This window comes from Euprymna scolopes, chromosome 5 (genome assembly GCF_053919585.1).
Source record: "Euprymna scolopes isolate OS-2025 chromosome 5, ASM5391958v1, whole genome shotgun sequence".
NCBI classification, from domain to species: Eukaryota; Metazoa; Mollusca; class Cephalopoda; order Sepiida; family Sepiolidae; genus Euprymna; species Euprymna scolopes.
In genome coordinates this window covers 56,155,417-56,299,595 of record NC_136486.1, presented here as the reverse complement: position 1 = coordinate 56,299,595, position 144,179 = coordinate 56,155,417, and positions in this window count along the sequence as shown.

The window sequence follows — 144,179 nt, the reverse complement described above, 5'->3', positions numbered from 1 at the left end:
ATATATATATGTCCGATGATTTTAACTGAATAAAGAACATGGAGGCTTCTATATATTTTACTTGCCATACTCATATATTGAAATTTACTTTACTCGTGCATTGAGCATCTTCATTAATGAAAGCAATATATAAACAATATATAATATTACACCATCAACATTTAGTTTCACACACACATACGTACATAAATACACACACACACACATATATATATATATGTGTGCGTGTGTGTGTATGTGTGTATTGCCCTCTCTTTTTGTGTGTAAGTTCGCTCCCTAGAGACTGAAGAACTGTTCCACTGAGTTTTGTGAAATTCTCAAAACAATGTCTTTTATTTGACTAAATGCCATAAAAAGAGGAATCGTCCGATCGTAGCGAAATTAATAATTTTACAAGCCTCACACACATCTATTTAATAAGCTTTATAACTGCACGATCAAAAGAGTCCGGTATGTTCTTTGATAGGACAAGAGCTCAATATGTTCTTTGATAAGACAGGGGTTCATTCGAAATATTTTATTATGCTTAAAACATACTCTAATACTTGACTTTGGCATTGTAAAATGTAATTCAAGTTCTTCACTCGAGTAGGCAGTTTGGAAGTGTGGACAATTCATTGATCCTAATCTAATCCCGAGAACCGTCGGTCTCCCTTGCTTATATATATATATATATATATATATATATATATATATATATATATATATATATATATATATATATATACATATATATACACACACACAAACACACACATATATATATATATATGTAGAGAGAGAGATAGAGAGAGAGAGGGAGGGAGAGTAAAATGATTGATAATTCATGATTAAAATTATACATTAAAATCGGTTTCACAAGTAAGCAGAAACAAACTCATTGATTTATTTTGATTTTGTTTTTCTTCCTTATGAAACCGATTTTTAAATTTTAATTTTAATTATAAATTATCAATCATTTTACTCAATATTTAAATAGCTCTAGAATATCTATGCCTATTGTGCTTATTATATAACTACATTACAACGAACACTGTTTACTTTTAATAGTATTAATGCATTTACTAATGCATTAAAATAAACTCCGCTCTTTAGACTGTTGTTCTAATCCCATTAATATAAATATATATATACATATATATATATATATATATATATATATATATATATATATATGTGTGTGTGTGTGTAAGAGGGTGATTTTTTGTGTATGTTTGCCTATTTGTCAGTGTGTGTTTGTTTTGCCAAAATGTACAGTAGTTGTTTCAACGTAACATGGCTCTTCAATATAGTTCAAATCCTATATAAGAAACCCAGCTTTTTTGTCAGGCGACGGTTCTTATACTACTACAATGTTGAGAAAATTGCATTTTTTATAATAAACATTGGAATCATATAATCACAGAGATTTTGTAAGAACTATGCGCTGAGCTATTGACTACCGTTTAATATTTTACTATAAGCAACATCCACATAGTTTTGCTCGGTCTTCTCATACGCTTAAATATGATATTTTTATTTAGCCAAAGTTTATATATTATAAAAAGGTTAATTCTCTATCAATCATTTAACATTATATTGTACCCAATATATAGTCATGATTTCAAAAGTAAAAAAAAATGAATACAATGTGGCTTGTGTTGTCAGCCAGAATCGAAACAGAAAGCAAATTCCAACGCAATAATTGGGTCATAGAGACATATATACTGAGTTTTATATGTAATCACAATGCATTAATATGGCGTATAACCACATTTATTTTATATTTATTACTGCTTTGCTCTAATTTTTTTGATTAATATGTGTTTAATATTTTTAAATATTTTATATGCTTACTAAAATATTTAAGCTTTTCGAAAAATGGTTGACCGTCCTCCTATAATACATCACCTTTAAATCGTAAACTATCTGGGTCATTTCTAGAGAAAAAAAACATAAATATATGAAGATGTTTGTTCAACTAAAATAAACAAAAAATTACAAGGAGTTAACAAAACAAAATTGTGAAACAAATGTTTCCTGACTGGACAATATTTTTGCAGGTATTCCTATTCGAGTATCGTAATTTCTTTCGAATTGAAAACAAACGATGACAAAGCTCTTTGTCCCCCCCCCGCTGCAAGGAAACGAATATGTTTTCTCTAATGAACAATTCTTATTTTAGGAATTACTGCCTATTTCATTCACCTAAACAAATCGATAAAGCTACTATGCAAAACTTGATTGTGTACTGGCCCGGTCGTATAATCTGCTTATATATGATATTTTAATTTATCTAGATTTCATATATATGATTTTAGGGTTAATTCTCTGTTTATGCCCAATGTCCAGTGGTGATTTTAAGAATAAAAAAAATTATCATCTGGCTGCCATCAGCTACAATCCAAACTGAATCCGTGAGAAACAAACAAATTAAAAGAACTGAATTTAAATTGAAAATACAAAAGACAAGTGTTATGCTTCAATTGTATCTTAAACGAAAACCTTCATTTCGAACACGTTTTGTTATATCCAATTATCTACTGCTGATTGTATACCATAGACGTTTTTGCTTGACCGGTAATAAGATTTCTCAAATCCGCTTGTGATGTAAGGCTGTATAAGGCGTTAATTTAAGTCAAAATCGCATATCCTATTTTTAACAGATATTTATTTAAGACATTTCGATACAACACCTATCGAAGAATGGACGGTTTTCATTTAAGGTAAAATTGAACCATACTACTTGACTTTTGCATTTTAAACTTAAATCCAGGCGATTATTAAAAAAATATATAAAATCAACAGTAGATTTACTACAGTGTACTGTAAACTATAAAGTATTGTGAACAAAGTCAAGATGAGCTAGCATGTAAAGCTTCCACCCGGTGCACTGTGGTAGGTCGCTCACGAGAGTAAGCAATTGATCAATTTGATTAAAAATTGTGCGATTTCACCAATTTCTCTTATATTAAAATATGGTCGACTGAAGCAGTTAATTCTCATTAAACCGAAGCAGTTATTCGATTGAAGCAGTTAATTCTCATTCAATTGAAGCAGTTATTCGACTAAAGCAGTTAATTCTCATTCAATTGAAGCAGTTAATTGTAATTCAATTGAAGAAGTTATTCGACTGACGCAGTTAATTCCTATTCACTCTCAGGCAATATCGGGCCCCTATGTTAGTAGAATAATAGGACGGTGTTTAAAGGGGCAAGATGATCAAAACAATAAAATACTAGGGCGGACGCAACATCGGCGAATACACATAAGTTGTATTAACAACGTTTTATACAAGAGTCGTAAAGACCAATGACTTAATGTCAATACAAATGTTTTTTTTTACATTTTCACCTCAAATAAGGCACATTGCCACTTTGTCGTAGGGGGCTACTATCGGGGACATAAACATCAGGGGTACTGTCTAGAAAGTTGGACAGCAAGATGTCGGTTCACGTTGCGCTTGAACTTCTGCATGTCATTGCAGTCGGGGAAGCAAGGACCTGGAGTCTAGCTGTTCTGGGAAAGAAACTACTGGAGTAGAAGGCTCTCTTGCATCTAAGGATCTCTACTGTGAAGGGGTGGGATTTAGCAGCTTGTCAGGTTTGTCGGGGGTATTTACGTCTTGGGATCACAAGTGCTTGCAGTTCGTCAGAGCATTCTCCTTTAAAGTACTTGTAGAACAGGCAGAGGAGTGCAACATTTCGTCGATGGGACAGAGCCTGAAGTTTAGCTGACAGTTCAGGACCTATCAGATTGGCGATTCTCTTTTGAACCTTGTCTAGGAGCGAGAGACTAGTGGCAGATGCACCAGCCCAAATATGACAACACTACTTCATACATAGGCGAATGGTGGCCATATAGAGGTATAAGATGCTTTCAGGCGTTAGTATTTCTAGTACGGTAGAGAGAACCCATCTTCTTCGCAGCGGCCCTGGCAATGTTCTCAATGTAATGTTTCCAACTCATGTTCCCTGTAAACGTTAGGCCAAGGAGTTTAAAAGATGTACTTTAAGATAAAGAGTCATTGGCCATTGCTATTGACGGTAGGAAAGGATTCTTGTAATTATTGAAGGAAACAAGTTTAGTCTTGGCAGCATTGAAGGTGACCATCCATTTTTGTCCCCATGTAACTACGGATCGGATGTCATCCTCTTGTGTTTCTTCCATTTCTTTAGACATGTGTTAGTTTGTTTTCCTATCGTGTCTGTAATAGAGCCTGGTGTCGTCAACATACATGCCCATCTCACAGACAATTTTGTCAGGGAGGTCATTTATGAATATTAAGAATAGCAGAGGTCCAAGGACAGACCCCTGAGGCACTCCCGCATTGATATCATATTGTTTAGATGTACGACCGTCAAGGTCAACCTGGATTTTTCTCTTATTCAAGAAGGATCTAATTATGTTGTGCATTCTTACAGTGATGCCGTATGATCTGATTTCTTGAGAAACTCCTCATGGCATACCCTGTCAAAAGCTTTAATATATCAAGAGCTACCGCTCTACCCTCCTCCGCTTTGTCCAGTGACTAGTATATACTTTCTGAGATTACAGTAACGATGTCTGCTGTAGAACGGACTTGCCTAAATCCATATTGTTGGTCAGTCAGAAGTTTATTATTTGTAAGATGATGGACTAGAGCTTGGTTAATTATGGTCTTAAATATTTTGGTAAAAGTGGGAGGAGGCTAATGGGCCGATAATTTGATAGTACAGTTCTTTCGCCAGAATTCTTTAAAACTGGTACTACTAAAGCAGTTTTCCAGCAGGCAGGAAAGCAAGATTCATTAAGGCATTTGTTGTAAAGTTTGGAGAGAACTGGAGCTACTTCGGCTGCGGAATTTTTAATAGCACAGACGGGATGAGATCAGGTCCACATGCTTTTGCAGTGTCAAGCTTTCTTATGATAGGATGCAGGGATGATTTTCAGATCATCTAGTGTGGCATCTGTCTATAAAGGAAAGCCAGGGAAGGGGTGGTTAGCAGAGTCCAATGTGGAGTTGGAGGCAAGCCGACTGGCAAGCAAGTTAGCTTTCTCACTTGCTGAGCAAAGAACTCATGGTTGTTGGATAGTGGGTTAATTGTTGATTGCCCATTATTTACTACAATGTTGTCGATTTTCCAGAAGTCTCAGGTTACTAATTTCTGTGCTTCGGTGCGTTTTGGGTGGTTTCAGTAAATTCCCTCTTTGCTGTCGTTTTTTTTTTCTTACAGTTATTTCTGGCTTCTATGTAATTCTGTCTGTTTGAACTGGACTTATGTCGGTTAAATCTGCGGTATGTATGCTGCCTTTCCGCTATGCCAGCTGCACAAGTTGAAGTGAACCATTGGGGAGAGTGGGGTTTTCTATAGAATGTGCGTGTGGGAACATTTGCTTCAATTGCCGCTTTGAACCATTCAGTGGTCTCATTAGCGCAACGTTCAGCAGGAAGTGAAAAGGTATTTTGCCATATAGCGTCCCCTGATGAGGTCCGCGATTGCTTCCCAGTCAGCCTTTTTATAATATCTCGTTGTTTTGAGCAGTGGCGCTTCAGTTTTGGCTCTAGAGTTTAGTGCGATTTCAACCATTACCACTCCATGATCGGCGTTCTCAAGAGGGCTGTGGGCATTCGTTAGGCAGCCATCGGGAACTGTGGTCAGAAACAGGTCTAAAAGTGGTGAATGCTGTTCTTTCTGGTCTGGGAAACGAGTTGGAAACGTAACAATCTGTGATAGGAAATGAGATATAGAGAAGTTACGTGTTGTGGTACAAGCTGCGTCTGTGTAAGTAGAAAATCCAAGCCAGTTGCTGTGGTGGACATTGAAGTCACCAAATGCATGTACTTGTGCGCTAGTGTCGAGGGAAAGTGCTGTATCTATGCTGTCAGAGACTTTGTTTATTAAAGCAGAGTCCTGGGTAGAGGGAGCGCAGTATAGAAAATAAACGTAGCTAATGTTATGGTGCATGTTAAGTCTAAAGCACATAAAGGCTTGATCATCCGATTCTAGCTTAGTTTCTCTAGTCAAGGGGAGGGTGTTTCGAATGTAGACTCCAAGCCCATGCATATGTCTGTCAAAGTTCTTACGGCAGAGTGGGAGGTATGCGGACATGTTTAAGTAGTTAGAGGTGATGGAGGAGTGTAGGTTAGTCTCACTTAGTGCTAAGATATCCGGGGTGTTTGTTTGGGGAACTGTTTCAACATCATTTAAATTAGTTATAAGCCCACGGATGTTCGTAGATCGAGCCTCAAGGGAGAAGGCAGGTTGTTTTTGTTTGAGTTTTGGCCTGGTTTTAGCGTAATTTTTTAATGCACTGTTATCAGATAATGATAATTGTTTTATGAAAGCCAGGTCAATCCTCAACAATATGAATTGTTTTATGAAAGCCAGGGCAATCCTCAACAATATGAACTATTAAGTGGAGGTCAGATGCATAGTTACTGTTAAGGCTAATTTGCAAAACTAAGTGAGAAACCGTCTAAGGTTTGCATGACAACATAAATTATGATATCCAAATTTACTTCAATTATTATGTTACTTGGATATGATTTTTTACTGGAGCTACCAAACGTCTTTAAATAGTATTTATCTTAACCGATTTTTTTTGTTGTTAAGTAAAGCAGTTAGATATCTATAGAAAATTACAGCAACACGTCTTGGTACACCCCAAATTTTTCCTTTGCACAAACGAATCACTAGTTAAATTACTTTCAACATATAATCTTAAATTAAAGCCATGTTTAGTAGTGCAAGCAGACGTTGAGAAAGTTTATTAAAACACAAGGGAATATTTTCCTTAGACCGTAACGTCAAACGTATCTGAAAAGAGGTTTATTTCCCACAGATGTATCCTATACAAACGGTATTTACCACATGTCCGTGTTTACTATCACAACAACTATCGATAGACCTGGGTTGATTTATTCACTATTCCATTAAGTCTAACATTTTGCAAACAAATAATAACAACTCTGGCTTAAATTACTCTAGGTGAAATATATATATATATATATATATATATATATATATATATATATATATATATATATATATATATATGTATGTATATCTCTGAAATTTTTACGAATTAATCGATAACCTACCACAATATTACAACGGGTCAGTGAATCTGTTGACTGTAGCACCGTGTTTAAAGCAGTAGCTCCTGATATACAAATGGATTTGATGAGGAATACCATAACGGTATAACTTACAAAACTTCCGGCTACGAAGTAACTGGAAATGTCTTCTCAATCGTGAACAATTTTTGCTGTGATATGTCCAGTTAAAGAGTCATTTATGCTCAGAAGTTCGACGTATACATTTTTTTCGCTAGCGTGCCTCCAGGTACGATCTAGGCCATGCTATTCTCCTGACATTTATTTATAATCTCTCATATTCTAAGATGATTTTTAACTTTTATGGAGATGCCACTAATATCTATGGCAACATTCTAAATGCCGGCAAAAACTAATATCCTTCTAATCATTCTTCTTTAGAACTTTAGTGCATGGTATAATACGGTCAAAGTGTTTTGTTACTTTTAATGCATCTTAAACATAGCTTCTATGTTAATATTTCCAGGGCCCTGACCACCACTTCTCACTACTTTAAATAGGCCACTCTAGGTTTGGGTAAGTTTGTAGATATAACAAGCTTCTAAGACTGAGCTTGTCTTTTTTTCAAAATGGCAACCCCAGTTCAGGTTCGTTGCCAATGCCACTGATAAAATATGTAAACAATTTTTCGGGGCCACAAGGTATATCGGTTTTGACGCATGTATGTGCCTTTACCAAAGGAAAATATGCCCTAATAAAGAGTACTATGCGACAGCTGAGATTTTACGGCCTTGACATTGTGTAAACCCGATTCCAATGTCCAGATAGAAAGGTTATTTTCCTTTCGCTACTCAAATTTTCATGATATAATCTGTTAACATGAGTATCTTTGTTCCTTTGTTATTTTCATTTACCTGAAAAATATTCGCAACACACATCGTATAACCACTACAACTGCAGACTATTCCCCCCCTACTATATGTGTCGAGAAGCAAACGAACATTTAATGAGAAACGTTTCTTTAATATACACAACGCGTCCGTGGAACACAATAACGGGAACCTTCTTCGAAGACACTATCACATGATCATTTTCAAGTCTAATACAAAAAAGCGTTGTTACGACGTCATTGTAATTAATTAAAACCTTCCCATATCCACCATTACAAAAAAGTATATGGGTCTCTAGTGTACAAATGTAACTTATTATTTTTTATCTTCTTGTATAGTACAGTGCCCTCTAGTGTCGTATAATATATGAAACTTAATAGTTGTTGAATTAAAAAAAAAGGTTTCACATAGATTTCAGAAAGTTAAAATATGTATTAACATTTATTTTTATTAACTACTTGAAATGGATTTTTAATAATATCATAGATTTTATGTAATTTTGTAATCTATAAATAAGGATTATTTGTATTTAGTTACACACTTGTTGAGCAATAAATTCTAATATATATATATATATATATATATCGTATGTTAAAATAGCAGTATTCATTGCCTATTAAGCGCAGAGAATGAGCCGATTGCATAAAAATCGAACTTAATATACTGAAATTATATTTGTGCACTGCATGTTTTTATAAGCTCTACACGTTCTATACCGCAGTAGGTCAATGTACTTTCTCAACATAGAATAGTAATAAATTTAACACCACACTGATACTTAAAATGTATGTGTGAAAATAAGAATCGGAATAAATATATATATATATATATATATATATATATATATATATATATATATATATATATATATATATATAATTACAGCGTCTTATCAAACGAAATTCACCCCCTCAGTCCATGAGCCCCAAAATGGTTTCCATCACTACAGGGCGATTTTAATAGAAAATGCTTGAGGGAGTATCTATACACAGGTGATGTTACAGAGTCTTAGCTTTGTACGACGGCTAAGTCTCTCCTTCGGTTCAAAATGTAGAAATCCAACAACAAGCAAGAGCAAGATAGCCAGCAACAAGTTAAACTACATGTCAGCTTAATGCAGGCACTGGTCTCCCGCTTTATGGTTTTTAAATCAGAGATTTGCTTCTCCTATAAAGCTTGCCTTCACCACGGCTTACGGGAGCCCTCTCCATCCAACCACACACATACATACACGGTGATAGTGGGACGATGACCCCGAAAAAGGGTTCATTCGCCTTTTGGAAGGTCTGGTATTTAATTCTTCATGGAGAGTAGCCACCCTCCTCACCAAAGAAGTCTGGTGGGGGAAGCAGTTTAGTCGCCGGTGACCCGACCATGAGGCAGGTAGTACTGGGTTACATGGTACCAGTAGCATATGACATGACCTGACATATATATACATATGTATATATATTTATATATACACATATATGTGTATATACATAAGCATACACACACATATATACACACACACACACACATATATATATATATATATATATATATATATATATATATTAATCGTATATATTACCAGCATATTCATTGCTTATGTCTGATATATGTATATATATATATATATATATATATATATATATATATATATATATATATATATATATATTAATCGTATATATTACCAGCATATTCATTGCTTATGTCTGATATATATATACATATATATATATATATATATATATATATATATATATATATATATATTGGTAGTGTTTGATCAACACTGCTGGGGAGCCATGATGTAATATACTGTTTTGTTTTTAAATCCCCGAAACAGTGTTTCATGGTAAACAACTGATGATCCCTAAAAAAATTAATTATTTGTACTATAGTACATTCGAGAGCGAGTTCATGCAGTGATTGCAGGTGCTTAAATAACTTACTGACTAGATAGTTTTCTAACGAATGATAAAAAATATTTTTTTTATAGTTTTAAAGGTTAAATATATATATATATATATATATATATATATATATATATATATATATATATATTTCTAGCGCTCATCAGAGTCTAAGTTTAGTATTCCCCCTTCGCTAAACTTTGATGAAAAACACTCCTGTGGCCGAAATCACTATCAATGATTTCCCACAGTCTTTGTTTCCATGAAAACAAGTTCTTTCTTAGAACTGCACGACTGTGGAATTCTCTTTCGAGTGCCTGCTTTCCAGCTGCCTATAATCTGAGTGCATTCAAGTCCAACATAAAAAAGTTCTTGATGAACCGCCCCCCCCCTTTAAATAATTTAATGTACAGATTCTGCCTACTTATGTTTACTACGCTATAATCATATTAATACCCATTAAGCCTTATCCTCGAGTGGCATCCGGGCCTTTTTAATTGGTGACTGCTCTCTGCCTCTCTGTCTGTCAATATGTCTGTATCTCTCTCTCTCTCTCTCTCTCTCTCTCTATATATATATATATATATATATATATATATATATATATATATATATATATATATATATATATATATATATATATATAACCGTTTATATAAATATATATACACAAGTAAGAAAAGCATTTCATCCAAGGCATGAAAATTGTTCGACAAAATGTTTTTACTATAGGCTTTAAAAATAAAGGTACAAGATTCAATTTGAAATTTTTTATCTTCAAACTGCACTTTTATAATTTTTACAAAGTAAGGTATACACATTTCATTTCAATTGAATCAAAAATTACTTTGAATTTATTTTATGTACTGTACATTCTATTGCACTTTAAAAATATTGAAAATTTTATACCTATATTATTAATTGCTTGATGAAAGATAATGTTTTAAATTGCAAGGAAATGTACATTGCATAAAATAAATCCAAGGTAATTTTTGGATTCAATATAAATAAATTTTCATACCTTACTTTGTAAAATTTATAAAAGTGCACGTTGAAGATAATTATATTCTAAATTGAATTTTCTACCTTTATTTTAAAAGCCTGTAGCAAAAACATTTTGTTTAACAATTTTCATGCCTTGGATTTAATACTTTTCTAACTTGTATCTTATCTTTTTAAGATTATATTTCAAAACTCCTTCTCTCTAGTTCAGTATGTATTTCTTCTTACACCACAACTGATTTTTTCAACACCCTCTTTGCATTATTACAGGTCTGAATATATTTTCTGTTTCTGTTTGTATTTCTCCTCACACAACAACTAATTTTTGCAACCCCCTATTTGTAATACAGGTCTGAATAATGAGAAAATCTCTTTTTCTTTTTCACAAAAACTTAAAAAAAAAACATTTTTGATTATTTTTTTTTAACTTCTTTTAGAATAGAAACTCTTTAAAATGTAATAAGGAACATATTTCATATAAGTTTAATTAACAAATATTCAGTACATACCAAGAAAAATAGAGATGAAATTTCAAAGGACTGTACATCTGGTTACGGTCAATAGTAGTCGTTGATATTATTATTATTATTATTATGATTATTATGATTATTATTATTATTATTATTTTAAATGTTTTGTTTTCTGCTCTTTCGCACGAGGACTAATATATATGTTTAAGATAAAAAAAAATGACTTGGTTCCCATCAGCTAGAATCGAAAACATTTATCACTCCACAGATAATGACTATTTTAAGACCTAAAGAGTAATGGATATCAAAATGTGCAGTAAACTGAGTTGACACATTTAATCAATCTGTCTTTATCTAACAATATAATCTCTTTATTTCCGGGTCGTTCACTGTCCTTATTATATTGTCTGATAATACTTGAACATAAATAAACGCTTATTGTAAAATAACCGGAGCAACAATGTCAACTGCCGTTCAATGTTTTTAGATAAAAATCATTTAACAATTTTTATATATAATAACATAAGAATGTCAGTTCTTTTGTGCGGTCTATAATTTTAAGAAAAAACTGTATGCGTCTAATAACAACTGATCCTGTCACCTGGATAAATATTATTTAAATCCATGTATATATAAAATGTTCCATAGTACCGTATCATTTTAGTTATGCTTAACTAGCAAATACATATTGTTCGTATTCGCCAATTGCTCAAACAGTAATAAAGGCTGGTGATAGACACACATAGATAGATAGATAGATAGATAGAGAGAGAGAGAGAGAGAGAGAGTGTGTGACAGAGAGAGAGAGCGTCATAGTGTAAGAGGGTGCGTGTTAAGATACGCCGAAGTATTATTAGAACATAAAAATTCATACTAAAACTCAATCAGCCTAACATATAATATACAATCAGCTCCATTCTTTGAGTTACATGCAATCGTACACATTATTCCCCAACAGGTACATTCCGCATTGTGTTTTTTCCTCTATGTTAGGAAAAAGAAGCTGAGAATTTGAAAGTGACGCGACTGTAAGGCGGATAAGATTTAAAGAAAAAACAAAACGAAAAAAAAAAAAAACGGTGACTCATCATCCACATTTTTTTCGATAAACAAGAACTGACCGAAAAGCGAACGTCAATGTTATCATTATCATCAAAACTTTCCTTCATCTCGAAACGACGGAGTTTTGTTCTTCGAACCCTCTGTTTCTACATATTGTTTCTGATTCTTCAATATACATTATTTCATATATCTAGTTCAGCTGTACTGTCGGGATGGACTATATTATGTGTAGATTTTCAGCATTTATTTCAGCAAATCTCAATTTATGGGTAGGACTAATATGTACCAACAAGTGTACAGAATTTCTCGCGGTTAATAATAAGCACACACACATATACATATTGTAATTTATTTATATACTTATATACAAGTGTTACGGCAATGCCAGAAATGTTTATATAAAAAAAAATTATGCCAACATGCGAAATTCTCTTATTCTTTTAGATGTAAATATTGAAAAATATAAACAACTTAATCTTTGACATATTTATCGTTTTAAAAGATCTTAGTTTTTGAATACTTATATATATATATATATATATATATATATATATATATATATATATATACATATATATATATAATGATGTCAGTGTTACATCGCTTGTACAAGTCTATTTTAATAAAGAGAATTGTATAAATATATCTGTTTAGTATTGAGCGCTGTCATATAAATCCGGTTGAAAGTGCCTGAATTGAGTTTTTTTACTAACACATACATCGTCCAGTGATAGGAGTTAGGGCTTCTTACCATGGGGTCCCTATTTAAATTCTCGCTAGATTTAGCCACTCTGACGAGTCGTAGCCGACGAACCACGTGCCAGTGGATTATTATATTAAAAGAAAACAATATATGTGACACTTACGTCACCCGCGCGTCGTCCAGTGGTGGAATGACCCCGGTTGTCGGTTCTGATGTTTCCTCAGCGATGATGTCACGGCCGGTTTCCTAAAACAGACTTGTCATGCAAAAACAATTGAAGGGACCAAGTGAATAAGCGTTTCTTTTTGTTTAAACTTCTTTGTATTCAATCAGGGTACAATCGCAGTTAGCTGTTTTGTTAGGGACTGGCCACGTGTTAACTGCGAGGTTTTCTCTTCTCTCTCTCCGACAGACAACTCAATTATCTACGTGACAGGGTCAATCGATGGGGGAATCTTCGTTCGTCGGACCCAAGGAAGCAAAGCTCTCTCTCTTACTCTCACTCTGTGTCTGACTCTGACTCTCAATCTCTCAAGGCTCGCTGCTTATATTGTGGGGGCGTGGACTGGGTCTCTTCCCGTTTCAGGTCGTTGGCCAATCAGAATTAAGGGATTACTGTCCGTCAAATCTTCGCCAGGCGGCCTATACCTAAAAAAGGAGCTGTCTTTTCTTTCTCTGTTGGCATTCGGGTGTTCTCTAATGGAACTTGACAGGCCGTAAAAACAGAGGTGCCCAACTTAATTATTTTTGAGAGGACATAAAAACAGCTGAATCCGATTCCACAAAGGCCACGCGTCTTTTCAATAGGCTCACTTGTTGCCCCGCTGTTCGGCGACTGTTTGCTGTGTAGATCGGAATTTCATTGGTATCCTCGCCACCCACGGGCTGTCATGGCCAATTTAACGTCATCACGTTCTTCCACCATAAGCTACGATCTTATCTTTTTTCTCTTCCTTTCGTCGTTTACAGCTGCCTGTTTTCCCTTTCTTTTTCCACGGGTTCACCGCTACTCTTGGCCTTTTGGTCAGGATCAAAGTGCAGAATCTGTTCTTCGGATGCCGCACTTCCATTTCTTGTTCTCTTTCGGTGGAGGAGAAATCCTTCACGACTGGGACAATTCTTATTTTTGTACCCTTGAGCGTCTCTCTCATATATATATATATATATATATATATATATATATATATATATATATATATATATAAATACATATATATATATATATAATGTTGGCAGGTTCAGAAAATTTCAAGATTAAAACCAATAAATTCATCGAAGCTTATTTTATATTGATCTATAAAAGTGAATTTGGTTCTTTTATTTATATTCTATTAATAATATGATTTTACAAAGAACAATTCTAAATAATATTTTTAAAAAAAGAAAAGTATTTTTCTTTTGTGTCGCTTGACGTGTCTGAGTTAGTTATTTTATAAGCCATTGGATTGAAGCGTTTATATTGGTTTGTAAAATAAAATATAATATATGTTTTTATATGAAAAAAAACATTAATATGTGTATATATTAATAGAAATATAGATGTGTCCGCATTAGTAATATATATATATATATGTATATATATATATATATATATATATATATATATATATACAGTAGAGCCACGTGAGTAGCTATATATATATATATATATATATATATATATATAGCTACTTCATTTACTCACATAAAATTAATATACGCTTTCTTTGAGTTATCAATATGTTCGCAATAAAAAAACACCGTATAAAAACAACACTAGCGAATAGATAATCGGAACTCAAAGAAAGCGGACATTTGCCGGTAGTCGAATGGAAAATAATAAGACAAGCTACCACGTGTAGGCATTTAGACGACCCATATAAATTATGCCTTCATGAAAAATTTGCTATCCTATACTTTAAAGAAACCCAAAATTTATTACACTGTAGAAGAGAAATAGCAAATAACTGTGTTCACAAAATAAAAGTTACTCTAAGATAGCGATACAAAATAGCTTTAAAACTAACAAAGACAATAGAAAATAAACAAATAAATAAATTAAATAAACATGAATATTGATAAACAATCACACATATATGTATGTATATATATGTATATATATGTGCATATATATGAATATTGATAAACAATCACACATATATGTATGTATATATATGTATATATATGTGCATATATGTATGTACACATATGTATATTTTTATATAAAAAAAGGAAAAGGTCTGTCTTAAATCACTAACCTAGTTCTAAAACAGATCCTTTGTTCGATAAAATGTATGCCCATTGGCTGATAGGAAGGGGCGCGGTGGATACTAGAAAGCTGATTGGCTAACTAAAATCCTCAATAGAAGAGGACCATATAAAAACGAGAAACAACCACAGAATTCGCGCATAAGCCTGACGAATCCTAGAGTGGATGAAACGCCGAATATTCAGTGTAGCTTAATCGCCATATATATTTTATAAATTACTCTCTCTCTCTCTCTCTCTCTCTCACTCTATATATATATATATATATATATATATATATATATATATATATATATATATATATATATATGGGGGAATTATTGTGTTTGTGTTAAAGTGTAGAAATAAAGGTCCCTGGAGATAATTTATAAGACTGCACATCTAAAACCAGAATACCATTCATCCGTCTACTATTTATATTAACATTATTCGCATGGATCTGTGGCGCAACTTATAATTTATAATGTGTATTCATTTCTCGCAGCCTTCTGGGCTGTAAAGGCTCAATTCATAGTGTAAACGATACTAAGAATGCAATTGTAATTTACTTAATACCTCAAATGTGTCACATTTTATTACAAGACTATGCTATCCCTATTGATTACATAAAGCTTTCCGTTTGAATTTTCATGCAGAATTCGAGAGGAAGTTTCTCAATTTCGACAATATGACATTACAAACGTACGGAGTTTAGTATTGGCTTAAATCTTGTGAGATTTAAACTTTAGCGTAGATAAGTTGTCCTAATGATATGAATGAGAAATATTACAAAAATATATCCTCAAATGTTTGTACACTATGTATTAAGCTGAAAAACTTCTCTATATTCAATATTTCTTATATTGTTGAAGTACATAAAAAGAATTGTTTCATGGTGTTATTGATTTTTTTTCATTTCTTTGCTAATTGGCTTATTCATTCATTACTGAAGAGTATTTTTCTATTCAATTACAAACGTACATTGATTGTAATTGTCTTGGTAATTGTCCTCCTTATTATATTCTGTGTTTACATTTTGTTCTTTTGGTAGACAACAAAGTCCAGTCACTTTCGATTTGTCTTTGTATATAAACATGACTATATTTCATATATCATTTTATTATTGCTGCAATTAAAAGGATTGTTAAATATATCTATCTATTTCAGAGCCCACACACATACACGCGCGAATATATATATATATATATATATATATATATATATATATATATTAAACAAGCCGTTTAATTGCAGCAATGATAAAAGTATATATGAAATGTAGTCATGTTTATATCGTTTGAAGAAGGCTCCAGTTACTAGCAACATGTCCATATATATCGCGACATATTAATTCTTATGTAATATATATATATATATATATACATATATATACATATATATATATGCATATATATGAATATATAACTACTTCATTTACTCACATAAAATTAGTATACGAAAGTATAAATTTATTTATGCGTAAACTTTAATTATTTACTTCAAAGTGCTCAATACGTAAGTGGAACTAGTTATAACTTACTATACATATATATATATATATATATATATATATATATACATACATATATATATTATATACATATATATATACATATATATTTATATACATATATATATATATATATATATATATATATATATATATATATATATATATAGGGCATAATTCATTAAATAAAAAACACGGATTTTTCCTATTAATAATTTTTGGATCCTTTCCAACTTCTGAATAACAGTCTTAATTGCTGGTTAATCACTGTATTCGTCATAACACCGGGTACTTTCCAATACTTCAGGATTCATCGTACGGAAAAAAACTGAATCTAACTGGTTTTTAACCATTTATAAAGTTTATTGGTTAAGCATTTATTGGTTAAGCATTTTATCCTTTTTTTGCCATTGGTTATAATTAATAGAATCCCGAAACGTTTGAAAAACTATCAAAATAAATAACTCTACAGACACGTCAGTATCTTATTACTATTGCTAAAGTGTATTTCATTAATAGTTGGTTTTAAATATTTTATTAGTAATGCTTCTCGTATCTTAAATTTCCGTTAATTATTGGTTCGTTTATTTATAGATGTTTTGTCCAATAAAATCTTCCTAAATTGGTCAGAGAATAGGACTGTGGGTAACTCAAGTCATTCCCGTTCTCTGTCCAAATTAAGGAAAATTTTAGTAGACAATTTTCATTTGCCTGTTACATATAATTTTCATCTGAAACTCAAAGATAGCTGTCAGGGACGTACATCGGAGCAGTAAAGTGTTAAGGTTCAACATGCAGAAACTTTAACGAATTCACCAGATCTGGTTGAACGTATATTAACTGCAGTTGATGTCAGTAAAGTTAGAAGGCCCTTTTTGTATTTTCTAGTAGCGACAGATATTTGAGTGACATAACAAACTTCGGCCTTTTATAACCGAGACGGCAAAAACACTGGCAAAATTTTATTATGAATAGTGATGGCTATGTACAAAATTAAATTAGAAGTACGAAACATATTCCGCTTTAACTGTACAACTCATCATCAGATTGATTCATAGTTTAAATATTTGATTTATAAAATATGGAGTCTTTACTTTTTGAATAAACCTCGTATTAATTATTGGTAAAAACCGCTATATACAATGATCCTACTAACTAACATTTAAGCTGTAATCAAGACAACGAGAGAAAGATCTTACATGTAACAAACGTCAAGGAGAAAGTAAAAAAACGATTTTTGGATTAAAATCAATTAAATACGCAGATACAGTAGACGAATTTGAAAAATTTTTAAAATATTTATTAGATATAATACCCCAAACCTGAGTTTACACACACACACTAGCCGACGATATCAAGCGAATACAAAGAAAACAATAGACAATTGTTTTCTTAGAAAAAAACGTAAAACTTACACAGAATGAAAAATAAAAAGAAGAAACAGTGAATACTGAACTTCATTAACGATAGATAAATCAAGAGGCCACTGAGAGAGCTACAAAATTAGATGTATAATATAGTTAATAGATTAGCGAAAATAAATTCCTTTATAATTTTAAAAGACCAAAGAATAATTTTAATAATGAGTCAACATGCAGGTTAATAAACTCAGCTAAACACGAAATTGGTCCAGCTTGTATGTCCATCATCAGAGAATTTAATAATATTACACAAAGAAAATCTAATCTTTATTTGTGGAGAAATAGCTTATAGACCGGTTCAAAAGCATAAGCGAACTACACTGATGCAAATTCACCACACTAGACGGAAATGATTTAATTTAGTTTTTTTAAAGAGATAGTTTTTAAGATAACAATAACGACTAATTTATATACATACTTTCTTATAATGCCGAGGTCTTTGAACAGGCAGTGCTATATTTTAATGAAGCACCCCGTACAAATGGATTTAGTGATACAATTGAATACTAATATACCTAGAATCAACAAAAAAGGAAAAAAAAGATATAAGAGGCAAAGTATAATTTAGTTTTCAACCCCGTTCAAACTTCACAGAAAATAGACTAGATGTTTCCGTAGGCTTCTCTAAAAGCATTTCCCAGAAAAACATAGATATTCAAAAAGAACACTATGAAAGTTAGTTACGCGACAACACAATCGATTAAGTCCATAATCTCAAGGGAAGCAAAGAAGAAAGTAAACGCATGTTGTTCTTGCAGGTCCAAAAATGAATGGCCACGCGAATTTAATTGTGAGGTTGAATTTTTCTATACAAAGTTACCATCACTGACCAAGCTACAGACGTACCTGAAACATACATTGACATGACGTCAGAGTCATTTAAACAAAAATATTCAGAGATGAGCTTTCTTGGATGAAAACAAGGATTAAAACAGCGTTAGATTACCGCGTGCGGGAGCTAAAAGAAAGCGTAACTTTTACCTTAAAATAGAAGGAAAATTGAGCACTAACTCTCCTACTCCCTTGCATTAAAACAATATTTTCTTTGCAATACTGATGAGAACATATTCTACGATTCATTCATGATTCGGCAAAAACCTGTCTTAATGTAAACAACGAATGTTTAAAAGCATGTATATGCAGAAAGAAAAGCACTTCTTATTAACTGGGGCAAGAAAAAGAAAAAAAACGATTTCAAATAAATTTTCTTAAATTTCGCAAATTTTTCATATATAAGAATCTAATTACCTATTTAAAAGCCATGTTCCAAAATTATTTAAAATAGCAATTTTACAGTTTTATCAAGTAATACATATACTGAAATTAATATTCGAAAAAACTTTTTTGGTAAAATTTGGTTTATAACATTTACATTAAATCAGACTTATTGGAAAATCAAACAAAATTAGTATATTTTTTTTAAAGTACAATTGTAAAATGCACGATATTTTAGTAGTGGAAAAATATATATTCATTTAACATTAGAGAAAATATCAGGTGCCGATATTGATTAGACTTTAAATATTTATACTTTTGTCTCAATATTTGTGCGTATGTACTATTATGCGGGTCTATTGGTGTTCTCACGCGTGTTTTGGGAATAATAGTAAACTTTTTTTTTCGTAATTTTGATTTTAGATATGTATATACTTACTTACTTGTGCTTTTTCAGCTATCATCGTTGATCGGTTAAACCGGCTCCACACATTGCATCAGTCACCTCTCGAATTGAGGCTGACTACACCTGACGATCCGATGCCGCAGCAGCCATGATTGTGAGCCATGATCATGAACCATGAACGGTTTCAGCGACGTAGACAGTAGAGGTGAAGACCCAGAATCAACACGGAGTCTTGTTTGACCGTTTTCAGCCAAGCATTCAGCTGTCCACTGCGACGTTTTTGTTTTCCAGACTTGCAGTCGAAAGGTATATGCGCGCATATATTATGCGTTTGTGTACTTTTGTGGAATTGCGTATAGATGTTTTTTTTTAATATATAAATTATTTTAAAACAGTATGTTATTGTTTTAATCAAATCCCAAGTAAATGCTGAATTTTAAGAAAGGATAGTGCATGTTTGAAATCACTTTTTCAAGCTCTTACTTGACTCACTGTCTCTGGGTTTTGTGTTTTGATCTCTAGTATTTTTGTTACTTACAATAATACATCTGCTTAGAAAAAAAAACATGACACTCGACTGCACATGTCTCTTTTTTGCGTGTTTTACTACATTTTTTTACGTGAATTCAACGTTACGTTTTATACTGCGCAACACCGGGTTAATCTACTAGTAAAATATAAAAAAAATGTTAACTAATATATATCGGACATTACATGACTTATTTTCATGTGTACGACCTTCCATTCTATCTCCCTAGCTGGCATAGTAAACAGTTTTATGTAAACCATTATTAAGTGTCCATATGCCGGATTCGGAGAGAATGAGAAATATAACCTTGTATCACAACAAATACGGATAGAACAGATCGACAAAGAATTTTTACCATTACATAATGTTAATTCTTTTAGAGTTTTTAAAAATATTTTTTCTTTATAATCTTTTATCAGTAACGTTGTTTGTGTTCCCTATCAAAAGTAAATAAAATTATGAAAACAAAACGTCTGCTAGATTCTAAAATATATTCCAAAATATTCGAACCGATTCAATTTGGAGCTAACAGCGGCTAAAACGTTATAAATATACTCAGCAAAATGAATATTGTTCATACCATGATATCAAAGAGTGAATTTTCTCCGTTTTAGTATACGGAAGACCCAGGATACGGTTTTTCTGTTTACGATGTGAAATACGATATTATTTCGGCCTTTGGTTACAGTATTTGCCCGCCAGACGATGTTATTTATAATGTTTTTTTATGATGTACACGTGCATTATATACTGTTCTGTATTTTGTTACTAATTGTTAATATGTACTGTATAAAATTTTCCTGAGGCTCCGCCAAACGGCGATTATAGCTTACTATCCAAACCCTATAACGGATTAATACCGTATCCCGAGGTTCTACTGTATATTCGCGCCTAATCTCTTCCTTGTATTTGCATATATTACTAAGTAAACTAAAATATATCACACCAATCCCATGCATGCAAATTTGCGTACATGCATGCCTGTGTATTTACATGGTATGTCTAAGTGAGTGGGTATAAGTAAATAGACGCATAACGTAGTCAATATAAATAACCACTATTCGTCTTACTTCCTTTATGTGTATTTAGTCATTTGTCTCAGACGACGTGCATTTGCGCTGCTGTTGGTCGTCCATTTAGTATTTCGGTTCGAAAAAAAAAATTACTGTGAGACATCAAAGACTCATATATCTGATTCGACCGTTAGAACAGCATCCGCGCTGTAATCATTTACCATCAGCGACGCTTGCTTTTGCATCTTCAGCGTCGCTAAAAGACAGAAAAAAAAAGAGAAAACTCGCAAGAAAAATTCGTCATTAGATAAATAGCGCCATTAATAATGACGCTGGGATGTCGTTGGCACACTGTCATGAACAGTATAACACTTAGTGTCTAAATAACGCCACCATTAAAGGAATTGCAAATTAGTTTCTTTTCTTTTTATTTTTAATTATAAACTAGTTGTGCTACCAGTTCGAGAAATGCTTAACAAATAGGAACGTTAAATATTCTTGATTTGTTAACGTTTTATACATAAGACGAAAATAAATCCTTTCGATCATTTTCACAAATTTCGTAATATGGTACATAACGCGGACATAGAACTTTCAATTAGAAATTAAATTATGTAAACTTAAAAAACTATTAGAAAGTATCTTTATCTACTAAAGTTCAAGTGTCAGGGAAATAACGTAACGAAACGAGCTTAAACGTGGCAAAATAATGGTATATTTCATTTTGTATGAACATGTACTGAAGAACAGTTGTTTGGTTGGAGACAGTCTATATCTGTTTGGGGTTGGAGGAAATTTATAATATATAATAGCACGTAAAGTACGACTTACTAAAATAAAATATTAATAAGATTAACAATAAAATTTAAAATATTAAAATGTAGAATTCTGTAATTTTGTATTTGCTACTATATCTATCTATGTATCTATACAATCAATCTATATATATATATATATAATATATATATATATATATAATATATATATATATGCACTGCCCGCACAGCAGCTGCTAATAGGCGTAATGGTTCAAATATTGACTGTCGTACGCGCGGTCGGGTTTAGATCCTGACTGAGGTAGTTGTCTGTCTAGCCGAATTTATGAGCTGTGATACAGCGAAATAGTACTGTATATGGATTATATATATATATATATATATATATATATATATATATATATATATATATATATATAGCACAAACGGCAATTAGTAAAACCCGAAGAAAGCGCTCAATTCTATTGCAGAGCAAATATATATTTTATTACCGTTTTATATGATTAGTTATACATGTTTCGGCTATCGAATCCTATCAACGACCCAGTAACTTCATCAGAGGTTACAAAACCCTGTAAAGTTTGATGAAGTTACTGCGCCGTTGATACAATTCGGTAACAGAAACATGCGTAACTAAGCTAATAAGACGGCAATATATATATATATATATTCTGTCTAATATACAAACAATATTGGTTACATATGTGCATACGCGTTTTCAGGCACAGCACATTATCAGACCAAAACAGAAGTGATATAATTTCTTTATCATAAATTATTTTGGCTTAACTTGTCTTGTTACATGGGCTGGAAAATTTGTGTGCGTATACACATATTTTCCTATAAGGTTTGTATTATAAATAGACTATATACCAGCTTTGTCTTTCATTTAGCACGCTTTTATAATACCTCGAGATTCATTGGATTTGATTCTAGAAAACCAATCGATACAACCTATATATATATATATATATATATATATATATATATATATATATATATATATATATATATATGCATGTACATATGTATGTATATATATATATATGTGTGTATATATATATACACACATTTTTACATTTATATGTATAATTGCGTACGCGTTAATAGGCCTATAGTAAAACTGTAATCAATATAAATTAGCACATTTTTCTTTAACTTCCTTTATGTGAATTAAGCCATTTGTCAAGACGATGTGCTCTTCCACACTTTCTGGCCGTCTGTTACGTATTTCTACTCCAAAAAAATACACACGCATACCCATATGTGTTTGTGGATCGTCTGAAAAGACTGCTTAAGAAAAGGAAGTAAATCCTATAGACTACGACAAAGAAACATCTCTAAGTATTACGAAAAAAAAATTTCGCGCCCAATCTCTCTACCTACTGCGTTGCAATACAACACAAGTGTATTTGTAAATGTTTTAACGAATCTCTGCTGCTGGTTACTTGCACCACAAGTAATTTATCAAAGGCAGTGTAACTAGATATATATTTCCATATTCGTTATCAATTTCACAAAGCTTATTCCATATTGGTTATCATTATTACAAAGGTTATTCCGATGAAAATCCATTATACTTTCCTTTATAGTTATCAAAATTCATCAATCATAAAGATACACCTCTGGTAAGTAGAAATGTTCATAGCGCTTCAAGATTATCTTTGTAGATGCCCATTTATTTATACTTTTATACAAGTACACATGCGTTTTGCATAATCTTTGTTTGATTGGAAATCGGTACGTTTCTTATCGGGTGTATGTATTTATATCCCCTGCCAAAATATTATTAGTGGAATCGTTAAGAATATTCAGAAGACTTACAGCAATAAAAAAAATTATCAATGTAAAAATCAAATTTGCCTGTTACTGGGTTGTCTTCTAAGCTTCACTCATGAAGGTCTAACGATGCTTATGTGCGATTAATCACTGTATAGTGTTTGCGGAAATTGATTATATTTTAACATAACTCAAGCTGATATTCAATACTCATGCTTAATGCACTGAGAGTAAAAATATTTATTAGAACTGAACTCATGTTTTTTTTGTTAAATAACGATGTTAGGCAACATAAAGCCTGGACATATTTAGATAGTTTATGTCTTGGGAATAAAATAATTTAAGTTAAATATAGAATAACAGATTTGTTGGAAAATCTAATCCGTGAAAATCAACTCTCCTTGCGTTTTGGTATTTTAAATTACCCGTATCATTTTATACTATAAAACGTGAGTTATACCTGACCATAATCTCACATATTGCTGCCAGTAAAACTATAACGACTGCTGTTACAACTACTGTTACTCTTTCTGTTACGGCGATTGCTCTTATTCAATTGCGGCAACAATGGCCCTACTATTGAATCTATCCAAAACATATTAACAATTTTCTATATTCTTTCTCATCATAATTTCGGACAGATTTTTACACGTATTTTATATTACTTAGTTTTAGCCCCATACTGTTCTATATTATTCACCAAATCAAATAGGCAATGAACTGTGTGCCAAGCTTAAACCTCTGTCCCATTGCCGGGATGTCACATTTCTATCCCTGTTTTACAAGTACTTTAGTAGAAGGTAATCGGCTGGACTAAGATTACTTAGGTTATTTCTCGACGCAATGCTCTTTACTAATCTGACTACAGAATAATTACACCACGTCTATATTGGGGTCCCCAGATTCTTAAAAGGTTTTTACTTTAAAAGTATATTCTCTTTGATTGCTAGTCTTTAAAATTTACTTATCATTTTGTTGCTTTCCTGACTGCACTAGGCTACAACTGTGTAAATGTAATGCGAACAACAAACACTCTGTTAAAATTCGCATCGTCACCCAATCTCAAATAGTTGCCCTTTACGTTCCAAGAAACATTAGTCTTTGTTTGGTGTAAAAATCAAACAAAAAAAGGAATTAGGGTAAACAGAAAGGAAATTAGTAAATAATGTATCGATATGCAGTAACTGTAATTTCCGTATATTGTATTAGCTTTACAGCCTGTCATCTATTCACTCAACAGAAGGAGACATATTTTAGACAAAAAAAGAAGGGGATAAAATATATGAAACGCAAGGAATAGAGAGAGCTTAGTACAAAGTCTTTAGAGTTCGGTGAAAAGAAGGATAAAAGTTTTTAAAAAAATATGTCACTCATCTATTCTCATTTATGGTCCTGGACAACATCGAGTGACATATTAGTTATCCGTATATTGATTCATTATTAGGTAAGTATATGCATTTATTTATTTATATATACATTTGCGATTAAGTGCGTAAAATTCACCAATCATTTTCGGTACGGGATCGAGACTGCCTTCCTGCCTACTACCAGTTTTTTCGTGCTCAACACACACCTTCAAACACCTTAGTAATGCCTGGCACTCCCGCTTCTCTTAGATAATTATCAATTCGTCAGACCATGTACATAGTGAGGAGGGTATGCAGATAGTATGAATATATTTATATATACTGTGAATATAACTGTATATTTTTACATTTATACATATACAATATGGATATATCTATATCACATATGTATTTATATATATATATATATATATATATATATATATATATATATATATTATGCATTATATTAAACGTATATATTATAGGTATACTCTATTTATGATATATATGTATATATTATGTACAGGGTGACCCCCCCAAAAAAAATAACAGAACCTAAATGGAGGTCATCTAGAACATGCTGTAGAACGGAGAAAAAGGACCAAAGACCCTAGTGATGGTTTGAATATAAAAAATATTCATGACCAAAGTTTCATTTCATTCGGACAAAACACTAAGAAACGGGACCTAATTAGAGTTGGGGCCCGTTTTTTTGGGTTCAGCCTGTATTATCCACGTATATAGTATATATTACATATATGTATATTATATAATTATATTATCTATATATATTTACATGTTATATATATATATATATATATATATCGTGCTGTAAGCCGTTTTAATGAGCTCTATATAGCTACACTATAATCCTACGCCAATGCATCGAACATAATGTTTGTAACACCATTGTGGAATATATAATAAAGCAAAGAAAGAGACGTAAAATGCAACCAATCATATCAGGATAATAAGTTTGGAAATTATTCGGATTATATTACGAGACGTGGAGGAAAATAAAATAAAATAAAAAATGACTGGAATCTGGTAGGACATTCGCAAACTTCCTGTCCTTACAGCCGGCGTCTATTTTAATGACAGTAATTTGCCAGCCATGGAAGATACGAATTATTGCAATTTTTTTCAAATCTCGAACATTTATCAGAGGAAATTAATCGACAGGTAAAATCATCATTAATAATACTGCTGTTATTGCCAATAATATTTTTTCTGAATGATTAATATATAAAACTAATAATAATAATAACTAATAAAATATATATAAATGTACAAATTGCAGATTGATATCTCAATAATAATAATATACAAGTAGAAACTAAGAAGAGAGAATGCAAGAATGAGAATATGGAAAATAAATTGTTCATACGAATAAAAATAACAATACAACACACATCATATAACAATAATAAAATGTTGTTTTCTTCTAGAATTGAAAACCATATTGTTATTTTCGTCATTGTATTATGCTTATAATATTCTTTAACGAAATTCGTATTATTACTATTTCGAAATGATTTATTATCGCTCAATACCAAATTCAGTGGGTCGTCTATAATCTATTCAATTAGCTTTATACAATAATATTATATATTCAGATTTGAGGGAAGTAGATCTCTTCTTATCATTATTTTATTTCTCTCTTGTGTGTTTCTGAAGGGGAGGCCAGTTCACTATTCGTGTGGTTGTCAAGCTCCAAAATATTACCGTCTCTCTTAAATGAAATAAAATATATATCCGTTAACCATATACGACATTATTATTATTATTATTATTATTATTATTATTATTATTATTATTATTATTATTATTATTGGCTTATAAGGAGCTGTCACACTTCTCATCAAAGATCTCTCCTTGAAAACTACCTGGGGTGTTCCCTAGAAGCTAAATCACAACAAGTCTCCTCAGTTTTCCAGTTATCTTCCCATCTTTCGATAACATTTTCAAATGAATTTGCGTTATCGCAACAACCGCTTACCATTGCTTTCTCGCTGGCAGCGGTCATTGGTCTCCACTGAAATTTGAGTGGCTATAAGCCTCACCAAGTTCCCATGTCTCTTCACACTTGTCAAGGGGATATCTGATCAGTTTTCTTTCCTCGATCTTTCCATACTCCTTGACCCTTATCGGCAATTTGGTATCACTCTTTTGCGGCAATGTGAGGGAATGCATGAGTTTTCGAGAACTTATATATATATATATATATATATATATATATATATATATATATATATATATACATACAACTTTGATGTTATTGGTTCTATATAACGCTTCCTCGTGTTTTGCCTCTGCAGCAGTTTGTCTGGCTTGCTCATGTGGCTCCTGTGTATAAGTCTCCAGATTCAGGGTTTTTAATAATATTTCAGCTGTTTTCATCATTTCATTGTTATTCGTTTTATCTTCCCAGCCATTTCTCTGATCTAAAATTCTTCCATTCTTTTTTTAAAGCTATTCGGATTTGTTCCTAGCGCTCCTTCTATTATAATTATTATCCTGGGTTTCTTCAACATTCTTTTCAGCTCTCCAAGTAGCTTTGTGTATTTGCTCGTTTTTTTTTTTCCTTTTCTTTGCTATTAACACTCTGGTAACCTGGAACAGCAAAGTCTACGATGTGAAATAACTTTTCTTTCTTGTTAATAATTATGACATCCGGTCTTTTTGCCTGGATGAGTTTATAACTTTGTATGTCCATGCATTATGTGATTAAAAAAAAAAATCCAAGTACTGTTGGCGGCTTATGTTTGTACCATTTTATGTGCCTTCGAGATGCAGTTGTTTGCAATATTCCCAGTTTACTGCCCTCTCTACCTTGTCATGTCTGTTCTTGTATTCCTTTTTGGCGCTTACTATATGGTTTATCGTTTGCTCTCTTTGTCCACAGGGTTTAGATTCGCGATTCTCTTGTTTTTTGTCGATATATTCCTTGATGTGTTTAGTTCTGATAGAGTTATATTATGCTGCAATTAATTAAGATCAAGTTTCTCGGTTGACATGTCCTTATCTCATCCATGTCCGACCGCTTTCCTTATTCTCATCTTTTGTCATTCTTATGAATATTCCGTATAGTTGTTTTTATTCCTATTTTTCTTTTCCCGTCTTATACTTTCTTTCTGTTTTGTGGGGTGTTTAAGTCTTTCCTTGCCATAATTATCCGTTCAGTGTTTTGTATTATGTATATTTCTAGTTCCTTTTTTGCGTCATACAGTCACCTCCCGCCGTCTGCCCTTTTGGACTAGAGGCGGTCAACATCATCCTTTGGTTGTAGTGCATTGTGCAGCGTCATGAAATTTCTGGTCTTCTAGTCGAGCTGTTTCAGTACTCACTAATTTCACCGTATGAACGGTCCAGAGTATCTTACATATGATACTGCCCTCGTATTTATACATTTTATTAGGTTTATTCTGTATAATTTAGTTTTCATGTGCTCTACTGTTCTCCTGGGCGCTCTTGTATTAACCTAGTTAAACTTTATTGGTTATTTTATCTCTGAAAATATTAACCTTAATATTTGACCCACTCAAATATGACAGATGATGAGGGAAGGTTCTGTCATGATTTTGCCATTGCCTATGACCTCACTCAGATTGTTCACGAACCTACCCGTGTGCCCGATACTACCGGCCAGTATGAAAGCCTTCGAGACCTTTTTCTCACAACTTCCCATGAGCTATGTCCATGTTTCGTTCTATTTCCTATGGGATCCTCCGACCATTCCGTTGTCTCAGTTAAGATAAAAATGAAATGTAATAAGTTCTCAGACGTACCTCTCCACCATACTGTATATCGATACTCTATGGCTGACTAGGATATCTTCCGTACATTCATATCTGATCCACCTATGCATTCCATGTTTAAAAAGGATGTGTCCTCTATAGTATGAAACCTATATATATATATATATATATATATATATATATATATATATATATATATATATATATATATATATATATATGAATTTTATGAATTTTAAAATGGATACAATCCGACGGTATGATGTGAAAAAGAAGCGGAAGCGGGAGACCGGAGGCTGGACGTTTCGCCCGAATTCTGCGGGCTTTTTCAAGGGGTGTGGCCACTGACGAGAGGGTCGATGTTTTTTATTTTTATATATACTGGGGGAGTGTATGCAAATATAAATATTATACACATATACAAAAAAAAAGAATAAATATATATTTATTAACCAGTGTCTAGATTATTTTCGTGCAATATTATTTTAGATAAGTGGAAAGAAATGTTAAAAAAATCCTTTTCTCTGTTTGATAGTGTTAGTAGAGTGAGAGATAAGAGCAGATTCCAACAGACGGCGTGTTGACCTATTATGTATATGCTTTAGGGGGTCGCATTTTCGAAATCGAAATGATGGTCATTTTCCATTATGTGACCGAAAAGATCATTAAGTGTATTGTTATTCTTTATGTCTTTTTTGTGTTCATATAATCTTTTAGCAAGGTTTAGCTGCGTCTCTCCTACGTATATTTTGCCACAATCAAGGCACGGTACGGTATAAATTCCGCTTGTGTTAATGGTTTATTATTGTTAGTTTTAGATTTCCGAGTTAAAACTTTTATCGTTAGGGAGGTTTTCTGTACTATTTGAAAGCCGATTTTGTTTTTATAAATGTTATTATTTTTATCGTTAGTGGGAACAATTAGTCTTCTAATGTGTGTTACGATTTCTTGGGGTGGTTTTGATCTTGGTTTTGATAGATTTTTAAGGCCTTTCCTTTAGCGTTAAGTAGGAAGTATTGGGGGTATTGTATGTTTTGAATGTAGTTTCTATATATTCAAATTCATCGTTTAGATATTCTTTGCTGCATATTCTCATAGCTCTTAGATAAAATCCAATTCTAATGCCTTTTTTTCGTTGTCATTGTGTTGCGAGTAAAAATGTACATAATCATTCTTATTAGTTGTTTTACGATGAACTTTGAATTTTAGTTGATTATTATTATTAATTAATTGTATGTTTACTTTCAGTTTCGTAAGTGTAATTGATGGTAGGTTCTATTTTATAAAGTTTGTTAGTGACATTATCAATATTCGACGATTTGGGGAGAAAGAGTAGAATGTCATCTATGTACCTGTAATACGATGCACCCTTAGGTAATTTATATTTTAAGGGACCACTTTCAGTAAACTCTAGAAACAGGCACGCTAGGACCCCAGTGAGGGGGCTATCCATTGGGAATCCAAATTTCTGCCTGCAATAAAGTCCACCAAATGTGAAATACATCATATCAATACACAAGTTTATAATGTTTATTAATGTGTTACTTGGAAAAGGTAATTCGATTTTTATTTTGTTGAGGTGTGTATGCAGTAGATTAAGGCATTTCCTAGTGGGGATGTTCGTATATAGGAATTCTATGTCCATGCTGTTTAGAATTTTGTTTTTCATATAAAGGTTTTTTTATTTTATTGAGTAGGTCGCTGGCGTTTTTAATGTGGGATTTGCTGATGGTGCCTTATAATGGGGTTAACAGTTTTGAGATTGCTCGTGCTATTTTATGTGGTGTGCTGCCAATGCCTGAGATAATTGGGCGAATTGGCGTGTTAATTTTATGAGTTTTAGGAAGTCCATATAGGGCTAGCCTTTATGTAGACAGACCAGTTTTGTTATTGTTTATTAATTTCCTATACATTTTGTATAACTTACCAGTTTCTATTTGTATTGTACCGGAAATAGTTTCTATGTATGTATTTTTATCTCGCAAGAGTTGAAATATTTTATACTTGTTTTCTGTTGCTTCCATAATTACAACACTGCCACCTTTGTCTGCAGGTGTGACAAAGATTTTATTGTCGTTAGCCATATGCGATAATGCGTCTATGTGGCGTTTCGGTAAGAGGGTATCTATATATTGAGTGGCAGTCGTTGATATAAAAACCTTGGATAAAACCTTTCATAAAGTCGGTATCTTGATGTTTGTAGTTTTTGGGAGATCATATTAGTTGTTTTTTTTAGGAAAGATCCCTGTTGCGAATTTCATACCAAAGCTAGTACTAAAGGAAAGAGACATAAAGAATAACAATACACTTACTTCTCTTTTCGCTCATATAATGGAAAATGACCATCATTTTAATTTCGAAAATACGACCCTCCTAAGGCATATACATAGTAGGTCAACACGCCGTCTGTTGGAATCTGCTCTTATCTCTAGCTCTACTAACACTATCAAACAGAAAAAAGGGTTTTTGACATTTCTTTCCATTTATCTAAAATGATATTGCACGAAAATAATCTAGACACTGGTTAAGAAATATATTTTATTCTTTTTTTTGTATATTTGTATAATAGTTCTATTTGCATACACTCCCCCAGTATCTATAAAAATAAAAATAAAACGTCGACCCTCTCGTCAGTGGCCGCACCTCTTTAAAAAGCCCGCATAATACGGGCGAAACGTCGATCCTCCGGACTTCCGCTTCCTTTTAACATCATATATATATATATATATATATATATATATATATATATATATATATATATATATATATATACTTTTTATTTTTTTAGATCAACATTTAGGTATCGCTACACATACATGAGTATGTTTCAGTCGCTGTCCCGGCGAATCACTATGCATTTAAACAATACTAGCGCTATATATCAACAGTTAATAAAAGATCACAACATCTCCCCTCCAATCTTGGAAACATCCTCATCGACAAAACAACAATGATACAAGAATAATCTTAAAAGAATGAAATTTCTAGATGAGTCATACATTATAACTCAATATCCTACTATAAATAATATTGCATTTCAGAAAAGCAACAATGTGTTAAAATGTATTGCGTAGCGTGTAATTGGTTTACTTTTCCAGTAATGTCCACGGACTTGCTGATTTTAATACTCGAATTTTTAATCGAATTTTATTTTAATCGATTTCTCATCGATTTTATATATTTTAACCTACCATTACATAACGCGGTTTTATGTATATTTTACTTTTCATTTTTTAATTTCAATTTCCGCTCCTTATCCTTTTGCTTCCTGAACACCTCAAGATGATTCGTGGACGACTCGAAAGCATTCATGACAGTAACAAGAATAGTTGCCCACTGACTGTTAATCAGTTAATTATACAAGGATCGCCCCAAAAGTAAAAACTGTTATTTTTTAACTCAACAAGTCAAAGAGTCGTGAAACTGAAGTGAAAACATTAAAACAAATACACTTTGATACTCCAGAATGCTTAATATACTTTTCTAAGGAATTCAGTAAGGCAGCTCTGCGGTAAGAATAACGAAGAAAAACAACACGATTACAAATACTCTTCAAGTTCTGTTCAAATTCGTACAGACACCGTAATATGGAGAATTAAACCAATAAAATAATGTAATTTTTAAATTATGTTTTATGTTGTACAAACTGTTTTGTTAGCAGTTCGAAATTGCGGGACTTAAATTGACAGAGTTATATAAGGCAAGTCTTAAAAATGTACGCAGGAGACAAATTTATATAAATGTATGTGTGTGTATATATATATATATATATATATATATATATATATATATATATATATATATAATACATTCCAGAGCCAAACAACGACACAGCACACAAGATCAATAACAGTGAACAAACGCAAGGCTCTCGTGGGCTTCGTCATTGTTTGGCTGTGGAATTTATTATACATAAGCTCTCACATACTGAAACTCATATATATATATATATATATATATATATATATATATATATGTATATATATATATCTGTATATATATACAGATATATATATATATGTATATATATATATATATATATATATATATATATACGTTTGTATAGGGTTTATGAGATGATAAGTTGAACACGATTGCATATTCCTTTTTTGGCATGAAGTGTAATTGCTCGGAGACGAGGAAATATGGTATTTATTGGTTGCAAATAAAGTATGGTCAAAGAAATAAGAATTCATTTCGATGATAAACTACACCATATATATATGGATTGTTAAGTACATTAATGAATATATGAATGTTTATATAAATATGCATATGCATATAATTATACGCGGATCTATTTAGATAATTTCTGATACACCTAATAGAGTTTATGGTTTATAATTTTGGTACATTGTAATAATGTAATCCCATTCAAAATCGCTAACGGGTGGTTAAATTGACATGATTTAATGAATTTCCATTTTTTAAAATTACATTTTCACCCCAAACAAGGCACGTTGCAACTTTGATGTAGGGGCTACTATAAGGGACATAAGCAACAGGGGTAATATGTAGGGAGTTGGGCAGCAAGATGTCGGTTCACGTTACACTTGAGCTTCTGCATGTCAGTACAGTTGGGGAAGCAGGGACACGGAAGTAAAGTCTAGCGGTTCTGGGGAAGAAACTACTGCGGTAGAAGGCTCTCTTACATCTAGGGATCTCTACAGTGAAGTGTAGGATTTAGCTGCTTCTCGGGTTGGCGGGGGTATTTACGTCGAGAGGGTACAAGTATTTCCAGTTCGTCGAAGCATTCACCGTTAAAGTACTCGGAGAACAAGCAGAGGGGCGCAATATTTTGTCGATGGGATAGAGGCTGAAACATAAGTGACAGTTCAGGATCTATGAGGTTGGCGACTCTCTTTTGAACCTTGTTAGAATCGAGAGACTGGTAACAGATGCACCAGCCCAAATATGACAACAATGGGCGAATATGACAAATATGACAAATATGACAGCAATGACAAATATGACAAATACGACAAATATGACAAATATGGCAAGAATGGGCGAATGGTGGCCTTATAGATGTATAGGATACCTTCGGGTGTTAGTAGCTATCTTCTTTCGCAGCAGTTATGACAATAATCTCAATGTAATTGTTCCAATTCATGTTTACTGTGAACGTTAGGCCGAGGAGTTTAAAAGATGAACTATCAGATAAAGAGTCATTGCCCATTGCTATTAGTGCTAGAGAAGGTTTCTTGTAATTATTGAAGGAAACAAGTTTTGTTTTGGCACCATTGACTGTGGCCATCCATTTTGTCCCCATTCCACTACAGATCGGAGATCTATTTTTTCTGCCATTCCTAAGATATGTGTTCATTTTTGTTCCTGTCGTGTCTGTAATAGAGCATGGCGTCATCGCCATATATACCCATCTCACAAATAAGTTTGTCAGGGAAGTCATTTATGAATATTAGAAATAATATAGGACCAAGGATAGACCCTTGAGGCACTCCCGCATTTATATCATATTGTTTAAATGTACGACCGTCGTGGACAACCTGGATTTTCCTCTTATCTAAGAAGGATTTAATTATGTTAGTATTCTTTCAGTAAAAGTGTATGATCTGATTTTCCTGAAAAAAAAAACGATCATGGCATACCCTGTCAAAAGCTTTAATATATCTATAGCTACCGCTCTATCCTCCCCGGTTTTGTCCAGTGAATGGTATATACGCTAAGAGATTACAGTTAGGATGCCTGCTGTGGAACGGGCTTGCCTAAATCCATAATGTTGGTCAGTCAGAATGGTAGCATTTGTAAGGTGATGGACTAGAGCTTGGTTAATTATGTTTTGGAGAAAAGTAGGAGGAGGCTATTGGAGCGATAATTTACTGGGTCAGTTCTTTCGCCAGAATTCTTGAAAACCGGTACCACAGAACAATCAGACAGGAAAGCAAAAAGCAAAATCAATTAAGGCATTTGTTCTTAGTTTGGAGAGAACTGGAGCTACTTCGGCAGATCACTTTTTTTTTAATAGAACAGCCAGGCCTTTGTCTGACATATTGTGATGTATGCTATTCAAATTCAGAAAAAGGTAAATACGCTTAAGGTTTATTAACACTATATAAATTGTAATCTTCATATGGTATAGCGATTACAAATTTCTTTTAGCAATTCCTTAACTCTCAATTTTTAGTGTATATATATATATATATATATATATATATATATATATACATCAACGTAAGATCATAAGAACGATATATATATATATATATATATATATATATATATATATATATATGCATGTTCGGGTATGTGTGGGTATGTGTGTTTGTACGTGAATGTGTAGTATTTTGAATTACTTTTCTTAGTAGTGTATCTAATAACGTTTTTTATGAAATAGTGCTCTAGATCGGGTTGAGTTGTATTATAGTAGTTATTAAATATGCCATCTTGAAAATATGTTTATGATACGGCTTATTTTAATTATATTATATATATATATATATATATATTTATATATATGCATGTATAAGAGTGTGTGCGTGTGTGTGTGCGTGTGTGTTTGGATATTTTTGTGTTCATCTTTGTTCCACTTCCACAGAAATCACCCACATACGTACATATATATATATATATATATATATATATATGTGTGTGTGTGTGTGTGTGTGTGTCTGTGTGTGTGTATAGTAGTAGTAAAAAAGCAAATCATATGCGAAGTGTTTCATATTATCAACATAGAAACGTTTATAAAACATTTCTAAACGTATGTAGACAGTTTGACAAATGTTACAACATATGAATAAATACCTAAGTACACCGAGATCATTCCGATAACCTTGCTGCAACTCTACTCTATGGATGTTTACATACTCTTATCACTATTTCTTTAAAATATGCTACAAGTACTTTATTATTCATAATTATCAACAAACTCATTAGCACATATCCACAAACTCACGCACACACACATGCGCGCGCACACACACACACACACACACATATATATATATATATATATATATATATTTATATACGTCTATATACCACGGTATTCTATGGATATATGGACTATGGATAGAAGCTAAACAATGGAACGATTATATTTTCAGTATGAGTAGGGACCTCATCGCAAGCCACTTGCGGCTATTCCTGTGGAGATAGAAATGTAAACCAGTATTTCCCCTCCATATTTGCTTAGATTACGTATACGTTCCTTGTCTAACTCCTTCCTTTTTCTATACACTCTTTATGTTTTAGTATACTAACACCTCAATTTAAAACTCCAAAAAAATGTACAATGCAAATGATTAAGAAAAGAACACTAACATTTTCCATAATATTAACGAAACTCTTGCCGCAAACTAATAGCTATTATAAAAAAAACAAAAACGAAAAGACCTTTAAAGAATAAACAAAAACAAAACATCTATTTTAAACATAATCAGAAACTAACATTGTTTGTAGAATTCATATGGGATAGTAAAAAAGAACAACTTAAATAAAAGATATCCTAATAGTTGTTTCGTTTATTATTCATAAAAAATAAATATTTTCTTTTATAAATCAAAATTATATTACTGTTTTCATGATTTCTTATTGAACTGAAACCTATTAAGAACATCCTAATCGCACATTCCTGGTTCAAAATGCTGTCTCGTAAGCAACGCCGATGCCAGAGCGATCATACCAGGCCCGGAAAAATAAATCTTGTCAACTCGAAATTTGAGGCAATATTAAGCTGCAGGCACACAATAAATAAAAAAAGTAATAAATATTGAAGTACGTCAAACTCTGCCGATACTCCACCTCCAAACCAGTACTAATTTTTCTAACGCCTTAGATGAAACCTTTGATATTAACCGCACCTTCCTCCCTAAGTATAACTATATCCAATACTACAACCAGTTTAATAACCTCTCTCACAAAAGTATTTTAGCACCCACCCACTACCTGTCATCTGGACCCGCTTTTTTCGCTCCCTCCACCACTATATGCATATTAATGGAACAGAATAGGACTATATCCAATGTACTCTCAGACCACACCTGTACCCACCCTTCGTATCCGAACAAACATGTCCAGAAAAAAATGTCTTACATATCCATGTTCAAATGCACCACTAACGTAACCCCCTACTACATCCGCTCTATATAATCGTAATAAATATCTCCTCAATACGCCCTCTCTCAAACAAATTTTACTCATATCCCCTTTATTCTTCTTGGCTTAAAGTAAAAATTTAAATGTACAGGTAACTACCCCCCCCCTCTTAGTTCAAACCTTATACTTTCGCATCCAATCCTGTTATAGAGTTAAACTGCCCCCCCCACAAATATAACTATACTTTCTCCCATCTTTTTATAACCTTAAACATTTATACCTTAAACATCAATTTATTTTAGATGTAGCCAATTTCAACCAGAGATATTCTTAATTAAATCAATGTAACTCTTGCGACCACAACCGAAGTCAGTTAGCCGTATTTATAAATGCCATTCCAGATATTAAAACAACTAAGCTCGAGAAATAACAAAAGATACTTAAACTTTTAGTCCCATCACTTCGCTTTACATTGCCTTATAATGCACACTCTTCACCAAACCACCTTTCTACCTAGTTCTGCCTGTAAACAAAAGCCGTCTTATCTCTACCGGCTCATCGATCTGTATTATTTTTCATCTCAGTTATCGTCGGATCCGACATATTTATGTCCAAGAATTATTCCTGCAAGCAACTATATCTTCGCTTGGATCTTCTTCTGTGTACGCAAACGAACCACAGAAACACTTCTATCATCTATCAAGGAAAAATATTTTTACTCCGGCCATGGTAACTGTGGGAACATTAAATTACAACCTGGAATTTTCAACCCTTCCGAATCCTTTGGATTTCTTAAGAGCGAGGTAAGGTGTTTTCAATATATTTCCGTTCGTAGTCAATTATCTAAAAAATTGTAACATTTTAAATTGGATTAAGGATTACCCCCGCCAAAAAGAAGTTGTACTTGCCTGATTTTTATCTTTCTAAAATATTTTGTCAACTGCATTGCATTCGACATGAAGTAACATTAAAGGTTTGCCATTTCGCAACCCCTCTTGCCTGAATTTTTTCCCGTTTATTGAACTTTTGTATTATTTTATTTTATTTATTTTGGACTTATTTTTTACTTTATCTTTCTGTTATTTGACTTCTTAAAACCTTTCTATTTTTTGTCCACTTTATCTCGTTAATCTTTATTTTCTACTCTCATATTCAATAAATGCTCATAATTTCAAACTAATATTTTCTATTATTATTCTACAATTCTCATATATTTACAACTATCTATCCCATACGCCTTGATATTTTATCCGTTTACTCTAACATCCTTTTACTCTCTAACTGAACCAGAAAAAATCTTTGTAACATGCATCCCGTATAACACATCCCCTAACACTAATCCTCCTACAATTACCTCTCTGTACATTCATCGTTTAAGTAATATTTTTACCTAAAGCATCTGTTTCCAAAATATACCGACATAGCATTAACCCCTATTTAATGTAAACCCCTTTTATACTTACAACCCATATACACATGTTTAATTAAGCAACTTCTTTAAACACACTTATCCTTCAGTCACCCTGAGAGTTTAAACACGCACACTGTCAATATACATTAAGCCTACTATAGCAGGTATGCAATATACTACAGATATTACATAATAAAAACTATACTTCTCCTAAATGACTAAAAACAATTATAGTTCTCCCAGACAACATCGATAATTAATTTCGCTCCTTATGTAACTACCATTAGATGTCGAATCGCTAATATGTTACCTAGCATTTCCTCTATTTATCTGATGAGAAATATTAGACTTCGAAATACCATCGTATAAAGAGTCCTCGCCTACTTAACACCCTTAATTGATGTATAGCTTTATTGGATACATGAATACGTCTCTCTATATACCAGTATCTAGTTTGTATACGTTTTTTTATCTATATATTGACTAAGATATACATATATATATATATATATATATATATATATAGTGGGGGAAGAAAAGGGAGAGCGAGAGAAAAAGATATATAATAGAGAAGTTTTCAATATTTAGCTAATCGTAGCTCTTATTTACATAGCTTTGCAATCATGTCTCTTAAGAAAGTAATGATTGGCACAGGGAGAAACTGATAAAGAAAACGTCACTCTCCACTGGGGTACATCTAAGGTTGTTTTGAGTTAACAATAACAACCTTTATTTTGGCCAGACCTGGAATTAAAGAGATATTTTACGTAGAAATCCACGAAGTGTATATTGTGTTAAAACGTACTCTAACAGAAAATTATAAGAGATTAAACCAGACATATTATTTTTAAGCAAAACTTGCATTGGACAGCCTATTTCCCTAGATTAGTTCGTAATTAAAGGATACTCTAATTTAACTTCCAAATCTGACCCCCAAGATCGCCATGGACATGGAATATGTGCCTATATAAAAATGGCTTTCCATGTGGTAGGGACATCTCCAGAGAAGATCCTAACTTAGCTCATATGTGCTTCCGGGTTGAACTTGCTAAAACTACTGCATTTATACTTGCTCTCTATCGCCCCCACAACAGCGGAGTTACTATCTTTTAAAGAATATCTGAGAAAATTGAGCACGTCCTATCTGCTTATCCCCCAGCTAATATTCATATCTGTGGGTGGTTAACTCACTCAAACATGATGAGGGGAGGTTCTGTGAGGATTTCTCCATTGCTTATGACCTCATCCGATTGTTCACGAACCCAACCGTGTGCCCGATAGCGACAGCCAGTATGCAAGTCTCTTCGGCCTTTTTCTTACAACTTGTCCTGAACAATGTTCAGCTTCTGTTCTGTCTCCACTTGGATCTTCCGACTACTCTGTTGTATCAGTTAAGATAAAAATGAAATGTAATAAGTCCTCATATGTGCCTCTCCATCGTACAGTATATCGATACTCTATGGCAGACTGGGATATATTCCGTATATTTATATCAGATCTACATTTGCGTTCCATGTTTAAAAAGGATATGTTCTCTACAGTATCAGACCTGGCGGAATGGTTAATTGTAAGTTTAGACTAGTTCATACCCTCGAAAAAGTTCCAGCAAAAACCTAACATCCACCCGTGGTTCTCTCCAGAATGTGCTGCTTCCTTTGCGCACAGAAATCACTTTTTCAATTGCTTCCAACGTAATAGATGTACTGTAACTAAAGACGCTTTTACGACTGCCAGAAAGCACTGTAAAAAGTAAAAAAAAAACGAGGAGAGTTATATGCTCAGTTCGTCAAGTTCAAAGGAGATGAGCTTCATTCCCACTAGTTTTTGCAAATAGCAAACAGGATCCTGAATAGGAGCGTGTGCTCTATCCCAACTATCATAAATGGACCTAAGGTAATCTCGTCAGCATCAGAAAAAAACAAACTCTGTGCCAAGAACTTTGCAGCTAATTCTCCCCATTACGATCAGGGCTGCCAACCTCCAATATTTCCCCCTGTATCAGGAAATACGCTATGTGATATGCAAATATATGTACGTGATGTTGCCAAGCCAATCAACAACTTGATTCAAGTAAAGCAACCGGCCATGACAGTATTCCAATTACAGTACGCAAAAAACTTCAACCAGAACTAGCGCCCATCCTTACAAAACTTTAAGCGTTGCCTTAAGGAGAATTGCTTCCCATCACACTGGAAACTCTCATCATATGCTCTGTATTTAAGAATTCAAGTGATCGTTTATCTCCCTCTCAGTACAGGCTAAAAAGTGTCCTGTGCGTCATGAGTAAGTTGCTGCAATTTATGTTAAATAGAGAAGTAATCAACCATCTCAGCAAAATAACATTCTTAATGACACGCAATATAAGTTCCGTTCTGCTAGATCTACAGCAGATCTGCTTACAGTTATATCTCATAGGATTAGTGAGTCTCTCGACTGAGGCTACCTTTCTAGGGTAATTGCTCCTGACATATCACATACCTTTGATAGAGTATGACATAAAGGGTTAATTCACAAGCTCTCCAGCCACGGTATAACTAGAAATGTCTTCTCAATTATTAAATCATTTATCATTGATAGGTTCATAAGTCCGTCAGGGGCCCATCCTGGGCCCAACTCTCTTCTTGGTCTACATTAATGATCTTCCAAATCACATCCTTACATCATTTGTAGACATTTATGCTGATGCCATTTCTATCTATGGTAGCACATCTAAGACCGTAAACGACCAAGTTCTCTCTAATTCTCTCTCCTCTGATCTTGAGCAAGTGGTACAATGGGAAAAAGACGTGGCTTATTACTTTTAATATATATATAAAACCAAGCTTTTATCTTTACATCATCAACGCTCCGATCCCCATCTGGCATCAATTGAAATGGATGTCTCGTCTTGGTGAGGACTCATGTTTTGACAAGCTTCTGGGCTTGACCTTTACTCCTAATTTTAAATGGAACACATACATTATCTCCGTTGTCAAGGAAGCTGGAAAAAAGGGGTCGATCCTTCTATCGATCCAGTAGATACCTCACTGCTGATGCAATTCTTTATCTATAAAAGAGCCAAGTACGTCCTAGGATGGAGTATTGTTCCCACATGTTAGCAGAAGCTGCTAGGAAGGACTTATCCTACTTTGATAGAGTTCAAAATAGACTTCGTAGCCTCGCAGGTGATGTCCTTTCCTCTTCCCTGCAACCTCTTTCTCAGAGAAGAGATACTCTGAGTTTGTCTCTGTTTTATCATTATTCTCATGGCAAGTGCTCGACTGAGCTCTAATCCATAGTCCACCCTCGCCAAACTATAACAAAAAAACACCCATCTAGCAGAAATAACTAACACTAATTTCCCCCACTCTTTATCTGTGCCTAAACCTAAACGTATATTCCATAAGTTTTGATGAGCCGTTCCATATAAGTTAACAAATTTACCGAATTTCCATTACTAACTGTAGAGAATAGGAACGACCATTAAGACGGGACACACAAAAGAGTGACACCGTCGTCGGATTAGTAGTATATATAGAGAACGCACGCACGCACCGGGAGAAGAACGACGACTACGACGATAGTCGACTCGGAAACTTTACATGGCGCTACGAACAGGATTTATTTTTCAACATAATTTCTTTTGCACGATTTTTGGAGTATAACGGCGTCAGGACAACACGACGATGGGCGAAAACTGGGAGAGTCGTCGAGACAATGGGTAACAGGCAGTACAGGATACGGTTGGATGGTAGCGGCAGGATCACATTACGCAATCGCTGTTTCCTCAGGAAAATCAAACCGGTCATGGATACGCCGGAGTATCCACCCACTCAACAACCCCATCAACCACCTCCCCAAACACCAAGAAGGGAGGACAGCAAACCACCGTGCAAAATGCATGAGATGATGGAGGTGGAAGAAGCTGATTGTGACACATCAGAAACAGATATGGAGGTGGACCAAGATCCGATCAACCACAAGCCAATGCAGACGAGTTCGGTCCTACGACGCAGCATGAGGGTAACACGAGCACCAAGGCCACTTTCCCCTCAAATGCAAGGACCAACTCACTACTACACGGAATTCTCCAGTCACATGACCACAAAACGACGGTAGTGTGATCACATGGTGGGGGAGGGCATGTAGAGAATAGGAACGACCATTAAGACGGGACACACAAGAGTGACACCGTCGTCGGATTAGTAGTATATATAGAGCACGCACGCACGCACCGGGAGAAGAACGACGACTACGACGATAGTCGACTCGGAAACTTTACACTAACGATTACTATATTGTCCAATTTCTACTGTACACACTTACCCCCTTATCCTCTAGTTGCTTCTTGACCTTGATAAGTGGTGGCGCCTATGTAAAAAATACAAATAAAAGTGTAAAAAAGTAATATTCATGAGAGATTTCGAAATTAATATTTAAAAAGAAATATGTCGACATCATTAATAATACAGTGTATTACATATTTTTTGCATCGCTCTATTGAGAGAAAACAATGGTACCAATCTTATCGTTACAGGAATGGTTGTCTATCTTTATGCCCTTTTATAATTTATACCATATTTACTTTCCTTTCTATGATGAAAAAGCTTGGCACATGGTTAGATGTACATATAAGGAATAAAATTGAGCGTATGTATAGAACGAAAGGAAATTGTGTCTTTATCAACACTGATCTCTTATGTACGGCGAATTAATCACTTAGCCTATAATGGAAACAAATTAATTTATTTATAATAAATTATAAGATTAATTTAATGATTTTCCCTAATTCGATGTATCGTTTCGTGTCATCATTTTGCCCACATCTGTATAATAATATGCATAATGCTTAGATTATAGGAGTCTATCTCTTGAAATGCCAGAAGTTTGGGACGATGGCTGCAACGAATTGGACATATAAAGAGAGCATAATTTATCGAAAAGAAAACTCAAAATTATCACTTTATATACTGAACTGACATCTCTAAAACGTAGGGAAACCGAGACGATTACTTACTTTATTATAAGAGCTTAAACAATAGTAAATTCATTAAAATTGCCTGGCGAAGCTAATTGTGACAGTCTGTTAATTCCCATGGTACGTAAAGGGTTTCCGAATGATTGTTAGTCATTTAACAGTATGATAACTTAGACAGAAAAACATTACTTTTATTTAAAACAAAGTAGCACTTGGGAGTTATGAGGAAACTGTGAAAATAGTTAAAAAATAAAACGAATCTACAAATATCATAAAGTATTAACTTCTCATTTAAAAACACAACATCAAATTATACGTTTATCTAAAATAAAAACGTCAACTTTTCAAAAATTTAATTGTACGTCTATCTAAAAAAACAAAAACAAACTCAACTTTCCCCAGAACAAATATTATTTGCTATAATTGTTGGCGATCCAATCACAGGAGTTTGACTTCATTAAAAATGTGAAGAAATCCATTAGCAAACATCCAATTTTATTTTAATGTACGTTTTACGCTACAACAATCAGTAACAAGTTTCTTGTTGATTGTGGTGAAACACCCCATGTACTTACGAAGGAATCAGCTTTTGTAAATTTTGATCCCAACTTTGAATCCCCAGACTAATATTCTAGAGCAAGCTGACAACAGTCGAGTAAATGATACCGTTTTGAAGAGAGGCGATGCTAAAATATCGCTAAAGAACAACTTTGCTTATGTATCCTAGAAAACGTTCTTTTAATGCCGAAATATTGACAAACTATGTTTTGTATAAGCCACATATAAACAAGGTGCAAATATTACCTTTAGACCCAATAAATCAAAACTGGTGTATAATAATGGAACTATATTCGATATTGAAGAAAATAGTAGACTATATAATGTAGTTCCATCATAAACCGCCTGCCATGATTTAGATATCAAAAAGTTGCTGAATGTGTTTTATGCAATGCAAATAAAAATTTCAAAATCTTGAAAAACCGCGACGTTTTTTGACATGGAAGAATGGAAAAGTACCAAAAAAGATGGCAGTCAAAATAACCACGAAAATCCTTTCACTGGTACATTATGACTAAAACGACTCTCTTGAACTGAAGAGAATAGAACACTTCAGGTAATCATTAAATTTTGTAGACGGTTAATCCGGTTTTATAATAGTCTTTTTCTTAAAGAACAAATCTAATACCTTGCTAGCAACTAAATATATTTAGCTCGTATGTCCTCCTTCAGTGTATTCGCTTCGATAATAGTACAAAAGTCACTAAGAAAGACCTTGAACTTTTATTAATGGAATCATCGTATCAAACTTAAAAAAATCTCCCACTAATTACCTTACTAAAGGAAAACTACCGAAAAATAACGACGGACACTTTTTTAAATGGCAAGATGTCTACTCACTGAATCAAAACTCCAAAAAACTTCTGGGCGTATGCACTTAGACTGCTTTACATGTACGCAACCGGTATTTTAATAAAGGACTTTCGTATAAAATTTTTTGCAGTAAAATAAAACACATTTTAGCAAATGCGTGTATTGGGGTCAAATTGCTTCGCATTTATAGATGAGAAAAGCAAATTAAATATCAAGACCGGTCGCAGTATTTTCATTGTGTACGAAGAAAACAGCCTCGCCTACTTAATATTTTTTCCAAAGAAAAATAAAATAAAAAGAAACCGATGTGTAAGATTCACACCCGTGTTTTATTTCAAAGACGAAAATCCATCATATAAAGGGAATGAAGTAATATTTCCTCGAATTCATGAAATAATAAAGAGAATAAAGTTGCCGTTGACGAAGACAAAAATATTAATAACGATGATAGCGATGATGCTGATGATAAAGTCAAAAATTCATCAGAACGTTGCCCTAAAAAAAGTATAAACGATCGGTTTTTTGTGTGTGGTCTACGATGTAGAAGCTTTTCAAATCCCCAATGGTTATTAAATTAAAAAGCTTTAACGAAGCAATTTATTAAGAACAATAAAAAAAGGAAATAGATGCTTTCATAAAAAAAATAATACCTATCTTGTAGTGCGTCTCCAAAGGGATAAACATATCATGTATTCAAGATAGATCTTTACAAAAAAGACTACAGCGTTAGGCGTTGAACAATACAAGGCTAGATTTGTTGCTAAAATATACACTCAAATAAACGGTAGGGAATATTTTTCTACGCTTTTACCGACTACACCCCTTACGACATTCAGAATTTTATAGCAAATTGCATCGCAATATAACCTTAATAGCCAGCAAATGAACGTTAAAATTCTTATTTAAATAGCCTAATGTACTGTGAAATTTAACCGTGAATGTTCTGACGAACTGTAGACACTTGGGCCCCTACGACGTAGACACCATCGACAAACCAGACAGGCAGCTAAATCGCACCCCCACATAGTAGAGATCCCTTGATGTAAAAGATATTTCTATTCCAGTAGTTTCTTCCCCAAAACTGCTAGACTCTGGAATTCCATTTCAGGTCCCTGCTTCTCTAACTGTACTGGCATGCAGAAGTTCAAGTGTAACGAGAACGGACATATTGCTGTTGTCCCAACATAGTGTCCCAGTAGTTGCTGCCCCTAATAATAGCCCCTACACCAAAGTGGCAATGTGCCTTGTTTGGGGTGAAAATGTAGTAGTAGTAGTACTACTACTACTACTACTACTACTACTAATAATAATAATAATATTATTATTATTATTATTATTATTATTATTATTACCTCTCCATAAAGATTAATTATGAAAAATAAAAGTAACATGTGGAGGCCTTAATAAATCACTGTATGGTTTGATGCAGAGTGTTCGATGTTGGAGTACAGTGTTACATGATAAGGGCTGTCCCCTTTTCATATAAGCATAAAAATAGAGAGATTTAGTTAAAATGAAAATGAAATAGCATAGACGAAATTTGAACCTCGTAATTTAGTTTCAGAAATAGATTACGTGGTAGAATGTAAAAATGTAAAAACAAACATTTGTTTAGAATATAGATAAATATTGCAAGGAAAGAATGTGACCTTTCAAGTTTGTTATGAAATTTTAAATTGAAAGAATGCAGCTTATCAGATAATGTTTTTAACATATTGGAAAACTAGGTTACTGAGAAATAGGAAAAGTTTTGGACACGTATGTCCAGAGCACGTGAAAGAAGGCACATGTTTTAACATGTGTATGACGTCACGGAAAATAGAAAGTTCTAGGGATAGAGAAAAACTTTAGTTAGAAGAAGACAGTCAGTGAGAAAACTCAGAGAGAGTCGGTCGTCTAGGAGCGAGACGTCACTTCAAGAAAAAATGTGAAACTTTGAATTCTTCATGATGGAATCGCGGCCAGTCGCGTGACGAAATAAACCATCATGTGTTTTGTAAAGTGAAATTGTATTATATATTTGTGTTATAAAATGTTTTTTCATACACATCTCGACTTCTCATATCCACAATGAGAATCTACATCATGTCTACACAATGTCTGAACAGTGAACTCTATGCCCTCACTTAAAGAGCTCCTCCTTCTTCTTCCAATCTACACAAGAAAAGAATGAACATTTAATATATAAGAATCGTTATAAACGAACAATCTCTCTAAGTCTCTCTTACAACAAAAATCTCTCTCTCGGAGTCTTTCAACATTCCTCTTAAACACATCTCTCACCAAGATACACTATCACTTCTAATAAAACTCTTTCTAAGCATCTCTTCCTAAGACTCTCTCTTTTAATGAAACCCCTATATGTAACAATTGTATGATTGAACAATTTAAACAATTTCCAGTTGACCAATTTTTTATAGCTAAAATAAACACAATAGCCTACTGATTTTAGTTTTTTGGATCGAAGACATTTTACTCACATTAAATCGTGACACATTGTTAACTGGTATTAAGAACAGATTAAATAAAATTAAAATGACCGATTATTACATATTAAATACAAATTTTCCAGGCATACACTGTATTCATAAAAAAAGTAATTATTAAAATGAATTACTCGAGGTACGCTGATACAATTCTATTAAAATCTGGAATGTAGGATGCAAGAAACGCAATACACTATTCAAAAAGTGTATCAATAAAAATACAGACACAGGCTCTGAAATAATTGACGATAAAGTATGCCGAGAAATAATAGAAACGATACCAAACATAAGTTACACAGTAACAAAACTATCATATAAATTATCAAGAGCAACAATGAAATATTTAAAGAGAGTTATTTAAGAAGAACTAAGGAACAACATTTAGTATATAGAAAATAAACAAGTCCCTTAAAAGAAAAATGGTTACAGATTAAGATTGGGAAACGATGAAGATTGATAAAGTATATGAGAGTATTGTTTAAGCGTATCAGAACACGGCCTATTATTTCATGGGAATCAAAAAATCAACACATTTTATCTCTCTACGTATGAGGCTGATTTCATGGCGCTCACACATAATGCGCAAGAAGCACTATACTTAAAAGCTATTTTAAAGTCTGTTTTAGAACCAGAGTTAACTAAAACTCCCCTAGGAATAAATTGTGATAATCTAGCAAGCATAATCTTAACGCATAACGTAGAAGTAAAAAAGGAATATATTAGTGTAAATTATATAGCATCATCAGAAGATATTGACGATATATATATATATATATCTATATATACAATACGGCGACAAAATAAAAATTGACAGGTTTTCCCTGTAAACTTGTAGGAATTAGATTTTAAATAATATTGCCCAAGTTCATATATATATATATATATATATATATATATATATATATTAAACGTCTCCTGGGCATTACGTTGAACTGAACCTTTTTTTGTTTATATATATATATATATATATATATATATATATATATATATATATATATATATATATATATATATATATATAACTTGTATAATGTATCCGTAAAATTTACTATTTTTCTTACGTAAAACAAAGCAAAAGATAGGAAATTTTCGGTAAATTAGACAAAAATAAAAGTCAAAAAGTTATTTTTAATTCATTCGCGCCTTAGAATAAGCATGTAAAAATATTTGCAAAAAACATACAAGAAAACGTGTTCAAAGACTGATTTTATTTCAGTAAATGTATTTGTTACACATTTGTATCTTAAAATATTAATAGAAACAAAAAAGGTTCAGTTCAACGTAATGCCCAGGAGACGTTTAATTAATATATATATATATATATATATATATATATATATATATATATATATATATATATATATATATATATATATATATATATAAACGTACATTTTTGTATTTTAGAACAACAATGCATAATGACTTTCTATTTTTCCCATCATCATTTAAATGTTTAAATAAACATGATTTTTTTTTATTTCACTTTTTTACACGACACGCATATTTCTCTTTGAGATTTGAACAAAATAAAATAATGGCTTCTTTTTTCACATGCTCAACCTTTCGACGGTAAAAAGAAAATCAGTTTATTTTATTCTCATTTTTACAGATATTTTTCTTTGACATGTAGACAACAATTAAAAACATGCCTTCCTTTTTTCATGCTCAAATTCTACAACCAAAATGGCTTCTGTTTTTATTTTACATATTTAAAGGTAGCCATATATATTTTTATTTGAACAGAATAAAAACAAGGAAAATACTTCACCATTATGCAAAAATAAGGAATGTTGCAAAATTTGTCATCATATTGGGGAGGTTCACTCTCAAATTTAGAGGATTCTATTTACAAATGCCACTGATAGTTTACGTTCTGTTATCAGCCAATCAGATAACAAGATTGCCCCATGAGAATTATTTTTTTTTATCATTCTAGCGCATATCATGTAGTGTCAACACGAGAAGGATCTTTTTATCTTTGGATGTTAGATTATAAAGCCTAGAACATGTACAGAACAGCTGACCACCGGAAATTATTCATTTCCAGAACGTGTCTAAATACTTACCTATTGGAAACTCTTCTGCAATTAAAAATGCCATCCAGTTTGAACGAAAACTATTTTTCAGTTAATAAAAAATACGTTTTTCGTGTATCTTAATAATGCTTAAAATCACTACGAAAATTATTTATTACTGATTACCAACGTTTTAGCATTAAATTTGTTTTGGATTAAAGATAAAATATACAAGTTTCCTATTTTTACTACCTTTCGTCTTTGCATTACATTCCTCAGAGTTATGTTGCAATACTTACTAATAATGATAGTTCGTTTCTCGCAATTGATTCTAGAGATATGCCATGTAACGGAAAAGTCTTTGCGAAACAGAGATTGTCTCTATCTCTTGTGAGAGTCTGACTTCTATTTTCGATCTGATTCAATTATACTCAAGGGAAAAGAGCACGTATAGCATACCAGTTGGTGAAATAAGTGAAAGAATAAAAGAAAGAGGACTACATTCCAAATGGCAATTTTATTACACGATAACCATGTTAAACTTACTAAATATTATTCTTGTGCTGTGCAGACACTTAAAACGTGATTGGACTAGTTGTTGAGAAGTATACGTTCTTTGTTTCAAAATTAACTCACACAGAAAAACAAATTGCCGTCAATTTTTAAAACAACACATAGAATATTATATGCTTTCTCTTCTGTGAAACCCCCTTGCTTAGACGATTCGATATTAACAGGCAGTTTCATAATTTACTTTACGTTTGTTTCGTAATAAATTAAAAGGCGTAGAAAAAACCACGATCCGATCGGTTGTTAGTTTTGTAAAATTGGAACATTTCAAATTCTTAACCGGCACAGGAATGCGTTTCTTTCGCCAATGATTATACACAAGAATCGCCTTAAAATTTCGTATTTGTTTAAATAAACAACAACATAACGAGAAGAATTTACGATATTCTCGTTATATTTGAACTGTTTTGAAATATTTCACCAATAAAAGAAATTATTGATAGCGTGACAGATTATTCATTTATTTCCCCAGTTAAACTGCGTTGCATCTCACCAAAGTCATAACAGCCAACAAACCAGAAGTCCAAGACTCGAGTTTTGCCATGATTTAAGCATATCAGTTATACATATCCGATCCCGGGATTCCAAACCCTAGCTTATCTATGCAAGGGAGTACTCTACCACCTGAGCAAATTCGCCACACACAAGAAAGTTTACTAACACAAGTCAAACAAATTGCAGCGAAATCCGGCTATAATATGAAATTACTTCGTCTCAAACAAGAGAGATGATCATCCAATCAGCTATAACAAAATTCAACGTCTCACAAGTTTGGGATTTTATGCGAACTAGGACGATGCCACTCAACGTGCTAACCTAGCGAGCAATTACTAATAGAATTTTAGAATATGAGAGGAGATTATAATTATTTTCAAAGTCTAACAACGTAGTATCTCACCAGAGCTATAACACCCAACAAACTGGAAAGTCAAGACTCGAATTTCGCCCTGATTTGGGTTCATCAGTTCGACATATCCTAGCCTCGCTTTTTACCCATCTTAGTAGCGGGTGAAATACCTTTACGACAAGGCTCTACCCAAAGAGCGTGTGGTTATCTATAGAAATGTACGTTTGGGGGAAACATTTTCAGGTGTTTAAGACGCGTTCAATTGGATGTACGTGCAATGTTTAAATAAGGCGTATTAAAATTACAATGTAATAATATTTACTATGAAAAATTTACATTTTCCTCCCTCCTTTCCGCTTTCTTATCGTTTATTACGTATTAGGCAATTTTATATAGTACGATTTCATTCTTAGTCAATATCATTTATTTTAGAGGCTTTTTTTATTTACAAAGCTTCTGGAATTTTAAATCGGTTAGAGTTGGAATGATTATGAAATATTTTTATGTTCTCCATCATAACTTATGTCAATTCTAATTTAAGACATACCTGTTTTTTTTTTACGGTAGTGACTTATGGAACTGGAGTATGAAATTTGAGTGTTGATCCAGGAGACAATGTGCTCGTCGTTATATAACCAATAGAACTGTATTTACTAGAACTGTTGGAGAGTAATTAGTAATACAATGAACACACTGTCCCGAATACTAACACTAGGCGTTTTAGACTCTAGTTTCATAAGTACCCACCAAGAAAAACACTCAGGATTTATGAAAATAATATTGAAACTATAATACATCTTACATAGTGATATCAACATAAAACGACTCAAAATTCAAGAGACTTTGTATATAAAAATGTGGAACGTACAACAATACATATTTATTACAAATCCATTCGTAATATATTCAAGAGTCTGGTACGTAATTAAAGTAAGTACAAAGAAACGAGGGGTTAACGTTGTAAATTTTACATTGTACATTTCATTATATTTTAATTTCAATGCGCCTATTAAAATATTGTACATAAATTCAATTGCATAGTCTTAAACACATGACTAAGTTTCCTCTGAAATATATTTATCTTTTTTTTAACCCAGCAGATAACCACCCAAACACGATCGAGGTCCATGTAGAAAGTGATAACGAAAACAATACAACAACACGTAACATAACTTCGACATACAAGTAAATCTACAAAAGAATTAAAACTTAAATTAATTAAAATAAAAAGTCGGGAAGCAGAAACTCTCCGTGCTCTTCAACAATTTAAATGAAAACTTGCTGCATAAATGTATACAATATATAAGCAAATAATTATGTCAGTCCCCATTAAAAACTCGTTTCTTATCGTTGAACAATTTCAGTTGAATTAAAGTCAATCAATTTACACGCAGATCATCATAAAATGTTTAGATCACTTTGACAGAAGTAAAAAGTAATGGTAAACATTCACAGCATTTATCTCAGTTAAGTGTAGCCGAATGTATTAGGTCCTTACTAATGAAGCCAAGGATAACTTTTGTCGCCGGGTTCGAATATATCGACTAGTGTGAATCGTGACACCCTGCACTGATGATTCCCGAAAGGATGAAACATCAGTGTCTGTAAATATATAATAATTATTATAGTAAATAATTATATATATATATATATATATATATATATATATATATAGTAAATAATTATATATATATATATATATATATATATATATATATATGTATATATTATTACATTCTCACCCACAACAAGGCATATTGCCAATTTGGTGTAGGGGGCTACTGGTATTGATCAGGGACAACAGCTACTGGGGTACTATGTTGGGAGTTTGGCAGCAAGATGTCGGTTCACGTTACACTTGAACTTCAGCATGTCAGTACAGTTGGAAGCAGGGACCTGGAATGGAATTTCAAAGTCTAGCAGTGCTGGGGAAGAAACTACTGGAATAGAAAGATGTTTTACATGTAGGGATCTCTACTTTGCCGGGGTGGGATTGAGCTGCCTGTCGGGTTTGTCGAAGGTGTTTACGTCGTGGGGGGCACAAGTGATTGCAGTTCGTCAGATCATTCACCATTAAAGTACTTCTAGAACAGGCAGAGGGGTGCAACATTTTGCGATGGGGCAGAGCCTGAAGTTTAGATGAGAGATTGGCCACTCTCTTTTGAACCTTGTCTAGGAGCGAGTGACTAGTAGCAGATGCACCAGCCCAAATATGTCAATACGTCATACATGTGCGAATGGTGGCTTTAGAGAGGTATATGATACCTTCGGGTGTTAGTAGTTTTCTAGCACGGTAGAGAGAACCTATCTCCTTCGCAGCGGTCTTGGCAATGCTTTCTATGTAATTGTTCAAACTCATGTTTCATGTGAACGTTAGGTCAAGGGGTTTGAAAGATATACTCTCAGATAAAGAGTCATTGTCCATTGCTATTAGAGAAGGCTTCTTGTAATTATTGAAGGAAATGCGTTTAGTCTGGACATCATTGAATGTGCCCATCCATTTTGTTCTCATTCCACTACAGATTGGAGGTCATCCTGTAGTGTTTCTCCCATTTTTTTAGATAGGTGTTCATGTCGTGCCTGTTATAGAGTGTTGTGTCATCAGCATATATAGCCATCTCAGAGTCAATTTTGTTGGGGATGTCATTTATGAGTATTAGGAATAGTAGAGGACCAAGGATAGGCCATTCAGGCATACCTGCATTTATATCATATTGTTTAAATGTACGACCGTCGAGGACAACCTGGATTTTTCTCTTATCAAAGAAGGATTTAATTATGTTAAGTATTCTTACGGTGATACAGTATGATCTGATTTTCCTGAGGGGACTCTCATGCTATACCCTGTGAAAAGACTTAGATATATCTAGAGCCACAGCTCTACCCTCCTCCGTTTTGTCCAGTGAATGGTATATACGTTCAGATATAATATATATATATATATATATATATATATATATATAGAGAGAGAGAGAGAGAGAGAGAGACAGACAGACAGACAGACGGACAGACAGAGAGAGAGAGAGAGAGAGAGAGTAGCTCGGAGACAAATTATATTAAAATGTAGATCTCAGTAGATCTTGTTTCGATATCTTTTGCCTTATTCATAAGAAATTCAATGTTAAAAAATCTACCACAATTGAAAATAACGTGTCGATATACCTTCGGTTTTAGATATGACCTTAAACCATATCCCATTGGTAGATCCAAGCTTACGGGCATTGGGGAAGGTGTAGCCACCCTTTAATTGCCATTGCTCCCATGTAAACTCTCATCCGGAGTGGTAGTACCTGTTAGGGTCCCGACCATGGGTTAAATAGTAACCGACTTGAAAAAAAATCTATTATAGATTTGGCATTACTTCACCTGAAAAAGCCTGATATGTCGTAAAACAAAAAGAACTAACCAACCAGCTAAACAATATCCCTCCGTGTATTTAACTTAAATGGAAGTTGGTATGAACAGTTTGTTTTAAATAACTTTCCATCCGTAGAACCGGTTATCAGAAAGCTGCTTAGACACACTACACGATTGTCTACGCAAAAACTGTTTACAAATACTTAACCTAAAACATTCAAATAGCATTTAGCTAACGCCTACTCAGGAACTTCAGCATTATTTTACCTGAGATAGTTTTCTAAATATTTGCACAATAGCTGAAATTCCCTGTGGTTTCCAAATTATCGGAGCAGAAATGACGGCACCCCCGATAAAAACGTCTTTGGTTATTAGCAAAAATATACCTCTTTGATAAAGCTGTTGGGATGTAGATCTCTCTGCACGAAAAAGAATCATATAAACTGCCAGTAAAATAGCTGACGTATCATCTGGTATGCAACGTAAGGTTACCTTATATATTTCGTAATGAAAATCCCTCTCACAATAATTTTCATTCTACTAACTATCTAAATGAATTGCAATGAAAATCATCTTCAAGTAGCTCTTGATGTTGACGTGTGGTGATAATTAAAAAAGAACATTCATTAAATCTAGGAAATGTGGTTTGATGTATTTTCTTACGAGTAGGTACATTTAAATGCATGAATATTTTCCGGTTATATTGGAACTGAAAGCCGGAAATAAAACCAATCGTGAAATTGCTCCTATATGAAGGTGTACTATGTCGCAGGTTATATGAGGACAAAAACCTAAGATAATTCAATGGAATATCTTTCCAAGAAAAGGTGCAGAGTTTTCTCCAGTGTTTGTTTTTCTCTTACTGATACGAAAGCATTTTTCCGTCTAATGAATAAATAAACGAAGCAGAAATAAAACTGCTTATTGCAAAAACAGATTTTTTAAAATGCCTATCTATCGTTTATCCATTTGAGTTCTTGAATCAGTGGAACAATATCGAAAAATATCATTATGTGTATATATATTTTTGTGGTGACAACCACTTATTTGCATATGCGAATAATATAACACTATAAATGGCAAGCCTAGGTTGGCCTTGGTGTGTCTTACTCAAATGCCACCAGAAGTGACGCCGAAGAGCGTACATGTCCTCCCACCAAGACTCTCTGACTCGACACAGTCATTTTTACATATTGTAAATATACCTTTTCCTTAATACACTTATTATAGCGTTATCTTGTTGTTTGCGTCTTCATTTTATTTCCTTACTAATTATTGTCCAATCTTGCAACCACAACAGTTGGCGTCAAATATAACAGTTTGACGAAGAACTATTTAAAAAAAAAAAGTACAACGCAAAGGTTGACCATTTTTTTAAGGAATACAAAGTGTTGACGAGCAAACATTTTACGCTAAAGAGAAGTTTCAACTCAAGTGAAAAAAAACTCTAACGTGGCAAAAGCGACAATTTACGCCGTTTTCTGGGAATCCGACTTGCAAACGAATGTAAAAGTGAATTTTTGTTTTGTCGCTACACGACGAATCTTGCTTAAGGACCAACTTGCAAACGAAAAGCAAACTTTGTTCTGTCGCAAAAACGACAGGTCAGACCTGTATTACGAAAAGCAAGGAAGTAACCTACGGAAAAAGTTCACCAGTGGATTCTAATTACTGTTCTCCGTAAACAAAACAACAACTAAAGGACTTTTTAATTAATGTTTTGGTTGACGTCGGTACTAAAAGGAAATACCACAGCTAAAACTAAAATTAAAGGAAAGGATTTTTTTCTTGAAGTTGTCACTGAATAACGGATAATACAGTAAAACGTCACGGAAAAAAGGTCATCTCAATTTAAGAGGTATTTTAATTACTAAAATACTAGAGAAAAAAACTCAAAGAACTAAATGTACTGCATACAATTATTCAATTGTGACTCGATTAAAAAAACACATTTATTTTGTGGAAAGAGTTACTTATTAGTAAGTTCCTAAAAACGGAAAGTCAATTCCATTTCGTGATTCCAGATAAACCTGTTTCATTCTTTTTTTTTGGCAGCGGGACTCGCAAAAAGAATATATTATTGCAAGCAGCGATATTATTATTGAAAACAGGAGCTTACAGCAATTTACTTTTTTGTTGTAACCCAAACCGGTGTATATGGTACATGGTACAATATTTTTTTAACTACACACTAAAAAAAACAAAAAAAAACATGTAAGACTTATCAAAAATGTTCATGCAATTTTTACAAGCACAGGCTGAGCGGGATGAACGCAGACAAGCTACACAAAACGGGTTTTTGCAAACACAAATACAAGCACAGGCTGACCGCGAGGAAAAGAGAGAGGACAGATTATTGAAATGGCAGCAGGAACAAGAGGAAAAGCAGAAAATGGCGCAATTAAAGCAGAAAAAAACTGCAATTGGAACAGGAAGAAAGGCATAAGAAACTACAATTAGAACAGGCAGATAGCCATAAGAAACTACAATTGGAATATGAAGAAAGACAAGAGGAACGTTTTGGTAAAACACTGGAAGTACTAAAGAGTAATCGAGAAAATGTCGATAGTGTTAATTTCTCCCATACAACTATTTTTAATAGCATGGACACATTTCATTATGTGCCTGAGGAAGAGAAGAATTTTGAAGCATACTACACAAGATACGAGGAGGTTTTTCAACTGGACTGTAAAAATTGGCCAAATAGTCAGAAAGTGAGCCTCTTACTCAGAAAATTGGGTACATCAGAACACAGCAAATTCGTAGATTACATATTACCTAAAAAAACTGCGGAATTAGAGTTCATGGAAGCTGTAAAATTACTAAAAGAATTATTTAATCCAAATATATCTCTTTTTCATAAAAGATGGCTGTGCATGAATCTACGAAAGATGAACAACCAAGATTATTTGACATACGCATCAGTTGTCAATAAAAACTGCGATAATTTTAAGCTTGCAGAACTAACGGTAGAAGATTTTAAATGTCTAATCTTCGCTCAAAGGTTAGTTTCCACGAAATATGCAGAAATACGCAGACGAGTGTTGTCTAAGCTGGAATCTGAGCAAGATTTAACCCTCCAGAAACTAGCAGAGGACTGTGAAAGGGCCATTACACTAAAAAGGGATTTAAAAAATATAGAAGAATCCGGAGTGGCATATGTAAGAAAAGTTAGAAAACCATACGCACCAACCAAGAACTTTACAAAGAAAAGCAATGGAACGGGATATTCCAAAGATAATAACCATAAATATAGAACACAATATAACAAGCCTCTTCCTAGATATAACTGTAAGAGATGTTCAGAAAAGCATTGGGAATCAGATTGTCCTTATAAGAAGAAAAAATGCTACATTTGTAAGAAGGTGAGACACAAAAGCGATTGCAGCAGATATAAAGATTACACCAGAAAGAGAGTACAGCAAACAAAATCAAATACAAAATTAGACAAAGATCGGCGAAAATACGTAAAAGTGGACATATTTAAAACATCAATAAAGTTACAACTCGACTCCGGCTCCGATGTTTCTATAATAAACCTGAATACGTGGAAAAAGTTGGGAAAACCGGCCATGATGAACACTAGTAAAGCAGCCCGGACGGTAACTGGTGGTGGTATAAAATTTGAAGGAGAAGTTGTCCTCCCGATAAAATTGAAAGGGAGTTCGAAGAAATTAAAAATATTCGTACTACAAAATAGTGAAAATCTGTTTGGAATAGATTTAATTGAGAAATTCGGACTATGGGATAAGCCAATCAATACATTCTGTAAAAAATTAGAATGTTCTTATCCAACAACAGTAAATATAAAAGACGATTTAAAAGAATTATTTCCTGAGGCATTCACGACTAACTTAGGTCGCTGCAATAAATTCAAGGCCTCGTTTGAATTTAAAGAAAACGCCAGCCCAATTTTTAGAAAAAAGCGAAATGTTCCGTTCGCTGGGTTGGAAAAGATTGATAAAGAATTAAATAGATTGGAACAGACGGGAATTCTATCAAAAATAGAACACAGCGAGTGGGCATCCCCCACCGTATACGTAAAGAAAAAGAATGACGAAGTTAGAGTGTGCGCAGACTTTTCGACCGGGGTCAACTCCCTATTAAAAAATCACCATTACCCCCTACCAAGCCCAGAGGAAATATTCACGAAGTTGAATGGGGGTAATATCTTCTCCAAGATAGACTTGAGCGACGCGTATTTGCAAATACCGGTCGAGGAGAATTGCTCAAAAATACTATGCATCAATACGCATAAGAGATTATACAAATACAACCGATTGCCTTTTGGCATCAAAGTAGCGCCTGACATCTTTCAGCAAGGGATGGACCCAATGCTAAGTGGTATTGAGTGCGCATGTGCATACCTGGACGACATTGTTGTCAGGAGCAAATCCCTAGAAGAACATAAGGAACATTTGAAACGAGTACTTACTCGAATACAAGAATTCGACTTTAAAATAAAAGAAAGTAAATGTGACTTTTGTATGAGCGAGATTAAGTATCTTGGACACATAATAAACAAACATGGACGACGTCCAGACCCGGACAGATCTGCGGCAATAAAAAATATGCCAGCACCCGATAATGTAACAACCTTGCAGAGTTTCTTAGGACTCGCAAATTATTACCAATCTTTTATTGAAGGAATGCATAACTTGCGAGCCCCCTTAAATAATCTGCTTAAAAAGGATACACCGTGGAACTGGACGCAAGAATGTCAAACCGCTTTTGACAAAATAAACAGTGCACTAACATCCGAATTATTCTTAACGCACTTTTACACAAACTTAAAAATAGTCGTCGCTAGTGACGCTAGCTCCTACGGCTTAGGAGCATGCATTCAAAATATTATGCCGGATGGGTCTAGAAAACCAATAGCGCACGCTTCGAGAACGCTGATACCAGCCGAAAGGGCATATTCACAAATCGAAAAAGAAGCGTTGAGCATAATCTTTGCCGTGACTAAATTTCACTGATATTTATATGGTAGACAATTCATACTTGAAACCGACCATAAACCGTTAGTCACGATCTATGGATCAAAAAAAGGATTGCCGGTATACACCGCAAATAGATTGCTGCGCTGGGGTACAATACTACTTAATTACGATTTCCAGCTACAACATCTAGCATCAAAAAAGATTTGCCATGCGGATGGACTGTCAAGACTGATACCACAGAAACACAATCTGGAAGAATCAGTCATTGCAGCAATTCGGACAAACGTTGAAGTAAAAAATATGGTAGCAAACATCATTAAGGAACTACCCGTAACTTTGTCGGACATTAAAAGGGAAGCCGAGAAAGACGAATATATAAAGGACATAAAAGAGAAAATTATAACGGACACAAAGGTGCAGGAAGTTTTCTCCCTATGTGACGATGCGTTCCTGTACAGCGAGAGAGTGGTAATACCCAAAACATTGCAGAATAGGATGTTAAGAGACTTCCACACAGGACATCCGGGGATAAATCGAATGAAGTCGTTAATGAGAAGCTACGTGTACTGGCGTAACATGGACACTGACATAGCGACAACAATTGATAAATGTAAAGGATGCCAGTTAGCGGCAAAATCTCCACCTATAGTACACAAACCTTGGCCGAAAATCGACCAACCATGGTCGAGAATCCACATGGACTTCGCTGGTCCAGTAAGTGAAAACTATTATTTAATTGTAGTGGATAGTTTCACAAAATGGCCGGAGGTAATGCGTTGACGGAATCCAACAACGAACAACTCAATAGGGTTCCTACACGAGTTATTTGCAAGATTCGGTGTACCAGACACACTGGTCACTGACAACGGAACGCAGTTCACATCCGCAGAGTGTAAGGAAATTTGCGACACGTTCCGAGTCAAGCACATCACGACTCCGCCGTATCATCCAAGTCCGAACGGCCTCACGGAAAGGTTCGTGGACACGCTAAAACGAGCGTTAAAGAAATCCATTGGAACACCAACAGAAAAAGCTTTGCAACAATTCTTGCAAGTATATAGGATTACACCACATCCTAGTACACCATCAAACATATCACCAGCTGATCTAATGTTTGCCAGAAAGGTAAAATCAGCGTTTGACAAACTATTGCCAAGGCAGGCAATTATCCGAAACACTACACACACGAGAAGAAAGAAATATAACTCGGGAGATCGAGTATATTTTAAGTGCTACAGAAACAACACATCTTACTGGGAATGTGGAGTAGTGGATAAACGCATTGGTGATTGTACACACAATATTAAAGGTCCACAGAATATACATAAAAGGCACCTAAATCAGATAAAAAAACGTCATATCCAAGATGATGATGATACGACACCAGTCGAAGAGGAGGACACCATAGATATCATATACGAATCTTTTAATTTGGAACCGCCTCAAAATGCACCTGAACCCCGAAGATCAGATAGGAAAAGAAAAGTGAATGAACCATTAATGGTAAACCAAAAAAGAAAAAGATATTGACATCTGTGTGACTTCAAATCTTGGGAGGGGGGTGTTGTTGTGGCAACCACTTATTTGCCTATGCGAATAACATAACACTATAAATAGCAAGCCTAGGTTGGCCTTGGTGTGTCTTACTCAAATGCCACCAGGAGTGACGCCGAAGAGCGTACATGTCCTCCCACCAAGACTCTCTGACTCGACACCGTCATTTGTACATATTGTAAATATACCTTTTCCTTAATACACTTATTATTGTGTTATCTTGTTGTTTGCGTCTTCATTGTATTTCCTTACTAATTATTGTTCAACCTTGCAACCACAACATATATATATATATATATATATAAAGATACATAAGTTATATGTATATATGCATACATACACATTTATATATTATATATATTATATATATATATATATATCTATGAATATATATATTTATATATACAGATATATACCTATTTACATATTTAAATAATAATATTTGCATATTTATATATATATATGTATATATATATATACATATATATATATATATTTAATTTGTTTTTACATAAGCAGTAATGTGTTGTAGCTACACATTCATGAGTCTGTTTCGGTCATTTAGTATTTAGCAAACTTGATACAATCTCGCTTGTAAGATATTATAAAAAATCAAAAGTCATCTTACAGAAAAAAGCTATTAGGAAAAGGAAAACAGGAGTGAGGTTCATCTGTGCGCAAATCAAAATATAGTAGGTGTTGATTTTATCTGTTGAGAGTAGGAGTAAAAGGTAGGTAAATTTGAGTCTAAGAAGTCAGTTGGAGACATGTTGGAAAAAAGAAGGAACGCAGAGAAGTGTTGTCTTTGCACATGTACACTCGCTGCGCGTCCTAAGTTCTTGATAAACTAGTGTATAGTTGGTAAGCTAAGGAGTATGTGTGTGTGTGTATATATATTCTTGTATACTATAAGTTATAATTATTCTCGACAGTATATTACGCATAAAGCTTTTCTGCAGCGAAAATTTATGACATATGTGAATATTAAAACACCATATATATATATATATATATATATATATATATATATCTGTGGGGTCAATAAAAGCTGATTTATTTGGTATAAGGATTGTAATACAGATCTACTTTTATTTTTTCCTAATGTTTCGTTTAAAAGTTTTCACATTTGGAGATTCAAGAGAAAAAATCTTGAGATTTTTTGATTAACAAAAATGTCCAGGCATAGACGCTTCAGCATTAAACAGCGCTCATTTATCCCGTTTTTTGCTTGCTGAAGGGTGTCGACACGTATAAAGTCATTGGGAATATCAACAGTATCGTGCTAAATGTTCCTACTGATAAAATATCTACAAATAGGCAAAATTTTTTAAAGAAGGACGAAACGGTGGTGTCTACTTAGATGATCGAATAAGTAAATTATCTAATTGTGTCTGTAGATAGATGATAGTATCATGGCAAGGATTTTTATGTTATCTGTTGGAACAGCACACATAATGCTCCATTGTGTTGAATATCAAATGCGAGTGGGTTGGAAAGATGCTTAGTGCAGTGCCTAAACTGAGAAGTGAGGTGTTGTCCAGGCAGCGTCTCTCCCACTATAAAAAGGATCGTCTTGAGCTTCAGAAGAAGGTGGTGGCATGTGACGAAACAAGGGTGTTCACTATACGCTTGACTCCAAACTGCAGTCTTTGGAATAGAACCATGTATGCTCTGCAGAAAAGAAGTTCAAGCGGTTGACATGGTATTAACGATTTTGTTCATGCAAAGCTGACAAACAATTTTATTCCCGCAGAAAAGAAGCACATTAAACGGGGCCGATTACTGTGAAATTATGAGGCAGCCCAAGAAATAAATAAATAGAAAACGCTAAGGTCTTCAGTCAGAAAAAAGAATCTTGCCCTATGACAAGGCAAGACTTCATATAGCAACCCAAACGGTGCTGAACATCATTGGGTTTTAACCTGCTTGGCCCCTAGACAGCTTTCAAGAGCGGCACCAAGTTTGTTAGTGATGATGTTCTCACAAGTGTTGCGAGCGACTGTGTGAGAGATCAGTCCTATTATTTTACGTTGAAGGTAAACGAAAGCTGATACACAGATGGGAAAGTGTGTCTCATTTCTGGGAAACTAAACAAAAATAAAAAAAAAAAGAATAATTTCTCTTTTTATTAGAATGTTTTACACCGAAAATGCCCCTTATACATTGTATATTGTATATTTAATAACCCTCGTATATATATATATATATATATATATATATATATATATATACATATATATATATTAATTTTATTTATACAAAGATTAATATACCTGCTCTGTTCGCTCATTGAGCACTATTTTGGTAGACACATGTTGTTTCATTGGATGTACTTCTAGGAAACGAAACTGTACTGGCTATATATATATATATATATATATATATATATATATATATATATATATATATATATATATATATATACGGTTTGGTAGACAGTTTTTTCACAGTGGAACGACTCATGCGCGACTACTTTTAAGTAACGCTTCAAACGAAACCTGAGAAAAATTAACGCTATGACTACATGACAATCCTGGGAAACAATAATATTATGTTTGAACATGTAAGAACCTGATCGAAATTGAGAGATCCTAAATGAAACGAAAAATTATCAAGGGGCTGCGAACATAATTACATATACATTTTTTTTTCATAAATAGGAATGCAGAGTCTTGTAATTTTATCCCTAGTAATTATTGCCTTCGATAGTGTTTTTTTTTGCTCATCGCGTTTTTAGACAACAAATTTTTTGGCCTGCATTTTAAACTGTTGATATCAGACAATGCTCACCTGGAACCGTAGAGACTCAATGCCTCTATATACTGCGTCACAAGCATGAAAAGCTAAATAAATAAATATTTAAAAATGCATAATTAATGTAAGAAGAACTTTTATATGCATGGGTTAATTTAATACTTCAGTATTTTTATGGTCGTCCCACCTTTAACAATTTGCCCTCTACATCTTAATCTTTCGACTACACCATACGAATATTTCTTAATCCTTTGGATTACAATACATTAAGAGTTCAGGTCTCATTCATAATATTTAAACATCATCCTTACACTTCAGTATAGTATATAGTAAATAAAAAAGAGCCCAACGTGATTCTGAAATATATGCGATTAATTCCTCAAATAACAGAAGTAATAAAACTCAATGAACCATTATTATTATCAAAATATTTTTATTCCTATATTTCAAAACGTAATGCTCGCTCTTTGCGGACTAAATTAATGAAATGTGTGTTTTATGTATACACAATTTAAAATCGGTAAAAAAAGTATTTTAATTATGACAAAATAAAACTTAACACATTGCTATCGAACGATTTCTATTTCAGTGTCTGTGTTCTTTATGATGGCATCTTAACTGATGTCCAGGGATTCAAAATATGTGACTAATCCCCCAATCCTAATTTTATTGCGTTATCATGTAATAAGAATTTTTAATACAAATTCTGTTTTTTTAATGGAAGAAAATCCCAGCTTCCATAAAAATGAACATTTTTAATTGGGATACAAAATTTAAAAAGGAATGTGTGTTGATTATTACACATCAAAACTGAGAACTCTTCTACTTCAATGTCGATCCGAAGGCACATTATCTGTTTCTACAAAGCTCAATCAGTTTTTCCCAAATCAGAAATATATCCGTTTTGAATGTATACTTTTGTCACAAATACCTTATGCAATTATTACGATTGCTTCACTACTTAGTAGTACCATCACGAGCTCTAAATTAAACGTGTATTTACGTGATTAAACCAATTTGAAACTTGACAACTAATTTATTTTTTCTTGAAAAGTTTTAGTGGTTTTAGTTCTGAACGAATTAAAAGCATTTCAGGATAATTTTCATTTTTATTATTGCACGTTAAAAGCATTAATCGCTATACCGTATTAATATTAGCCCTTCCTAGAGCGGACGTTAAACATTTAACCACTATAATTAATTATAAAAAAATAATACTGATTTTATAAAAGTTTTACGAAAAATCTCATTTGTGATGTGTTTCGAAAACGAAATATTATTAATAACTAGAAGGTACCCCAGCGTTTTCCGGTTGAAACATTAGCGTAAATATGATATTTTAATGTATGCAAATTCGCACTAATTACCTTAGAGCCAGTTTACTGTTTACTATTATATTGTAGCCGATATATAGCAGTGCATTGCATGAAGGGACTCGATTGTAATAAACTTATGGATATAATAGTTTAATTTATTAATATTTCGTATTTTTTATTAGAGAGCCAATACTCAATTTCTCTGTTCATTATTATATTGTACCAATTATATAACAGTGCACTCATGGCGTGACCCACTTTTAAAATACTAATAAATATGAGAGTGTAATTCATACTTAATTCGTATTTTATATTACAGAGCCAGTATTCCAGTGATTGATACATTTTACACGATTTAGAGCAGTAATTTCAAAAGCTATAAACACTCTTAGTTGGGCGCTGTCAGTAAGAATCGAACGCAAAACATATAGTTTCTAACCTTAGTCGTCAAGTTTAAAAAAAGGTTGCTTATAATGACGTCATAATGTAAATACTTGAGACGGGGATAAATTCAGACATTTAATATGCTATAAATTATGCACATATTTTATTCACTTTTACACGTAAGGAGTTTGGATACGTTTGGTTTTTTCTTGGATGCATGTTCAGCTACTTAAATAAGATAGGGCAAATATGAATATGTAATGAATATCTCACATAAAATATCGAAAAAGTTTTAGAAATATTATTTTTATAAATTTCATTTTATCCTAGTCCGAATGAGTCATGCTCTTAATGGTTGCTTTAATAGGATTAGCTTACATATAGAATTGGTAAACCCCTTCCTGTATGATTTGGGGGGGTGGTATATATCTCTTATGAGTATAAAAACGTCGTAAAAATTATACGATTTGTACATAGAGTAATAGATTGTCAAAAATTTGCTGTAACTATTAAGAGTTTCACATATATCAAACATACAATGTTTCATCTAAATAAATTGTGTGATCATTACATTTGTGTCTGCACATGTATCTTTATACATGTGTATATATATATATATATCTTTCGTAAAAATATGCATAATAAACAGTCAGCAGTGCTCAAGTTGACAAGGTGGTATGGGACGAAATGTGCAACGACGTCTGACACCGGTGGTGTCAGTTGCCACCGTATTATTGGACATCATTTCTATTTTTCCCAGATTAGGAAAACCAAGCATACTTGAAATGATCGATTTACTTACGTGCGATTCAATTTTAAATGCGCTATTTGATTTTCGAGTTAATCAAGTCCTACCCAATATAGACTACTACAGTTATCACCAATACTCATGCATTCATACCAATTAAATGAGTATACAAGTTTTATGGGTTATTTTTATTATAAAATATCTGTAAGGATATCTTTAATTTTGGCCAAATGCAAAATGAACTAACGGTTCTGATACTCTACTGAAAATGTTGTTCTCTGTTAGTGAGCGAACATTTTACAATTATTAACGCACGTTATCCATTGTATTGTTTAAAATACGTATCCTATAATTCATAAGTTTATTGATTGAGAAGTTTGTCCTGCACCTAAATATTTTGGACTGCTTACGCGCGGCTAGCAGTCAGGTTAAAATTTATTACATATTGTCAGGCAATCGCAAACCTCTAGACACTTTTAAAGTAAAGTATGAATATGTGCTAAGCAATCAAGCATAATCTACAAACTATTATATACGCCTAGATGAATCTACCTTCTTTCAAAGATGGCGAATTGCATTTGTTTCAGCAGTAATCAAGATATTTAGTGAAAAGTACTGATCATCAATAGATTCGCAAAATACGAGGTTCCTTAAGTAAGTCTCCAAACTCCTTTCGTATGAGCACTTTTATTGAAAGTACACGCCTAAAACTCAACTCCCCTTCAAATTCATCACCGCTGACTGAAATGCAAGTGTTATACTGTAATATCACCTTCTGGGAGGTTCCATGGAAGTCCACTCTGTAAGCATGTCAATAACCGTCGTTGCAATCGCTCCTTTATTGTCTCATAAGGTAAGAATGTAAGGTCTACATAGAGCTTAAGAAATAAGCAAAAGTCACAGAGAGCATGGTCGTGCCCATTTAAAATGGCGAAGAAATGTCTTGAGGCGCATGTTTGGCATATGACAAGGATAGGACAACCTTGCGACAAACTTCGCGCAAATCTTCCGCATCTTCAGTTTCTCCCGAGGAATTGTTTGTACCTTTTTCCACACTATCAAACTGTCTTTTTATTGTCTCTTATGAAACACAACTTTTCTATTACATGCAATCCTTTATTTAGCTGGCGTTCTTCTCATATACCTCTCATAATACCTCACAACCCCCCTAAGTTCTCTGAATTTCTTATGACACTCCAAAACCGATGCACAATTTATGCGAGAGGGTTCAAAAAGTAGTCCGAAGAATTTCATTCTGTTCTCTCGCATTTTCAAGTTAAAAACACAATTCTTATTGCATGTCGTTTATGTAAAGTGTTCCCACGTCTAGATTGCACATTTGAAATCAAGTAAGTGTAAGACTCAGGATGTAATAGTGTGTATTCTAATCCATGCTTTCAATTTGAAACTATAAAAATCGATGCGTCATCTTGTATAATGTATAACTATAAGATATTTAATTTTAAAGATTTTTTTACGTTGAAATAACCGCTTATCAAGGCTCGGAGACAACTTAAGGATAAGGGTTAATTGGGTATACATTAGTCATTGTGATTATAGCGTAGTAAACATAAGTAATGGGAATTTTGTTAATTGGATTACTTAGGGGGGGGCGGTTCATCAAGAACTTGTTTACGTTGGACTTGAAGACAACCAACTTGTAGTAAGGTGATAAGAAGGCAAACGAATCCCGCTAGATTAAGCCACTCTGGTGAGTGGTTGACGACAAAATACATGTCGCTTGATAATTATATTTAATATATATATAAAACAACCGCTCACTGTAGAAAAGTGCCCAGTTAGGGTGAAAAAATTAATGCTTTTAGATAATTGTTCGGTATTTGTCGTCAGAAAGGCCGAGCTTAATTACAATACTGATGTTGTGAAAATCCGTCACCTGAATTTAATGTGATTGCCGGTTTTTACAATCTTTCCAACTTTTCATTATGTTTCTTTAATGACGGGAATTATATGTATACTGTTTCTTGAACATTGGTTGTGTATTATTTAAAATTTACATCTTGCTGATATATTTGTGCATTTTCCTGTCTTTGTCGTTGGAGTTTTTACTTTCTTACAGAATTAATTCATAGCTAAATCCCACAAATATACTTGTTGTATCCAATTCGCCCCCAAAACATTTACTGTGTGTGTGTGTTTTTTTTTAATTCGAACAATTTTAATGTCTTTCTCATGCCGTTAAAGGTAAGATTAATTATTAATTCATCTTTAAAATGAATTTTCGGCCCAGTAACCCTTCTGTCTGTTTTTCAAGGGTAAGCAGGGCAGGTTTATTTAATCTATTCCATGTATGTAAATTTATGATGTATATGTCTGATCTCGACATTAACTTAAACTTCATTTTTATTTAATATTTTGAGAGAGAGACAGACAGACGGACATACACACAGACAGACAGAGACAACGACTGAGAAGGGATAGAGAGAGAGAGAGAGAGAGAGAGAGTTCGTAGTTAAAATATGTATGACAATTATACAATTCAGGGGATTCCCGGAAATGTCAAGCTAAACATAATTGACTATTTTCTAAGGAGATAACATGGATGTCTCTATGTTATTTATTTGGCATATATATGTTAATAACATTATTTTACCCTGGCGAAAATCGATAAATGACATATTATATCTCCTGATAACATCGTTTGTACAACATGAAAGTATGTATATATATATATATATATATATATATATATATATATATATATATATATATATATATACATATATATATATATATATATACATACATACACACATCGAAAAAGAGTGGGAAAGTAATTGTGTAAACGCGAGAAAGATAAAGATTTTAAATTATTCTTTTTTTTTGTTTTTGATATTTCTAGGTTGGGATTGAAATGAATTTAGCACGAAGTGGCTTTTGAAAGGAATGCTAAGTTCGGTTTGTATCTGTGGAAAATTTGAAAATGTCATAGTTTTATCTTATTAAATTTCATCCACGTTCTTTCCAATTCTTCGAGTCAATAGAATAATTAAAGCGGCATTTGCATGTCTGTTTCATGCTCGGAAGCTTAATTTGAGTCGACATTTCGAAATAAGTGATTCGCTCACCGTAAAATGGATTGTTCTCGGAAGACATCCTCGGTGACTCGACAGTCCTTTCGTTTCCATACAATAGCAGCAATTTGTTTTATTACTTTCATTGTTCCAAGTTTTCGTGCACGAGTGCGCATGCGTATAAGGCAGGGTAGATCAAGAGACGGGAACATAACATTCTATGAGGACAGCCAACTTAGATTTGAGCTTTAATTTATCACTTATAAAACAGCTAAAACAATGAAAACAAAAAGCTAAAATCATTTTCAAAAAGGAACATATTATCACGTTTAGTTTTCCTTACAAATATGTAAATCGATTTAGAATCTAAGTGAAATATATAGGCAGTATTCCACCTCAAATACTTACCAAGTCTATGCCGCAAATTAAGATTTGAGCTAAAATGTTTTCATAAGAACATTATAATTTACTTAATTAAAGTTTTACTTTTCTTTAATATCTATGTAAAAGAATAATGCACATCTAAATTATATTGATTTTGTTAATGAGGCTTTACGTATAAAACCTGTAAAAATATCTTAAAGAATATATAATTTGGGAAATATACAATTCGGTGCGTTTAATACTTAGTGTCAAAACTTTACAAAAATAGAACGTATCAAACTGTTAAAGTTGATATTTATCCCTTCTTTAATCTTCATTGTATTATATTAAAATACTAGTAATTATACTGAAATTATATTAAATGCTAGTATTTATACTGATTCACTATACTGGTAATCGATTTTTCTAATTCCACATCCCTTCAAATTCCCATGATACGGAAATTGGAATCTATGAATTAAACAAAATACATCATATATTATGTTCAACAATACAGCATACAGCATGGTAAAAACTATGAAAATTATTAAAACCATTGGGATAATAGAGAACACTATCAGTTCATCCCGGCTTTGCTCGGGTCATATGCACTGTTCAAAACTTTATGCGCATATATATATATATATATATATATATATATATATATATATATATATATATATATATATATATATGAGTAAAAATCTTTCTGCATGTCTGAATACATTTATATACATTTTTGAATGTTTAGACCGAAAATTGGTAGAATAGTTTCCTGGAGACCGCAGAGGCTGAATATTTTTTTTTTATTATGACGCCAAATATTCAGCCAGCACGGATTAGAAAGTTTATACTATGTCTGAATACACTTGATGTAAAATTTCAAATATATAGAACAAAGATTAGCTGAGTATATTGGTAGAGTTTTCAAAGGTCAAATCGTTCAACTTTGACACCTTAACAGCCAAATTACTGGCTAAACACCGATTAAAAGTTTTTCGCAAATATCAATACCCCTTATGTCATGACACAGTAGTTAGGTAGAGACACACACGCAGAGACAGACAATCTTACTTTTATAGATATATAGATTACAAAGATCACTAATTAAACCCGGTCTCTCGTTTGCCGTATTTTTTTTTATTATTAAACGAGAAGATAGTTCAATTTAAAGTGGCTTATATTTCGAATAAAGGGGATTATCGCAGGAACAGTGGGCCAGAGTATGTTAGATCCTTGTTTTTACGTACAAAAAAGAAACAAGTCAGCTCAGGTAGTAATGGCATCAGTTGAAATTATCTCTCCTTTAGGCATAGTATTCTGCTGTAAAAAAAAGTCAAAACACTCAAATTATTTGTTCCTTTTCAGTTACACAATATAATACCTAATACCTTTTCAATGAAATGAATGAAAACATACATGATGATGTGTGAAAAAAGTAAGAGCTGCATGTATTTATATCCTATAATCAAAGACTAATCAATATAAAAGAACATTGTATTGGGTAAACGCGTGAATACTGTTCCCAAAATCATAAGCACCATTCATAACATCTTCTGAAATTCTATCTTTTACTCTTACTAAATATTAGTTCATGTCCAGGTTGTCCGACAATTTTATATCATGATTGTCTGAGTGTAGTACTTTTTCACCGTTCAATTATTTTCTTTCGAAATTACCTCTGCATAAAATTTTTCTCTTGGCTATGTGCTTAGTTCGGTTGTAATTGTTTTGTTTTTATTTTAGTTTAGAAATATTCTTAGTATCAATTTTACAAACGTTGTTTTTGAAAATAGTTCGCATATAATGATCAGGTACATGGTGATTGTGCGCTGAGTGAAAAGCCGAATCAAGTTCACACCTTCCTATGATACGACGATTCGCGTATCACTTCGGTAGTTAAATCCGTCTTAATATTGAATAATGTTTTCACATCTTGTCTTGGGTGAGGTTACTTAGTTTATTCTTTTCTTCGCAATGATATAATATAAAACCTATTTCGAAATCTTGGGAGAAATATCCGTTTCTCTTCTCTAAATCATATTTCTTACAGTAAAAAAAAAAACATGTGATTAATGTTCTCTGCTCTATTTTCGTATTTATCATAGGAGCTCGTCTAGGGGACAATTTACAACAAAAACGCGTCGATCTACCAACGTTGTCAATATAGTTTTTCTTTCCATGTACATGAAACTAAACGAATTTTTATAAGCAACGCGTTTTCCCTGGACTATCTGTCTGTGGAACAACATAGCTCTAATCTGGTCCCCAGCTCACGAGAGCATGGAAGCATTCATATCTAATGTTAACAAATTGTTGTTGAATTGTCTACATATATAATCTAATTCGATTCACTATCAACAATTGGTATAACGTATGATGTTGTTTTACAAAACATCTCATAAACGTTATGCTTGAGGGACCTGTGGACTTTGAAATATTTCGCATTAATATCATGAAAAACATGGGATTGAGAGTTGGTTTACTCGTAGTGATTGAAACAAAACCGAATGCTACGCTCTAATTTTATCTTGGGATGATAGCAGCAATATTGTCGTTTTGGTATCTTTTAATATTCCCGTAACTGTAATTGATTCGTCAATAATTAAAACAACGACCCTTTTACTTACGGCATTAAATTAAGTTGTCCTTTTATTTTCTACATCACTATGTACATTAACATAATATCACTGAATTGCGGATATGCGTATATGTCACAACAGTCAGTTACACTGTTTTTTTACACAGGAGTTACTACTTATTAATCCAGGAGGCCATTCGTGGACGATGGTTAATGAGATAATATCCTGTCCCTTACATAATGCTTTACTGTTTCATAAGAAAAATATGTATATATATATATATATATATATATATATATATATATATATATATATATAGAGAGAGAGAGAGAGAGGGGGGAGAGATACATAGATATAATGTTTGTCTTTGCGATGTTCAGATGCTTATTTATAGAAATAGGTATCTCCATAATATCTGGAAGTTCATTTTAATATAAAATGTACAAGATAAGATATGACAGTGAGAGTTTTAGTTTTTATAAGCGACTACGACTGTAGACATTTCGAAAATCGTCAAATTTTTCATTTATATGCTAACCATAACCAGTTTTAAAAATCTTGAAAATATGCTATAATCATTAAATGTGTAACTTTATTGCATAAAGAATCCTCCTAAATGATATAAGTGGCTGGAACACCAGTCAAATTCTCTCTCTCTCTCTCTCTCTCTCTCTCTCTATATATATATATATATATATATATATATATATATATATATATATGTGTGTGTGTGTGTGTGTGTGTGTGTGTGTTTGTATGTGTGTGTATAGTAGCGTTCTAAACTAAGGGTCAAAATTTTAAAACCTAATATGTGTTCGAAATAACAACTGTGAAAAGCTGAAAGCTTGACAACTGGTAATCGTTATTATCCATAATAAAATAACTAAAATTTGAATCCTTTGCAAAGGATAGAAACAGAGTTATACCAATCGGATTGTGATTTAAATCATAGATATCACAAATCTTTTATGACTAGAGTAAAAGGCGATACCGAGGATGAAGATATAAAGTGATATGTAATAATGTGCATAGTGCTAAATAACACAGTATTTCTCTAATCAATCTCGAGCGACGTGTTGCTTCATGCTAATAGTAATTAATGCTACGTATAAGTAATAATTATTTACACAGAACTTATTTTGAATAAGGGATACCATTTATAAGAAATATTAAATAAAAAAACATATATAATTTTTTTGATAAGATCAAATAGAACTATAATATGTACCAAACAGAATAACACACAACTATAGTCCTCGTGCAGTATTAAGTTGATGAACATTGCTTTGAAGTATTTTAATGATGTTCTATATTGACAGTGAATCGTTTAATTTTTATTACCGGACATTATTTTCTGATAGAAATAATGACACATTCTCCTCGTTCTTAATAACAACTTTTAAAGATGGCTCAAAGAAATTATAAAATATAGTTTTTAAAAACTATAAAACCAATTGATTATGAGCAATGCTTAATCCTTTTTTCACCGCGTGAAGGATGAAATGTCTTCTTACTAGATGGTAATTTCTCTTGGATTATCTCTGTTTTTTGTCCTCGCTGGGTGTGAATAACATGGCGTTTTGGCGATGGCTTTATTTAAAGCAGATATCACAACTCTGCGTAAGAAATATGGCCAACGAGAAAACATAACCTCTAAATAGGATAGCTGCACCCAATCAATAAGCTCTGCTGTCCTGCATGACACATCCCTATTCAGTCTCATAACAAGTGTCACCTTCGGTTTTCCCACAAAACGCGCACAAAAAACATCGGTGTTAACGTTTATATTTTAATCGCTGGCATGATCGTAGTCGCTCCTATTGAACTTTGTCTTTGATAGTAAACAGATGATAACTGAATCAATCTCTGATCATACTCGAATATTTCTGCAGTCAACACATTCCGTCAATTTCTCACCGTGTAATTATGTAATACTATCCTGGGTGACTGGCTTAGCCCACGTGTTTTCGGGTGTTTGTTGAGCAAACAGAAAACTGATAGTAGACAGGCAAGCAGGCAGACTCGAACCCGTTCCGTGAAAAAGGGACAAGAATGTAAAAAAAACCGTGACGTCTTTGCCGTTGCCTGCACCGACAAACCGAAAGAGACGTAGGTATAAATTAAGGCAAGTCATCCGAAAATATGGGATGTCTTTTGAAAATGTCGGCGAAAAAAGCGACCTCTCCTTATAGAAAATAGAGAATAGGGTGGGGAAATTAATGGTTTTAGCTAATATGTCGATATTTGTCGTTCAAAGGGTCGACTTTTAAAACGATACCAAACTCGTAAAAATCCGCCGCTTCTGTAAAAAGTTGAGCCAATACATACAAACATACATACATGCATACATACACATACATACATGCATATATTGTTTTTACGATACATTTTGAATGACTTCAATTATTTAGGAAAGTGCATTTTTACCTAAATGCGAGTTGGGAATAAGTTTTCTTTTAACCAATTTGGTACCCCCATATGGGGAGCGGCATATATATTGTTAAAAAAGTATCTACTGCCACGTGTTTCGTCGTCTACTACTCTCGAAATGGCTTAATCTTGCGAGATTATATTAAAAAAAACAATATATATAATATTTAACATATATATATATATATATATATATATATATATATATGTTAAATATATTTATCATTTCAACGGAACAATCTTTGTAAAAAAGAAATGTCAGCAATTGACTAAAACTCAGTTTGAGTTTATATGTTACTGTTTTTCTATTATTAGAACAATTATTCAAAGATTTCTCACACAGCCCGTGTAGAAGTACAAAAGGCAATTTTTAGACTTTACTTTAAGAAGTGTGTGAACTGTCGATGTCTTCTGTTTTTTTTTTTTTACTATTTTAATAAATTAAAATACTCACATATCAATATTTAGTAGTACTAGCGAGACTCTGGAAATTCCACAGCGGCATCTTTCGTATGACATATATTGAAGATGGGCATTGGGTGGACGTTCACTGTGAATGGGAGCACCACGATATTATTGTAGCTCTTTTTAGTATTTATCTAAGTAATTAGGTGTATGTAGTGCCAAAATATATCCGGTTATTACGATTTTGATTCTAGCAGAAATCAATAAGGTATATGTTGGTTCCACATACGGCTCCAAAAGATGCCCTCTTATTTCGTTATATATTATATATAAGTGAAATTGTCTGTGTGTGTATGTATCTGTACATTTTCCTATCAAACAACTCTGTAAATATCCAGTCTACATACTCGAGATTTGACTTACGGTGTATTGAGATTAAGCATAATTTTTAATCGATTTTCGGCCAGTCAAGGTGTCAACATTTAAAACTGTTTCTTTTGAAAACACTACCAAACCCGTCCACGAATTTTGGGTCTAAACCCTGGAAAATTTAGATATAGTTTTCTTGGGCATGGTCAAACATTTTAATTTGATTCATGCCGAAAAGAAGAAGTTTATGACGTCAAAATTAGTGTCGAAGTTAAAAAAAAAACATCTTCAGTCTCTACTAAATTACTCAGCCAACTTTTTGTCTAAAAAAATGAAATTTTACATACAGTATATTCAAGCATGGAGCAAAGTTTTTATACAGTTTGTAGTCGAGAATTTTTCTGCCAAGGGATCAAAGTTCAAAATATTTAACCTTTGCGGTCCCTAGCAAAATAATCATCTAATTTTGGCTGTAAACATTTGAAATGTGACGTAAAGTTTCTTCATACATGCAGCAAGCTTTTAATTCAACATGTGAGAGAGCACCTGGTTTCTCAAGAGGTCAAAGTTGACAGAGTTGTACTTTGTAGATTCTACAAGACTCTACCAAACTCCTCCGCCAATTTTGGTGTCTAAACACTTAAAATTAAAAATGTAAGTTACCTGGGCATGATTCAAACTTATATATATATATATATATATATATATATATATATATATATATATATATATATATTAAATAAATGACCACAAACTATATTTCAAATTCATGAAGTTTACCATCTTTTATTTGATTCCTTTAATTTAGTTGACGTATACAATTCTGTAAAGTATCTGTTTCGAAGCGCAAAATCAATCACTTAATTAATATATCAAGCAGGGGGTCTATTATTCCCTTTACTCGCCAGAAGAATTAGCAACACCAATCCGTGTAAAAGAAATAAAGTGTTATTTGGCATGATTAAAATTAAAAATTTTTAAGAGAATCTGTAAATACCTCATATGTTTCCATTACCTCATTAGGAATTTAAGAAATAAAGTCACTACACCAGCCTATTGATACTAATATGTTCTATTTTTTTGGAATATTCTGCCAAAATGTTCTATTTAATAATTAGTAGATTTATTATTTCTACTTAATGTATGCACACTTATAGAAATAACTAATTATAAACTGTTACACATGTCTGCATATACAAAACTAATCCAAACTAAAAACAGTTTACTATTTTCAGTTATCTTAAATTACTCATTAATTTGTATTAAAACCATATCTAATTCAGTTCACTTAACTGGTAGGATCAATGTAATTATTAGTATTAGTATTAATTCTTAGTATTAGCAAATTATAAACCTATAATTTCGTTGGAGTGAAGTTAAAAAAAAAACGCTGAATACTCAATTGTTTACCTTTAGCGTAAAAAGTTAAAATTAATTTAATTTAAAGAAAAATAGAGTTATCTCACTTAGAAAAAAATCCATTGATATATTAACTTATTGTTTTAACATTCATTCTATTAGCATACATAGCCAATTTTTACCCGTATCACACTAATAATAATAATGAGTTTACAGTTCAATATCTTTAATTCAATGTTATTCAATGATTAATTCAGTGTATATTATAAATTAATTCACTGATACGTTCAATATAAAATGTTAGTGTTTGAACTATTTCAATCGATAGTCAAAAGTCATTAAGTTATAATTCATTTCTGCTTAATATCTAATTATAATTTCATTTGTTCTTATATTAAGTTTTGTTCTTATTTATTTATTTTTTATTATTTTTATCACTATCATTAATACATGTTCTTTTGAAAGTAATATATTTAAATTTCACATTTAAGATACTGCTAATAATTCAGTATTCAGCAATCTAGTATTAATAAACATTTCCCGAAATAGTTAAGTATAATATTAGTTTAACATTGAATACATCCCAATCCCTTAATAATTATGTTTCAGATTTTACTAATCTCATAATAATATGTTATTCTTTTTTTTTATTAAATGCATGTATATTTTAGTTAAATCTAATTCTAATTTTACATCAATTCAAGTAAGAATTATAAATCTTATTTAGACATAATATTATAGATTATATTTGCACCCGATTTCCTTTTACTTTAGCCAATTCTACCCTATGCATTTTCACCTGAAATTTTATTTACAATTCCGAAATGAATTTATAGAAGTTTAGTTAATGAATATATATATTTACAAAAAAACTATATTGTTTATATTGATAGATGTTCAGTATATATATATATATATATATATATATATATATATATATATATATATATATATATATACCTTATTATAAGTATGATATTGTTGTTACATCCATTCTAATAATTAACACATTTGGCTCATATATTTGAGACCACAAATTAGTCGAATAATAATCAACATGTTTCAACATATACATTTTTAGATCAATATTTGGAATCTGATTACTATGTATCCATTTGTTTTATTATGTTTCTTACAAATTCGTCTTTCTTTTCCATGAACATACTTACTGGGCAAACTAAACTATAAAATTTCTAAAGATTATGATCAATCTATGAGTTACAATCTTGCAATCAACTGCTATTCCCTATTCTAATTTAGTATTTAATTTCTCCTCCACATATAATTATATATTTGTAGGTTCTTCTTATCACTCTACAATTAAATAGTATATTGTTTGGGATATTCTATCATTCTTACCTTCATGGTTCACTTTAAATATTTTTTTTTACATAGGCATCACCACATTATCAAGGCCAAGAGGCCACTCAAGGATAAGGGTTAAAGAGTGTACAGTAGAAATTGGACAATATAGTAATCATTAGTAATGAAAATTTGGTAAATTTATAACTTATATGGAACGGCTCATCAAGAACTTATTTACATTAGACTTGAAGACAACCATATTGTAGTCAGCCGGAAAGCAGGAAAACGTAAGACAATTCCACAGGCGTGCAGTTCTAAGAAAGAAGCTTTGTTCATGGAATCTACGTTTAGGCACAGATAACGAGTGGGGGGAATTATTGATAGTGTGTACAGCTAGACGAGTGTTTCTTTTGAAAGTTTGGAGAGGGGGGACCATAGATTGAAGCTCGGTCGAACACTTTCCATGAAAATAACGATACATCAGAGACAAACTCGCAACATCTCTTCTGTGAGATAGAGGTTGCAAGGAAGAGAAAAGGACATCTCCTACGATTTCTGTATATCTTGCCATTATATTAACTGTAATCATTTGGCCCATGTGGCCTATTTTATGAGTTTATAAAGTTTTACCAATGTTATTTTGTTTATCATCATTAGCTAATTTTATTTCATATACAGCATTTATCTCTATAAAGAAAGTGCTTGAATTATCAATCTATGATCGTTTCATATATATATATATATATATATATATATATATATATATATATATATATATATATATATATATATATACACTAGTTTCTCCGCTTTTTTTATAATTCCTACAAAGTAACTTCAAATCATCGATAAACAGGAGGTAGTCAGAGCGCCGGCTTTCAAATCGCAACCTATAACCTTTTTAAGCAGATGCTCAATGGCAAGAAGGAGAGATAATAAATTTCCTTCAAATGTACTCTGTCTAACACCATCTTCCCCACGCACCTCGCTGTCCGAACCGTTTTCCATAAGGCATACTTGCTTCGAGAAGTCGTATAACATTCCAACCAACCTTAATCGTTTACAGTGTTCTGCAGATCAACGAGGAACACACCATGTTGTATACTTTCCTATACTTGATCCATTCTGCACTCAAATTCCCCATGTTTATTGTTTTATTCTGCATTATCAATCATTAGTTGATTTTCTTCCCTTCGAACCGCGCCAGAACCCTTTCTGTTAATCAGAGAGAACACCATTTCACAAAGGTTGACCATAATAATTGTCTGCAAATATTCCGATAAACAGCTTTCACATTAGTGTTTGACATGCGACTGATCTGTATTTTCTGGCAACTGTTCCATTCTCGTGGTCCTTCGAAAGCACTGTCATCTTTCCACTAACACACTAATTAGGAATGTCACTCGAGTCAACGACTCATGGCAGAGGAGCAACGATTGGACAATAAACATATTGCAACTGCTTGATTCAGAATCCGTTTACTCTTTCTAACTCAGGTGTCTTCCAGTTTGTCATCCATTAAATGCTAGTTTTCTCCCTGTTAAACACAATGTTAGCCACCCATTGCATTACTGACGATCTTGTTCTGGAATTTCTTAACCAGCTACGCTTATCATTGTGTCGTTATTTGACAGATGACATCCTGCTCTGGAATTCCCTACTCTAGTTTGCATTTGGACTATAGCTACCTCCGGCCTCTTTGTTACATCTTTATTACTTATATAGCTATGACTGGTTCTTCCGGAAAAGGTGTTTCTGCCGAAGGGCAACATCTTCCCAAACAAAACTCCAAATTTTTACACGAGCCCCACGGAACATCCCTTTCAACATTGTAAGGCTTGCTGCCATCCATTTTTCTGTACATACTACATTACTTCTTTAGCATGTATTTGGCTTTCATTTACTTAACTCCTTTTCAAATCCGTTCAAGTTTGGCAATTCCTTTCCGCCAGTTTTAGTACTTTTTATTTAACCGGTTCTACCAGTATCACCTTCTGTCCTTCTTTTTCCCCTTTTTTTGTATCAAGCCAAGTCGATCTGTTACGGCGTATGATGCCGCATACAGAAACCTGCTAAATTGTTCAAGTGATACATTCTTTCATACGATGTTGTTTATTACATATTAGATTATCGGCAGCCTAATTCTCCACGTTTGCATATTAATACTATTCAAATGTGAGATATCTATCATCTCACTACTAAGGGGAAACTTTCTTAATATCTAAGGTACTTCCTTCTTAACCCAAATCATAGCTCGAACTTCATCACAACTTCTACATACATTTGCTCTTTCTACAGGCACTATTGTTTTTTAGTCATTGATCTTGTCCGTCTTAAATTTTCAAACGTCTCGTTCTCACAGCCCCTTACTATAGCATTTCAATTTTCAAACCACACTATCACCTACGTTCACCTTCTGCAGTTCTACACTTGAACTATACCCATCAGAGTTAATTCCATCACGTTTAATTTCACTATTTATTTAATCTCTAAACACATTAGCAATCACATCCCTTGCTATTATATTATAAGTAAATAGTATTTTTAATTTGTTTTACTGAGATGATAGACTCGCCACACATTTAGCCCTTCTTCATCTAGATTTCCACACACTTCTTCGCTACCCGGATGTATGTGCCTGCTTTAGTTGTTCCACTCCTTATAACGCATTACGTCAATATCGTTATCTCCCCACCTGCCCACATGTTATTTTTTTAAATTCTAATGCCTAAGTTATTCATATCTTGGCACCCACCTTGCAAATCTACACTACACCAACAACCACGAACAAAATTCTGAATCATTACATAATGACAATTGGGCGATCCCTGATGAACAGTGAGGCACATACCGGGCGCGAAACCTTCCAAAGAGGTTACGTTCCCATCCACATCATTATCTTCAATACCTTGATTACACATTCTCTCTTAAATGATGCCAGTGGGCTTAAGGTTACACAACCAGAGATTGTTTTATCGATCCAGCATCTCTAGGAAGAGAGCAATCAAAGCTGTCCTCTCCTTCCCTTTAGTCGGCGCATTCATCTTTAACAACATGGATCTCATAATAATAGCAATAACAATAATACTCATATTAATGACAACAACAGCAATAATAATAATAATACAAACAATTACAATAACCACAATAACAATCCTACTAATAATTATAATAACATTAATACTATTTAATGTGGCAATGGATGTTATAATGACAATACAAAATAAGCCTATTCACTTTAATTATAGAATTGAAAATAAATGTTTTAAGCTAAGACTACATTAATAATAATAATAATAATAATAATATTAATAATAATAATAATAATAATAATAATAATAATAATAATAATAATAATAATATACTATTATTGGCTCACCTGGAGCTTTCAAACAAGTCAGCAAATGATCTGATTGGAGACCTGTGGTGTTCGCTGGAAGCTGAGTGACAACAAGTTTCCCCAGACGTCCAGCTCTCTCCTCCTCCTTCGATAGCATTTGCAAATACATTTGCATCATCGCAACAGCCGCTTACCATTGATTTCTTGCTGGCAGTGGCCATTGGTTTATACTGGAATTTAAGTGGTACTAAGCCTCCCCAAGATCCCAGAACTTGTCCAACGGAGGTCTGGTCAGTGATCCCTCCTCGGTCTTTCAATCCTCCTTGACCCTTCTCGGCTCTTTGTGATTACTTTTTTTTGGGTGGGGAACGGTGGTGAATCAATGGAGAGATACATGATGGGGGGTGTAGAGCATGTATATCTGCAGTTCTTCATTCCCGGTAACGTTTCTTCGTTAAATTGTCTTGTGTTATTCTCCGCACTCAAGGGTGTTCCTTAATATTTCAGCCGTTTTCCTTATAGTTAGGCGTTGTATTTTTGCAGCTATTCCTCTAATTCCAATTTCTACCATTCTTTTTTCCAGGTTTTTTGGGTTATTCCTAGTGCTCCTACTATTATCGGTACTATTTTGATTTTTTTCATCATCCAAATCCCTTAAACCTCTCTGGCTAGTTCTGTGTATTTGCTTCGTTTCTCTTTTTCTTTCATACTCATCCTGTGGTCAGCTGGAACAGCAACGTCTACGATTTGACAGGATTTCTCTTTCTTGTTAATTATTACGACATCTGGTCTTCTTACTTGGATGGGTTTGTCCGTCTGTATGCCCATGTCACATAGGATGTTTTGGTTCTCGTTTTCGAGTACTGTTGCGGGTTTATGCTTGCACCATTTATCTGTACGCTCAAAATACGGCTGTTTGCACAATTCCCGGTGCACTGCTCTCCCCACTTGGTCATGCCTGTTTTTGTATTCCTTTTTGGGCCAGTTTGCTGCATTCACTTACTATATGGTTTATCGTTTCGTCTTTCTCCACAGAGTCTGCATTTGCTGTTTTCTTGTGTTTTATCGATCCTTGCTTTGATATGGTTGGTCCTTATCGAGTTATCTTGTGCTGCGGTTATTAGGGATTAAGTTCCTCGGTGTATATGTCCTTTTCGCGACCATGTCCAGGTTTTTTCGTTATTCTCATCTTTTATCATTTTTAGGAATCTTCCGTGGAATTGTTTATCTTCCCATTTCTCTTTTCTCGTTTTGTCATTTGTCTCTCTGTGTTCTGTTTTGTTGGTTTCCTCCGTATCTCTCGCTGCCATAATTATCCTTTCAGCGTTTTGCATTAGTTATTTTTCTAGTTCTTTTTTTGTGTCCTTCACACAGTCTTCTATAGAGATTAGTCCTCTCCCGCCCTCTTTCCTTTTAACGTAGCGTCTGTCAATATCATCCTTTGGGTATAGTGTATTATGTATGGTAATGAGTTTCCTGGTTTTCTGGTCGAGCTGTCTCAGTTCTTCTTTTGTCCATCCTATAAACGGTCCAGATTACCTGACTAGTGACACTGCCCATGTATTTATACCTTTTATTAGGTTTCTGCTTTATAATTTAGTTTCCAAGAGTTTTCTTGTTCTCCTGAGGTATTGCTTTCCAATTTTCCCTTTCATTTCTGTTGTTTTGATGGTATCAGCTTCCAGAATTCCCAAGTATTTATAGTTGTCTTGTTCCCCTAGTGCCCTCATTTTTGTTTGGCTGGGTAGTTCCATGCCTTCTTCTTCCTTTTGCTCTTCTTCTTCTTCTTCTTCTAATTATTATTATTATTATTATTATTATTATTATTATTATTATTATTATTATTATTATTATTATTAGTAGTAGTATTAGTATTAGTATTAGTATTATTATTATAGCGGTTCTTAATAAACGTATTCGTTCGTATTAAATAGTTAAAGATGAGAAGTCCATATGAAGGTTTTTACGTTTCCTCGGCAATGATAATGATGCCTTTTTAATGGATTTATATAAAAAGTATCAGGAATCCAAGAAAAACGATGCTGGCGTGTAACAAGAAGTTAAGGTGACCGTATATCGAAAGGACGTTCATTTCAAACAAAAAATCTACTTGAAACGCTTGTCCCCTCCCATCGTTTGCTGTATCTGCTGATGATTAGATAACAGAATTCGTACAAAAACAATCTATGTACATTTGACAAAGATTATATGAGCGATTTTAGAAGAGAGCTCCATTTTAAATGGCAATCGAAAATTAAAATGAAGAATGCGTTGATTACAAACTGATAGTATCAAATAATAATAATAATAATAATAGTAAAGAGTAAAATGAAAAATTATATATGTATATATACATATATATATATATATATATATATATATATAAATTAAAATAATATCGAAAGATCTATATCGTACTCGAAATCTGAGAAAATAGCTTGTCAGTCAGACTTCAAAAATCATGAAACACAACTGGTTAGTGTCAGTGAGCTATTCCTGATGATGCTCTCTATGAGAATACGTGGTTATATCAATGAAAATCGTCATAATAATAATAATAAACATCATCGTAGTAATAATAATAATAATAATAATAATAATAATAATAATAATAATAATTATTATTATTATTATTATTAGCATTATTATTATTATTATTATTATTATTATTATTATTATTATTATTATTACAATAGTTCAATCATCTTAAAATGACTCGCAAATTGAATTCAATTTCTAACATCAAATATCGATTGACTGCTAGTAATAGATGCTTGAGAGACAATGAGGAAAACACGATGACATTTAGTCTAAAATCGAACAGAAATTGAAGAAGAAAAATATAAATAAAATATATTCTGAGTAGTCGACTTCGGCTTAAACATGTTCTCATCGTTTGTAACATTAGATTAGCAAAATCTAGCGTCCATGTTTTTTTTCTATTTTTTGTTAAAAAAACATTAATTCGAATCTCCTTGAAGATAATTTGTCCCATCGGCGTCTCGATTTTATCGTCGTCTCACGGACTTATTACAAAGGACAATTAAGCCTTCAATCGCCGAAGAGGTTAAAAGAGAATAATAAAAGAACAAATAAACAGTCAGAATTATATTTAAAAACAGGAAACGTAAAAGAAACGAACGAACATAAACGATTATCAAATTCAAAAGGCGAGGACAGAAGAAACATACTTGTTCAATTACAGGAATTTTCAATTGACATTTTAATAATCATCTTGGAGATTTTATGGACGCCATTTTATGTTGAATTATATATATATATATATATATATATATATATATATATATATATATATATATATATATATATATATATAAGGGATAAAATATATTAACCTTATTTTCTTCGATTGTTTTTGTTCTGTTTAATACATTGCTAACATTTGTTCTTTGTGCATCCACCCACCTATGTAAATTATATGCCTTTCAGTCTGTCAGTCTGTACGTGCATTCTTAAGCATAACATTAGCTTGATTTGAAACTTCCGCTATCACTTAATTTATGATCTTATTATTATCGAATATATATATATATATATATATATATATATATATATATATATATATACACATTAGTACTCGTTCGAAAGGGCAGATAACAAAATGTTTTAAATAATAATAATAATAATAATAATAATAATAATAATAATAATAATAATAATAATAGAATAACGGTAACAAAGACTGACGAGGGCTATTATAAACCTTACCATATATACGGTCCTTTTGAAATTTTCATCTCTATTTTTCTCGTTATGTACTGAATATTTGTTAATGAAACGTAAGTGAAATATGTTCCTTATCAAATTATAAAGATGCTCTATTCTGAAAAAAGTGTAAAACTGTAATCTAAATAAGTTCTTTTAAAGCTTTTTTTTTAATAATCAGATGATCTCATTATTCAGACCTGTATTACAAAGGGAGGGCTGCAAAAATGGGTTGTGCTGTGTGGAGAAATACAAACTGAAACAGAGAGAATATTCAGACCTGTAATAATCCAAGGAGGATGTTGCAAAAAATTAGTTGTGATGTGAGGAGAAATACAATCTGAGACAGAGAGGATATTAAGACCTGAAATAATACAAAGAGGGGGTTGCAAAAATTAGTTGTGGTGTGAGGAGAAATACAATCTGAAATAGAGAGAAGGAGAGTTTTAAAATATAATCTTAAAAAGATAAGGTACAAGTTAAAAAATCATTTCATCCAACGCATGAAAATTGTTAAACAAAATGTTTTTACTATGGGCTTTAAAAATAAAGGTACATGATTAAATTTTAAATATAGTTATCTTCAAAGGGCAGTTTTATAAATTTTTACAAAGTAAGGTATAAGAATTTAATCTAAATTGAATTTTAAAATTACCTTGGGTCTATTTTATGTAATGTACATTCTGTTGAAATTTAAAAACATTATATTTCATCTAGCAATTAATAATATAGATAGAAAAGTTTCAATGGTGATTTAATGTACATTACATAAAATAAATCCAAGGTAATATTTTGATTCAATTTAAATTAAATGTTTATATCTTACTTTGTAAAATTTATAAAATGCACTTTGAAGATAAAAAAAAAAAATTCAAATTGAATCGTGTACCTTTATTTTTAAAGCCTATAGTAAAAACATTTTGTTTAACAATTTTCATGCCTTGGATAAAATGCTTTTCTAACTTGTATATATATATATATATATATATATATATATATATATATATATATATATATATATATATATATATATATATATATATATAATAAATATATATATATAAATATATATATATATAAATATATATATATATATATATGTATATATATAATAAATATATATATATAAATATATATATATATATATATATAAATATATATATATAATATAAAGCTGGGCATCTGTGTGTATGTATGTATGTATGCATGTATGTATGTATGTGTGTGTGTGTGTCTGGTCACGAATAGGCTCCTATATGGTGGATTATTTAAAAAACTGATTACATATAATGATAGAAGATTATCGAGGATCAGAAATGGGTATGTTTGATCTGGCAGAACGGTGGTTCATAAAAATTGTGGGGTCTGCATTCGAGCCTTGTCCCTAAAGTATAGAAATAAAAAAAAACAAAAAAAAACGATACAGATGTACATAAGAATACTTTGATAAGTGGGTTTTAACTTAAAAAGGGATGGTATAATAAAAGTCTGGGGTCTGCCTTCGCGCCTGTACTCTGGCATTTCATATCTATTTGTGTAAGTATACTTTGACAATTATGTTTCAGTTTGAAGAAATATGGTATAATAAATTATTGGGTGTTCGCTCGCGTCTGACCTCCATAGAATGTAAATATGTCACAACGTTTTACAAGGTTTTTGAAAGGATTGAGGGTCCACAATAACACCTTAACTTTAATCTTAATTCACGTTTATTGCTTTGAGTTCAAGCATATGGTGTCGAATAAACTCACCTCATAAATTCAAGTTCTTATTAAAGTGAAATACATTTCTCGACAAAAATGTTTCATAACTCTGTGTTTTCCTTCTTCACTTTTACGTGGTGCTCTTTCGAAAATAGATAAATAGATGAATAATAAAAAAATAAGTACGTTACCTGTTATCCTGTCAAAATAAGGAAAAAAATCCTGCTCACGTGATTACGTGTCTTTTTAAAAACATTTACATAACCTTTTTATTTTTATTTATATATGTTTTAAGCATTTTTGTCAGTATACTAGAAGGAAATCAGTTGATTCCAACCCTTTCTGCGTGTTTTTTTAATAACAATAGTACAACCTTGAACCCGACGGCGCAATACTACACCGTTCAATATTGTAAAACTGAAACGAAGCTGTTTTGCTTGAAAAGGGCGCTATTTTCTTCTTATTCATACTTATATCGATTCTTTGCTTTAAAAAACTAAAGTAGTTGCGTGTTTACTTTTTTTTATATCCCATTTTGCTGTTTCGGATTATTTTACTAAAGTAAGTAAAGCTTCATTATTTTTCAAAACTGTTTTGATATTTGTTTTTGGATATTTCGTCGGTATTATTTTGTAAAAATGTTTAGCAGAAAAGCCAATAAACGAATACCACAAAAAGTATATATACAAGAAATAAATGTAACCATAGTAAATAAAAGTTCAGTATATATTTTTTTATTTTGAAATAATTTTTAATGCTCTTTGAAATAATTTCAGCGAACCGAAATTAAAACGAACGCTGAGGCGATAACTACTTAAATGAATTTTCATATAAACTACACATGTCATAATCGAATATTCCTCAAGCACAAAATAACGGAAAACATTAAAATATGTTTATAAATATTCCTACGTTGACGGACCTCTCTTAAATTGTTAACACAGAATGCTCAGGTGTCCCTCCTTCAAATTGAAAACGAGTCACTCAATTTTAAAGTCACTGCCATTTGGAGATTTTTTTTTTTAATCGCGTCATGAATAAAATAATATTTTTTCAAACTACTTAAAAATACAAACGGGTACTTCTGCTAGTATATATATATATATATATATATATATATATATATATATATATATATATATATATATGTATATGTATATATATATATATATATATATATATTAAATGGGGTTCAAATTAAAATCGATTCATATAATAAAAAAAAACATTTTTTCGAAATTAGATCTTAAATTTAAATAATTCAAAGTTGAAAATTAGGTATTATATTACCCGATATATATATATATATATATATATATATATATATATATATATATATATATATATATATATATATATATAGAGAGAGAGAGAGAGAGAGAGAGAGAGAGATAGATAGATAAAAAAAAAAGGGGGGGATTAAACAAAACGAGATTTGAACGTGGATTCGCGAGGTATATATACTTCACACTTCCGGTTATAAGATAGACGAATATTGGCTGAATAGAGCTTGATAAGGATACCTTAAACGGGCCTTATTATCGGGCTTGAAACCGACGGTACCAATGACCTGTTTCAACTAACAACTTTCTGTACACAAAATATAAGTACGCTCTTAAAATTTGGATTTTCCTTTTAATTGAGCACTCTGCTGGAATTCCTTTTCCAAAAAAAACTAATCATATATATATATATATATATATATATATATATATATATATATATATATATATATATATATATGTATATATATTCAATGTACTTCATCCTGACTTTATTTTCTTATTTTTTATTTATTCCTTTAGTACCCTCCCCGTTCAAAACAAGATTCTCTTATTCCAAATTCTCTATTTTACTATTTTCCTTCCACGCGCTTTCCTGTTCGCCCATCTCTCCCACCCAAATCCCTCTTCTTTACCCCAATTATCTCCTTTGTAGATCTGAACATATATTACAAATAACAAAAGAAAACCATATTTTACCTACTTAACTAATTATCTTTTCTGCTAACTAGTGCTGGAAAGATGAGGTGCCACTGTTTTGCGGAGGGACAAAATTGTGCGTATTAACCCCACACTGGTCGGTCGAAAAAGAGAATGAATCAAGGTGAAAGGGTGCCAGGGAGACACGCGTTGTATCTTTGCGCAGCGGTCCATTTACTACGCAAAAAACTTGTCGTGGCACTATATAGTGCCAGGACTATCATAATATAAAAGTGGTGTTTGAATAAAATTTTACATCAATTGTACCGATACGTAAATAACTAGAAAGACATCCTGCAGACTGTTGAAATATTCTGCTGTAAGAATTAATTACAGAGTGTTATATTAGTTTTTGTAAATTAATACGTAAAGATATTTACAATATTAATGTATTTTCTTTCTCAATATACCGGAAATCTTTGGAAAATCCACGGATTAAAAAAATGCTCGAAATTTCATTTATTTCTTACCAAACTCAGATGATTACAATAGACTTGTAACTTAGATAATTTACCTTTATTTCTGTCTTTCAATATATAAATAATATACATAAATAAAATTATTTACTAAATATTAATTTTATACTTTCAGACACTAAGGTGCAAGAATTATAAAATTCTCAATGTATGCGAGTGATAATTGAAACTGATTTTTGACTTTGTAGGCTAGGATTCATGACCACCGGCATTAATACAATAATTGAAGTACAATGCGTGTATTTGAATGAAAATTCAGCAGATATAAGAAAATAAGAACTCAGTGGGTATTCAACGACATAATGCTGGCAAATTGCATTGACACTAAGGTTGACTTTTTTTACATTCCTTAAAGGCGTCTTAATTTTAATTGCACAAACAGGTTTTTATTACTTAGAATATGTTAAAAATACATATAAACAAATATATTCATACAAACAGAGGCTTATGTTTAAAGCTTACGCGATCATCAGTTTAAGAAGTAATTAATTCGGTTGGCTATGAGATTCAAACAAAATCACAAAGTAACTGTACCTTTTTTCTGTTTCTCTTTGCTCCCCTCTCTCTCTCCTTCTCTTTATCTCTCTCTCGTACTCTCTCTCTCTCTCTCTATATATATATATATATATATATAGAATTGATGTAATCGCCATATTTGTTGTAAGTAGGAATGGTGGCCATTATTACTGGTAGAAACTGGCTCATGCAATCGCCATATTTCGCGTAAATGTCTTTACGTATTAATTTACAAAAAAATAATATAACACATTGTAATTAATTCTTCCAGGAAAAATAGTCAGAAAATCGTTCAATAGACTGTAGAATGTATTTCTAGTAGTTCATGTATCGGTACAACTGATGTAATATCTTATTCAAACACCATTTTTATATTATGATAGTCGTGGAAATATATTCTGTCACGACAAGTGTTTTGCGTAGTAAATGGGCCGTTGCGTAAAGATACAACGCTTCTCCCTGGCACCCTTTCACCTTGACTCATTCTCTTTTTCAACTGACCAGCATGGGGTATAATACGCACAATTTTGTCTCTCCGACAAAACAGTGGCACCTCATCTTTCCAGCATTAGTTATGAATAGTTAAGTAGGTAAACTATTTTTTTTTATTTGTAATATATTGTGATGATATTGTAAATAAATTAGTTAAGGGTCTTTATATATATTGAAATCTATGTGGCGTGTTGTTTGAGCTGCTTCAACATCAAAAATTAGTCTGCCACCTTCCCAGCCTGAACTTAATTTATACATGACGCGTAACTACCTAATAATATTTCCCATGACATGAGTTTATTTTAAACATCACTAATTTTCTCACACAAGCCTAGTGTTTTGTAAATATATTTTTACTATTGTTTTTTTTTTAAATTTTTGATTTCATACTAATTTTGGCATGACGCGTATGTACGTAATGATTTTTCCCTAGAAATTATTGGGTTTAAAGATCATCACAAGCATAACAATAATTCTATTAATTATGTGTTTTTTTATCGTTGTATTTTTTATAAATGTGTGGGAGTTATACTAATTTTTATATGAGACGTGAGCACTTCATAATATTTTACCTTTAAATGCGTTGGATTTAAATATCACCAACATATGCAAGAGTTTATATTTGTAATTATATCTTTCTTGGTCAAGTTCCATCAATTTATTTAAATTCATATTAATTTCAACTTGACACAAAGTTCGTTATAATCATTTCACCTGAAATGCGTTGTTACAAAAGCTCACTAATTTAATTAAGGAGATCCCCATAATAGTTATTAAACCCAGTTCTTAATCTTACTTTCTATTTCATCAGAATTAAATCATATGTCCTCAAATAGCGTTACAAACTGACAGACTTTGGGTATAAAACTAGCCTAGGTGCCCGGCGTTGCCCAAGTGTTAGGAGGTGTGTTTTGAGCAAAAAATAAATAAATAAATAAATAAATAATAATAATAATAATAATAATAATAATAATAATAATAATGATAATAAATAATAATGAATACAATTTTCAAAAAGTGGTAGTAAGCAGGAAGGCTCTAACCCTAACCGCGTAGGAGGTAAAGAACGTGAAAATAAAAAAAAGTGACGTCTTTGCCGTTGTGTCCAACGTGAAATTGGAAGTGGCCAAGGTTTAAATACAGATTAGTAAATCGAAAAGAAGACATGACTTTCGAAAATATCGGCGAAAAAAGCGACCCCTCCTTAAAAAGAAAATAGGTCCCAGGTGAGGGTGAGGAATATTTGAGTCAATTTTTCGAAATTTGGCGTCCGAAAGCTCGAGTTTCAAAACGATACCGATCTCGTAAAAATCCGTCGCAGAGTCGAAGTTTTAGGCAGGCACACATACATACATACATACATACATACTTACATACATATATACATTCATACATTCATATATACATACATACATACATACGTACATATATACATATACACATACTTAGATACACAAACACACAAACATACATACACATACATACATGCACACATACATACACATACATACATACATACATACATACATACATACATACATACACGTACATGATAATTGCAACCTCTTTTTCGACGGGTGCCACTTCCTCAGGCACTTAAAGTTCCTGGCCCCAAATATGACTTCCATCGCCACAGGACCATTTTTATAGACAGATGCCAGAGGGAGGGTCTATACAGAGATGATGTTACATAGTCTTAGCTTTGTACAACAGCTAAGTCTCTATCTCGGTTCAAAATGCTGAGATCCAGCAACAAACAAGAGCAAGATAGCGAGCAATAAGTTAAACTGCAGACCAACTTAATGCGGGTACTGGTCTCCCGCATTATGGTATTTTAAATCCGAGATTTGCTTCCCCTAGAAAGGTTGCCTTCGCCACAGCTTTCGGGAGCCTCTCCACTCCAACCCACTCACATACCCACAAACACACACGGTGCTAGTTGGCTGTTGACCCAAAAAAACGTTCATTCACCCTTTGGAAGGTCTTGTATTTAATCCTTCGGGAAGACTAGCCACCTTTCTCACCAAAGAAGTCTGGTGGGGGAACCAGGTTAGGCGCCGGTGACCCGACCAGGAGGAAGGTAGGACTGGGTTACATGGTACCAGTAGCATATGGCATGACCTGACTATTCATACATACACCCATACATACATACGCACATACATATATACATACACACATACATACACGCATACATACATAACTACACATATACGTAGATCCATTCATTCATACATACACACATACATAATCATATATACATACACACACATACATACATACATACATACATACATACATACATACATACATATGGCTCCCTCCGGTCTTGAAAGACTATGGATACGTAGGGTAAGGGTGTCTGCGCGTTAAAATTATTGTGGCAACAGTTGCGCAACCACCAACCACACATCTCCTTACTTTACATTGTTAAATACCCGTGGCGATTGCATGTTAAGGATGACTGGAAACAAATGCCGAAATAATCGAGGAGAGCACCTATACTACCCATCTGGTCACCCATTTGGTACTAACCGAGCTCAATGTTGCTAAACTTCGGCGATCTGACGTGAACCGGTGGGTCAACGTGATCACACATACATACATACATACATACATACATACATACATACATACATACATGCATTTAAACAGAAAGGTGAGCTTTATATGATAGACGAGACATAAATGGTCTTTCTCCATAAAATGCGTCAGTTTAAAAGATTACCAATGTACACCATCACCTTATTTTTCTTCATTTTCCATACTTTTAAAATCTTATACTTAATTCGACATTGCATATAATTAGGAAATAATGCTTTTATCTTAAATTCGTTGCTTTAAAAGATCGCGAATATACACAAACACAACGTTACTTTCATAATTATTTTTTCCTTATTTCTGGAGTTTATACTAATTTCACATAACACGTAAGTACGTAATAAGATGTTCACAATAAATGAGTTCTTCGAAAGATTGACAACCTATACAAGGAGACATCTGTTTTATTAGTATTAACATATCTGTAGAAATTATGTGACAAATAGAGTGTTTTAATATAACATAACAAATAAATAAGTAATAATGCCTGAGGGAGTATCTATACACAAATGATGTTACAGAGTTTTATCTTTGTACGACAATCTACACAGACATGGTACCAGAGCACTAACATAACACCATTTATATTCTGTCTACTATTTTAATAGGATTAATAATGTTTAAATAACTTCACAGAGACAGTTTTTATAGTATAATAACATGACACGTAAATAAATAAATGTTTTCACCTGAAGTATGCTGTTTTGAAACATGGCTAAGAGCCACGGCGAGGGATCTAAGCATACTTATAAAATCATGATTCTTATCTTTCATCAGTTTTATTAGTAGTACAAAAATATGCCATCAAATAACGTGACAAGAGACACAGTATAAATATGTAATAAAATAACAGATAAATATGTACTATTTGTTTTCAACTGAAATGACTTGGTTTAAAAAAATCACCAAATGTACACAAGAAAGCCATAGTAAACTAAAAAAAAAATCACCTCTATCTCTTGATTTATATTAATAAGATCTGCCATCAAATAAAGTGAATCCACAGTTAATATATCATAGTATACGCAAATTAGAATATTTTTACATGTGCATAATGAAGGCTTCAAAGCACTAATATAACCCATTTTCTAATTCCCCATGTTTTATTATTAGTAAATGTCTAAAAATAACGCGATCAGCAGTTACAGATTTGGTAATTTTTATATGAGTATAGTAATAGTAGTATCAATAGCTGTTTTTCAGTCGTTAATGGTATGTGCGTAACTTTCTCACTCTTTCCCGCCTTATCGTATATATTCCAACTACGACCACCGAAGTGTATGTATTGTCATTAAAAAAAAATCTTAAAATTTCACATTTGAAACTTATAGATATCTTTTTAGTCGCGTGCAAGCGACTCTATAAGTCACTCCGTCGGTCTGTCGGTCTGTCGGTCTGTCCGTAACACTTTTGTACTTGGCCTTTTTGGTTAAGATCAAAGGTCTGTTGTTAATAGATACTGTTTTTAGCCTTTATAGCTTTTATTAACCTTTTGGCTAAGATCAAAGTGTAGTAGCTATTCTTACTACATGCTGTACTTATTGTGATAAAAAGTGGGGGATTACTTTTCTGTATTAATTTAATATAGAATGATCACCCACTTTACAACCAGTCAGTCTCAAATCCATTCAAGTAATTCTCCAGATCAGCCAAGGTGTTTTTGAAGGATTCCAGTTATTTTTTAAGTATTCAAGTCATTCTTAAGTTCATTAAGGTCATTCTAAATCATTTACTTTTTTTTATTTATTTAAGTCATTTAAGCATTTTTCGGCCATTTTAGTTTATCTTTAAGAATTTCATGTCAATCCTACATTCACCCATTCATTCATTACACGAAAGCACGTGACTAATGGCTATCGGCCTTGATTTCAGAGGCAGAATTTTTTAATTCTCTAAAAGAAAGTTTTAAACGAAATAAGTAACGTTATAGGCGTCATTAATAAATATACAATCCATAGCGAGAAAAAATGTAGATAACATTTAAAACATAGCATTTCCAAATTCAAGATGCATGCGGTTATGCACTCGCATAACCTGTTTGTGAGATAGACAGAATGTATAGAATAGTAAACATGATTTTTTTTCCTGTGCCTTCGTGCAAACCAATATATGCCGATGAAATGACAACTATAATGTCATCAAGACATCGAAATTATCACATGTTGGAACTCTTATAGGACATGTAAAGTAAATAACTAGCATTATGATTTCCACTGGAAATTCAATGTAATCCTCAATAAATATATCATGATAATAATACTAATACTAATACTTAAACAACTGAGAAAGAGAAAGATAAAGAAACATTAAAAATGGCGGCCGTGGCTTTATACGGTGTATTGTAATGGAATGACACGAGATCACCCCGCCCATCACACACATACGCACATGAAATGGTCATGTGTTTTAATAAAACGAGTGTTATAAGAGGTAAGGGGAGAGACGCATGCTGGAAGTCGAGAGAGAAAATTCTAAGGAGGAGAAAATACATTGAAAATTTATGTGTGAACTTTTGTGTTTTTTTCCAGCCTATTTAACTGCAAGTTATTTTGACGTAATGGGGGATAAGATCGATATTAAATTATTACCATGAATTCGATGGTTCAATTCCGGGACTTGACTGGGTGAAAAAGGTGCAACCGAATTGCCTTTTGTCTAGCGTGAAGAGCATTGAGCACGTGAGATATCTACGTCTCTGCGGCGGGGTATTCGAGGTGTATCAATAGTTTAGTCATGATGAACAAAGCGTTTGCTATTGACCCCGCCACTGCATAGGAGGAATTTGAGGAAATAACCTTACGGCCAGGCGAAACTGTCGACGTGTATCTGGCCGAGCTGACTAAGTTGACGGTGTTGTTCGGTGGGCTGCCTGAACAGGTCTTGGCATGCAAATTTCTGGCAGGGCTCCCAAATGTTGTCCCTTAATGACCTTGTCAATCGGGCCAGGACCGTAACGAAGAATACATAGGAGATGAGGGAACCTGAAGGCGCTGCTGCACAGTCCATACCGAGTGATGATAGCCCGTGTCAGGGGCCCGACCGGCTTAGTGAAGTCATATGTTATTGATGCCATGGCCAGAACAATACTGCGAGGAACTAGCGGCGGCGACTGACAGTTGTTGGCTGCTACCGGTGTAATGAGAAGAGCCATATGGCCCGGGATTGTACGGGAAATGGAGTCGCCGACAAGGTGCCCGCGTCGACCTCTTGCTCCAAGCAGAAATAAGACTAGGCGCTTCTGACCATTCCGGTATATATCAAGGAGACATTGTGCTCAGCACTCGTAAATCTCGGGTGCTCCCACACTAAATCTAAAGTGTGCGCGGAACTCTGTCGCACTTGGAAAAAGAAGGGTGGTGGGGTGACCACCATCAGTAGAGAGAGCGGATATGTAGCGGGGTCGACGCTGTGAACATTTGCACAAGAACTGGAAATTCGGCTTACGTCGAGGTGCTAACAGCGCTTGAAAACCGCTGAGCTTTGACCTGTTTCTAGGCTATGATGCCATCAGTGCTGTAAGTGGTGTTTACATAACGCAGGCAGTGGCACTACAGTTTCAGGAGAAGGCTTCGGTGGGCGCCAGACTTAAGTGTCGAAATTGATCAGCAGCAGAAGGCTTAGACCGCCTCATGAAAGTGGTCGAAACTATCCAAAGGGCGAAATGTAGTAGCCAAGTACCATGTGTCTGACTTCGTGAGGCTTGCATACGAATTGGAACTCCGTGGGTGGATCAAGAATGGCTGGTTAATTCCCTACCCTTATGAGAAACTTGGTCCTTCCAAAGACCTGATCCCGCTGATTGCGGTTGCTCCCCACAACAATGCAAAGGTAAAGCTGGAGATGGACTACCGCGAACAAAACAGTCATGTTGATGCCGTGACGGCAGATGCTGATATTTGTGCCAGCAAGCTACGGCAGTGGCATCAAAAGAGGTTTAATGTGTCCCACTTGCTCTCAGAAAAGCGTATCTGCAGGTTCGGATAAACGAGACGATGTGATCATTCCAGGCGATGGTGCTTGTCGGCAGGAGGTAATACCTTACCAGACTAGGATACTGTGTTAAAGTGACACCTATAATAATGAAGACCACCGTCAACGCTGTGTTGTTACAGGAAAAAATAATAAAAGAGTGGGCAACGGCGTACCTTGATGATATATCTGATGAAGACGTTGTGTCATCATAACGCGTAAGGTATAATCTATCCGAGTTTCATTTGCAAGGACCACAAACGTTGAGAGGACGATGATAGCTTAAAGAGCTCTCGAGCGACCTCCGCTCATTATATTCAAAACTGTATTTAAATTCTGTACCTCTAAACATTTATTTAATTATCTTCGGAAAAGATACAGTCAACATCAAATTGGCACTTGTAATACTATTATTCGAATAAGGCGTAGAATTAGATCTACCAACCTCTCCATGATTTTTTTGCGTTCTTGTCTGGAACAAAATGTGGTCCTACTTTATAGTAGTAAACGCATTGCTGCTTTTCGGGTGAAACATAGTTTATCTATGGAGCGGGCGTTTATACGAAACGATATTAATAAGTTGACGGAGAAGCTAGAGGTGTACATTAGTAATCGTCATTATATCTGGTCTTTAGTTAAGAGTTTCTTGTAATTTCTTTTACCTTTTTTCACTTTTGCAAGTATTTGTCCATCGATGATCAATTTGCTAAGCAACGTTGCAAAGTCAGTTCCAAATAAAAGAAGGGATAAAAACATTTAAATGTAATCACCCCACAAAAGAAGTACGTGAAAGTATGTGATACCCTCACCACCAGATATTTCGGCAGAAGAAACGAAAAAGAGAAGAAACTATATTTAGCACTTGAAAGAACCTCCCCCCCAAAAAAAATTAAAAACAAATCACTACACATTTGTTTCAATAAAAATAGCAGCGAATTCCTGTGCGAACGCAGAAAATGAAATAGCCAAATAGGCATAACCCCTAAAAGAATGAAGATCTACCAAAAATATATTCCCAAAACAAATAAATTAAATTTTTCGTCATTGTAATGCCCCTCCAATGTAATTTGTTATATTTCAAGGTTCGTTTTGTTTATAAAATTGTTAGCTGAAATTACAGAGTGGTCTCATAAAAAGTACTTAAATTACTCGTTATTTTATGTTTAAATTTAATTTCCGCCCCCACCACCAAAATAAAATAAAACAAAAAAGCAAAGTACATTTGTCATGTTTTGTCCCCACCCCCTCGATCGCCAAAATTTGAGGTGACATGTCTCGTTTAACGCTTCTTGATCTAAAAGTGGGTGCAGATTTACGTAAAATTAATATGGAGAAGTGATCCCCGACTCTAAACTGTTAATTTTCTCTCTTTTCAAAATTTATTTCATATTATTTCTAAAGGCTATTTAAACGTATTAGGACAAAAAAAGTAGATCTTTTTTTTAGGGGGGTCACATCGTAAAAAATTTATCGATTACTGTATAGCGGTTTTATAGAATAATAAAAACACACACATGACATCTATGCTTCAGTTTTTCGTAAGTGTTTCTCTTAATATTAAAAAAAATGCCACACATTTTTCTATCTACTCGAAATTATTATTTCAAGCTAGAAATATATCGACATTATAAAATTATTTTATTGGAGATATTTTTTTTCTTTCAGTTGCGATAGGGCAAATAACTCTAAAAAAGTCGATGTTTGAAATAATAATTAAAAATAAATTTAATAAAATATGTTAACAATATATTTATTGTTTAAAATTCATTAAGTAACGATTTTAAATAGAACACTTATAATAATTCTCTCGCTAGAAACATTAACTAAGATACTGCTATTTAAAAATATCGATTTTTCTAATATAATATGCACATGAGATGATCTTTATATTGTATCTATTTTGCAAGAATCATATTATATATAGATATAAATGACAGTAAAGTAAGGACACTTTTGTATATATTAATCAAATTGTGAACAATAAAAAAAAAAACAAATAGACAGGAATACAAATTTATATATATATACTAGCATTTCAGCCCGGCTTAGCCCGGGTGTACGCAGGTGTATGTTGAGAAAATTGCGGTCAATTTTTTTAACTTTGACCCCTATTTTGACCCTTTAAAATTAATTGTTTTGGGCTTAAATCAAGTTATTAAGTTATATCCATGGCCAATGAACCTATATCTGAAATTTCAAGTGTTTAGACATAAAATTGTCGGAGGTATTTGGTAGAGTTCTCAAAGGTCAAGTCGTTCAAATTTCACCCCTTTCTGGCCGAAAACCGATCACATTGATTTTCCCAAACCTCAGGACCCTGTATATACAATTTCGAATCTGTAGACTTAAAATTGACAGAGTTATTGCGTAGGGAAATGTACACGCACACAGACACACATATACACAGACAGGCAGATACAAAGAACGTTCACATTTAGTATTTCAGCCCGGCGTTACCCGGGTGTTTGGAGATTTATGCTGAGCAAAAAAAAAGGGGGTATTTTTTTTTTAAATTGACCCCTATTATGGCCCTTTAAAATGTATTATTTTGGGCTCAAATCAAGTTACTAAGTTAGACCCATGTCCAAGGAACCTATATCTAAAATTTTAAGTGTGTAAACCCACAATTGTCGGAGGAGTCTGTTAGAATTCTCAAAAGTGAAATCGTTGAACTTTGATCCCTTAACAACCAAATATCTGGCCAAACACCGATCACATCGATTTTCCCAAATCTCAGGGCCCAGTATATTAAATTTCAAATCTGTAGACTTAAAATTGACATAGTGATTGCGTTAGGAAATTTACACAGACAGACACACACACAGATAGACACACAGACACGTTCACTTTTATAGATATAGAGACTAGCATGGGTGACGGGCGTTGCCCGGGTATTTGGAAGTGTATGTTGCGTAAAACAAAAAAAAGCGGTCATTTTTTAAACTTTGACTCCTATTATGACCCCTTATAATTTACTTGGGCTCAACTCAAGTTATTAAGTTGGATATATGTTCAAGTTACCAATATCTAAAATTTCAAGTGTTTAGACCACAAATTGTCGGAGGAGGTTGGGAGAGTTCTCAAAAGTCAACTCGTTGAACGTTGACGCCTTAATCGCAAAATTTCTGGCCAAAAACCAATCACATAAATTTTCCCAAATCTCCGTACCCTGTATATCAAATTTCGAGTGCGTAGACTTGAAGAGTTATGGCGTAGGAAAATGTACACACACAGACATACTCACAGAAACACAGACAAATACACAAACACGTTCACTTATATATATATATACAGAGAGATAGAGAGATAGACAGAGAGACAGACAGATAGATATATAATTAGATATATAGATAGGTCAAACAAAAATATATACGTATACATAAATATATATGGAAGCAATTTTGTGCTTACTATAAACGTTTTACGTAAACATTATACAAGTATAAATTCTGTAGAATATCTACATGAATATAATTACACGTAATAGTTAACTAAAGATGATCATCCCATAAGAAAACCGAAAAAAAACTTAATTAAAATTATAGGAATTAATTAAAATGAATGTTTAACAGAATATGCAAATTAGCAAGATCTTTTGCAGATGAATGAAATTGCACGGTCCATATATAACAACATTGTATTTTCTTATTAAATAAATAGAAAAGAGTGGTTTTAATATGTGTTGTTTGGTTTTCTTTTTGCGATACGTTTTGAATGACTACAGTTACTTACGAAAGTACATTTTTACCTAAATGTGAGTTGGGGATAGTTTTCCCTTTAACCAATTTGGTACGCCCACATTGGGAGCGGTATGTATATATTTATATATATATATATATATATATATATATATATATGAGTGTGTGTATTATCTTTAAGGTATAATTATCCACTGGCACTTATTTCATCGTCAGAGTTGCTGAAGTAGTCCATGCACATTACAGTGGGGTCCCGATTTCGAATCTCCCTAGATTCATCCACTCTGATGAATCGCAGACGACGAAACACGTGTCACTGGATAATTAGATTTAAAAGCTATATATATATATATATATATATATATATATATATATTTGTATATATATATATATATATATATATATATATATATATATATATATATATATATACAACATAAACATTGACGAGAATTTCCTCATGTCTATTTGCTGAATGTATATAACTACATAGATATTTGCATAGCTTTTGGCAATAGATGAAGAGATTTACGCGTTTGGTTTTTGTTAAAACGGTTCTGGTTTTTCCCCCGGTAAACGAGAAGTTAAGTTGATGACGTACGCCAAGGGACCGAAAGAGAAACAGAGTACTAAATCATTACAAAAATATAACTAAAAAATGGACAGAAACAAAAGAAAGAAATCAAAACGTGCGTAAATGTAATAATAAAAAAAGATCAAGAAGCGGTTATTTCCTAAAGTCTTTAACATTAAGTAATATCTTTCTCTTCTTCTTCTTCGTCTACTGCTTCTTCTTCTTCTTCTTCTCATTCATTCTTTTTCTTCTCACTCTTTCACTGTCTCTCTCTCACCCTCTGTATGTATATATATATATATATATATATATATATATATACATTATATATTCATATATGTGTGTGTGTGTGTGTTTATGTGTGAGTGCATCAATTTATTTTATAGTTTGTTTGTCTCAACACTTTCTGATATTATATTTCCTGTCATGTGCCACTTCTACTTCCGGTAATGTACGGGAAACCATTACGCCTTTTCGATTGAGAGGCGAACAGAGCAAAAATAAACAAGATGGCCACTCTAGCATGAGATTATGCAAAGCATACAAATAATCGTCAAGTATCGTGTTTTTCTCGCCGGCTCATTGATTTCTATTTACAGAGTTTGACAAGCATACAATAAAGAAAATAAATTCAATGCGATATGCTGGCAATACGCAAACAACGCCAGAATAAAAAAATACAATGAGGACAATGGCGTAATGAATGATTTTACATTACAAATGGCTATTTAATACAGCAACACATACATGCACGTGTACTTACATAAAAGTGTATATGTGTACACATGTGTATAGATATATGTGTTGAGTATTGCCCATCGATAGACAATAAATGTCCTCGTATAAAGCAGAAACACGGTACAATCATAAAAAATGTATTGTATCATGCGAAACTGAGGATTTAGTCCTAACTACTAATTCGTAACTGTTTATTGGATTTATGCCATAATATTTTGTTCAGTACACTGTATTGTCATAGCAAATGTCTTAATAAATTTTCACAAGATATTCCACGAAATTTAAACGGAGAGACAATATATATATATATATATATATATATATATATATATATATATATATATATAATTCTCCCTAGCTTGGGTTGAGCGTATAAAGCGAGGCTCTTTGTGTAAGCAAATCGAGCGGAAACATTTGGCCGGTGTAAAAACTAAACATCGTTAAATTAATTACCCACATAGCAGCAGCCGTATAACGTAAGGAGGAGAAGCGTTGACTGCTATTTGAGCAGTCAGGTTTCGATCCTGGCTGTCTAGCCGCACTGATGAGCTATGAAACAGCGAAACAATACTGTGTGGATGATTATATATATTTTTGGATGTCCCAAAAACAGCTGACGGATTTAAAATTTGATTATCTTCCTCAATATTTATGTTATTCTTACCAATTTTCATATGTAGGTAGATGGGCCTCTCCGTGTTATTTGAAATTCAGTAAAATGCCATAGTCTACTTATTTTAATTTTATTTAGACAACTTAATCTAGGGTATGTTTTTCATAAGGTCTAATTTTAGTTATAAAAAAATGATGTTACTCAAATGCCCACCATTTTCATTTTCACACTCTTGTGCTTTCTGCATCGCATTGTCTAGCACATCACTTAATGTTTCAGGTCTTATAACCCTAATTATCTCCTATATTGTTTTTAAGGACATTTATAGTGGCTGGTTTGTTTGCGTATACCTGCTCTTTGAGGTAACCCCAAAGGAAGAAATCTGCACATGTGAGATCTGACGAGCCGGGTGGCTTATTTATCTCACAGCAACTAAAAACTATTCGGTTGCCGAATATTGCCTGGAGCAGATATAATGTTACCTGTGTAGTATGCGCCGTTGCACCGTCCTGCTGAAACCACATTGATCGAGAGACCACAATTTGGCTTGATCTCCTTCTTACTGGTGTGGATGTATCTTTAGCCACACTCTCTGTTAATCTCTGACGATTATAATCACTTATTGCCGTACCGGATTTGCCAGATTTAGGGAGGTCACATACAGACCCTTGCTCATGAAATCAAGCCACCATAGCTTTTAATGCATTGGGAGATGAGGAGTTTCTTGTTTTGAAGTTTTGTCAAAATACTCTTTGAGTTTCAAATATTTACTCATTTAACCGGAAATACAACTCTACGATAAATATCGGGTCCTCGTTAGTTAAACAATACATCATAACCTTGGGTGGGTTACTCTAGATGATCTGAAAAAATAAAAGAAAAATACAAAAAAATTAAGAAAGTTTTGATTTTTTTTAACCATCAGCTTTATTGCGGAACTATGTATAACATCAAATATCGAATGGTTGCCATATTGTCTGACAAAATACTCCGAAGCTATGCTAAATATTAAAGCCTCTGACAATCTCGTCCTACTTTTGGCCTTAACATGTGGATTATTTGTTAAGCCAGGCTGTCTCGTTTTGCTGATAGAAGTGTGGAGTTAGGCAAGTAACTGGGATTTTAAAACCTGTATTTGCGAGTAGATGATGCTCGACAATTCGGCATGCCCGAGCAGCTAGGAAAGGGAAACGTATAATTTCAAACCACCGCTGTCACACGGTTCATTTTTTTTTTACAAAGGCATCACCACATTATCAAGGCCCAGAGGACACTCAAGGATAAGGGTTAAAGAGTGTACAGTAGAAATTGGTCAATATAGTAATCATTAGTAATGAACATTTGGCAAATGTAATAACCTATATGGAACGGTCCATCAAGAACTAATTTACTTTAGACTTGAACACAACCATATTGTAGTCAGCCGGAAAGCAGGAAAACGGAAGACAATTCCACAGGCGTGCAGTTCTAAGAAAGAAGCTTTGTTCATGGAATCTACGTTAAGGTTTAGGCACAGATAAAGAGTGGGGGAAATTATTGATAGTGTTTACAGCTAGACGAGTGTTTCTTGTGAAAGTTTGGCGAGGGGGGACCATAGATTGAAGCTCAGTTGAACACTTTCCATGAAAATAACGATACATCAGAGACAAACTCGCAACATCTCTTCTGTGAGATAGAGGTTGCAAGGAGGAGAAAAGGACATCTCCTACGAGGCTACGAAGTCTATTTTGAACTCTATTAAGGCAGGACAAGTCGTTTCTAGCAGCTCCTGCCCAGATGTGGCAACAGTATTCCATCCTTGGACGTACCTGGCTCTTATATAGATAGAGAATAGCATCACCAGTGAGATATCTACTGGATCGATAGAAAGATCCCACCATTTTTCCAGCGGCCTTGGCAACAGATTTGATATACGTGTTCCATTTAAGATCAGGAGTAATGGTCAAGCCCATAAGCTTGTCAAAACTTGAGGCCTCCTGAAGACGAGATCCATTCATTTCAATTGATGACAAATGTGGATTAGAATGTTGATGATGTAAAGAGAGAAGCTTGGTTTTAGATGCATTAAAAGTAACCAGCAACTCCTTTCCCCATTGTACTACGTGCTCAAGATCAGAGGAGAGAGAATTGGAGAGAAGTTGGTCGTTTACTGTCTTAGATGTGGTACCATAAATGGTAGTGTCGTCAGCATAAATGTCTACAAATGATGTAAGGATATGATTTGGAAGATCATTAATGTAGATCAGGAAAAGAGTTGGGCCAAGGATGGATCCCTGAGGGACACCGGCATTAATACTGTGAGCTTCTGATTTTTGCCCCTCAACTACTACTCTTATAAACCTCTCAGAAAGAAATGATTTAATAATTGAGAAGACTTTTCCAGCTATACCATAGCTCGCGATCTTATGAAGTAAACCTTTATGCCATACCCTATCAAAGGCTTTAGATATGTCAAAAGCAATTGCCCTAGAAAGATTGCCACCGTCGAGAGATTTGCTAATCCTATGCGATATAACTGTAAGGACATCTGCTGTAGATCTAGCAGAACGGAAACCATATTGAGTGTCACTAAGAAGGTTATTTTTGTTGAGATGTTTGATTACTTCTGTATTTAACACAGATTCTAGCAACTTTCTCATGACGCACAGGAGACTTATTGGCCTGTACTGAGAGGGGGATGAGCGATCACCTGAATTTTAAATACAGGGCATTCTGATGGGAGATGGGAAACTATTCTCCTTAAGACAACATTTAAACAGTTTTGTTAGTATGGGCGCGAGTTCAGGTTGAAGTTTTTTTGAGTACTATTATTGGAATACCATCAGGGCCAGTTGCTTTACTCGAATCAAGGTTTTTGATTAGCTTCGCAACATCACGTACAGATATACGTATATCACATAGCGTGTTTTCTGATACAGGAGGAAATATTGGGGGTTGGCGGTCTTGGTCGCAAAGGGTAGAATTAGCTGCAAAGTTCTTGACAAAGAGTTTGGCTTTGTCTGATGCTGACGAGATTACCTCAGGTCCATTGATAATAGTTGAGATGGAGCACACGCTTCTGTTCAGGATTCTGTTTGCTATTTGCCAAAACTGGTGGGAACCAACCCGCTGCTCAGCTACTTTGGACTTAACAGATTGAGCATACAACTCTCTTGCGTTCCTTATTACTTTCTTACAATGGTTGCTGGCAGTCCTGAAAACGGCTTTAGTTTCCATACATCTATTACGTTTGAAGCAGTGGAAAAAGTGATTTCTGTGCGCAATGGCAGCAGCACATTCTGGAGAGAACCATGGCTGGCTGTTAGGTTTTGGCTGAAACTTTTTAGAGGGTATGAAATGGTCAATACCTACAATTAACCATTCAGTTAGGTCTAATACTATAGAGGACACATCCTTTTTAAACATGGAATGCAGAGGTAGATCAGATATAAATGAACGGAAGCTATCCCAGTCAGCTTTAGTGTATCGATATACTGTACGATGAAGAGGTACGTCTGGAGACTTATTACATTTTATTTTTATCTTAATTTATACAACAGAGTGGTCGAAGGATCCAAGAGGCGACAGAACAGAAACTGAACATAGTTCAGGGCAAGTTGTGAGAAAAAGGTCTAGTAGGCTCGCATACTGGCCGTCATTATCGGGCACACGGGTAGGTTCCTGAACAATCTGAGTGAGGTCATGGGCAATGGAGAAATCATGACAGAACCTCCCCTCATCATCGGTCTTGTTTGAGTGGGTCAGCCATTCGACGTTGTGAACATTGAAGTCTCCACATACGTGAATGTTAGCTGAAGGATAAGTAGAAAGGACTTGGTCAATTTTCTCAGATATGCTTTGAAAGATAGTAACTCCGCTGTTGTGGGCGCGATAGAGAGTAAATATAAATGCAGTAGTGTGAGCTAAAGCAACCCGGAAGCACATATAGGGTAAGTTAGGATCTTCCCTGGATATGTCCCTCCCACATGGAAAGCTATCTTTAATATAGGCACATATTCCATGCCCATGGCGATAGTGGGGGTCAGATTTAGAAGTTAAGTTAGAGTATCCTGTAATTGCAAACTCATCTAGGGAAATAGCCTGTCCAATGCCAGTTTCACTTAAACATAAAAGGTCTGGTTTAGTCTCCTGTAATTGGGTTTCAACCTCTGGAAGGTTAGAACGAAGACCCCTGATGTTGGAGAAGGAGACATGGTAGTAGGGGTCTACGTTGGAAGTTGGAGAACCGGGTTTAATCGTGTATTTTTTCTTGAAACTTGTGATGATGAAATTTTGGAATTTGTGGACTAGGTCGACAGATTTACTTAGAGCAGGACAGAGAGGGGAAACTAAGAGAGAAAAAGAAACGAAGAATTTTCTTTTTCTTTTTTTGTAGCACATGATAAGGTAAATTACCCACTAGTATGGCATCGAGAGGCCCCACCAGAAGCTACTGCATGGTCCAGATTCCATTCACCAAATGGCAATACAGCAGCCCCAGTACTTTGCACCTGCTGATAGGACAGCCTCCTTAGTGGTTAATCCAAGGTTCGGGTCCCTGACTCTACGCGGATAACGTCAGCCCAGACAAAACGTTTACCTCCAGCACCCTTACTAGTGACATGGCTACAAGGATAAACATAGAAACAGAAAATTTCCACCAACTCTGCCAGCTGTTCGCGCAAAAATACTGCCAACCTCATCTATCAGGTTTGAGCCTTTAGGAGTAAAGTCGAAACCTGGAGTCGGAATCCCTAAGGTAGTTTATCACTGGCAACTGCTTTACTCAGGCAAAACATGCGACGTCGTTAGTACGCAAATTGTATGGCCACTGTTCTTCCATTAGACAACACTGACGACGTAGAGAGAGGGCTCCTTTATGGGCAACAGTATGCCCCTCCTAACATCTTGCCAAGACTCGAAGGCCAAGAGAAGGCACTCCAGCGCTTCCGAACTTTGGTGGCAAAGCACGGTAAATGACGCAGATTCCGTGGACCATAACTAAGATGTGGGTTGATTAGAGGCGTATCGGCTTATATCTTTAAACAGGAGAGTGCCTCGTGCATCTAATTGATAGCTACTGCCGTCTTGTCAATTAGGTCCAACCTAACATGGGCTATCAGTCTTACTAGCTGTATAAGTCTTAGAATCTCGAAAGTCTGACAGATGATCTGTAAGTCCTAACCTGGATAATAAACGTATAAATAAGCCTGCTTTAAAACTTGCTTTATGAAATGTGGGGACAATGACAAATTGTCTGACGAACAGTAAATGACACCCACAAACAACAGTCATCAACAATCAACTACTGAGACTTGGGGTGGCCATTGCGAATTGGAAGAGACCCGCTTTATGAAATGGGCTTACTTTGAGAGAAATATTCCACCTTCATCTGGTAGGCAAAAAGTCTGACAAATCAGAGAGCATGTCATTTTGTTCGCTGTGAGGGTAAAACTGGTCAGCGTCACCACTACTGGCAACGAGGAACAGGAAGGGTCTCATCACAATGCCTCAACACGACCGAGGGCCTGGTACACACTTTACAGCGTATACGCTCAGACGCCTATTTTATCTCGAGCGTTAAAGATGCTTTCTAGGAGCAGTTACAGTCCGAATTGAACCAAGTGCGACCCTATGATATTCTGTCGAGTTCAACGCAACTTTATGGCCCAGGTGTCTTTGACATTCTGACATTGAGTTCATAGATGAATTAAAATAGTCAAAGGCTTCTTGAACTGTTCAGTCTTTAAAGCCTATGCGTTGCCTTCAGCTTTTTTCCAAACTAAACTTCAACACAAGGCTCCCTGGCGACAGCCACGCTCAAAACGCTACCACTAACCGAACTTGAACCTCAAGCAGCGTTTATAGCCGAGGAACGTTTTCTTTATACCTTCCTACCACAGCGTCAATCGTGGCATCAACCAGGGTTGGTGTGTAGTTACATTCGGATTGAACAAAAGAAAGAGTATAGAGCTAGATTACTAGGCAAACATAATTAACACATCTAAGATCAAAGAGACTTGGCGGGTAAAGAAAGGGAAAATTTGGGGTCTTAGAATCCCCCCACAGGGGAATGTTGAACGGAGGAGGAACAGATCCGCAATCTTTTTAACACCTACGTCAGTCTCAGTTTTCGGTAGGAAGAATAGCTGGCTCTTTGATTGGTTCGACAATTATGCAGTTGAACGGACTCAACTTCTGGAAAAAAAAACGTACGGCATTTCTAATCGCCAAGAAACAACCAACAAAATCCACGCTGAAAAGTTTCCGTGTGTGTAATATATTTTATACATCAAATTGGTGCAAACTTTTAAAATATAAGAGAGTGATATTAAAATGCGGACAATATCTAAATGTATTCAAAATTGTTAGTGGAATGTAATCACTGCTTATTAAAGATTTAACATCTTTAAAACAAAAAACTCTTTTTTAAGGATAGATTTTAAACTCATCCGACTTAAGGTTACATATACTACAATCTAAAAGGTTATGTAAACAAAAAAGCTACATTCCAAAAATTTATTTTTAAAATTTACTCTTTTATTAAATTAGGCTTTTTACACAAAATCATATACCAGAGACACAAATTCTATTAAATTTTACAAAAGGTGGGTGCAGGACCATCTAAATTGAATTTTTTTTCTCATTAGAAAACAGGACTTTCTTCCACTTCTCAACGTCCCAGGTGTGGTATTCACGACCAAATCTTAAGCGGTCGACTTTGTGATGTGGTAGCAATCGAGGAATTCGTTTAGCTTTTTATTTACAATGTTTCTTTATTGTAAGTATCATCTGATGTTCATTGGACTGCAATCTGCCTCCGTAACCGCCTTAATTTGACTAGAAGAAAGTCACCTGTCATTCATAACAACTCATCTGAGTTTGTTACTGAATACAGGATAAGTTTTGTGAGGCCTACCAAAGGCTTTTGTTTTTCTATAATGGTCAGTGCTCTTAAGAAATTTGCAAATAACAGTTTTCGTACGATATACCGTATCTGCTATCGTCTGTTGCGACATCCCTTGCTTATGGAATCCTAGGCTTCGAAAGCACTCGACTTTTGTCAGATTTTTGCTTTGGGCATGGTAACACCTTTACACAGTGATTGCTAATCTCTAACTGAACTAATGACATTAGATTTACCATAAATTTCACAATTTATACCCTTGGTCTTATGACTTTTTTTCATGTATAAAAAGCCTACTTTAATAAAAATGCAAATTTTTAAATAACATTTTTGGAATGTAACTTTTTGTTTCCATAGCCTTTTAGATTGTAACCTCAAGTCTGAAGAGTTTAAAATCTATCGTAAAAAAAGGTTTCTTTTTAAAGATTTAGAGTAGTGTTAAATTTTTTTATCAGCAGTGTAGTCATCGAAACACACACCATCATCGAGTTCTAAACATTAGTTCCGTCTTCACTAGCGATTGACGCTACATGACTAAACAAGTAATGCATGGCGCAGATTTGTCCATCGTAGATTATTTACGCCCGCGAGGGTTTTAAGTGTTTGGTCATTTTTATCAGTAGCGTGCGTGGTATAGTGTAAACGTTCATTTCAAACACGTTTCTCCCAGCATTTCTTCCAGCTTTTTACTAGGGGAGTTTCAAGATATAATGGAATTATTTGTATAATAGTAATCTACTCCACATACACACCCAAGTATACGCTCTGGTAAGTCACATTTATTGGTATTATTGTTATTTTTATTATTATTATTATTATTATTATTATTATTATTATTATACTACCAATAATAATATTGGTGGTAGTAGTAGTAGTAGTAGTAGTAGTAGTAGTAGTAGTAGTAGTAGTAGTAGTAGTAGTAGTATCGACTATATAAAGAGAGTATTGACCCAAAGGAGAGGGGGAGAAAGAGACGAACTGCCAAGAGAACTGGTGCATACATACGAACAAAATCAGATTTTAAATTATCCTCTTGTTTTTCTCGGCGAGGTTTAATGATAGGCTTCCACTGACAGTAGACATATTCTGTAAAGGTTTGTAATTAATCATATACAATCAGAAGCCTTCGCTTTTTTTTCTAAAACACAAACGCTCGTTGTGTATGTTTGGGTGAGTTTATAAAGTGTTTCTCTCCCCTCTCTCCTCCTGTTTCATTCGCACATTACGCATACGTGTACGAATCTCGAGATGTAAGCAGCGGATTATAGCGACACGGTCTATTGCTTAATGAATTTGGGCAAAAAGTGCATTATAACTGAAGAGCGTTTGCATTAAAATACACTTTCATCAAAAAATTAAACCCTCGTGTTCATTTTTTTTTCTTTTATATTAGAGAATTCAGTTGATTGTCTATGTGAGAGTTTGTAAATACAATTTTGACAGTGAAGCTTATCTTGATTACCTATATCTATATATATATATATGAAAGTTAATATGTGTGCGACGACATTTCTCCAATCATATACTCAATGAATTTTTGGTCAAGAGACTTGAAATCTAGTATGCAGGTAGTCAGACATATAAAAAAAAAAAACTTTTAAGCTATTTTTATACGGAGGTAAAGGTTGCTAAGGTGTATTTTTAAAAAATTGTATGTGGGAGACATCGGATTTTTATCCATTTTAAACTAGTCCACGATTAAGCATACGGGGTTGGAAACATGAAAGCTGTCTTTAGTAACGTATACGTTGTCTTAAAACACATTTTACAGATCATATCAAGCTGGCCAAATGGTTAATGTATTTGATCTAATGTCTTTAATGTTTGTTCCTATCTGATTTACAGTAGTTATTTTTCTTTTACTTACAACAAAGTGAATTGTTTTATCTTAGTTGTAAGGAGCGGATTAAAGTTTTCATGTTGAGTGATATTTATGCAACGTTTAGGTCGGTTTCGCCTTCGATCATCTTCAAGCATGTTGGTTGTTGCTTGGAAAAGAATTGCGTTTCTGTTTTATGGTGTAGTTTCGTATTTCTGAAGAAAATTCATTGACAAAAGGAGTGCAACTCTAATAAAATTGGCTGGAGATTATCTGCCTTCTATCGCTGAAATTTTAATGCTCTAAAATTCGTGTTTTCCTTAAAACTAGAGGTTCTATACATTTCTTAGCTTGGTCTGCTTAGTGATGTTTCTTTTCTTTTCTTCTGCTGCTTCTTTGAGTCGCTTGCATACCTGTTAATTATTCTGACCTCGTTCAAAAAAGGGAAGGAGGGTATATTTTTCCTTTCATATATGATCAGCTAGTCCCGACTCGTCGCCCCCCCCGTATCACGGCTCTGCCGTGTTATTCTGGCCTTACCTATAGGAGACGACTGCTTTCATATTTGTATAGTTTTCCACAATTGCATGAAATCTCATATGCACAGTGTTTTTGTCATGAGATTTCAGTCGAGGCTTGACTTGTACTAGGTGTGTTTTTGAGAGACAAATCATTCTTTATTATTGTTCTGATATCATATAAACTGCATATATAAACAATTTTAGGATATTCCTTTTAGTTATGATGTGAACACTGTGCAAAGTTTTCCGGTATCGTCCTTAGGTGTTTGGTTTAGGTTTTCTCAGAGGCGATGTAACGCATTCTTTGTAGTCATTTCGGTGAAGGGTTATTCTTAGGTTGTCCAATACCTAAATTTCAACTCCCACCATCTATATCTCAGCTAAACTATATATAGCGACTATGCATACTAGAAGGAGTTCAACAACCTAAGAATAACCCTCCGCCCAAATACTTATATGGGATTTAAGTTGACTAAATGCGGTCTAATTTTTTCCATTCTTTTGCTAACCCATTTTGATCAATTTTAGATTTTGTATTTACTTTGTTTTTTTAAGATCTATCCTGTACCTCTATAAGACCACCATTCGCCCATGTATGGAGTATTGCTGTCACATTTGGGCTGGTGCATCTGCTGCTTGTCTCTCACTCCTGGACAGGGTTCAAAAGATTCGCCAGCCTAATAAGTCCTGAACTGTCATCTAAGCTTCAGCCTGACCCAACGACGAAATGTTGCACCCCTCTGCCTGTTCTACAAATACTTTAATGGTAGCTGCTCAGACGAACTACAAGCACTTGTACCTCCTCGACGTGACTAACCCCGACAAACCCGACAAACAACTATGTTCCAACCATTTACAGTAGAGATCCCTAGGTGTAAGAATGCCTTTACTCCAATAGTTTCTTCCCCAGAACGACAAGTCTTTGGAACTCCCTTCCGGGATACTGCTTTCCACACTGTACTGATATACAGCAGTTCAAGTGTAATGTGAGAAAACATATTTCTACTCATCTCCCTTCATAATGCCCCCGCAAATAAGGTCCCTGATAGTAGCCCCCTACTTCAACGTGCCACTTGTCTTGTTTGGGGTGAAGATTGAATAAAAAAATATGTATATTTATTATCACTTATCTGTATTTTCTTCATCTTTACTCATTTTTATATTTTCTTAGTATTTACCTATGCATATGTAATTTCCAAATATTTCTTGAATTATTGAACTTAAGTGTTTAAATCCTTCCAGCATGTTTGAAATTTTTTTTGTCCAGCACATATTTCCTTTTTGTTTTGTGTTATATTATTAATAATTATTTAGTAACATATTTAATACAACTATTTATCCTGACTGGATCACTTCACCATAAAATATTCTTACATCTACAAAATTAAATTAGCTTAAAATAGTAAGTCAGGCTAGAAATGTATCCACCTTTGTAAATACTACGATATCATAATTAACTTTCGTACGCCATCTTGTCATCCTCACTATTTCACTCCACTTATACCGCATACCTTCCTAATTTTTATATAAGTTCTATTTTTGCTTCATGTATTGGAATTTCGTAACATATATTTATGCTGATTTATGGTTAGCTTACTCCTAGTATTGTTTAGATTAATGTTTGTCATTGGTTGGTGAGTATCTTAGTTGCATTTCATTTTATAGTTGTAAATTCTGATAGAAATTATATTCGGACTGATATCGATACAAAATTCGTAAAATATACCTATTCAAAGTACGTAACACCTGTTTTATGAATTAGAATTTTCTTAATTGCGTACTCTATAGATATTGTTCTATTTTTATGTTCTCGTGTTGACTCGATTTATGATTAAAGATTACAAGGGTTTAGCTTATTTTCAATAATTATAACTTATATTAATTTACCATACCAACCATTAATTATTTTTATCAACTTATACTGCAATCTTATATAACAATTACCTTTAATTTCTGGGAAACGCTTTCCTTTCAAAAACAACTTCATGGCTGGGAAGAGGTGAAAGTAAGAGGGTGCAAGGTCAGGAGAGTAGGGAGGATTGGAGATATTTCATAACTACACGCCTGTGATACTGATCTGGCGACATGGTTGTTGTGGAACGGAGCGTTGTCCTGCAGGAGGAGGGTACCTTTACTGATCTTACCCCGCCTCTTGATTTTGATAGCTTCCCTTAATTTCCTCAAACGTGAAGCAGATTAATCCCCTGTAATTGTGGTACCCTTTGCCAGGAAATCTGTCATCACTACACCGTCCTGGTCCCAGAATACTTTGAGCATGGTCTTTTCAGCGGAGGGTTGCACCATATCCTTCTTTGGAGGTGGTGAGTCCAAGTGCTTCCACTGCATTGACTGGTCTTTGGTCTCTGGATCACAGTGATGAGCCCAGGTTTCATTCTGTGTAATCAGTCTTTTAAAAAATTTGACTCATCTTCTTGGTACATCTCCAAATTCATCCTAAACCCCTGACGTGTTCTCGCTTCTGAAATAGTGTAAGCAACCTGCGAATCCATCTGGAAAACACCTTATGCATATGCAAATGGTCATAATTTATAGTTTCCACAGACCCTGTACTAATCTTTACATCTTGGGTTATTTGGCGAATAGTAATGCGCCGATCTTCAAAAATCGCAGCCTCAACTTGACGGACAGATGCTTCCTCAATGGCTGAAGGAGGCCGGCCAGGTCTGGGAGCTGTTTCCACAGACTTCCGGCCATGTTTGAATTCACAATGCCAGCGTTTTACAAAGTCATATGATGGGGGCATTATCACCATAAGTTGTTTTCATTTCATCAAAAGTATTCTGTGGTGTGCATCCTTTCAAATACAAAAACCGGATCACTGCTCGACATTCAACAGGCTCCATTTCACACCTGAATCAGTTCAAACACTTGTAAAACAGAAATCACAATTAGTTCAGAGCTGTAATTTGCCACATATCCCGTAGAGATATAAATCATTGCACATGCAAAATTTCAGCTAGATCAGATAATTGGAAGTGGGTAAGGACATTACTTATTACACGCCCCTCGTATATCAGCATTTATCAGTTTATGGAGTCATCTATCCTCAATATATTATTGTTTCAGGACCAAGCATCTTATTATACTTACTCATGTAATTAATTTTAATCTGTTCCTTGAATCTTAAGTCTTTGTTTTATATACGGTTTTATTATCTTATATCTGTACAATATTTTGTACATAATGCATCAATGTGTAGGATTTAAATATTCGTTTCCATATTTTATTTATATTTTATTTAGTTGTTATGAACTGAGTTTATGTTATAATCCGACCCTGATTAGTCGTTTCTCTATCCCAATTTAATTTAAATTATAATATGTAATCAGCTGTAACCTGAGACAGCAATTATCAGTTCCTATGTAAGCATAGTAGGTAGTTCTGCTTTTATTTTCCTTAAGTAACTTATTTAGTAGTTACGCTGAACGTCTTTAAACTGAAAACCTGTCGACCCTAGGTTTTTCAGTATTATTCTTTGTAATACTTTACATTCATATGCAATTTAAGAAGTTCAACTATTTGCATTAAGTCGGTATCGATACGGATTTCTACAGTTGCATTTTTTCTTTTATTGAGTTCCTATATTTCACTGTTTCTGTTGTCAATATGCAACATTGACATACTTTTGCACTTGTTAGTCGCAATAATAAACAAAATTGAAGTGGATACTGATTATTGCTCTTACTGTAACAACTAAATGTGTGAGGTTAGGCTGCATAAGGTCGTTAGGTTTGCTAAAATCCGACTGTTTATCTTTTAATTGGATTATTCCGATTTTCAATATTTATCGAAAGAATTATGATATAATACTTATCTAATATAATTAACCTATATCTAATATATAATACTTATCTAAGATAATTAATCTATATCTAGTACATAATGCTTATCTAATATAATTAATATATATATATATATCTACTATATAATACTTATCTAATATCATTTATATATATATATATATATATAATATATAATACTTATCTAATATAATTAATGTATATCTAATATATAATACTTATCTACCAAGATACATAGTGTATGTTTGGTTGAAAGATCCTAAATGAATATGCGGAACAGATGTGGCTGGAGTTTATAAGGAACAAACTCACCACACAGAGGCGAAGTACTTGTTATATACAATATAGATATGACTAAGATAAATTTACACATAGGAGCCTCATATATTATATTGTATTTATCGTCATGAGGAGACGTATGATTCCGTTATTCGCTCATAAAATATCGCATATGTCCTAGTATATCATGTTTAGTTTTAAATAACCTTTATACATACGTTTACCCATTTTTAAGCATTTTCAGTTCTTGTTCCCCGCGTATATCACGCGTAGGTTTAAGACAGAGTTATCATCTCTAAGTGTCATGAATTCATAGGACCCTGATACGTTATCACGAAATGCTACATCTGTCGATCGGTAGACTTTTGTTTAGTCTATAAGGATTTACATAACAGCTTCATCGTAAACCGTGTATATAAGTAGGCTCCTCCTATATTAGCTAGACTTTCCCATTGGAAAGCTCCGAAAGATGTCGTCGTTCTCATCCGGTAATCTACCTACCTATTCTAAATATGTATGGGTTCATTCTTGATTCGTGAAATCATTATTGAGAGTGTGGTATGTATGTAAACCTTTCATTTTCCTGTAAAAACAGATATCTAACAATAATTTTACACTTTAGGAACAGATAATTTTTTAGAATTGTTGCATACAAAAATTATCTAACTTATACGCGAAATTACGACAGGTTAATGAACCTACTCCATTCCAGTTTGTTGGCTGTCATTGCTCTTGTCAGCTGCGACCTTGCCTGACTGTAGGAATTATTGTATATTCTCTCACATTCTGCAGGGTCTATTGCTGATTGCTCGCAAGGTAAGCTTGTCGTGATGACATGCTTAGTAAGTATACAATTCTTACTGATGAAACATCGGATTGGGTTATAGTACGTGGTGATGACCATATCCATTGTTCAAGACAAAGTATATTCATTCAACTGTCAGATTTTTGCCGTGGTTTGCTTGATCTGTGTTAGTTAATCAACTTTCTTGTGTTAGTGGTAGAGTGCTCGGTTCGCATGCAAGAGGTCCGTGTTTCGAATCCCGAGTTTGTATGTGCCCAACTAGTGAACCCAAATAAGGGCGAAACTCGAAACTTGGGCGTCGGCTTTGTTTACTGTCATGGCTCTTGCGAGCAGCGAGGCTGTCTGACTGTGGAAAATATAGTATATTCTCTCACATACCGAAGGTTATATATATATATATATATATATATATATATATATATATATATATATATATATATATAAGAGCAAATAGTTAATAAGAGATGTTAAAACACTTTCAAAAAGAGTTTAAAACATTTAATTTGGAAAGGAAATATTAAATAAGTGGATGGTCATTAATCTGCGGAGTTTCGAAGAAATATTTTCCTTCTCATCAGAGAGTAGGAATTAGCAAAATGTGGGATCGTATTTGATGAAACTGAAGTAAGTTAAATATCTTACTTAATAACAAAAAGTGAAACATAAGGAATAGGGTGAAGAAAAAGGTGATTTACCGTGAATGGATAGTCTGGTGAAAGGTAAAGTATCCAATGACGGTAAAAAAAAAAATGTTAATCCTGGAAAGGTAGTGTGATCATTTTGGTAAATTTAATGGCAATTTTATATATATATATATATATATATATATATATATATATATATATATATATATATATACATGCATATTAATGTATATCATTATATACGCACATTCATTATACACGCACAAAGACACACACACACACATATATATGTATATATATATATATATATATATATATATATATATATATATATATATATGTATATAAGCATTGTCAGAGAATGTCTAAGCGCTTTATTAATAAAACACACACACACACATAGATCTTTATATGCCATGACAGCTATAACGAAATAATTCCACTGCAAAAGAGGACGATTTGATTAACTTCGTTATTTGTCAAATCAACTTCTTAGTTCACTACTTGATACGGTGATTAGCTATTTTAAGATTCGTCATTCCCTTATCTGGCTTAATCCTATGTCGCCAATATTCTACTACGTGCGCTAACACTACTTTGTTACGAATGTGATTGCAGCTCAGAGTCTTAATTTGTTCAGCTTACATTTTTTTGCTGATAATAAATTCAAATTGACGCATATTAAACATAACAGCTTAAATAAGATCCATATATGCTTCTGTTATAGAATCTATCTTATAATTTTGAAAGACCAGATCGAGTACGACTTGAAGTCTTCACACACACGAAAAGGAAAGGTTGGTAATAATTGTTATTTTCAATGTCGGCAAGCGCATTTTTTTCCAAGAAAACATAACATTGAAAAAGTTTGAGTGAAACATGAAGAGTCAATGGTTATCCTGATACAATCCCTTTACTTTTATACGAAGCTGTTACTGTTAGTTTTTTGTCGAGTCTTAAGGGTAAAAACTAAGTGCCAAAGGTATAATCGTAAATCGCGTGTGAAACACTATAATAAGATGTTTTGTGACGAGCTATTAGCTATTAATGTTTGACTTCCTTTCTTTTCCGAATTAAAAAAAAAAATATTGGCCTCATGTTTTCTTTGACGGCACTACTCTTTATAATAGACCTATTTTTTTAATAAACAGCATCGATATGGTAAGTTTATCAAGATGCGAGTAAAGAGCATCTTTTCATGTGTGTAACGCTTGTAACACCTTGGTATTTTGTAATAAAATTGTATGACGGAAATTTTCATTAAGACATATGAAACGTTATATAAAATTAGCATATTGATTGGTTATTGTCTCATGTTACTGAATGCAGATTTATGATTGAAATCATATTAAGTTTGTTACACTATGGTGTTTTATTCATACATCGTATTGAGTATTTACAAAATCATACACTCAGTCCTTATGATGTTCGCTAAAATGATATAGTTACTTTGGTTTGAAACAATGCCTAGCGTTGAAGTCTTAATTTTTGGAGTGTGGCGGTTCTTCTATTTTCTTCCGGTTCTGTATTAGTCTTTAGAACGCACTTATGTTGTACATATATATTATATTGTATAAAAGGGTAGTCTATACGGTCCGAAACCACAACTTTGTGAGATCTGAGAATTAGTCTAATTGTTTGCTATTGTAATTCATCAGCATGAAACTTATACAATTTGTAACTCGGAAAACTCTGGATTAGATACAAATTTAATTAAGGCATTTAACTCCAGGAAATCGGACGCAGGAAAATGTAGACAGTATCATTTATTCGAAATATACGTAAGATTCTTGGCGCTATACGTTCGGAAATTATCTAATTTGTATCTGCTCTAAACCCAAGAAATATGCGAAACACCGACGTATCATGTGCCAGTGTATCAGTTTCGTTTTACTGTCAGCAGTAATTCAGGCATGCGATTCCCTGCAAACTTCGCCATCTACTTAAGCAGTAACTATATCTTTGACATTACCGTCAAATTTGTTGTACACTTTTAATTAGCAGTTTATTAAACGTCCAAGATCTATTATAAGGCTTGTCATATCATATGTTCAAGAAGGTAGGGGTAATATCAATCTTTGATTAAAACATGAAGAATCCACGTTCTTGGTCAAGTAAGTTTCTGGCCGGCGTTGTGTATGATTGACACTGCTATCTTCATACAATTCTCACCTTTAACCGTAGAAACTCAACGTTAGAGTGGTCGAATTTCTACGGTTCCAGGTGAGAATTCTATGAAGATAGTGGTTTCAATCCTGCCCAAAGCCGACCAGAGGCTTAATTGGCCAACAACGTGGTTAGTCGACAACCACTATGCATGGCTGCATTTGCAAGATTAGGAGATTCAGAGCTCCTATCCCGTCGCCGTTGCCACCTGACAAAGACCAGAGGAATAGTTGGCCGAAACGTCGTGAAACATCATCCAAGAAAGATGAGGATGATGATACGTAATAAATAAATTAAGAAATAATACTTACACTTATCTCAATAATGAATTCCAATTAAATAATAAACTAATATTTCTGTCCTGCATAAATTCTAATTGGTTACAACCTTTCATTTACACGTCACACTGCAAGTCATCTTTCATTTATTCTTTTCTACATTTTGTTTTTGTTTTTTAAAGTTTGTTGCAGTATACGTACTATCAATTTATTTGTTTGTGTGATACATTCATACATTCATACTTTCTTGTTTCTAAGATCTGATTTTATTTTATAGATCCAAATTCAAGATTTCAAGAAAATGTTTTCTCAATTCTAAGCCGATTGACTTCATGGACTCTACATATATGATTGTGCACGATGTGCTTTTATCGACGATACTGTAATCAGCTAGATCAACTCAGCAGTTCCACATGAAAATATATATATATTAGATTTAGACTGGGGACAGACTATGTGGGCGGAATCGTTCTCTTTTGAAAAAATACCTAGTGAGTTTCAATGTGTATATATTTTGCGATAACGTTTCCAAGGATTGGCCATTGACGTATTGATTATGTCGAAATACAAAGTATGTGTACTAGAACAAAAAGAGATTATTTTAATGCATTTTGTAACCATATAAAAGTGATATGGTCTAGTATTTATGTTGTATTATGGGGTGGCTCCCAGGTTGGGAAATCGTAATAGTGCGTAGGACTCCCTGGCTGTGGTACATAGCAGTTTTAGTTACGTCGGTCGTCCGTAGGTTCACTTGTTTACTAAGCGGTTGTGATGACAACGAGTTAAGACTAGTGAGTTATCTCACCTTAGACTGGCACTTTTTCCTTATCTTGCCTCTCGTCAATTGTCAAAAATGTCATAACAACGTTGAACCTGAAAACAAAGCGGTTGACGACTTAGAACGATCAGCTGTAACTTAAAAATATGCATTAAAAGACGTAAGTCACAATTGTGTTTGTTTTTGTATAAAATTATATTTTACAATATAGTTACAATTTAAAACAGATCGTCTTTTTTCTTTTGGTGGTTCTGAAGTTCACAGCGATAGTAAGTTTTCTCACAGTGCTCTGAGGAGGGAAAATGACGCTTCAACGATCCGGTCTTCAGCAACACATGCTGTTCCGTGTTTCTTCTCTCTCTGCCCTCCTCTCTGCTGATTCACCGTTTTTATTGGCATTTTGTCGCTTTGTTTTTTCTATCCACGCGTCCTGTCAATCGGTTGATAGATAATAGAACATGCGTTCTTAAGTCACGTTTTGACCTCAGAAGATCATTCGATTTTGTCTTCAACGGAGCGACACGTGAATTACCCACTCATGCCAATATCTGTAATTCCAGAGCTTACGAGGAATGTCACGTTTCTTTGTTTTGTAAACAAAAAAATCGTCGTCCGATTTCTCTGTTTATGACGTAAGCCCTTCCTCTTTTCAACCGGTAGACAATCGATTATTCGATGCCCACTCTTTTAAATCTTTTATTAAAGTTTTTTCTTTTCAGTTATGTATGATGGTTCCAGCCATTCATTACATAACATTTAAAACTTATACATTACAGATACTTAAATACGAAATATATTCCTCGATACTTTTCAGTCGTTTTATTAGTTTGTAGCAAGGATACACAAAGCCGCAAATGACACGTAGCGGATAAGCTGATTAAATAATTTTCATTTCTCTGAATTGCGAATGCGACTTCTAATATATTTGACGGCTAGCGTTTCTCTTTAGTCACCGTCAATCCACGCGTTAATATGTACGTATATTGGAAAGGTAATAAAAACATTTAAAACATCTCAAATTGGTGATGTCTATGCTACTTATGTATTTAAAATCTAATGTAATTTTAAAAGGGCAACTGGACCTAAGAAGTCGACACCTTTGATCTGTTTGAGATATACTAGTGTTTAGTTTCTTCCATGATTGCATCGACTATTACAATTTGTTTTACTGTTTTTCAGTATCTATTTAGAATATACAAATAGTCGCGATTCACTAAAGATTCGGATAAGAATGATAGGTTATTTGTCTGTTTCCTATAAAGATGTGTTTGATTTTCTTAAAGCAAAGATTATCTGACACAAGTTATGATATATATATATATATATATATATATATATATACCCACACACACACATATATATATATATATATATATATATATATATATATATATAGAGAGAGAGAGAGAGAGAGAGAGAGATTTAACTACAAGACGTTATTGGATATTGATATTTTAATATTTTGCAGCAACATTCAGTAGTAATATTTTCAAAGATTTTACTTGGACCTAAACCGCGCAAAAGATCAACGTACGGAATAATATATATATATATATATATATATATATATATATATATATATATATATATATATATATATATATATATATATATAATTTTTAGGGAATTAGACCTAGGGTCTAAAGAGCAGAGTTTATTTTTATGTACTAGTAAATGTATTGATATATATATATATATATATATATATATATATATATATATATATATATATATATATATATATATATATACGTTTAATCATTTTTTATCATCCTTCTTTATATGCATGGGTGTAATTGTTTCATATTAAAAATAACCACAGTTACATATAACAGATCCGCTGCTAAACGACCTGTAACCTCAAAATTATCCAATTTAATTTTTCTAAGATCCACGCTAATAAATGTGGTTCTTGTTTCAACCTTCCAAGATACATAAAAATGAAATGATATTTATCATTAAGTAAATATATATATATGTGTGTATATATATATGTATATATATATATATATATATATATATAAATATCGTAGGAATACGTTGCTTTTACATGGGATAATAATAATTCTTATTTCGTTTATGAAGGTCTCTCTGGAAGGGGATGCGATTCATTTCCAGACAATTTCCCTTAATCCCGGCTTCAAACCAGGAGCTTCAAAGATCAAGGGTTTTTTCTAAGGATGTTGGTGGTACCTATAATTGCAGAAGTTTAAAGGCAACCTAAAACATCGTGGATTTGTAGTTTTTTCAATTGTGCTTCCAGACGACTTGATACTCCTCCTAGTGTACCAACTACGACCGGGATTATTTGTGTTTTAACCCCGTGTATACGCCTTATCGCAAAGGCCAATGGAGCATTATGGCCCCACATCTCATTCTCCTTCTCTCTCACATCCATGTCCCAGGGTACTGAGAAGTCTACAAGCTGTCAGTTTTTTTGAAACCTTGTCAATGACGACCAAATCCGGACGATTATGTTCCAATTGCTGGGTCGTTATGACACTTTCGTCCCGCCATACCTCTACTTTGCCATCCTCACTTGTTCTCACTTCATCAGGCACCTCCTCAAACCATTTTCAAACACACTTAACCCCAACCCTCCTACACACCTCCCAATATATCCGGAGCCTCATGCGATCGTGTCTTTTTCGGTACTCTCTCTGTGGCAGTCCACTACCCCCCGCTGCAAGGTGCGCAATTGACTCTGAAGTCTTACAACAAATCCGGCATTCTGCAGCAACTTCCTCTCCTCGAACCACTTTTTGAACAATCGTGTTCCTAATACCTGCTCTTGTGCTGCACAAACAAAAGCTTCCGTACTCTTAGCCAGATACCCAGCTCGAAGCCATTGTCATGATCTTTCATCAGCCACTTCTGCTATATCCTGGAAGAACCTTCCATGCATTTTCTTCCTAGCCAGTCCATCTGCCCTTTCTCTATCCATACGTTTCACATAATAAGCCTTGGTCACACATACTTCCACTCCATTGGTCACAGCATTAAGCATCCACTCCTCACTTCTAACCACATGCTCCTTCAACGACATCCCCTCGGTTCTAACACAATCTTTTACACTTTTCAATCCTCTCCCACCATTTTTCCTCTTTTGATACAGCCTTGCTACGCTACTTCGAATGTTAAATATACCAAACATTGCTAAATCTTTTCTTGTTTTGATATCCGTGGCATGAAAATCCTTGTCAGACCATTCTACAATTCCCGCACTGTATCTCAAAACACTGACTGCCCATGCATTTACTGCTTTCATTAGATTTCCTCCATGCAGTTTCGACTTGGCAATTAGTTTCACTCTTCTAAGATACTCCTTCCTGACTTTTTCTTTCATTTCTCTGTTCATGATACCTACACCCTCCAGCACTTCTAAATACTTATATCCTGCATCTTCTATTTCTTTCATTATTTCTCCATTTGGCAGCACTATTCTATTCGAATGAACCTTTACTCCTCTTTTCCTTATCAGCACTGCTCATTTACTAATCCCAAACTCCATCCCAATCGCTCCTGAGTATGTCCCCACAAGTGCTACTAGTCTCTTACTTTCCTTTTCATTTCTACCGAATATGTTCAAATCCTCCATGAACAGTAGATGGTTGAGACGTCTGTCACCAGATCCAAATTCATACCCCAGTTTTTCTCTCTTAAAGAGGATGCTCAGTGGCATCATTTTCATTACAAAAAGATGTGGCGATAACGAATCTCCTTGAGATATCCCACGTTTAATGCCAACATGCCCCATCTCCTCTCTGTTTGCTGTCAGCACCGTTTTCCATTGAGCCATACTTGTCACCAAACGCCCTACCACATTCTCAGCAACCTTCATCATCAATAGTTTTTCACGTATCCATGAATGAGGAACCATGTCATAAGCCTTTCTGTAATCGATCCATGCTTCGCCCAGATTTCTCTTCTCCGCATCCTGCATTATTGCTTTATCTATTAGTAGTTGCTCTTTAGTACCTCTCGGGCCTTTTCGGCACCCCTTTTGTTCGTCAGGAAAAACGCCATTACTCTCTAGATGTTCATAAATTTTCTCCGCAAATATTCCAGTCAACAGTTTCCACATCAATGGCAGGCATGTAATTGGTCTATAATTATTGGCGTCTGTTCCTTTTGCAGGATCTTTCCTAATCAGTTTTGTTCTTCCCTTCACAAGCCAATCAGGACATCTCCCGATTCTACAACCCTTTGCAGAGCAGCATCTATAGGTGGATAAAGGCATGGGAACTGTTTAAATCAGAAGCCCATCACTGAATCTAGACCAGGTGTCTTCCAGTTTGTCATCCTTCGTATGCTAGTTTTAACGTCATCGATGGTTATCTCAATGTTCTTCATCTGGTGTATTTCTGATAGCCTTTCTCTGACCTCTCCCAACCAGCTAGCCTTCTCATTATATCGCCCTTCGACGGACCAAATCCCACTCCAGAACTTACTTGCATCTTTTGCATTTGGAGGGTTGTTATTTCCCGCCTGTTTACTACCATTTGATGCTTTATACCTCAGACTGATTTTTCCGGAAAAGGTTGTTCTGCCGAAATGCAACACTTTTTTAACAAAGTTCCTAATGTTTATACCACCCGTGTGGACCTTCTCTTTCAACATTGTTAGAACGTTCATCGTTCACTTTTCCAGCAATCTATACCTCCTTTCAAGCTCGTCCTTAGCTTTCTGTCCTATTTTAACTCCTTTTTTTATTTCTTGATTCTATGAAAGTCTATCCGCCATTGTTTAATACTCATAATTTTTTCCCCTTTTTTTCTGTAATAAGCCAAGACGAGCCGCAATAACGTATGGCGCTGCATATAGAAGCCTGTTAAGTTCCGTAATCGATATGTTCTTTCTTATGATGTTGTGAAATATTCCTTGAAATATGTTTACCTCGTTTTTCACCTTCCGCCTATCACTACTCTTCATACTTGGAATCTCTATAATATCGTCTCTAAGAAGAACCTCGCTTAACTTCTGAAGCACTTCTTTTTCTACGGAAGTCAAAGTTCGAACTTCATCACCACTTCTCTATACATATGCTCCTTTCACTGGCTTCATTGTCCCAGAGTCAATGATCTAATCTGCCTACAATCCTTCAAACTCTTTCTCGTTACTTTCCCTAACCATGGGCTTCCATACTTCCTCAGTTGTCTGCCTCCCATCATCGTTTACATTTCTCTTCTGCACTTCCACTCTCTTATTTTTTTTCATCAGAGCTAGTTTCATCAATTTTACTTTCGTTATTCATTTCATTCCTAACCATCCATTCAATCTTTTCTCTTGCAATCCCTAAAACTAGGTAGTTATATTTAATTTGGTTTAACTGGGATACTAAACTCGCGACATATCTAGGTCCCCCTCCTTTCGATTCCCATTCTTCCTTCATTATTCGGATATATCCACCAGATTTGGTACTTCCACTTCTTATAAAGCATTCCCACAGGACTCCTCTTTCCTCATCCGTCCATTTTTTTTACTATATATATTACAGGGCAGGTATATTATAGGTGCGTTTCTATTCGAAAAATATTATTATATTGCACAACAAGCGAACATATTTCCATAGCTATAACGCATATTCTAATTATGCATCGTTAAAATCGTTTTCTAATTCGGGTCAGTTAATTCGAGTCGGAGTGTCACTTGTAAAGACACATTTCGAGAAAACGCAGTATAGTCTTGAATCATCTTCCAGTCGCACTGTTATTACAGAGACATCTGTCTTTAATTGCACAAAGTGCATTAGCATTCAGCCCTGATGCACAGGCCAAGTTTTAATTTGACATCTCCATTTCTGGGATTTATATAAATGAGCACAGCACTGGCTGTCATGGCATGTGGAAGACAAACGCGCCATTGAGATTCCATCCGCCCTGATTTCCTTGGCATTAAAGTCGTGAATTTTTGTCCTTGTTTTTGTCTTGTTTTGATTCCCACGTGCTTTTGTTTCCGTTTCAATTCACATGACGTTCTTTCTCGTTTTCTTGTGTATAAATGATGAATCCTTGACGAAGGGAGAGAAAAGCAGAAAAATAAATAAATAAATAAAATAAAATAAAAGGCAAATTTCCCGAAAATTCGATCGCAATTTTTTCTTTTTTAAAGTGCAAAAAAATAAATAAGAAAATACTTATAATCTGACCTTGGAAGAAACGAGATTTAAAGGACTGTATATAAAATTTCGACCAAAAAAGTTAGCAGCAGAAGTAGCTTGAATGGTTGTTACGTCAGTTCGCAAAAAATAATATTAGTTTCGCAAGAGACCGTTGTTAAAATGTAATATAGATCAATTATAATTTTCAAGATCCCAAATGTAAACATAATTTTACAACAATGTATTACCAATAAAAACTTGGATTTTATAACTCATTAACTTGTATTTACGCTCCGAAATATATTTCTGTACATCGCATTGTGCATGTATATATATGAATGCATTTTATTAGCATATAAAATCGATTCTGCATGTATGAACGTACATATATATATACATATATATATAAATATATATACATATATATGTACATATATATATACATATAATATATATAAATATATATTTATATATATATACATTTATATATATTTATATAAATATATTTTTATAGACATGTACTTATATATAATTATATATATATTTACATATATACAAATTTATATATATATATTTATATATATATTTATATATATATTATATATATATATTTATATATATATTTATGTGTATTTATATATATATTTATATATATTTATAAATATATATTTATATACACATTTATATATATATTTATATATATATTATATATATTTATATATATATTTATTTATATATATATCTATATTTATATATATTTATATATATATTTATATAAATATATATTTATATATATATTTATATATATATATTGATATATATATATATTTGTATATATATATATTTATATATACATTTATATATATATATAAATGTATATATATATTTATATATCTATATATTTATATATACATTTATATATATATAAATGTATATATTTATATATATATATTTACATATAAATTTATATATTTATATATATATATATATTTATATATATTTATATATATATTTATATATATATTTATATATATATTTATATATATATATTTATATATATCTATATATATATTTATATATATTTATATGTATTTATATATATATTTATATATATATTTATATATATTGTATATATATTTATACATATATTCATATATATATTTATATATATATGTATATATATATGTATATATATATTTACATCTATATAGTTATATATATGTATATATGTTTATATATATATATTTATAAATATATTTATATATATATTTATTTATATGTATATATATATATTTATTTATATGTATATATATATATTTATAAATATATATATATGTATATATTTATATATATATATATTTATATATATAAATATATTTATTTATATGTATATATATATTTATTTATATGTATATATATATTTATTTATATGTATATATATATATATTTAATTATATGTATATATATATTTATTTGTATTTTATATATATATTTATTGATATGTATATATATATTTAGTTATATGCATATATATTTATTTGTATATATATATATTTATATTCAGATATATATGTATATATATATTTATATGTATATATATTTATATTCATATATATATTTATATATAGGTATTTATTTATACGTATATATATATGTATTATTATATATATATTTATATTTATATATATATTTATATTTATATGTATATATATTTATATTTATATATATATATATTTAATGATATATAAATATTTATATATATGTTTATATTTATAATTATATATATATTTATACATGTATTTATATATATATATATATCTTTACCTCACAACGTTCTTCTCCTAGACAATCCAACCCCACGTGCATGTCGTGACCACTTCCACGCCGACCTGGCGCTGATGAACGGCGAGTGTCTTGCACTGTATAACTGGGCTTTCACTGCCTTGTGGGACAAAGTTCTTTTTATTAAAAGCGAAGGGTGAGATAACCCTGAAAGTAACCTCCAGATGAGCTTAGGCCGCATAAGCTGCGGCATACATGACCCACCGTCGTGTTGAATATGCTCGCGTGCCCAGTAACCTAGGTCCCAGTCATGGATCAAATGACATGATGGGTGGAGAGGGCTCCGTAAGATGTGGTGAAGTAAACTCGGTAGGAGAAGGAAAACTCTGATATTAAACTGCTGCATCCAATGAGGTTTGCTTGCTTTTCTATTTGGTTCACTGTGGCAGTTGTTCAGAGAGTGGGATTGTCTCCCTGCAAAGTCTTTCCTCCCTATAAAACAAGCTTTACGCACAAGCATTACTTGATATGTAATGGAATACACATTTTACTATCAGTGTGTATCTCGATAACAAAAAGGCTGGCTGTAGCTTAAAACTGCAAACGGAGACTCAATGAGAACTGATTCGGATATGGGCGTCATATGAAATAGAGGTTCTGGAAGATCCAAGTTCTAGTCTGGCAGGTATTCAGGGCACCATAGCCTTGACCGCGTCATCAGCGGATGCGCAAGATTGTAGAAGGTTCATAGAAGTGACCTCCCGGCACGTGCTGGTAGTGGCGATCGTGTCTGCCTCATTTGAGCCAGAGATGTATGCAATGACAATACTCGAGAACCAGTTTGCTGCCGTTATGTATACGTATATATACATACATACATATATATGCATATATACATGACTGTATATGCATAATATTTTAATGTATATATATATGTATATATATATAACTGTACATGAATGTGATTATGCAATATACAGTTAATATTATATTTACAATTGTCTTATGTATACATATATATGCATATATATAAAGATAAATATTACATACCCTATACAATTACGAAAAGTTTAAACTTACGAGAAAGAGAAAATAAAGTAATGAATTATAAGATTTATCATTTTTTTAATATTCAAATTCCGAAACAATAATATTTTACTAGCATGGTATGTGGAACTTCTTGTGAAAGAGACATTGTTTTTAAAAAGTAACATTTTAATAATCCTGATATTTTGTAGATAACAAAAAAATTATATTGTGAGAAATGAAAATAATTAAAAGGCAAAATGAAACCGAAGGGCGTGCTTTAGCATGAAAAGAATGGCGTGACGAAGAACAAGAACCGCGTGAAAATTAACTTATGCGACTGAGGATAATTGAAGGTCGTTAAATTCGTATTTCATTAGTCAAATCAGAATCGTGTAAAGTTAAATAATATTATGAATGAGAATGGTTTACCGCTGATAAAACATATATTCATATAAATAAAATAACAGAACAAAATGCGAAGATTATTACACTAAACTATGAAAAAATATATGGAAGCATGTAAATGTCAGACTATAATAGACTTGTTCGGGTCCTAATAGGTTTCCCATAAATTAATATGTGTTTTCAATATTTTGTGCAACTACATTCTGGTATTAGTCTCTGTCTATATAGAATCATTATTCTTTGATTGCAAGAACCTTCACGACTTTCCCCTGTTACTGTTCACATACATGCATAAAATACGCTGTATATAACGGATTTGTATTCCACGTAAATGAACTCTGTGCTACACAAGTATTTTCCCTGTGTATAGAAAACATATACTTAGATGCAGGAAAACATAACAGCATCTAACTTAGGCAAGATTCCAAAATGTGGAAACATTTTAAACATCAGGGCAAGGTCATGTTTCATATATCGTTGATTACATTTCTATGTTATGTGAATATAAATAATTTTAATACGATGCAACGCACATCGCTCTGTATGAATTAGTATTCAGAAAAGGAGAATAGTAAAAAAAATGATATCTGCACTTTTAATGAAGGTATATATTATGAGAATATAGTAGAATTAAGGTATCACTTAATTCCTAAGAATTAAAATCTTTACAGACGCATGTCTTTAATCATCTAACGTGTATTTTACATAGGTTTGTGGAGAGCAGCACATTTTACTTCTACGCTGTTTGAAAAAAAAAAGAAAATGATGGACAATTTCCCACCTAATATTGCATACCGATTAAAAAATTTTTCAAAACACTCAAAAACACATGTAAGAACAACATTATCGATTTCTAAACACAGAAAAAATGTTAAATGTGAAAGAATGAATGAAATAAATCAAGAAATAGAATCACGGTAAATTAATAGGTGAAAATAATCCACGTAAGAAGGAAAGAAATTGAGTCAGTGACGTTTGCTGAATTCTGGAGGTGAGGATTGGTTATTAATATTATTTGGATCCATCGGACTGCTGTTTTTCAAGACACACCTGAAGAAGCTCGGAGGTTACATCGATCGAAACATTCTGCAAATCAGACTCAATATTAGAACAGTAGTCCGACGTATCCAAATAATAGGAACATTCAGAAAACGGTTTGCTTAAGAAAATGAAGGAAACAGATAACGAATAAAAATTGAAACATGAGAGCCAAATGTGTGTTTTTAGTACGATGAGGTAACTGAAGGTTGTTTCTCGCATTGGTAAATTGCAAGATATGATATCCATTGAGCTTTTGATATAAAGTTGGCATTAACGTTAAACATAGGCAAATATAAAATAGTTTAACGTAAGTCAAATCGTACAAGATTGAAAAAGATGAAGTATAGATTAAACACTTATAAAAATGGCAAACACATAAAAGCATAAATTATAGAAGATACAATAATTATGCTGAATCCATTTTTATGAAAATTTTAATTTAGTAAAATTCCGAGAAAGAATGTCAGAATGAAAGATCGAGAGAAAAATTTAATGATAGAAAACAGAAACAGAAACAACAAATTGGGCTTGTTCGTGATGAAAAAAATAGTCCAAGCGGTTTTTAATAATATAAACCCCAAGAAAAATAATGAAAAATTGGAGAAAAGGAATTTTAAAAAATAGATCAGAAAGAAAAAGTGTCACTAAAAATATGAGTTAAAAAAGAAAATGTGAAAGGCCAAATATTCTTCATTTTTTTCTACGAATTTTCGCATTGAATCTGCTTTACAAATTCGCTCAAGGATTCTGCGTGGAAATGTCGGCTGCATTGTTAGAAATTTGTTCTTCATTTAATGACACAGAGAATACCCTTCCATGTCACCAAGTTCATTTCTATTTATTAAATGAACATTTGGATTTTTCGAAGATTTTTTCCGTTCCCGAGTCACCAAATTTAATATAACAGCCAAAGTTTAAATATTTTTTTGTAATCATTGACATTTTTCCACACAAACAAAATTAGCAGAATACTCCCAAACAGGTACTGACCTCTTTTACAAGACACGTGTCGACGCTTTTCAAGGAAAATATTATGCTGATACTGACAAAAAGTGATGGAAACGCCTGTGTAATGCGAGGTTAGAGTTTAAGATTATGATCTAAACAAAATCAGCTGAATTATATCAATTGATGCTTCCGTATGAAAAATATTATATAATAGTAAGCTTGAAACGCCGTTTAACGTATTTTTAAAACCTTGTCCACTGTTGACAATGCATATAAAAGCCTATTACGAGGAACTAAATAGTACCAACATAACGTTATGACCTGACATAATATGTCTGATTGATATTGTGCTGTTTCTTTTTCTTTTGTTTATAGTGCTTATATCTATCTGCCCCTATCATTTACTTATGTTTTTAATATATATTATATATCTTGAGATTACTATATGAATTTGTGTTTAAACACGTAGACATATGTATGCATATACATAGCTGTTTCTCTCTTTTACTATTTATATATATACATACATACACACATATATATGTATATATCTATTAATCAACCTATCTATGTATATAAACACACAGATATATATATATATATATATATATATATATATATATATATATATATATATATATAAGGAGAGCAAGTGAGAGCAAAACGATATATATATTTTTTTTTTACACAGTGATCACCACTTATCAAGGTCCGAAAACCATTCAGGGATAAGGGTTATTGCAAGTATACGTTAGTGTGGAGATTTGATGAAGTGTTTAATAAAGGGGGGGGCGGTTCATTAGGAATTTGTTAACATTGGACTTGAAGACATCCAAGTTGTACTCCGGAGGGAAGCAGGCAGACGGAACAGAGTTCTACAGGCGTTCAGTTCTTAGAAAGAAGCTTTGTTCATGGAATCCGCGTTTAGATTTAGGCACAGATATAGAGTGGGGGAAATTTTTCACAGTGGATTCAGCTAGACGGGTGTTTTTCGTGAAAGATTGGCGAGGGGGGACCAGAGATTGGAGTTCAGACGAGCACCTGTCATGAAAATAACGATAAACCAAGGATAGGCTCGCAACGTCTCTTCTGTGGGAGAGAGGTTGCAGGGTAGAGAAAAGGGCATCTCCCACTAAGCATTACATTCATACCTATGTAAATAGGTGGTTCATATATATATATATATATATATATATATATATATATATATATATATAAGGAGATATATATATATATATATATATATAAGGAGAGAGAGAGAGAGAGAGAGATTCCATTCACCGAGCGGCCTTCTTAATTTAAGCAAGCATGTTGTATAAAATGGGGCCCAAGTGTTTTTATCGGCCATATTCCCCTCAAGCGCTTTCTATCTGTGCATGCAGTTATCATCACAAGGAATCCTACAGAACAAATAAAAAAAATTAACCATATCATAACATCAAACAACGCCGAAACCGGAACAATAAATCGTAATAAAACGCAAAAAACTATACACCCGACTTCATATACAGGACAATTAAAACTGTCAAAACATGATATCCTCTAAGACTCATAATCTCTCAAATCTCCACCCTAGCATATAATATTGCTTAAACAATCAATAGCATTATCCAACCTTACTTACCTAGTAAATACTGCATATAATTTTGCACTGCCTTCATCAACCTTTTAAAAATACCCCCCACAAATGCATAACCGCATGTCTCGACGCCGAACACCTCTTTACTAACGTCCCTATAAACGACACAATTAATCATTAATCAAGTATGCAACCATACTACAGTACCCCTGTCCAGCTATAAAACCCTAAACAGTTCAAAAGTTACTATTAAATTTCACCACACAAGTTCCCTTTACTGACTCTAATGGAAAAACATGCATGCAAAGAGATGACCTCTCAATGAGATCACATCTACGCCAACATTCGCAGAATACGATATGACCAACCTCGAAAAAATCTTATCAGATCCAAAACAGAAAACCGTTATCTATATCAGATTTGTCAACGACATATTCATTAAAAATTCACCCATGAACCAAATATAAATAACAAAATACCATTTCTCGACGTAATAATAGATTCAAGCAACCCACCAAATACACAACTTACACATGCAAAAACCTACCACCAATAATGCGATACTCCTAAATTACAATAGCGGATGTTTAGAACATTATAACACTACCCTTATAAAAAAATGATTTACCGCTCATACAATATAACATCAACCCGACAAATATTTTAAAAAGAACGAACAAACATAAAACCATAATAAACAATAATTTCCCCCCCTAAAATCGTTAAGCACATAAAACTCTATTTAAACTCACTCCACACTCGAAACATACACCCTTACCCTAACAAAAACGAAATTATCAATTTATTCTATAAAAAACAATTGCACACTAACTACAAAACTTGAAAAAAATAATAACAAATCAAATTAATACATACACCAGACCAACCGACCAAAATTAAAAGATCTAACAAATAATATATTATACTAACTTTTACACCTAAACGTTAATAATAACACAGAATAAAAATACTCGCACCACACTAAACGTAACCAATGCAGTGTATGGATTTATTTACCCCTTCGAAAAATGTCTCCGAAACCACTATAAAAGTCATGCAACTGATGCATATGCCACACCACAACTCCACGCTCCCGTTGACTAACCTATCATTTAGCTAACAATAGAGCTCTAAAACAACACCTAACATCCGATGATAAAAACTTAAAGTCGTCTGACATTAGAAATATCTTAACAAACAATACTAAAATTCGATATCGTACCAACTCCAAGCGACGACTAAAATTAGCAGAAACCATACTTATCTTTATACAGGATCTCATTTAACACCGGGAAAATATATTAAAAGCATTTAATAACTAACAAGAAACTAAATAAATAAGCTATAAAATAGGAAGCTCGACAGTAAGATAAAAATAATTCGCTCCTAATCATTCCTGAACCCAACTTTATAACCAATAATCAAAAAAGGGTGAGTACAATAAGCCTCAAAGGAAAATACAAAGGAGACTATAACAAGAAGAATCGCTCCTGATGATAATCTGATGCGCCATTTCATACAACGTGCCAGCTGAAAGTAAATTGACCGTTTGGCGAATAGAAAAGATATTAAAAAAATCGGTGAAAAGAATTAGTGTGTAGTGTTCAATCAGACGTGCTTGAATAATTACTTGCTATCAAAATATGAATATATATATATATATATATATATACTTAAAAGTATGCGTTGTAAAAAAAGAACAAGAAGGGCTCAATACCTTACTATAGATGTTTTTTATTTTAATTTATATCGTCAAAACATTAAATTAGTTCATAACAAGACATCTCGTTTTTTTCCTCGGATGGAGAAAGGTAAAACGCTAAGGAAACAGAAGACGTTAATCTGGGGACACCTGTGGGAATGAAGAAATCCATAAATATATATATATATATAATTATATATATAATTATATATATATATGCACAGATCGTCGTATAACGATTAGATCACTTCCTGACTGACGTAAATGAACATTTAAATTTAAAATGTTTAAATTCAACGTTGTTTCACGCAGTTAATGGTAGCCGAATCGGTACGCGCTTCGCTAATCGAGCCAGATATTTCTCGTGATACGGGGTTCGAATCGGTCGACTGGTGTTAATCGTGACAACCTACACTGAAGATTCCCGAAAGGATGAAACACTAAAGTCTGTAGGCATTGAATTATCATAGTAAAATAAATAATTGTATATATATATATATATATATATATATATATATATATATATATATATATATATATATATATATATATATATATGAAATTTATTACTGTGAGTCCAGAATGAATTTACATATTGTTTCCGCTAGGAAGATATACTCTGAAGATGAGGAGAGATCCGAACAGCTTCGTCAGAATGTATAGATGGACTGAGTTTTAATACCAATAAGAACGGGACAAATCGTTGCGGATGAAGGGGAGTTAGATAAGAAGGAAGAGAAGTTGGAGTGGGACGTAGGAATTTAAAGTAGAAGGAGTATATATAAGGAGAGGGGGGTTATTATTAAATATTAATTATGTGTTTATCTTTATAGACGCTGTTGTAATTTATAAGGTTTAAGTTTAACACTTTGAAGGATACTAGTTCTATTGTGTGTATTTAAGATTTAAATTTTTAGGTGAAATTAAAAAATAAGAAATAGAGACGAGACCAGGACAAAAACAAAAAGTTTGGTTGGAATAAATGTAGGCGATGGGGGGGGGGTGGGGGAGAGGGATGAGGTAGCCAAAGTTGTAAGTAGCGGTAAGTAGTTATTTTAACAGATCACTATGGAAACTGGTTGCAAAGACAGCATTGGTCTGCGTGGTGTGGTGGGAGGAGGAAAACAGGTTGCATAAGGATTTAAAGTGATAGTGAGAGGGACATGTTTATGATAAGTAAATGGGTTAAGTGGTAGGGGACAAGAAATAACCAACTAATACTTACTAGTAAAGGACTAATAATTAATAGCTGGGGGATTTATGAGTCAATAAATAGTAAAATGTAGATTAAAATGTAACAAATAACTAGTCGGTTAAAAGGTAAATATTAATATTATTAAGTAATAGTAAGATTGAAACTAATGGGTGAAAATATACATAAATATACGTGCATACACACATTAGCACATACATAGGCACACATATTCACACATTTACACATACGCACACACATCAATGGGAGAAAATCACATGCATAAATATATATACATACACACATATATATATACATATATATATATATATATATATATATATAAGCTTCGGATCAAAAAGATAATAACTAAAGAGAAAATTAGTGAGAGGTAAATATAAAAAGAAAAATATAATATACAGACGGTAAATTAAATAATTACTTAAATAATGTAGATAGTAAATTAAATAAATAGCTGGTAATAAGTAAATAATAAACAGAAAACCAAGTCAGAGGATACAGATTATGAAAAAGCCGTAACTAAAACAGTAGCAATCAAAACCTAGCAATCAGATTAGCCAATAAGAAACTATGAGGCGAGAACTCTGAGTGATTGTCATATTATTAGGATAAACGTATTACTGAAAGTTGTGGGTTGTAAATGTGTGGTAGATAGGGCTACGGGGTCATATATGATTGCATAGTATTCATGTTAAGGTACTGGTACTCAAGGGGTTTAGGGGATAAAGTTGGGAGGGTTTTGGAAGGTATTGTGTGGGGGATTGAGGCAAATTTTTGGCGTGAGAAAGAGGCTGTGTAGGGAAGTGAAAGTGGAAGCCGATTTATAGAGAAGTGAGGTGTGTTAATTAAAGCCAGTGCTTGTGTGGTGTTATGAGTGCGGAAGGAGGGTTAAGATGTGATTAAGGTTGGGATCTAGGTTTTAAATAATGAAATGAGGATTGAGTTCTGCAAAGAAAGATACAGTTAACAAGTGGGCGGGATGAATTGGTGGGGGTTCTGTGACGGTTTTTTAAGAGTGTATGGGGGTATATACAGTTCCAGTTGTAAGTAGGGGGTGTGGAATAAAGGATCAAGTGAGTTATGCGTTTCCTATAATTAGGCAATTACGTTATTTGTATGCGAACGGTATAGTATTTTATTTTAGGGGTGAGCTATATCTCTCTCTCTCTCTCTCTCTCTATATATATATATATATATATATATATATATATATATATTGTTAGGAGTGTGAGAAGTTACTTAAGAGGTGTAATTTATAATGTTTTCAATTAAGTGAGGTTTCAGTTTTTATTTAGAAGTTTGTCTCTATCTCGAAAGTTAGTGATCAGTAGTTTTTCAGTTAAGCATAAGTAACATGGGGAGTTTAATGATTTACAGGTACTAGATCTGTTCAGAATTTCCCAGCTAATAATTGGGGTGAGGTTGTTACGGGTAAGGAGTAGATAATGGTTAGTTAGTGAAGTACTATTGGAGTGGTTGAAGTTATTTAGGGAGCATTTGTGTAGTCTAAATCTGTCTTTGAACGCAGTGCTTGAGAGGCCAATGAAGAATTTATTTGTTTTGTGGGTCTTCAGCGGAAGCAATAGTTGCTTTGTAAATTACATTAGTTGAGAGACAATTTTGTTGGAGCGGGCATGGCTCTTTGTTAGGCAGTTACAATTATTTTGACTATTGTTATTATAGTTGTGGTTATTTAGTATTTTTTTGCTGTGTTTTTTTTAATTTTCTAGATTAGTTGTGCAACTGTAGCTTAGTTTAATAGTGTTCTTATTAAAAAAATTATGCAGAATATTGCCAGGGGGAAGTGATAGTTAAGAAGCATGGAGAATATTTTACCTACTTTAGGAGGGTTAAATCAGATGACTTTGCGGGATCTGTTATTCTTATTTGTATAAGTGGGGTTATTAGGATCGAAGTATGTGAAATTAGCGTTGGGGAATCCAAACTCCTTTAAAGTGTTTGAAAAGAAGGGGGGTGTAGGTTAAAAATGCTGGGATTAGATGAGTTTGTGCTAAACCTTTTTTCTATTGATTTAGGAATATGGTTAATAATGTGTACGGGGTGGTTAGACGCAGGGTGCATATATAGGGGGTATGTATCATTTTAGTGTATGGTTCGTAGGTATTATTAGGGAGGTTAAAGGTAACATCTAGAAAATTTACTTCAACTCCAACCGCCAAAAGTGCCAAGGCCTTAAAAAGAACATCATCAGAGAATTGAAGAGTATGCACCTAAATATCGAAGTGACTTCCAACTTAAAAACAGTACATTTTCCAGATGTTAACTTTCACCTCCCTAATAATACCAACGAAGCATACACCAAAACTAATAGATGAACCTCATAATTTATTATACAATACTTGTTCACACTGAACCACTTATCACAATATTCTGTGGATCTAGATTAAACAACCTTCTTAAACTTTGTGACATATTTCCATGCTACGGAGGTCAGGCGCGAAGGAACCCCCAATAATTTTATTATGCCATATTTCTTCAAACTGAAAAATAATTATCAAAGTATACTTACGCAGATAGATCTGAAAAGTCTTTGTTAAAGTTTGTGTCTATTTCCATTATATGGAGGTCACGCGCTAACGCAGACCCCGCAATTTTCTTATATCATCCCTATTTAAGTAAGAACATACTTATCAAACTATTCTTACGTACATCTTTATCAAAAATACTTGTATTTTTTTTTTTAATTTTTAATTTTTTTCCATACTTTTTGGACCAAGGACGAACGCCGCCCCCACAATTTAATGAACCACCGTTCTGCCTGATCAAACATACCCATTCCTGTGTCACAATATATCTTCTATCATTATATGTAATCAGTTTTTTTTAAAATAGTCAACCATGTAAGAGCCTATTCGTGACTCCCGCATCAAGCAAATTAGGCACAAGGCCGATTTTTAATGTGAAGAGTGAAGGGAAATGGACACCAACACCCCGGGGAGTAGGGGAGCTGGATAGTGACAATTGGTATGAAGGGTTGCACCTACATTGACCAAGGTCTTATCTGTGGTGTCGCCCCCACATAGAATCTTCGCTTGCAGTATCTGCCCACAGATGCTACACTTTGATCTTGGCCCAAAGGCCACGAAGGTGACCGATTCGCGACCAGGTATTTATTTGCTACCCCACCGAGCAAATTAGGCACAAGGCCGATTTTTAATGTGAGGTGTGAAGGGGAAATGGGGACCCACTCCCCGAGGAGTAGGGGTGCTTGATGGTGACAATTGTTATGAAGGGTTGCCCCTACATTGACCAAGGTATTATCTGTGGGGTCGCCCCCACATATGGTATTTGCTTGCAGTATCTGTTTCAGCAGATACTACATTTTGATCTAGGCCCGGAGGCCACAAAGGCAGCATATTCATGACCAGGTATTTATTTGCTCCCCCACCGAGCAAATTAGGCACAAGGCCGATTTTTAATGTGAGGAGTGAAGGGGAAATGGGGAACAACTCTCCGGGGGGTAGGGGAGCTGGATAGTGACAATTGGTATAAAGGGTTGCCCCTGCATTGCCCAAGGCCTTACATGTGGGGTTTCCCCAACATATGGTCTTTGCTTGCAGTATCTGTCGGAACAGATACAACACTTTGATCTTGGCCCGAAGGCCACGAAGGTGGCTTATTCGTGACCCGACAGGCACCCATACATTCAGCTTTATATTATATATATATATATATATATATATATATATATATATATATATATATATACAGAGAGTGAGTGTGTGAGAGAGAGAGAGAGAGGGGGGTGGGAGAGAGAAATACAATTCTAAAAAATACATATATAAATAAAAAGGAGAAAAAAATAATGTAAAAGGAAGGAAAGATGCATAGAAATATATGCCACGTATAATATCATTCAGGACCTGTCCACAAATGCTACGTTATTTGGGAAAGTGTGAGAGGCTATATAAAATGAAAAGTTAAAAATTTAGTCGGGACGTTAGTCGTTGTCGCAATGCTAACATATGTCCAGCCGATTGCACTTGGAATACATTCTATATAACTTGTATTAAAAGGGTGTATAAATTTTGAGCAAGAAATCAATTATATGGTAGATATTTAATATACGTAAAATGTAAGTACACTAAACAAAAATCTAAACTAAAAATATATAAAAGTGACACTACAAAATGGTGTAGAGTTTGATGAGAAGTGCAAATCTATAAAAATGATTAGAAATAGGGGAGTTTTGTTAAAATATAGTATGAACGAATAGAAATGGGGCTATATAACACGATATAAATATGGAAAAATGATGAAGGGAAGAGTAATTGATAATGGGCAAGTTGTCCTATTTATTTATTTGTTAGTAATAAGCTAAATTGCACAAATAAATAATGTTAAGGTGTATAATTACTAAATTAAGTGGAGTTATATTAGATAAACATTTGAAGAGTTTTAGATTGGTACGTTAATGAGCTTGTTATATTTGCAAGTAGTTTATGTTTGAACTAAAAAAGTATAAGCATTTATTAAAATTTTGGAGGTAAATACAAATAAATAAGGCAACAGTGTTTACATATGCAACAAATAGACCGGGGTAGCTCTATAATATGAAATTTAGTAGGGCGTTAAGTTGCTAAGGAGGTGGGATTTGTAGTGTAAACAAATAACTGCCCTTTAATAATAAATACTATTTTGTATAGGAGAGGAAACAAGAAAGGTGTAAAGATTTACAGGTACTAACTTTTTTTTACATCTTACAGTTACTAGTATGTGTTACGTTATTTGGAAACAGGTATAGGAAGTTATGTGGTTAGTGATGTATTTTTAGGGTGGTTGGGATTATTAAAGGAGAATTTATGAACACTATATCGGTTGTTAAATGAAGTTGCAGCAAAGGCGATGTAATATTTTTATCATTGAGGTTTTCTATAGAGGCGGTTGTAGCTTTCTAAACTACTTCTGTCTGTAGGTATTGTTTTTAAATGGACATTCAAATGTATTTGTGCAGTTACAGATTTTTTGCTACTTTTATTCTTCTGATTATTGTTGTTGCATAGTATTCTGTTCTTATGTTTTTAATTATTCTTTCTAGGTTATCACTCAATTTTAACTGAGTTTTATGATGTTTGTATGAAATATTTTGTGTAAGGTGTTATTGGGAGGAGGGAAATAAGTGTTAATTAATTTGAGGAATTTTGTCCACGTTTAATTATTATCATAATATTAAAATTCATCACTGCGGCTAAACATCGAGAGATCCTAAACAAAGAACTAATAGGTAATGTACGCTGCCCTTAAAACTGCGCCAAGAATGTTCAGTAGTTATTTGGATTGTAATAAGTACACATTACTTTCTTCGCTATTGCTTTACATATAAAAAGAGGGCTATGTTGATGAATAAATATATATAGAAAAAATCTAAAGGGCATACAAATGTATTGTATTATATTACATTTTAATTTTCCATGAATATATTACATGAATTTTTCAATTATATATGTAATTACTTATATTCTACCAACATTTTCAACAAGTCACGCCCGACTTATGGAATTATAACAATGAATGCTCTGTGTATGATGATCGCGAAACACGATAAAACAATCTAAAACTCTGCATTGGCGTAGGCAAACAACGACTGTTTTTATCAGCAATAATGGAGACTGTTGTCTGAAGATTCTACTAGACGTAGGTAGATCTTATTTTTTATTTTACCTTTGTGAGTTCAAGAACGACTTTTTCTTGTAGATGTATTCAGAAGTGGTCAGGTTTGATGTCTTCTAATTAGCCTACATTAAAGCTCTTTTCTGACTCTAAGAATTCTAATGGTTTTCTGCATCATTCCTGATTCAAAAAGATTTATATTATATGTATATCTATATCGACAAAAGACAACGGAAACTATTGTTTAATGGTCAGTGCTTCATCTTTGTCTGGACTTTTTTACGGCTATTATTGAAGGCATTTTAACCGACCATGAATTATTCTTCGTAGTTATTCATCCCCGATATTGCAAAAGATTTTTAGTAAATGTGTTTTTGTATTGTGTCTGATTTTCAAAGTAAATTTGAAAAATTTCTTCAAGTATAGGATACTTACGAAGAAAATCGTATTTGCTCGTATAACCAGAAAAATATATGGTCTGAAATGTTTAAGAAGAAATACAACCATATGGCGCTATAAGATGTCAACATAAATAACCGCGTGTGATTTATTTATGTTTGTGGGAGGCGGGCGTACCTATTATTTTGCTGTTCGTGCAAAACAGAGGATATATTCTCCTTCTGAAAAGTAACGTACGTTCGAAAGAAAAAAATGCATACGATAGTAATAATATAAAATAGCGGGGCCTGTTGAAATTCAACAGTGGACTCTTTCATACGTGATATATTAATGTTAGTATTCTACGGGTGTTCAGCTTAAATGGATACGCCCTAATATAATTGAAACACTTTTGTTAAAACTGCAAAAATATTTTTTTTAAGTTCGTTCGAAAGACCGGAGTAGCCAGGTCATAAATAACACTTTAATATGATATTTAACTTCTACTGATTTCGTATATATTATAAAGTTGTGATTTCATACATATATCCATATGACTTGGGTGCACCAACTTGAATTGAAACCGAAACCAAAACTCATGAAGAATATATATATATATATATATATATATATATATATATGTTGCGTATTTACGAAGCATGTTTTCATTTAAACATACATTGTTTAACGGCACTCAGAGTTTCTGCCTAATCGTCTTTATCTCTTTTTTTGTAAGTTCGCTATATTTTCGTGTTGCTGTTTTAATACATCGGTCGAATTTCTGTAAGAAATTTCTATAGTTGTTTTAATCCCTCTGAAAAAACCCCAGAAAAAAACAGGTAGACGAAAATGACTATGGAACTTTCATACAAAATTTCGACAGAGCCATACAGAAAATGTAGAAATGTATTTTTTATAATAATAATAATAATTTTATAGACATATATATATATATACATACATATATATATATATACATATATATATATTTACATATATAGTCAAAACTTTGTTGAAATTCAATAACTTTTTCTTTTTTATAACATATGTTTATTTTCTCCTGGATGTTTTTCATTACAGCTGTTTCGTTGGTGGGAAGGAAATTGTACGATTTATGCGTCCATAAAAATATCCTATCTCCAGCAACTTCTTCTGAGGATTTTTCCATTTGATTTTAACAACAAAAACTATATTTTTACACGATAAACATAGTATTTTGGGAAAAGAATTTCCAAAGCCAGGCTTCCACATTTTTTTACACACACACACTCACGCACACACGCACACACACATACACACATACATAATATATTTGCATATATATATATATTTACATATATATGTATGTATGTGTATATATATATATATATGTATATATGGATGTATATATAAAAATGAGTTATTTCAGCTATACTCGAAGTTGAAACCAATTTTCATGTAGGATTCCTTGTGAAATCATTTATACAAAAATCGATGACTTAAGTGAAATCAACTACAATCGGAACTGAAACTGAAACTTATGAGAAATTCTTGGTAACATCATTTATTAGAAGAAATGGAAGATCATGAAAATTCAACGACAGTCGCTCAGAAGAAAATAAGACGTAAGCGTTACACCCAATATATTAGACACGCTATCGTATTAATATATAGCTGACACTTAGTGTTGTCAACATTTGGATAAGGATTTTTCGACTTTGAAGACGAAGATTAATGATAACAAATCAAAGTTAAAGATTACATTTTAAACCCAGTCAATAATATACTGACCTTCGTTCCGCCGATAGACGTCTTGTCATGATCGTAACCAGAAACATCGGTGAAGAGACGACTGTGACATTACCAAATAATGATGGGGGACAGTGACCTTCGCTTTTCGCCTCTGGCCTTAAATGAATTCGATAAAGTTGAAAGCTCGGATCGTCCGGAGCCGAATGGCCATTAACCTTCATTGACCAGCGACCGTGGCAAAATGCCATTCTACAGTGACCCGGGGCCTAACTCATCAACGCTGACCCTATTAGTGCAAATCTCACTTATTGAATCATGGTGCGCTTGCGCGAGTGCATATCCACGAAGTTCCTCTTTCCCCAATCAGCTTCGACGTCAATAAACGCGGGGCACGGGCTAGCAAATTTTCATCACAGAGAAAGGGGGTTAAAAACACTGAGATTTGAATTAACCGAAGGCGAGACTTCAACGCGTATAGTTTTCTAGAAATAGCGGTAATCAACTTTTTTTTTCGCTTTGAATTAGCAGGACTTAATGAAGCTATCGACTGGACTACTTAATT